At 35.2% G+C, this 144,179-nt stretch overlaps 3 protein-coding genes and 1 pseudogene across 3 annotated transcripts; 2 read left to right on the forward strand and 2 right to left on the reverse strand.

The window, feature by feature from the left end:
• Positions 1–31,654: 31,654 nt before the first annotated feature.
• Positions 31,655–33,295, forward strand: LOC6044918 (actin, muscle-type A2). The gene is made up of 2 exons (XM_001862313.2): positions 31,655–32,601; positions 32,687–33,295. The coding sequence occupies exons 1-2, from the start codon at positions 31,677–31,679 to the stop codon at positions 32,890–32,892; spliced, it is 1,131 nt and encodes a 376-aa protein (XP_001862348.1). The 5' UTR covers positions 31,655–31,676; the 3' UTR covers positions 32,893–33,295.
• A 6,982-nt stretch (positions 33,296–40,277) lies between these two features.
• Positions 40,278–47,153, reverse strand: LOC119765941. Its single transcript, XM_038250219.1, has 3 exons — positions 47,033–47,153; positions 40,733–40,905; positions 40,278–40,551 (listed from the first exon to the last, which is right to left on the reverse strand). Exons 1-3 carry the CDS (start codon positions 47,151–47,153, stop codon positions 40,510–40,512), a joined length of 336 nt encoding a protein of 111 aa, XP_038106147.1. The 3' UTR covers positions 40,278–40,509.
• A 432-nt stretch (positions 47,154–47,585) lies between these two features.
• LOC119767820 lies at positions 47,586–47,984 on the forward strand (annotated as a pseudogene).
• A 19,805-nt stretch (positions 47,985–67,789) lies between these two features.
• Positions 67,790–111,828, reverse strand: LOC6044921. The gene is made up of 4 exons (XM_038257391.1): positions 111,644–111,828; positions 107,188–107,563; positions 106,952–107,120; positions 67,790–67,896 (listed from the first exon to the last, which is right to left on the reverse strand). Exons 1-4 carry the CDS (start codon positions 111,821–111,823, stop codon positions 67,893–67,895), a joined length of 729 nt encoding a protein of 242 aa, XP_038113319.1. The 5' UTR covers positions 111,824–111,828; the 3' UTR covers positions 67,790–67,892.
• Positions 111,829–144,179: the final 32,351 nt, after the last annotated feature.

Raw genomic sequence — 144,179 nt, forward strand, 5'->3', positions numbered from 1 at the left:
GAAAATAAACTTTTGTCTCACACACAAACACACAGTCGCACGTGTTTGCATTATTGTGGTGTGCATTCATTCGGAAATTTGAACGGTTCTGGTCGTCTGTTGAACAAGAAGGAATAACAAATGGGAGTAAGAATTTGGCTTGATTATTTGCACACATATGGCTTCTGCGAAGGGATTTAACCGTTGAGGATTGTAAGATTGACCTTAGAGTTGTAAATTTATGGAAAATGTTAGATAATTGTAAAATATATGTTTAAATGTAATAGAATTTTAAACTCAAAACCACACACACCCACAACAATTTGTCTTGTTTTGTTAAAAGAATTGAACATACCGGAGTGCCTCCTCAAACACACAAAATTTGATTCTAAACTCACCAGAATGCATACAAAAACTCACAAATACACACAACCCATGCATTGTGTCGTCCGAGACTTATAAATGTTTTCATCATTTTTGCGCTCAAAACCTCATAATGAATATGTGTTTGTGTGTGTGTGTGTCTCTCTCTCTGTATGAGTGCTGTTTGAGCTTATGTGGTTGTTTACAGAAATGAATTTTTCATGGCACTTTCTCCACCGTCAACCATGTCCATATTTGTTTGTTTTTTCCCTTTCACTCTCTCTCTCACACACGGTTTGCATTTCAAATGTGTTTTATGCTGACCAGATGTGATTGTGTGTGTGTGTGTGAGTGTGTGTGTGTTCGTGGGGTCACATGATGAATATTTGATGAATTTAATTTAATTTTTCCACTCTGAATGTGTACTTTTCAAAGAGAGTGTAAGCCTAGAGAGAGAGAGAGAGAGAGAAAAGCAAGAGCTTTCAATTATACCTGGAACGTGTGCGCTACTTGTGCCGTCAGGTTAATAATTACGTGTGGATGGATGGAGCTTTTTCGAGTGCGTCGTCATATTGTTGTGATCGTGCTGTTTTGTCACAAAGGCAGATTTTGACACTTACCATAAATTTTTTCCCGATCAAATTTGCTTTTTTGACACAAAGGGTAATTGTGTCAAAATAATACATTTTTTATAACGATTTTGTTCAGGAACAAAGTCAACCAAATTTACGAACAAAAAGTGACGTGCGACAAGATAGCACCCTCACGTCGACATGATTTTTAATGCAATCCGGCTCGACCTCACCACCGCTCTCGTGCAAGGATAATGAGTTCCAGGATTGTGGGTTGACGTTGAGGCACATGAAAGAGATTTCTTTATTTCATTTGAGGTTGTGTGTTACGGAACGTATGTATGCTCTGGTTAAAATTCATTTTTTTCCACTTTGTAAATTGTTCGGTTTTTTGGCATTTTACTTGAACATTTTAATTTGGTATTCCAGAAATTTAAAAGATAATTCTTCATTATTTTTTCAATAATGCCAATTTTTGTTGGGCAACAGTGAAGCAATGTTGGAGAACTCCATTGGACTGTTTCTATCCAAAACAATTAAGATACTGTAAACGGGGGTGGCATTGATTGTTTTTTGATTTATTAAACTGGTAAAGCTTTGAACATTCTTTCCAACCTTCCTGAGTTGAAAATCGTATTGGAGCAACTCTCTACGAAATCGGCCGATTTCGACCATTTTTATTTTTTGATTTTTTTTATTTGACTCAAACTTTGTGGGGGCCTTCCCTATGACCAAATAAGCTATTTTGCGTCATTGGTTCACCCATACAAGTCTCCATACCATTTTGGCTGCTGTCCATACAAAAATGGTATGTAAATATTCAAACAGCTGTAACTTTTGAGTGAATTTTCTGATCAATTTGGTGTCTTCGGCAAAGTTGTAGGTATTGTTGAGGACTTTTGAGAAAAAAATAGATACACGGAAAAAAATTGCAGATTTTTTAATCAACTTTTTTTCACTTAAACTCAATTTCCCAAAATATGAATTGACATTATTTTTTAATGCAAAATTGAATTTGCAATCGAAAAGTACTTTACAGATTTTTTGACAAAGGGCTCCGTTTTCAAGATATAGCCACCGAAAGTTTGATTTTAGCGAAATATTTGTAGTTTTTCAATTTTTAAAGATAGTGACCATTAGTGACCATTTCTGAAAATATCTCGGGTTGCTGAGATAGAGCCGCTTTCAGAAAAAGAAACACGAAAATTGAAGTTTTCTTAATCTCACTAAAACAAACCACCATTTACTAATGACGATATCTCAGCAAATAATGGTCCGATTATCAATGTTAATACATGAAACATTCGTGAAATTTTCCGATCTTTTCGAAAAAAATATTTTTAATTTTTTTAAATCAAGACTAGCATTTTAAATGGGCGTAATATTCAATGTTTGGCCCTTTTAAAATGTTAGTCTTGATTTAAAAATTTTCAAAATATTTCGCTAAAATCTAACTATCGGTGGCTATATCTTGAAAACGGAGCCCTTTATCAAAAAATCTATACAGTACTTTTCGACTGCAAATTCAATTTTGCATTAAAAAAAATGTCAACCTTGTTTTTGCACGCAACTTCGATTTTTTCCAAAAATTACTATTTTTTCAAAAATTCATAACTCGGCGGCAGATTTTTTGACCATGTTTCTCTATGGCTCAAAAGTTGCGGATTTTTGTCCCCTAAAACATATATAAAAATCTCGATTATCAAAAATTACATATTTTGGGAACTTGAGTTTTAGTAAAAAAAAGTTGATTTAAAAAATCTGCAAAAAATTTTCCGTGTACCTATTTTTTCTCGAAAGTCCTCAACAATACCTACAACTTTGCCGAAGACACCAAATTGATAAGAAAATTCACTCAAAAGTTACAGCTGTTTGAATATTTACATACCATTTTTGTATGGACAGCAGCCAAAATTTTATGGAGACTTGTATGGGTGAACCAATTACGCAAAATAGCTTATTTGGTCATAGGGAAGGCCCCCACAAAGTTTGACCCAAATCAAAAAATACAAATAAAATCCATTTCCGGTTTTGTAGAGAATTGCTCATTGTTATTGTAAGTTATTGTGTTGCTTACAAGTTTAATTTCAAAATATGCAATTTGTTCATAAAATTATTTAAATGATTTTATCTATGTTTAAAAACAACATTAAGGTCGATGCAAATATTGCTTTCAAAAAATGAAATAACAAGCCATAGTCTTAACATTTGAATGCCAAAAGTGTTTTATAATGCATTTTACACTAGTTCAGTTGTTTTGCAATCATTAGTTTTCAAAAAATACAACATTTGACAAAACTAAAATTATAACAAAAAAAAAAACATTTTCTATACTAAACATAAACCAAACATGCTTAAAATGATTCTAAATGCAGGGGTAGTGCGTCCATCCCGGGAATTCCCGGTATTTTTTCCAAAACCAGGAATTCCCGAAATCCGGAAATTTCCATATTTTGTCCCGAGAATTCCCGAAATTGAAAAAAAAATCTAATTTTGGTCTGGAAATTCAGATTGTGTTGTGGAAATAGGTGAAAAATTGAACATTAAGTATTCGATAGGGACCATCCATAAACCACGTGGACACTTTAGGGGAGGCGATTGTACAAAAAAGATTTTTTTTTGTATGGACAATTGTCCACGAGGTGGGGGGGGGGGGGGTTCGACATTATCAAAAAAGTGTCCACGTGGTTTATGGATGGTCCCATAGGAATGTTTAGCAATAAATTTGTATTCAGCATGTTTTTACATTAATTTGCTTTATTGGGCAAAATTATTAAATTTTTGTTTATAGATTTGCAAAATGCATAAAGCTTAAAATTTGTTCTATTTAATTTAATATATTTTTACATGACTTGGTAATATATTTACGAATATTTATTATTTTCATTTGGAAAAATACACATATTTAACTTTTTTTTTATTTTTTTTAACTATTTTTCATCGAATCTGGGGCTAATCAGGACAAATGAAACAAATTTAGACAGCTATTTCAGCCATTTTTTTTGCATAATGCTTCAATTTGTAAACTGATTTTGGTGAAAATATGAACAAACCAAAAGAATTAGAACATCGATTTGCAAATTCATTACTCTGAAATCTCCTATACTTATTAAGACTGTAGTCCCATTTTTCTCCAGTTAGCAGTTACTTAAAGATAATTGTTAAAATATGTTTTATATAAAACATGAAATTCGAATCTTGTCTAAAATTTTACATTGACAAGAATAATTTTATTTGTTGTTGAATCTTGTTTTCATGAGGTATTTTAAAATACATTTTTAATGCTTTTCTGGTCATGTCATACAAATAAAAATGAATAAAAGAAATATGAGAGGCTTATTTCATTTGAATCATATTGTTTTCAAAATTGAGTATCATTTCAAATCCAAAGCACAACAAAGAACAAAAAAAAAACATTTTTAATTTAAAGCTTTTTCAAAACTGATGTCCTTGTTCAGATTGAAGTGTAGATAAACACCAAATAATAGTATTGAACTAATTCTATGGTTTTTAGCTTGAAAGACATAAGAAATATTATAAAAAATAGATTTTGTGACTGCTTCAAAAATTTCCGGGGATTCCGGAAATTAAAAAAATATCCTGTTTCCCGGGGAATTAGTGCGTCCATCCCGAGAATTCCCGGGACGATAATCCCAGGATTATTTCCAAAACCGGGAATTCCCGAATCCCGATTTTTTCATAATTTGTTCCGAGAATTCCCGAAATTAAAGAAAAATAAAATTTTAATCTGGTAATTCAGATTCGGTTGTGGAAAAAGATAACAAGTGGAATACTTAGAAATCAAAAAGAATTTTAAAGCATTAAGATTTTTAATCGGCATGCATCAACTTTCATTTGGCTTATTATGGAAAATTGATAAAATTTTAGTTTACATAATTTGTAGTGCTTTAAATATTTATATAAATTTTGAATATTTTTAAAAGACTGGGTATTATATTTACGCATATTTAAGATTTTAAATTTGTAAAAAATCATAGAAAATTATTTTTCATCGAATTAAGAGAGCTGTTAATGCCATTTTTTGCATAAAGTTTTGATTAACTTTGTTAAAACAGGAATAGAACAAAACAATTAGTTCACCGATTTCCAAATTTATTGCTCTAAAATCTACTGTAGGTATTCAAAATATAGTGTCGAGTTTCCTCATTTGGCGGTTGTAACTCAATGATAATTTTTAAAATGTTTTTTTATATAAAACATGAAATTGAAAACCTATCTAAAGTTTTACATTGACCGGTTGCATTTTATTTGTTTTCGTTTCTTGTTATTTATTAGGTACATTTCTAAAGAAATTTTTCAGGCTTTTGTAGTCACGTCAAAAAAAAAATATGAAAGAAATATATTTATAAAAGACATATTCAATTTGAACCACAATTTATTTTAAATTGTGGTTAATTCAAAATCAAAAGCACAACACAGATAAAAAACAATTTTAATTTCTTCTATGCTATCTAAAACCTGGTGTCCTTGTTTCGGTTGAAATTTACATTATCACAAGGTAATATTATAAAGCTAGTTCTATGATTTTTAGCTTGAAAACATAACTAATACAATGCAAACATAGAATTTATGACTGTATCCAAAATTTCCCGGGATCCAGAGAATTCCAGGAGATTTCAAAAATATTTTTCCCGTTTCTCGGGAAATTCAAAACCGGGAAAATTGGACGCCCTACGGGAAATTAAAAACCCGGGAAAATTTGGCGCCCTATGCAGGGGAATGCATTTTAAATTGTTTTCAGCTGATTGCACTCAAAATTCCATTGAAGATATGAAGTTTTTTGAAATTTTTTTTTGTCTTGTCCCCTGTTTTTTCGGACCAACTTTTAATAAAATTTGTTCCAGCTTATTTACTTTTGGTAAGATCTGAACAAAAATGAACTTTATGACGGAATTTCGGTAAGTTTTTATCGAATTCGGTAATTTTCAGTTTACAGTTTATTTTGAAGCTAACTAAGCTAATTAACATAATTTATTAATATGCTAAGCCGATCATGGGGTTCACTAACCCTTAAAAATAAAAAAAATGAAAAATATAGTTTTAAATATTACAGAGGTCATCCTCAAACCACGTGGACACTTCAAGGGGGAAGTTTGGCAATTGCCCACGCTCCATACACAAAAAAACAACCTGAATATTCTTGAAATTAGTTATGAGCAGTTGAAAATCCCCTTCTTACATCAATCTCTAGTGGAAATGATTTTCAATCATTATCTTCAAATTGTATCATTTTGAAAGACAAGTTGGCACACATAATGTGTGTTTTTCCCTTTCGCATTGAAATGCTCGAAAGACAGTTCAAAATTAATTCAAGTCCTGATAAAACAATTTATTAAAATGTTTCGATGCCAAAATAAAAGGTTAATTTCAAACTAACCACCCTGTTACTAGCTGTCCATAAGAAACCTTAAGGCGTTCCTTAAAAAAAAACAAGGGCAAGTTAAATTGGCGACATCGATTTTCCATTAACCAGCGAGCAAAACCCCGCTGCTCAATGGCGACAAAGACGACGACGACCGGTGAAACACCTGACCAGACCTCAACCTCCTCCACCCTCAAACTTTACTTTACACACGCAATACTTTCCTTCCCAAACACCTTGCCACCCACACACAGTAGGCGAGGTGACGCGGCGCGTTAACCTGTCTGTCGGTCGCCAGCCAGAATTGCATCACCCGCAGAGAGTGGAATCGACGCGGCGCGGCAAGGCTGGCTAGATTGTGTCCTGGCAATTTCCCCCCACGTTCGATAGACGGGACACGTGTTCGGGGTGGTGTGCATTATTTCGAGGATTGAACAAACTGTTGAGTTTAAGACCAAATTGATTTTTTTACTCTTTTTAATTTTTGGATTTTCATGACTTTTTTCAAGTTTTTACGTTTGGTTATATTCCAAAAGCAATTGTTTGTATTTTTAAAAGCTCTCCAACAAAATCAACAAGTATATCTCCCAACATAAGCAAAGCTCTGAAAGCTTAACTGAAGTAAATAAGAAACAATACAACAGCTTGAGAAACAATGAACCAGCATCGTTTTCGTTTTCCACTAGATACTTGAAAACAAAAAAAAAGAACTTTGTTCATAAAAGTGCTCCAAACGAGCACAGAATGCGAAACACTTTCGCTTCTCCATGCAAACAACACCAACATTACGAAGGGTGCTGCTGGAAAATGATTGAAAAACAACGTCCAGCTTTCATCCCGACAGTGAGAGCGCTTTCCACCAGATTTTCCAACTCGCGCGCACACACACACACACAAAAGGATAAAGAAGCCTTTGAACCCCGCCACAACTCGCGTGCGCTTGGATGCTGCTGCTGGTCGGTGGCTGGACGTGAATACAACCGTTACGCGTTGGTTTGAGCACGAATGCACGAGATCCAAGTGGTTTCCACTTTCCTGGAACGCATTTGAGAGTGGAGTCTTGTTCATCGTGAATGAAAAAGTTGAATAAAATTATTGAGAATGGAATGGAATGAAAAGTATCAATCATTTGAGAAAAAAACTGTAATGATAGCAAAACAATGCAATAACCATACAATTTGCTTCCCTTAAAATTTTCAAGAATTTTCATAATAAACAACTAAATTTTGAGTGTGTTATGCACAAATTTCCAGAAAACCCGATAAAAATATTTTCAAACTTTGGAGTTTTTGGTTAAGACTGGTCAAAATTACCTTTTTGTGATTCATACGACCTTTCTAAATGTTAGGCCTAAACTTTTGCCCTTCATTGTTTTTCTTAAAGTCCAACTAATGACCTCGTTCAAAGATATTAAATTGGGGTAAAAAACAAATAAATACAATTTGAAAAATATTTTTGTCGTTCTAGAAAAAAATAAATTTTTGAGCTGCCTTGACTTATCTAACACCACCCTGATGGCAAAATTATACGTATTCCAGATCAAAAGTTCTCCAATTTTGCTCAAATTTGGCATAGGAGTTCCTTAGCCAAAATAGCTAGACCCGTTTTTTTTTGTTTGCGTAAAGAATAATCTAATCCAAAATTGGGTGGTCCAAAAAAGGTTTTTTAACGCCACCTTAACCACATTCAAAAAATCTTTTAAGAGGCTGAACCAACTTTTTGAAGATATGACTTTTTGATTGATGCTATAAAAACTGTTTCGAATAGGACCACCCTAATCGCCAAAAAATACGGGTGAAATTATTATGGCCAAGGAATTCTCACGCTAAATTTGAGATACAAAAAATGGTATATTTATTTGTTCATTATCAAATTCGAGCTCTGCAACCTCATTTTAGTGATATTTGAATAGTTGATTGCATTGTTCATAAAATTTGCATGTTTCAACATTTATATCACCACCATTTTAGCCGCCATCTTTGATTAAAAATTCTAAATCACAGGCTTGCCCAACTTTCGGCCCACGACGCTTTTTTAAAAATAGTTCTATGATTGGCCCTTTGAGCTGTTTATAAAATTTAAAATAAAGAAGAGGAGTGTTTATTTTTTTACAAAAATCTTGAGAAAAAATTATCCTTTTATTACATAAATCTAATATGGAACATTTATTTGCTTTTTAGGCTTTAGCGATTAAGAGGCAGTATTTGTAAATATTGCTCGGTTTGTTCTAGAGGTCGTATCGAGGTGCTCCGATTTGGATGAAACTTTCAGCGTTTGTTTGTCTATACATGAGATGAACTCATGCCAAATATGAGCCCTCTACGACAAAGGGAAGTGGGGTAAAACGGGCTTTGATGTTTGAGGTCGAAAAAACATAAAAAATCTTAAAATTGCTCGCATTTCCGTAAAACTTAATCAATTCCAACTCTCTTAGATGCATTCGAATGGTCCTTTGGAGCACTTCAAAATGAGCCATAGACATCCAGGATTGGTTTGACTTTTTCTCTTAGCTTTTGCAAATTACTGTCAAAAATGGATTTTTTTAAAACCTTAATATCTTTTTGCAACAGCCTCCAACACCCGTACTCCCATAGGTCAAAAGATAGGTAATATTATGCACTATAAGCCTACGGTATTAACTTTTTGGCCAATCGCAGTTTTTCTCATAGTTTTTCATTTTTTCTAGAACAAACATTTTACAACGTTAGTTATTGCCCTGTAGGCCAAGAAGACGGCACTTTTTGGTCTCAATTCTGTCATATTCGGAATCCTCGGACAATTTCACGTAAGTCAGAAGTATTGGAGTTGTAATTTTGATTTAAAAAATAATTAAATAAAACATTTTTGAAAAAAGAAATAGATCTTATTTACCCTGTGATCAATACGTCAAATGCTGTATCAAGTAGGCGAAAACCTGTTTTACCCCTAATCCAACAAATTTTAAAAAAATATTTTAATTCATTCTAGATGGCAATTTTTTCAATCAAATTTACAACTCCAATACTTCTGACTTACGTGAAATTGTCCGAGGATTCCGAATATGACAGAATTGAGACCAAAAAGTGCCGTCTTCTTGGCCTACAGGGCAATAACTAACGTTGTAAAATGTTTGTTCTAGAAAAAATGAAAAACTATGAGAAAAACTGCGATTGGCCAAAAAGTTAATACCGTAGGCTTATAGTGCATGATATTACCTATCTTTTGACCTATGGGAGTACGGGTGTTGGAGGCTGTTGCAAAAAGATATTAAGGTTTTAAAAAAATCCATTTTTGACAGTAATTTGCAAAAGCTAAGAGAAAAAGTCAAACCAATCCTGGATGTCTATAGCACATTTTAAAGTGCTCCAAAAGACCTTTCGAATACATCTAAGAGAGTTGGAATTGATGAAGTTTTACGGAAATGCGAGCAATTTTAAGATGTTTTATGTTTTTTCGACCTCAAACTTCAAAGCCCGTTTTACCCCACTTCCCTTTGTCGTAGAGGGCTCATATTTGGCATGAGTTCATCTCATGTATAGACAAACAAACGCTGAAAGTTTCATCCAAATCGGAGCAACTCGATACGACCAGTTACACATTGGTGAAAAACTCGCTCTTAAATGTTGTTAATTCAACGTATTATTTAGATTTTGTTTTTTTTTTAAATATTTAAACGAAATGTTTTTGTTCCAAATTCATTAAAGTCGTTTTGTTTGCCAATTCTTATCAATTCTATATAAATGTATTAAAAAACTTGTTTGCTATGACTATGTAGAAAGCCACTAAATTTAAATTACTAACAGTTTTTTCTTCAAATTTAAGTTTATGATAAAAAAAAAATGAGGAAGAAAAAACCATTTTTTCCAGAACAACTTTTTTGTAATTAAATTTTGTTTGAAACATCTTTAAAAAAAGGTTAATAAACGATACTGAAAATAAAGATTGCTGCAAAAAAATTTGAAAAAAAAAAAATTACTCAAGATAAGTCAAGAAATCAGACAGCATAAATATAATTTTCATTTGCTTTCATAGTTTACAAAAATTCTAAGAATATCGAATTAAATTTTATTTGATGATTTTGAGTACACTTTTTTAATTGGGTTTGTATTAGAAATTGGATTATTGTTTGAATAATTGATTAAACACCCAATAAGTGTTCTTATTATTATTTTATTCTTTTTCCATATTTCTTTTTTTTATTTTTTTTTATAAAATATTTAGCTGACCGAAATTTACTGTAAGAAAAAATCATGATTGCTCATCGAGGAATGTGGACAGACTTAGTGTCACAATAAATGTTTGATATTACACCTAAAAATTTGTAAATATAAGTCTCTTTCTGTTTAATTTCGCATATTCCATATAAATTGAGGGGATTTTTTTTTCAAAAAATAGGTTTTACTCAACAGTTATTTTTTCAACATTCCAAATTCAAAAATACTTTCACTTGATACTTTAAGGTTATGTTTATCTTCATCTGCTTTAATTTTGTTTATTGAAATCAAACGTTTTATTTAATCTTACAAAATATCATGCGTAAAAAATATGTTTTTTTTTTCAAAGGGCTCATTTCAAAATATTCTACACGTCATGATTCGAATTCCCGGACGCTTCGAAACCCGGACACTTCAACTTGTTTTATCAATTATTTGGATATAAGTTCGCATTATGAATGTCAAAACTGTGTTATTTGATGAATTCTAACATCAACTTTCATTTGAAGTTTGTTTAAACGCTATAGTTAATGCCAAAACAGTTAAACAAAATAAAATTATAAGTTTACCAAAAATGCGAAACATTTCAACGGAAATAATTCATAGGCGTCCGAAGCACCGGGAAGGCAAAGCAGAAATTTATGTTTTTGATTTCCTTAAATTCTAGCAAATTTTTATATAAACTATCGATTGTTTTGATGTTAACAGCTTATTTGAGACCTAAAGAATGCCATTCACTAACATTTCAGTCAAAATTTGTGCGATTCATAAGCAAAATCGAGTGTCCGGATTTCGAATCAGCTTTTGACAGTGTCCGGGATTCGAAGCACAACAAGTCATTTTAATTTTCAAATTGTGATGAAAAATTGTTAGAAAAGACATATTTTACATGCATTCTCTTAAAACTGACTGTTTATACTAAATCCTGATGATATTTCTACATTTCCAACTAATTACATGATTTTTTGCCAGCTATAACAAAAATAATATGGTACGAAGTGTCCGGATTTCGAATCATGACGTTATTTTTATTGGGATTGGAAAATGCTGAAATTTGTATGTCCCTCTTATGCCTTAATTTAATTTTCCCTTATTCAGGAGGTCAGCAACGTTTTTTTTTCTTTCTAGGAATAACTCTACTTCTCACTCTTTATTTTTCTTGTCTCATTTTTAGTCTTTTTATTTGCATTTAATAAGTTTAGTTTATAATTTTTCTGCGAGTATTTGTCTTATTTTACATTTTTCATTTTTAGTTTTAGTAGCTGATTTTTAAAATTTTTGCTTGTTTATCATATTTTCTATTATAGAATGATGCCATTATCATTTAAATTGTGTCATATGTCTCAAGATAGGATTAGTGCAAATATTTCTTTTCTTTGTAAAAACTGATAAGTCTTCAAAATGTTGTTCAAATTTTATTACTTTGCTCTCTGCTGTATATTCTTGATACTGCCCAGACTTGATTATCCAAAGCCTCGATTATCCAAAGTTTCGATTATCCGAAGGTTTGTATGGAACTTCGAATAACTGAATCATGAACAAAAAAAATGTTTTTTCGCGTTTTTTTATTTTTTAACATTAAATTCGAGTTTTGCAACCCCATTTTAGTCAAATTCAAGGGGTTGATTGCCAATCAAATTAAAAAAAAACCATTTTTCAATATGTCATTATTTCAATATTTGGCCGCCATCTTTAATTTAAAAATTCTAAATCACTTTAGAGTAGTTTAGAGGTCATACTAAAGATCAACAATCAAATTGTAACAGCGAAAAAAAATTGTGATTCGGTTATCCAAAGTTTTGATTATCCGAAGTGATTTTTTTCCAAGGCCTTCGGATAATGGAGTATGGGCTGTATATAATTTTTTTTTGAATTCATTCCTGTATTTTTTTAGCTTAAATCATAACTGTAACCTTTTTACGTTTTTATAACAATGTAACTTTGAGCTTATTAAAAAAAAATCAACTCTTAATCGTGTTTTGATCATTTTTTGTGATTTAGAATACCATGGTTTTAGCAAAATAAATAATTTTAGTTTTTTTAATTTTCTTTGGTCTTAAATCACATTAATGCCTCGAAAAAAAAACGATTATTAAAATAGAAAAAGAGTATTACGTTACAAGCTGGGTGCTGGTTCGCAAAACGGCCTCATTTTTGAACTGTCAAAGTGGAACCAATTTACTGTTCGCCAAAAGTACAGAGTATTGATATCGTTAATTAAAAATTGTGTTTTTTGCAACAATGAAAAATGTGTGGTTTTTGAGAACCTGAAGTTGAAGTCAAAACATCTTAAGAAAGTTGAAGGCGAGATCGTCAATTTTATAATTATGAAAGGAAGCTGTTTATGGAGTCGATGCGGTCGTATCCATCCAGAAGCTGTCTTTATTGTTTGATTCCGTTTGGAAACCTACTGGTTCAGTGAAAATCTTCTCTTTATGTTGGATCAGCTTCGCTAGAAAAAGCGATATTTTTCGCTGGTTCAGGAAGAGGTGCAGGATTCCAAAATCAGCCAGTGAATTTATCTGCGTCATCGCAGAATGGCAGTCTCGCCGCAGTTCTTTGTCACCCTAAAAAAGAAAAAAATCTCTTCTAACCGATCGAAACGCGAATATTTTCCAGCAAAAAATGCAAAAAACTAGACAAAGAAAAACATATACTACTGATTATAAAACAACTCATTTACCAGAAAGAAAAAAGTCATGCTTTTGCTTGAACAGCCTCCTTGTTTGTAAATGTAAACAAAGTGGGATCATTCAAAAATCACGTTATGCATTCTCTCTATTCATCACCCAGGTTATAAGCTATCGAAAAATGTATTTTGAACTTTTGGAAAATATTTAAAAAAAATCGAGATGGAATCAGAACAAAAGCTGTATGAGCTGGCAGGGATTGCCAAAATCAAAAACTAAATTGATTCATCGATCATATTTCAGACCTATTTTTCATTTCGTAGCTTCTAACATTTCCCAAACTTTACCATTCAAATTGGACACCCACTTCTTGACCACCTTCCTCCACCTGCCAACTGAGACGAAGGGTAACACATTACTCACCTGTCGGATCCCCCGAAACGCAAAAGGTGAAGAGGAAACGTCTAAGCTCTTTCCAAGAAGTTGATGTGCCAAAACGGGGAGATCGAGCCCATCAACCTCCACTCCTCCCCGGGGGCTTTCGGACAAGTTGAGTGATTACCGGAAAAGAGGTAAAACTTTGGCCCAATAAATCACCATACAGAGCGAGGCACCCCCTGATGATGATGAGTCTGACGACCGCACCATCCCGCGGCTCATGGAAATTGGTTCGGAAGTCTTTGTTCGCCTAAATTTAGGCAACAGGTAGGCAAGAGCTCTTCCCCTCTGGTGGTGAATTTATCACGCGCGGGAACCGCACCACGTGTGGAATAAACTTTTCACGACTCACGAGGGGCGTAGCTCTCTCTTTCGTGGCCAGGTGGGATGCTGGGAACGAAACTTGTTGAACGTGGATTTGTCCTGAGGGGGGGATGGGAGCGAGGGGTTGAGTACATCCATCAGAATTGTTGATGGGGCGTGCGCATGTGGTTCGCCCGCAAAACTTGATTCGGATGGTCTCTGAATAATGAGTACGGGGGACCCGTTAACGATGCCGGGAGTGCTTAGTACTGGTGGAATTTTGGGATTTTGGTTGCTCAGTGGTCAGATAGGAAATTAGTAGAGATTTTTGGTTGCTCTAGGTGGAGACGCATGGTATTTTAAATTACTGATTGATTTTTGCTAAAGAAATTGTTTTGAAATTGTAATGCCATCTTTCAATGAAAAAAAATAGTATGAAAAATGGTCAAATATGAGTACGATCATATACATTAACCCTCTACTGCCCAAATTGCTTGCGGTATGCCCAAAGAAGCAATTTTGCGTCATTATTTTGTCCATATAATTTTCCATACAAATTTTGTAGCTGTCCATACAAAAATGATATGGCTTGAACTAGGGTAAATTCTCCGCCAACTCACACAGCAGTTGCCCCGACCCCTCTTCGATTTGCGTGAAACTTTGTCCTAAGAGGTAACTTTTGTCCCTGATCATGAATCCGAGGTCCGTTTTTTGATATCTCATGACGAAGGGACGGTACGACCCCTTCCATTTTTGAACATGCGAAAAAAGGTGTGTTTTTCAATAATTTGCATCCTGAAACGGTGATGAGATAGAAATTTGGTGTCAAAGGGACTTATATGTAAAATTAGACGCCCGATTTGATGGCGTGCTCAGAATTCCGAAAAAACGTATTTTTCATTGAAAAAAACACTAAAAAAGTTTTAAAAGTTCTCCCATTTTCCGTTACTCGACTGTAAAATTTTTTGGAACATGTCATTTTATGGGAAATTTAATGTACTTTTCGAATCTACATTGACTCAGAAGGGTCATTTTTTCATTCAGAACAAAATTTTTCATTTTAAAATTTCGTGTTTTTTCTAGCTTTGCAGGGTTATTTTTTAGAGTGTAACAATGCTCTACAAAGTTGTATAGCAGATAACTACAAAAATTTTAATATATAGACATAAGGAGTTTGCTTATAAACATCACGAGTTATCGCGATTTTACGAAAAAATGTTTTGAAAAAGTTGGTCTTCATCGGTCATGGTCGTTCATGGTCACCCGTGACAGACACGGACGACGAAACAAAGAAAAACGCAAAAAGTAACTTTTTCAAAACTTTTTTTTTGTAAAATTGCGATAACTCGTGATGTTTGTAAGAAAACCCCTTATGTCTATATATCAAAATTTTTGTAATTGTCTGCTCTACAACTTTGTAGAACATTGTTACACTCTTAAAAATAACCCTGCAAAGTTAGAAAAAACACGTAATTTTAAAATGAAAAATTTTGTTCTAAATGAAAAAATGACCCTTCTGGGTCAATGTAAATTTGAAAAGTACATTAAATTTCCCATAAAATGACATGTTCCAAAAAATTTTACAGTCGAGTAACGGAAAATGGGAGAACTTTTAAAACTAAAACCGTTTGCAAGTTATAGCCATTTTTAGGTAACTTTTTTGAAAATAGTCGCAGTTTTTCATTGCACATGTTTGCCCACTCTTGAAAAAATATTTTTGAAGAGCTGAGAAAATTCTCATAATTTTGCTTTTTTGAACTTTGTTCATAAGACCCTTTATTGCTGAGATATTGCCATGCAATGATTTAAAAACAGGAAAATTTATGTTTTTTAAGTCTCACCCAAACAATTTACCATTTTCGGATGTCGATATCTCAGCAACTGATGGTCTGATTTTCAATGTAAACATTTGTGAAATTTCCGATCTTTTCGAAAACATTTTTTTTAATTTTTAATCAAGACTAACATTTTAAAAGGGCAAAACATTCAATATTACACCCTTTCGAAATGTTCTGAAAAGTCAGGATATGATTTTTGCAAATCAAGTTGTAGTGACAAAAAGTGAAATTAAAAATCACAATAAAAAAAATATCGTGTATCATTTGTTTTCAGTGTAGTCCTTATCCATACGTACAGCTTTGCCGAAGACACGAAATCGATAAAAAAAATCCTTCGAATGATACAGATTTTTTTAATTTTCATATATCATTTTTGTATGGACAGCTGCCAAATTATATGAACAAACTTATGATGCAAAATGGCTTCTTTGGGCATACCATAAATACCAAAAAAAATTCAGCCGGATTAAAAATGAGAAAAAAAAAATCGAATGACCGAAATCTCAGAAGATAGATAAATTTATTTTGGATAAAATCAGAACAGTTTGAATATAATGATACAGTCGACTCTCTGGTTGTCAATATCCAAGGGACCGTCGAGGAAGAGAAGCATCAGTTTACAGAACGATGCAAAATGAAGACTCGATTGAAATTTGTTTTTTCTTGCTGACCAGCTATAGGAGAGAATCATGGCAACGTCCAGCAAACAAAAACAAATAAATGTCAAACACCCTTCAAAGCTTCGTTTCTCAAAGAAAAATGTCTATGCAAGCCATGAGAAAGTAAAATTATTGACAACCGGAATACATATTTAAAGCAAATAGAATCCAAGGGACTGTCGAGGAAGAGATCCTTCAAGCAAGAGAAAATATCGAGGAATAAAGACAATCGAAGTATGAGTTTGAAGGGACTGAAGAATTCATCGGTACATGGAGCATTATTGATATCGAGAAGATCGACAGCCAGAGAGTCGACTGTAATTACATCCGGAATCGTTTCTCAATCTTTGAATATTTGTGTATTACTTTGAAGATCTTGTCAGTAATGATTATCTCCTCTTTACAGTTTGAATTTTTTTTCTTATAAATCAATTTTTATTTAAAGTAATACTTACATTGACCTACAAAAAAAAAAAATCTCATCTCAAGAGAAAGCATGAAATTTTTTTTATTTAATATTGAGAAAGGGCCGATATGTTTTCTTAATAGTTTGTATAGAGAATTAGAGTGGTTCATCGTGCTTGCTTATAAAACTTTCGAGTAAAACCACTCGGCCATCTGAAAACCTCTGAAAATCCGAATTTAAAAATATGTGTGCTACTTTTGCAAAACTCAATTTATAAAGTATGTCTGACCTTTTCTTGAATTTTCAAGATTTAGACGAGGTCTTATGCAAACATTCAATGTTTGCAAAAATCTCAGAAATTTTCCAACAAAAGATAAAAAATAAAATATTTGCAAATTTAGTTCTATTTCTAAATCATCGTTAATGCAATTAAAAACAAGCAAAATTCTTAACCAAATTAAATAAACGATGATATCCTTTGGTACTATTTGTTCATTCTCTCATTTTGCTCCACCTAACCGGGAAACCAGACGTTCACTATTTCCGACATACACAGTCATCGCCATCATCGTCCTCCTGTTCCACACCCCGTTGTAATTCTAAATGGCACCATAATGGCCGTGTTCATTTGTACCGCGAATGGCCAGCTTGAACTAGGGTAAAGTGATAGATTGTGGATCTTCGTGCTTGTTGATATTATAAGTGGACTTTTTTTGTGTGGAAAATCGCTTGATCCACCCTAAGTTAACTCACAATCCAAAAGAATGATGTTTTCCATTAACCTTCTGCTTTTTTTTGCTGCGCTTGTTGTCTCACATTTTTTCTCGATCCAAACATAGGGGAGCTGGGGGTAAGACGGCCACCCCACTGTTTTAATAAGTATACTAATGAATATTACTAAAATGTTCAGCAATACTGTTCCTTATGCTAAATAATGCATATGGAGTAACCTTTTCCAGAAATATTGTTTGAAATAGTATAAAAATAGCTCAAAATAAACAAATATTTTTTTAACTTGAAACTGGATGTAATTTTCATGAATTACAACTTAGGCATTTTTGTTAAATATCAATATGTTTTTCTGTCTTCAAATATTTTTTATGTTAAATTGAAGTGTTCCCTAGATTATGTCCCTCGAAAAAGTTCAAAAAATGCGATGAACTGTTTACAAAAAATGTTTAAAAAAATAATTTATTTGGGGGCAAGACGGCCACCTCCTTCGGGGGTAAGACGGCCACCCGTAATTTGCAGATTTTATTTGATATAGGTTTTATTTTTGACGGTTTTTGACTATTAAGACATATTTGTAGATAAAGAAAAAACATTTTCAATAAAACTATCCATTTTTAATCAAAATGCTGTTAACTACCGTTTCGACAACATTCTTTACTGTGATATAGCAAAACTCATTGAATAGTATGAAATTCTAACAAACTTTTCATAAAAATCGCTAATTTAATATTGTTTACATAATTTTGATTTACTTATTATAATCGAAATACACAAACTAATTTTTTTTGTATCAAATTGTGTTTGTTTTGTAGTAAAAATTCATAGTTTTTCATAACATGTGGTCGCAATAATATGAAATTCACTGAACCAAAATATGACATTTTTTAAACAGCATTTTTCTTCACATTTGAAACCTGATTTTTTTTCAACCAAAATAGTTATGATGTTCAGAGAAGTCTGTTGAACCAGCCATCTAGGTGTTTGGGTGGATTTAGCAATGTTATTAAGTTAATTTATAGCATTGGCCGTCTTACCCCACATGGGTGGCCGTCTTACCCCGCGTATTTCATAAATGTACGATTTCAATTATTTTTTTAAAATTGCTGAAAAGTATTGAAAATTGGTTTCAGACCAACTAATTTATGTCATTTCTATAATGGACTAGTAGTAGAACAATATGTACGTAATTTGAGATCAAAATAATCTGTTGTGTAAATTTTATTAGACTTCTCCCTTAGGGTGGCCGTCTTACCCCCATCTCCCCTAAAGGTTTATGCGGACCTTTCGGATCGGATTTTTTGCCGCACTTTCTTTTCCTGTGTTTTCAACCTTCGTTATTTACGCCGTTGATATTAACGTTTTACCTTGTATCTGTTCTTTTTTGCAGTGATTCCAAAAGCACACTTCTCAATTTTAAAGATCATTTAAGGTAACGAGCCTTTTTACAAAATTTCACTTTGATAAAGTCGCCCACACCGGCGCTTAAATCATAATTTATTCAAAAATCATCGCTTTATGGCACCTCTTTATAGCAACATCGCCTTGACACCTGCTGACTTCGATCTCAACCCGCTCAACCGGCGAATGAGGACAACTTTTATGCGCCAATAAACGGAATTATAACGATCTTCCAGCGGTCCTCCTTTTTCCGGGGATAATCCCTGGGAACTCGTTGGTGAGGCCAAAGCCAGCCAGGGGACAGGTTAACGATTCCTATCAATTATGGAACCGTTTTTTTTTTTTTCGAGGAGCGAGCAGCACGTGGCTGGTAAAAGGGGTGCGATAGAGTCAACCTTTACACGTGTTATTAAATTTTTGGGGTTAGAAAATACGAAGCAATAAGCACGCCAGTAACTGCTGTCTCGGCGATAAAGTGGCATTCTTTATGCAGTTACGTGAAGGAATGAGGGTGAGGTGCTTAACAAGTTCATTTTTTTGGGTTTGGGAATGTAATTTAGAAGACCGTTTATGGCAAAGGTATGTTAAAATTGATTAGAAATAATATCTTTAAAAGAGTTCATAGTCACATTCACTCAAATACTCATTAACTCAATCGCTAACTCATTCACCTACTCACTCATTCACTCACTTACTCACTACCTAACTCACTCACTAACTCTTTTACTCGCTCACAAACTTATTATCTCAATCAAACACCTTCTCACCTACTCACTTTCTAACTTACTCATTCAATTACCTACTCACCAACTTACTCTCACACTAACTTACTCAATCATTGGCTAATTCGCTCACTCACTTACTCATTCACTCACTCACTCACAAACTCGCTCACAAACTCACTTACTGATTCACTCACTTAATTACTCACTCACTCACTCACAAACTCACTAACTCACTCACTAACTCACTTACTGATTCACTCACAACATTACTCACTCACTCACTCACTCACTCGCTCGCTCACTCACAAACTCACTCACTAACTCACTTACTGATTCACTAACTGAATGGCTCACTTACTCACTCAATCACTCACAGTAAATTTTCAATTTATAATTCCATAATTTAGAAACTATAAACTCTTCTGGTCTAGTCAAACTGATAAAAAGTGGTGTGAGCTTTCGACATTCCCCATATTTGCGTGCAGCTAAAGCCTATTATTATAAAGGCTCATGGATCGATATTCTGGAATGCTAGCAATGACCTGCAATGAATTTCTATTTATACCTTTAGCTGTCGTAAAAACAAACCTTCATCGAATGATGAAAAAACTTGTGAATAAAAATCATTTCAAACACCAATTGCAATAATTCAAGCATAAACAAGAGTGTTGTTCTCACTAAATTACTCACGAACACACAATCACACGGTGACTTTTATGACGAGCACACATTCGTCGTCGTGCGGTGATGAGATAAACATTTGCTTTTATTCGGGGCGTTATTTTGAAATAAACAAACAAACATCACATGGATGGCTTGCTGGAGGTGTGCTTATTTTAGGACAGCTTGTGCACTTAATTTTCGCGACTGTTGCCGGCAGCCGGCGGTGGGTGTTTTGTTTGTTTGGGCAAATTGCGCTGACGAGGACGAATTTCCGCGTAATTTTACTATTGATGTGAAAATTGATACTGAAATTAGGGAGAGAAAGCCTAGGGACGCTGATTTTGTTTCAGTTTTTTAAATCAATTCAATGACCACAATAAGCAAAATAACAAAATGATAATGATGACTAAAAATTTCCAATATAAAAAATGTAAAAAAAATCCAAAATGAAAAAAAAATACCGAAATGTCTGAAATGACAAAAAATATTCAAAACGATCCAATGACCTAAATGACCTCAATGACCAAAATGACCAAAATGTCCAAAATGATCAAAATGACCAAAATGACCAAAATGACCAAATTGATCAAAGTGACCAAAATGACCAAAATGACCAAAATGACCAAAATGACCAAAATGACCAAAATGACCGAAATGACCAAAATGACCAAAATGACCAAAATGACCAAAATGACCAGAATGATCAAAATGACCAAAATGACCAAAATGACCAAAATGACAAAAATAACCAAAATGACCAAAATGACCAAAATGACCAAAATGACCAAAATGACCAAAATGACCAAAATGACCAAAAAGACCAAAATGACCAAAATGGCCAAAATGACCAAAATGACCAAAATGACCAAAATGACCAAAATGACCAAAATGACCAATAAGATCAAAATGACCAAAATGACCAAAATGTCCAAAATGACCAAAATGACCAAAATGACCAAAATGACCAAAATGACCAAAATGACCAAAATTACCGAAATGACAAAAATCCTTTTAACCATCAAATTCAGCACACTGAATGAAGGATAGAAAAACTTCAAGTCAAGCGAAAGAAACTGAATGGGGAAAACACGCCAAGACGGTAACTGGTACCGTCTTTGCGTGACACTTTTCCCACCACGGCGACCAAGGTGGTGGTTGGTGGGAAAGAGAGCCCTGATTTGTTTGGGTGTAAATTTAATTAGCAAGATAGCACCACTCACAATGCCTTCCACAAAAGGAGGTAAAGGAAGTGAACAGGTAAAACGAAAGTGTACATAAATTACGTAGCATTTTTTAGTTTGATTTGTTACTTTCCTTGAGGTGGTATTAGATTATAAGAAACGCCTCAAATCCCGAAATGGAATTCCACCTTTATTTTTTTCTAAAAAAATCGTGAAAATCTATATAAATCGTAATTTATGGTTGCTCCCACCTCTTAAAAAAGAAAAGCTCACCACGTCAATTGCGAAGGGATTGCACGACCCCATTTCCGCGTGCTTTTCCACGTGTTCGCGGACTGTCGACGCGGGTCGAAAGGGACGATGATTGATGATGTAAGCAAGATTGTTGATGTTTGAGGGTTGAGGTTTTTCCAATTTTTTTTCTCCTCCTGTTATCATGATTCTTGTTTTCTTTTAATTTTCCCATCGTGTAATTATGTTTCGCGGGGGTGAATTGTTTGATGTTGATGAGTTATTACGCTCGAGGCTACTTTTTCCAATGGAATTCTAATTAAATTGTTTCATTTTTCAGAAAAGAACATAAAATTCTAATTATCACTGTTGATTCAATTGTGTGGGAAAAAGCACAAACATCAAAGCTGTGGAGTTTGGCCTCCAGAGATGTGCTTATTTTCCTCCACAAATAGACAATTAAGCCGGATGATCTTCGGGGGGACAGCTTCTAAATTTCAATGGAAGAGACTTTGCTGCCAGCCCAAACGGAACATGAGAACCACTCCAAAGATAATAATGCTTTTTGATGTTTTTGAACCCCCCAGGATGCGACACAATTGGAAAGTAAAAAATCTGTCTTGTTGTTGAATTTTAAAATTGAAAATGTTTAGAATTTTTAACTGAAAATGATTTTACTGAACTTCTTTTTAAGCATCAACTTACTAAATAAAATTCCACCCACAAATCGCTTTCCCACACCCTTTCGATTTCCCAAGCTGCCATAACTAATCGCTTCCACTAAATATATTGAGTTCGGCCTCCCCGCCCCCCTCCCCAGGGGAGACCACGATAGTGCGTATTTTTACGATCTACGCGTTGAGGTTTTGGTTTAGTCGGTTTAGCAATGCTCCGTTCTTTTCCTTTCTTTTTTTTTTCGTTCTGCGCTTTAATACGCCCGATTTGGTATTCGGATTAGGACGGAATGGTTTTTGGTTGGTGTAGCGCAGTTAGTTCGAGCCAAGAGTGGAACCGCTGCTGAAATAAAATTGGCATTGGCCATTGAGGTGATGGTTGGATCGACAATTACATTGGTGGTGGAATAGCTGGTAAATTGCGCATTTTTGGTGGTGGTAGATTGAATCGAACTACATATTTGATTATTTTGGTTATTTGGGTGAACCAGAAAAATGACCTAAAACACCAAAATGACCAAAATGAGCTAAAGACCTAAATGACCTGAAGGACCCAAATGTCCAAAATGACCTAAATGACTTGAAGACCAAATTCTCCAAAATGACCGAAATGACTAAAATGACCGAAATGACCAAAATGAAAATGACCAAAATGATCAAAATGACCAAAATGACCAAAACGACCAAAATGACCAAAATGACCAAAATGACCAAAATGACCAAAATGACCAAAAAGACCAAAAAGACCACAATGACCAAAATGACCAAAATGACCAAAATGACCAAAATGACCAAAATGACCAAAATGACCAAAATGACCAAAATGACCAAAATGACCAAAATGATTAAAATGACCAAAATGACCAAAATGTCCAAAATTATCAAAATGACCAAAATAACCAAAATGACCAAATGGCCAAAAAGATCAAAATGACAAAAAAGATCAAAATGACCAAAATGACCAAAATGACCAAAATGACCAAAATGACCAAAATGACCAAAATGACCAAAAATGACAAAAATGACAAAAATGACAAAAATGCAAAAATGACAAAAATAACAAAAATGACAAAAATGACAAAAATGACAAAAATGACAAAAATGACAAAAATGACAAAAATGACAAAAATGACAAAAATGACAAAAATGACAAAAATGACAAAAATGACAAAAATGACAAAAATGACAAAAATGACAAAAATGACAAAAATGACAAAAATGACAAAAATGACAAAAATGACAAAAATGACAAAAATGACAAAAATGACAAAAATGACAAAAATGACAAAAATGACAAAAATGACAAAAATGACAAAAATGACAAAATGACAAAATGACAAAATGACAAAAATGACAAAATGACAAAAATGACAAAAATGACAAAAATGACAAAAATGACAAAAATGACCAAAATGACCAAAATGACAAAAATGACCAAAATGACCAAAATGACAAAATGACAAAATGACAAAACTGACAAAAATGACAAAAATGACAAAAATGACAAAAATGACAAAAATGACAAAAATGACAAAAATGACAAAAATGACAAAAATGACAAAAATGACAAAAATGACAAAAATGACAAAAATGACAAAAATGACAAAAATGACAAAAATGACAAAAATGACGAAAAGAACAATAAGAACGAAAAGAACGAAAAGAACGAAAAGAACGAAAAGAACGAAAAGAACGAAAAGAACGAAAAGAACGAAAAGAACGAAAAGAACGAAAAGAACGAAAAGAACGAAAAGAACGAAAAGAACGAAAAGAACGAAAAGAACGAAAAGAACGAAAAGAACGAAAAGAACGAAAAGAACGAAAAGAACGAAAAGAACGAAAAGAACGAAAAGAACGAAAAGAACAAAAAGAATGAAAATCGTGGATAGAATGGATAGAACGAAAATCAGGAAGTGATCAAAATGTAAGAAAGACCAAAATTATCAGAATTACTAAAACAACCAAAATGATAAAGAAGGACAAGAATGCCAAAAATTTGTATAAACAACATTTTTTAACAACAAATACAAAAAAAAAGAAAAAAATACAAGTAACAACAGAATGTCATAGATGACCATAATTACAAAAAGTCACAAAAAAAATTACTATTTTTGAATATGTAAAATATGTTTTTGTTTGACTTCCCTCATTATTTTTGTTATTATTTTTTTATTTATTTATGAGCAAATAAAATGAGATTTTTTAAAATATGATGTCCTTCGTCTCTGACAGAAAAAAGCATAAACAATTAAATAATGAGCCATGGTTTAGACACTTCAACGAACAATGTGTTTTCGAAAGCATTCTAAACCTAACCAGTGTTTTTGCAACACTGGTTTTCAAAATATATAAGTATTGATTCTTTTTTTGGCGCACAAACATGTTAAATACGATTTTCAATGCAGACAAATACAATTGGTAAAACTTCAATTTTCTTTAAAATTTTGAGTTTTTAGTAAGTTTAATGGAGCAATTTCTCTTATCATTGAAGAAATGGTATCGTACACACGTGAAAAACAAAAAAAAAAACTAAAAACATTACAGATTTTCGAATCACTTTCAAAGTAGCTTCCTTTGAGTTGTTTAATGTTAATTTGATATTTGATCGAAAAATGCAACAATTTTGAAAAAAGGAGAATTTTTTTTTTAAATTAGTTTTTAAATTTTAAAGACACAATTTTGTTAAAAAAAGGTCATAATCTTCAGTTAACAACCTAAAACCCTCCATTTGATTGTAAACATAAAACCTCACCCACGACAGTTTCCATTCACTAAACTCCCCAAATCCCTTCAAATCCTCAAAACACCACACGTACGCTAATCCCATTCCCTACAACACTCCTTTGACTGCGCTAAGCCCCGATTATCGAATCATGCGCTGTCCTGCCAGCGGACGCGCTAAAAGCCAATGATGGCCGGTCTAGCGAACTGCCGATTTGTCGTGCGTTCGCCGCCGGTTCCTTAAATAGCCCCACGACGACAACACGCCGGACGCGTGCCACGCAATTCGTTCGCCACACTCCGTTTTAGGCATGCAAAAGGGGCGAGCTTTGACAGCTACCGGGGGTGGTTCCCGTTTGACATGTCCGCCATAATGGGGGGTGCTATAAAAACGAATTGACAGTTGTTCAATCAGCTATAGTATTTCGTACAAGAGTTGTCAACGTTGTTTTGACTTCGAAACTAAACTAATTATTGTGCCATAATATCAAATTTGGTCTAAAATTTAGATGCTTTAAAAATATACAACTTTATAATTTTTTTCGCTTTATTATTTTAGAAAGCTTACTGATGTTTTGAAAACAGAAAAATTGAATGCGCCATAATGGCGTCATCTGCCATAAAATTTTGACATTTCTCCTTAGAACCACCCTGGATCACGCTTCGCTTAACTTAAAACAATCCTCAAAACAAAAAAAAAACCGCAAGAATTTCCCACAAAACGGTACACTAAAAAAGTGCACATGTGGCACGCGTCGCCTGGCGCGAGTGTTCTAAAATTAAATCGCTTGTTCGCACGACGACGATGGCGACCATATTGCACATTTCAGTACATGTTTAATTGAGCGTTACGTACACACACACACACACACACACACGCGGACATTTTATGGCATGCACTGACACCAATTTAGTGCCGTCTCGGTTTAGAGTGTAATGGTAATATTTACATCCGCGACGGACGATTGATTAATCGACGCGCGCTGTACTAAAATGCACTGAAATAAAGCAGAAATGCACTAACGTATTTTTAAACCACGCGCCATTTAAGGACTTGATTAGTCGCGATTAGTCGGTTCGACTAGTTGTGTGCCCGATTGATCGGTTCGCACGCGCCGTTTAAGGGAAATCCCAAAACCGATCGCGAAGGGGGTTGGTCCTAGCTAAAGGAACTCCAAGATTTGGTCTAAGTTTGTGGCGCCCGTTAAGGATGCGCCTCTTCGGAGGATGATACCGACTATAAAAGCTATTGTTCCTGGCCGGAGGACCTCAGTCATTGATAGTACCTGAAGTGTGGCGGTGTAGTGTGCTGTGTGGCTTGGTTGGTTTGAAAGGTTAGCCCTTTTATTATGTGGAAAAAGGTTATGGTGTGACCACGAAGCAGAGACCACGTGGAAGTTTTTTTTTTTTGAAATTCAAAAGTGATATCAATACAGTGAAATTCTATTATTCATAAATATTATATTTTGCACCTTATAAAAATATACCTAATCAAAACAAATTATCAAATGTTGCGTAATAAAAAATAATGTGCCTAAAGAAATTTTGTAAAGCAAAAGTTATTATTACAAAAATAATAAAAATTAAATTGGTTAAAACATATCTGGAGTTTTTTTGAAAAGGTCCTATAAACCAAATTTTCATTTTTTGCTTTTTGGGTGTTTTTAGAACCGCCTTGAGTCAGGGTTATTTAAAAACACTCAAAAAGCCAAAAATGAAAATTTGGTTTATAGGACCTTTTAAAAAAACTCAAGATATCTTGTTTGATGTTGAATATTGAAATTTAAACTCATTCAATTTACAATCACTAAACATTTAAAAAAACAAAATCTCAAAGTCAATATTTGAAATTGGAGCTGAAAATGTTACGCAATTCATGCATTCTAATATAATGAAAGGAAGCTTGATTACGTCATGCTGCTTCCACGTGGCTGTATTTTGAAATGATTGATAACTTGGGGAGCTTAAGTGTTGAAACCCTCAAAGAATTTTTGAGATTGAAAACTTACGTAATGTGTGAGTATCAATTATTTGCATAATTATTTTCACGGAAAAAAATAAATGATATTTTTCTCAATCAAGACACTTCTTAAATTTAAATTGTAAAATTAATTTTCAAGCCAAAATTTCACGAAATAGAATTATAGCAGAGTGTATTACCCATCTACTCTCCAAATTTGTTTTTGAAAATATTTATTTTTCCCGTGTTTTGTTCTACTAAAAATTTTGCTTCTCATGTTTTATATTTTTCTTGTTCAATTTCTAGTATTTTAATTTGCATCAATCTATTTTTGTTTAAGTTACACAGCAAAAAAAAAAAAGTTGAATTTTGGAATATTGAAAAATTGGTTGGTTGAATATTACCTCTTTTTTGAGTAATATTACCTAAAAAATGTGTAAAAATGTTAACCTGATGAATATTTACCAGAAACCGATTAAAATTCATCATTTCCTGATGAAAGTTTCCATATTTTTTTCTGTGTAGTTTCTGATAGTAGATAGATTTGGCTTACTCTACCACCTCTAATTATTACCTTTTGCCTATTTAGTTTTTTCATGTTTTTGCATTCACTTTTTAAATTTTTTGCTTGTTTTCCCAAATTGTAAAAAATGATTAGAGGCATAGCCTGGAACTAGTGCGTCCATCCCGGGAATTCCCGGGACAAAAATCCCGGGATTTTCCCAAAACCGGGAATTCCCGAATCCCGGGATTTTCCATAATTTGTCCCGGGAATTGAATTGAATTGAAAAAAATAATCATATTTTGTTCTGGAAATTCAGATTTTGTTGTGGAAATAGTAGAATACTAAGTAATCGAAGCATGAACATAGAATAACAGCTGAATACTAAATAATCGATAAAATTAATTTAAATTTGTATTCGGCAAATATCAGCATTTATTTTCTTATAATTTTAGTTACCAGGTTCACAAAACTGCCTAGCGCTTTAATTTCATTCTCTTTTATTTTTTAAATAGGATGGATATATTAACGTATGTTTACGATTTAAAATTTGAAAAAAATATCCTGTTAAAATATTTTTAATCAAGCATTTGGGATGACTTCGGTTAAAACAGGAACAGAACAAAACAATTAGTACACCGATTTCCAAATGTATTGCTCTAAAATCTCCTGTACCTATTCAGACATCAGACCCAATTTTCCTCCGGTTGGCGGTAGTAACTTTAAGTTAATTTGTTAAATATATTTTATATAAAACAATGAACTCAAAACTTTTCAAAAATTCAACATTGACTGGTATAATTTTATTTGTTGTCGTTTTTTGTTCTTTTAAAAATATAAAAGAAACTTTTATATGACATGAGTAAAACAGCTTACTCATGTCATATAAAAAATTATAAGGAAATATTTTCATAAAGACTGATGACCGCAAATAAAAAAAAAATTATCATTTTTATTTTTTATTTTTTTATCAATTTTTAATTTCTTATAGGCTATTTGAAAACTGTCGTCCTTGTTTAGATTGAAGTGTAGATCATCATAATTTAATATTATTAAGCTAATTCTATGATTTTTAACTTGAAAACATAACAAATATAATGAAAACAAAGATTTAATTACTGAAAAAAATCCCGGGATCCCGGGAATTCCCGGGATTTCAAAAATATTTTTCCCGTTTCCCGGGAAATTCAAAACCCGGGAAAATTGGACGCCCTACCTGGAGCACTACAAAATTACTGCATATTTATGTCCACATAATTTAGAGGAAATGTTAGTATGAAAAACAGCGAAATTTGACCTCAGAAAAAAATACATTTTTAAAAACATTGCCAAAGTCACATTAGACAAGTTACACTTGGAAGTTAAAAATTGCTTAAAATTTTAGAATTCTATTTTCAAGTGCTTTAGAAAGATTAAAAATTGATTGAAATATAGATATTTGGCAAATTTTTAAATCAAAATCCGTCTAGAGGCAGGGTTGGAATGTATAGGATTAAAGAAAAGAATAATGTCATTAATTTGGAAATATTCATCAATTTTTAGAAATATTTTTTCAGAAGTTACTGGGCATTGAGCCTACAACAGTTCCAAAGTTAATAATAAGTTCAAATATTTAAAAGTCTTTATGTAATTAAAAAACATTATAAAATGTATTCAATGAATCCTTTAAAAAAATTAACAATGTTTTCAATGATTATGTAAAGTAGTGTTTTTGCATAGGCATAGGCCTTATCTAAGTCTCAACTAAAATCTCATAATTTCCCTTCTTTTAATCTGAAAAGCACATAGATAAATTGATTTTGATTTTGCTGACCAGCTTAATTATTTATCATACACAAGCCATTTAAATCAAATAATACTTATATGTTTATCAGAAAAAATAAATCATAATACAAATCTTTAATAACTTTAAAGAATAACGTGTAACCTACTTAATGTGCGTAGGTTGCACTCCAGAAGTTTAATTTTTCCATTTCTTTCACTCTGTTTAAATTTTGTAAGAGCCTTTTCCATGTTCAAAACAGTACTTATACTTCATTAATTCGTTCATACATGCCTTCATACAATTTTGATAGCTGCAAAGTCGATGGAGAATATTTGAACAATTCAGAAAGTTGATATGAATTGAAATAGTTTTATAGGAAATTCATTATATATAAAATAAATTGAAAAATAAATAATGAAGAGCTGATAATTTTTTAAAAAGTTTTTTTTATCGACCAGCAACTATTTGTTACATTTGGAAAAACACATTTGTGAAAATATTCGATATCTAATAATTTCCAAAAATGCCCAATTTGACAATTAATTTTTCATTAATAACAACTTCAACTTGAAAACTTTTTCATAAAAAATCAAAATACTGTTTTTTATGTATTACCGAATTCTTTGCATGCATATTGCGCTATATATAAGTACAGTGAAACCACTTTTTACGCGGTGCGTAACGTTTTACTTATTTGTAGATTTCTCCGGAATGACGCAACATTTTCGCAATCTTTTGAAAGCAATATGTAGGTTTTGTTCAGATCTACAAAACGGTTAAAAAGAGGTTTCTCTGTATTAACAAGTTACAAACATTATTTAATATCGTATATATGAATGTTTTAAAATCATTTGCTCATAACTGTAACCAGAAAAGTGGTTGATAGATTCGGTGGAAAAAATCGTTCATTTTACATATTTTGGTTTAAAAGGAAATGACTTAGACACCATGAGCCTTTTTGTCAAAATTGCTTTTTTATTATTTTCTCTAAAAATATTAGCATACTTTTTAACAATTGAACCTCTAACTAAATCATAATTTGATTAAACAACACCCAATTTCATCTAAAATGGTCAAATTCCCTTTCAGCATGGAATTCTGAATTCCGACTCGCAAAGCATAAGGTTTATTGGACCTAAACACTAAGATTTTTTACTAAATTCGGTGGACCGAATTTTCAACTGCTGAACAGTTGGGTAAACTGAAAATAACCGAATTTAGTAAAAACTTACCGAAATAAAAAAAAACTTATTGGAATTCGGATATGAAGTTTATTTTGTTTTATCGAAAAACCGATATTTGGTTAAAAATGTCAAGCAATTTGAATAAAATAAAATAAATGTGAACAGTTAATAATTAAATGAAAAGTACAACAAAGATGAAGAGCTTTTAGTCATACCACTAAAAATTTTAAAGAAATGTAATTTATAAGACTGTTCTATAAAGTTATATTTAATTTCAAATTAAAAAAACTATAATTGGTAAAATTTTGATCATTTTTACAGATGGTTTACTGATCTTAACATAATCGATTTTTTCAAATAGCAAATTCGGTAAAACACTCAATGTTTTAGATTTTTCAATTAAGTTTAAGGACTTAGTGCCAATTTCAGCTCTCCAAAGAACTCGATACTGATACATCGGACTCTGCATTTATACAAAATTGTACTAACGCCAAATCCACATTCTCCAGATTTGTTGTCTTTGACTCAGATTTAGCCTTATGGTCCTGACTGATTATGTAAGATGCTCAAATGCATTAAGCTATGAAACTTCTTTTGAATATTTATCAAAATATTGCGTTTGCACAAAACCAAAACTCTATAAAACCTAATATAAGAACCAAGCAGACATCCAGGGTTGCCAGGTTGCCAGATAAATCTGGGAATGCAAGATTTTTCAAGTGCCAGCCAGAATAAAGATTCATTCTTCTCAGTGCACTCTGGCATGCCAGATTTTGGCAGATTTTGCCAGAATTTCACTTCGTGCCGTTTTTAAACAACTTTTTGATTAAAATGAACGAATTTACTTGAAAATAAAAAAAAATGAATGAATTTTTCTTAGAGGGAATGTTAATTAAACATTTTTGAGGTCATAAAATCAGTTAAACCACCTGAATTCAACATTTTTCAAAATTAATTCATATCCTCCCTCTCCTTCACCATTGAGAATGGTTAGAATTTCGTCAGTCAGTTTTTTAATAGATACATTGCTAGATTTTTCTAATTTTGACCTGGTAACCCTGCTGACATCTCTTTTTCTCCTTTCCCTCATTTCAGTTTCACCACTTCGAAACAAGCTCTCTCTGTTTTTTCACTCAATCTTCGACCCCGCACCTACCCAAAAACTAAACCGCCAAAATGTGTGATGATGATGCGGGAGCACTGGTCGTCGACAACGGATCCGGCATGTGCAAGGCCGGATTCGCCGGTGATGACGCCCCCCGCGCCGTATTCCCCTCGATCGTTGGCCGACCCCGGCACCAGGGTGTGATGGTCGGTATGGGTAACAAGGACGCGTACGTCGGTGACGAGGCCCAATCCAAGCGAGGTATTCTGACGCTCAAGTATCCGATCGAGCACGGCATCATCACCAACTGGGACGACATGGAGAAGATCTGGCATCACACGTTCTACAACGAGCTGCGAGTGGCGCCCGAGGAACATCCGATTCTGCTGACTGAGGCCCCGCTGAACCCCAAGTCTAACCGCGAGAAGATGACCCAGATCATGTTTGAGACGTTCGCTGCGCCGGCGGCTTACGTGGCCATCCAAGCCGTGCTGTCGCTGTACGCTTCCGGTCGTACCACCGGAGTGGTGCTCGATTCCGGCGATGGTGTCTCGCACACCGTCCCGATCTACGAAGGTTACGCCCTGCCCCATGCCATCCTCCGTATGGATTTGGCCGGTCGCGATCTGACCGACTACCTCATGAAGATCCTCACCGAGCGTGGCTACTCGTTCACGACCACGGCCGAGCGGGAGATCGTGCGAGACATCAAGGAGAAGCTGTGCTACGTCGCGCTCGACTTTGAGCAGGAAATGCAGGCCGCGGCCGCTTCCTCCTCCTCGGAGAAGTCCTATGAACTGCCCGACGGACAGGTCATCACCATCGGTAACGAGCGCTTCCGGGCGCCCGAGGCCCTCTTCCAGCCGTCCTTCCTGGGCATGGAGGCGACCGGTGTGCACGAAACCGTGTACAACTCGATCATGCGCTGCGACGTGGACATCCGTAAGGATCTGTACGCCAACAGTGTGCTGTCCGGCGGTACCACCATGTACCCGGGTAAGACGTTTTCACATTCTCATTCATTTGAAATTTCCTAACCTCAAAAAAAAAAAAAACCTTTCCTCACTCTCTGTACCCACAGGTATTGCCGATCGTATGCAGAAGGAAATCACCTCGCTCGCGCCCTCCACCATCAAGATCAAGATCATCGCCCCGCCCGAGCGTAAGTACTCCGTCTGGATCGGCGGCTCCATCCTGGCCTCGCTGTCCACCTTCCAGACGATGTGGATCTCGAAGCAGGAGTACGACGAGGGCGGCCCCGGAATCGTCCACCGCAAGTGCTTCTAAGCCGCCTCCGGTCAACGTGGCGAAGAAGAAGGAGCTTCTCCAACAATTACTTGAACAATTACCAATACTACCAGAAGACACAACAAGGATTGGTGACCAGGAACAACAACAACTACAACAACAACAGCACAAGAAACATCATAAACAACAACAACAAAAGCAGCAGCAGCAGCAGTGTGGTGATGGTGGTGGTGAAAACAAAAGTGGGCAGTGCTGCGGCGGCCATGTCCGTGACGGTCGTGGCGACGGCCCAAACTGTCCCAGTAATGGCGTCGGCGTCCCACTCTCGTGTGGTGGCGCAACAACTACAACATCAACAATCGCTCGTGTTCATTTTTATCTATCGTTTAACATTTTTTCTTTTGGAAATATATTTTGTATGCATCTATCTGTAAGAAGGGAGGAGGTTGATGTTTTTATTATTATTTTCTTGCAGAACAAGAACGAAAAAGAATCCATGTCCAAATAATCTTTGCTAGCAATAAGAAGCATTGGGTTTCCACTTAGTGATTCAATTCTTGGGAATCGCAACCGTCGTAACCGTGCGTTCTTGGAATCATGAAAAAAAACTTTTTGATTCTTTGAGTACGTCACCACGTTTCAATTAGATATACAGCTTTTATTGAAGTAAAATTGAACAAGACGTTCAATTTCCCCCATTTTGTTGATTCCTTGAATATTTTCTTCTAATTTTATTTCTGTAGCCAAATTGAACTGTCAAAGTTGGGCATAAAGTAAACATTATAACTAGATTTTTTTTATTCTTTCCGATTGACTTTTTTCAGACAAATAAAAATACGCCTAAAGTTTAATGACCAACATTCTTTGAAAAACCACCGAAATTGGCTTTAAACTGGCTGATATTTTTTTAATTTTCACATGAGTCTGGAAAAGGCATAGATCGAGATTTGAGACCTTTGATTTAACCTCAAAAATTCAATCAAAAATAAAATATGTTTTTTGCTAAATTTTATTAGCTGATTTGAAATTTAACAACTAATTTCTTTGTTCTTGCATCTCCCTCCTAATTTTAACACAAATCAGGTAACATTTATTCAACAATCTTTTGATTGGAGCAACATTGAAAATTGATTGTACGAGTCATTTGACCACAACTGTACACAAAAAAAGTACAGAAACAGATTATTTATACTATCAAAACAGGCAGGTATCCTGGATATCAACAAAAAATGGACCACCCCTTTTTGGCACTGCGCCTAATTTTTGCGATTTTCGTTGATTTTTTTCAAAAAACATCTGTTTTAAAATAATTTGTAACCAAAAACTGCTAAAACAAAACTCAACCACTTGTTATGAAGAAAATTGAACGATGAATCGAATGGCGTCATCAAATTTTTCATTAGAATTAAATTTGGATGCAACAATGGACTTTGTTTATACATTTTTAAAATGAATTTCAAATAATTTAAAAACTGTGAAACATGTTTTAAGCGATTTTTTTTTTTGTTATTATTGTCTTTATTGCTTTTAAACAATAACAACATATCTGACAACTTTTATTTGTTTTCTCTCCACTTCAAAAATACCCAATTTTTTGTTGAAATGACAAGAAAAATTGATGATTTTGGAAAACCTGATGAGATATCCTTTGGTTTGATTCTTTAGTCAATAATAAATAACTGTGCCAATTTTGAGCCAAATCGGTTATGGTGTTACTTACATGTAGAAAAACACAAAATTTCATATTTCAGAAAAAAATATTAAATCCACTTGAAGATTATATTCAATCACTCCTGAAAGTATCATGAAGATATTTCATGATTAAACTGAGTAAGAGGCGATTTACGCTCAACATTTTACCATGCGCAAAGCGGACTGTCAAACTTTGTGAGCATTTTTCTCTGAACACCGAGTTGATTTACAGGTGCCACGATATCTCGAGATGGAATGGACCAAATTGGCTGAAATTTGGAGTGAAGACTCCAAAAACACATTCCGTTTGCATGACGAAGTCCGATTTTGAAATTTTGCATTTTAAAAAATACAAAAATCGAAAACTGACAACTTTTTATATGAAAAAAACATAGAAATATGTTCATATTTTTTTCAAATAAACTTTTTGAAAAATTGGCTTCGTCAACGAGTCTTCTCCAAAATTTTAAGCCGATTTGGTCAAAACAATGAGGAAATATCGTGGCACCCGTTTTTTGAAACTACTAACTTAAAATAGCTAAAATAGGCAATTATACAACCAAATGTCTAATAATTTATTTTGATAATAGTTGAGAATAAATATTTTAATGCCCTGAAAAGAGATTTGAAAAATGTTTAAGTGTGTGCTCAAACCAATCTCTGACATTTTTGCCGATTTACATGTATGTAACCCCTTAAGGTTCAGGGGTCGCTTTTTATCGTTGAAGTTTATATGGGGAAAATTGCTAAAATGTGTTAACAAAAACATCACTTCAGGATTTTGGCAGCAGGTGGCGCTGGGCTCGCCCAAAATTGTCCAAGTGTGAGATTCTTCTAGGAAATTTAATTTCCTACAACTTTGTCAAAGGGTGCAAGAAGATCCGAGTTGATCCTGAAGGGTTATTAGCAATGCGATGAAATGAAATCGGCTTATATATTTGCATGTATATAAGGGGTACACATACAGTATATAAGAAAATACTTTTTACTAAAAAAAAATCACCAAAAATCAGGATCAACTCGGATTGTTTCGTACCCTTCGACAAAGTTGTAGGAAATTAAATTTTCTTCACACTTGGACAATTTTGGGCGAGATCCACGCTACCTGGCAGAAAAATACTTAAACGATATTTTCTGCATACATTTGTACTATTTTTCCATATAAACTTCAACAATAAAATGCGACCCCTTAACCTTAACCGATTTGGCTTAAAATTGGCACAGATACTTATTTTTACCTAAGGAATCGAATCAGAGGGTATCCCTGATGTCGATTTTTTTATTGTCACCATATTGTATACTCTTTAAAAATATTCTTAAACGCTTTTCTTGCATTTTTTCATCCACTTGGAAACTTTCGGGCTTTTAAAAATTGTTAAAATTAGTCAGTACAGATCAGAAACAGATGTATCATGTATGAACTCATGATTTATTGTTATTGTGCATTTTTTTACAATAGCAAAACTGTTATTATTCATTTGAATTGCAGTTTAATATTTTTTCATTCTTTTCATAAAAAAAAGCAAATTGAGGTTTTGCAGCGCGCCTGTGTTTCAAATGTAGGTGGCGCCAAAATGAGGTTACTTGCCAAAAATCGTATTCCTTTCTGCTGGATTGAAGAACAAAATCGCTTATTTCTCAGGATTCCCTGCATCAATCTTAATGAAACTGGTTGCAAAAGACGAGAATTTTTTTTTGCTTTAAAATAGTGAACATCATTTTTTGGGCGCGCAAAAATTTGTAACCTTTTTCTTTGAAAAACATGTTTTGGAACACGAAAAATGAGTTTCCCCGTATATCGACGTCGTCGTGCTATCTTGTCGCACCCGCCATTTTGACGTTCCGAGAAAAACGCGTTTTAATGTTTGACCTTGAATATTCAAAAACGAGAGCACGCAATGTAAACAATAACAAACACGTTTTGTTTGGCTCACCATTCTGTGCATTGTCCCAAAGTTTGGTTGAAGTTGGTTTCTGGAGTCCCGAGTTATGATTACAAATGTTTACGGTAGTCTAGCTTGTACGTGCGACAAACGCATCCTGACTTTCCTGGCCTGAAATCCCTTTGGCCTTTTGTCGCACTTACATTAATTTTCTTGAAGTGACAAGATAGCACGACAAGATTGAAACTACTTTCATATGTAAAGTGACAAAAATGCACGGAGTTTTTTCGGTTTTTGTTGAATATCTCAGGATTGAAATCGAATTTTGGGGATCTGTGAAGGTCAAAAGGTGAGGCATTGTGAGCTGCACAAAATGGCGTTCTTAACTAAATTTGGCCCAAAATGCACGTACGACAAGTTAGCACGATGGCGACGATATATCAATGAAATAAACAGTTATATAGTTGATAACAGATGTGTTAACTTATATTCAACAATTTTTATTGATTTTTGACAGACTTTCTTGCCAAATAGTCCAAATTATTATCTTTTTCTAAATTTACAGTTTTCTCATAGAAAAATCAAACTAATATTGGAAAGTTGTAGACCAAATTGTTGGAAATAATTTTTCTCATCTGAATCCAGCATAAGTTTTATAAAAATGTTGATTATGAAGGAAAAAACACATTTTCTCAAAAAATCATAGGTTTACGCTATTTGTGTCTTGTAGCTTTGCTGCAAATTCTCTATTGAGTTTTTTAACCTTATTGAGCAATAGTTTTATCATCATACGATAATGATAAAATTATCGTTATTATCGTATCGTATTCGAATAACGATGATTATATCGGCAATAGGATACAAACAGTAACCAACAATCACTTATTTAAATTAACTTTTCAAAGAATGCATTCTGCTAAAACGCTCAACCAAACCACAACTTTTCAAAATGAATTTACAAGCTATAAATTAAACCTTTGTTTTGACATTGTAATTGTAATCAAAAATATTCACTAAATTTGGTATTTTTGCAAGAAGTATGACATTTTCAAACGACGCGACATCAAACGACATTTTCAAACGAAGTTTTAAGCACATTAGTGTTTTTAAAATTATTGAACTGAGATAAAGATAGAATTATTATCTGAATCTCACTAAAATAAGGCCATCGTTAACAACCTCTCCCCCCGTTAACCTTAACCAGTCCTTAAGGACATTAACTTTGATTTGTTTGTAATAGTCGTTTCTATTTGATGGTTGATGTACAAAAAATTTTAAACAATATTTTTAAAGTGTTGTTAGAATAATAATCCATCAAAAAATGTAACGTGAATATAAAAAAAATTAAAATAATGATCCAACAATCCATGCAAAAAATATGGTAAAAATTAAATCGAATGATAATAACAAATTTCAACAGATCTATAGGTAAGAATATTTAAACTTTTCATTCCCTGAAAACATCAACAACTTAAATTACAATTAATTTATTTAACCCTCTAAAACCTCACCCCGCCTTAAGACGGGCTTCGATTAAAAAAGTCGCCAAAAATCCATTTTTTTACAAATTTTTGATCTTTAAAAAGCATTGGAAAGTAGAACTCTTAAAATTTTAGCAAATTTATGGGTTGGAAGTTTAACTTGTTTTATGTAACTTTGCCAATGTTTTTAAAAATGTTATTTTTTTAGGGGTCAACTTTGGCTGTGCTTTTTACTAACATTTCCTATATTTTAAGTAAAAAAAAGAATGCAGTAATTTTTCTAGTGTACCAGACTTTGCCTCTACGCATTTTTTTACAATTTATACGATAATAGCTTCATTTTTTTGCAGAAAATGTGAAAAAATAGCAAAATATTTAAATATTTGACTATAAAACATAAAAAAAAATAGGTAGGCAAAATGTAACCATGCGAGGTGGTAGAATAGGCCACAAACTACCAAAAACAAACGTTAACTAAACAAGATACATTCAAATTTAAATACTTAAAAATGAATCAAGAAAAACATAAAACAAGAGAAGTAAAGTTTTTCGTAAAACAAATGTTGCTTAAAATGACCTCCTGAACACAAAAACAATAAAAAAAATCTAAAAAAGATAGGGTTAACAAAAAAAACTCTCCATTTTCTGATGTTCCAGTTTCCAAATCAATAGTTTGATTTTTAATTGAAAAAAAAAATATTTTAAAAATTAAGCTCAAAACCAGATTAAAACTCTACTTAAAAAATCATTTCCTTTGTCTTTTACCAATGAATCAGCCTTACTTTCAACACAAAAAAATTAAATCCTCAAACTACTTTAAAGTATCTGTTTGAAAATCCTATTATCGTGCCTCTTACTAATAATTTAACCTTAATTTTAAAGTTGCAAAAAGCGTATAAATCATGCTTCAATATGATGAAACAGTCCAGACTCGATAATCGGACCCCATTTTTAGTTAAAATTCAATAATTGATTTCCTAGTGGCAGTGCATTAAATTACAAATGTATTTATCAATATTGCAATATTGCTATTTTGGTCGCCATCTTGGATTTAATTTTTTTCAATCACTTTAGCGTAGTTTTGCGGTCATACAATAAAAATAGACAACGAAATTTTTTTTTGTTTGATTCAGTTAGGCTCCTACAAATTTTATTTAAAGTTTTTGTCTCTCCCCCTTCAAAATTGGGCCGAAAAATCAGGGGGCGAAAAAAAAATGTTTCGAAATTTTTTAAAATTTCAATGGAAATTTATGTGCAATCAGCTTCAATCAATTTAAAATGCATTCCCCTGCGTGAAGAATAATTTTCAGCATGTTTGGGTTGATTAAAGTTTTTTATAACTTTTGAAAATTTTCGATGTTTAGTATAGCAAAAAGTTTTTTTTGCGGTACATTTTTGTTTTCGTCAAATCTAACTTTTTTCTAAAACTAATGATTGCAAAAAAACTGAACTAGTGTAAAAAGCATTTTAAAACACTTTTTTTGCATTCAAAAGTTGGGACTATGGCTTGTTATTTCGATAATCCGAATATTTTTAAAATTTTCAAATTATTCCAAGACCTTCGAATAATCGAGTCTGGACTGTATTTGCATAGGCTTTAACCAAAGATTTAATTATACGAAGTGAAATTGAAAAAAAACAGCAGAAAAAATTGAATTGCTGAAAAATAAACCCCTGAAAACCATAATTTTCACCTAAACCAAATCTTAACCACCATCATCGATCAATCCACTATTCCACCTGAGTCGATCCAACCTTCAAAATTTGAAACTTATTTCCATACAAACTATCCTACCGTAATCAGATCAAGCAGACGTGTCCTGCTTTCCTTTCACTGCTCCAGATGCTCCCTTCTCGTTCTTCACCTTTCTTTCTTTCAACCCCAAACTCGCCGCGGTAATCCAATGAACTACTACTAGTACACTACACTATTGCCCAATTACACAGAGAGTGAGAGGTGCTGGCCTTCCATTGAATAGTGGGTGGTCCCCCCAATTGTAACCCTCACACTGAAACACTCTTCTTTCCGAAATTCACACTTTATTTTTTACGCTAACTAGTTTCGAAATTTCCTTCAGTATTCTTTTTTTTCGAGTTTTGTTTCTTCCAAAAATCACCGCCAAATTCCTCTACTCTGGCAACACTTCCGGTTCTTTCACAATTCCGATTGTGTCGGCTGGTAATTACAGGTAGTTTCGTCCAGAATCGAACACTTTCCCTCGCTCGCTCGCTTGCTCACTCACTCACTCACCGATGATAATTCGCTCGTGAGTGTGAGTTGAGCGCGATTTTTTGCCGTCCTTCCATCAAACGTGGTAGAACATTCCGCGGTGTCATAATTTGGTTTTTTTCTTTTCCCTTTTTTTTCGGGAAATTTGATCAACTTTTGGGCTTTTGTTAAAGGGGGCACTTTTTTTTCGTTTGGTTTCTTTTGTGCGAAATTTGAACTTTCTCTTCACCTTTTTTTTGACGAGTGCGTTCACTGATACAAACTGACACACACACACTTACGCGCTTAGTAGTTAAGGACAACACGGATATATTGCTTTCGAAACAGGCTAGGAAACGTCGTAAAAACGGAGGGGGTTGCTTTCGATCGATTAGTGAAACTGCTCCGTTCGATATACAGCGGAGTTGCACATCTAGACGTCACACGAACACCGAAAAAGAAAGATCACAGTGTAATTTCCCCTTAACAAACCCACGAACTACGAGCACTACCCTTAAAACAATCCTCACTGAAGATCACTGAAGTCACCCTGTCCTAGTAGGCTTTGACAGTTCTCGCGCGCACCTAACCTCAAACCTTCTTCCAGGGCCTACCCGGATGGTGGCGGAGGCGTAGGACCCCCGTGGGACCTCCTCCTTAGCCGAAACGTCATGCTTCTTTCTTTCACCCGGACCAAGTACGACGACGACAACCGCCGGACCACATGCTCGTGGTGTGAATGTCTGCGACCAACTGTTGACGAGTGCTCGGCCGAAGTGGCCCCGGCCTCCAGGTCACTCCAGCGAGTTCTCATCGAGCGCGCATGCGTTGACATCCGGAACCCATCCGAAGGTAGGAGAACTCACCGACGCGTGAGTGCCCGCCGACTGTTGCTTCGTCGGCGGAATCGTGAGTGACGGTTTGTTTTTGTTTTGAAAAAGTGACACCCCCCGCTGGAGTGGGGGTGACGGGGTTGAAGGGAAAAATCGTAAACTCCGGATTATGATGGCGAAATTTGTAGGTCGTAAATCGGAGCTGGAGAGTGGGAGACATTGAAACTCTTCTCAACTCTCGTTCAGTATTGATGATGGTATGGCATGTGTGAAAACCGCATTTGGAGGAATGGTTTTAATAGGTTTTAATTTGTTTCGAACGCGAGCGTTGTTGGTTTACGAGTTTTGAGCGGAGACAAGATTGTTGTTTGAAAATTTTATGGCCCGGATTACAGGAAGAATGGCAATCTGTGCCAAAAATAAGTACACTTTGCGGGTTTTGAATGTGTTTTTGAGTTTTCAATGACAATTTAATTACATATGCAAATGCTTTTTTCTTTTGTTTGAAATGAACAGAATGTTTTAAAATAATTGATTTGCTACTCAAAACCACTTCTGTAAATAAAAATGAGGCTTTGGATCGGTAAAATACTTTATTGCGAATATTTTTCAATTTTTCAAGATTTATAATTCTTTTCATATTGTGAAACTCAAATGTGACTTGAAAATTTAGCCTGAAAAAAATTTAAAAAAGGTTAACATTTTTTTAAATTTTACCATGCTATAAAATATGTTTACATCAGACGTAATTTATTTTTTCTTTTCAAAAATTTGCTCATGCATTCAGAAATATTTTTTAAAGGAGTGCACAGTATGAAAACCGGGTGAAAATCGGATCTTTTGATACCGTCAGTTTTGCCTATCAAAAGTATCGGTTTTTATGTAAAAAAAATTACGAGGAATCGATTGGTTATGCTCTTAGTAACGGCAAATAACGGTAAGTGGTCCATTTTACCCCATTTATTTTTATACAGAGATATTTCATACAGGTAAATCGCGATAACTCGTGATGTTTATTAGCAAACCCCTTATGTCTATGTATCAATTGTCTGTAATTGTCTGCTCTACAACTTTGTAGAACATTATTACACTCTAAAAAATAACCCTGCAAAGTTAGAAAAAACACGAAATTTTAAAATGAAAAATTTTGTTCTAAATGAAAAATGACCCTTCTGGGTCAATATAAATTCGGAAAGTACATTAACTTTCCCATAAAATGACATGTTCCAAAAAAAATTACATTCGAGTAACGGAAAATGGGAGAGTTTTTAAAACTTTTTTCGCGTTTTTTTCGATGAAAAATAAGTTTTTTTTTCGGAATTCTGAGTACGCCATCAAATCGGGCGTCTAATTTTACATAAAAGTCCCTTTGACACCAAATTTCTATCTCATTACCGTTTCAGGCTGCAAATTATTGAAAAACACCTCTTTTTCGCATGTTCAAAAATGGAAGGGGTCGTACCGCCGCTCCGTCACGAGATATCAAAAAACGGACCTCAGATTCGTGATCAGGGACAAAAGTTACCCCGTGGGACAAAGTTTCACGCAAATCGAAGCGGGGTCGGGGCAATTTTTCCCGATTTCGTGTAAGTTGGTAGAGAATTACCCTAATATATTGACTAAAATACATAAAATGGGGCAAAAGAGAACCTTGTCACCATTTGCCGTAAAATAGACTGTTCCCAATCGATTCTACGTGATTTTCTGTATAAAATAACTTTTTTAACTTTAGGAAACGACGACAATTCAGGATATTAAAGAAAACACATAAAGAGGGGGTAAATGGGACGAAATGGGCCCTTTACCTTATTTGCCTGTAATGAAAATATCACAAATTGATTTCTCGTGATTTTCAACATAAAACAACATAATTCAAACTGTAGAAAACTACAGCAATTCAAGATATCAAAGAAAAAAAAAGGATAAATGGAGCAAATAGGCACTTGCTGTCATTTGCTTCCAAAGAGTGTGTCACCAATCCATTCCTCGTAATTTTTTACATTAAAAATGATACTTTTAATCGGCAGAAACTGCCTCAAAAGATCCGTTTTTGCCCACTGTGGAGTGCTTTGTGTGCATGAAGTTATTTTAAATTGAAAAAAAACTTTACATTTTTCAAGAAATTTCATCTTAAAAACCAATAACCTCAAAAAGATTACCTTCACTGAAAAGTGTGCAAGCCATTTTTGATTGCAAATTTGATTTTAAATCTAAACATAATTTCTGTTTCGTAAAAACAATCAAAAATTTTAAAGGGTGTTTTTGAAATTAAACATGTAATAAAGAAAAGTCAAGTGAAAAAATCAGAAAATTGTTTTTTTTCTGTACCTATTTTTTTTTTGAAAATTAATAAATAACCTACAACTTTGTCGAAGACAACAAATTGATCAAAAAATCACTTCTCTAGTTACAGATATTCAAATGTTCTAATGTTTTGTAAGACTCGCGTGCAAAATTGTTTGGAGCCTTGTATGGAAAAACTAATTACGCAAAATGGTTTCTTTTGACTCAAAGAAAGAATACAAATTAAAATCAAACAAAATTTAATAAAAAAAAACAAAGAGTAGAAGTTAAACCTAAAAATTATCAATTTTGAGAAAATTAATGTAAAATGTCGTGACAAAAAAAAAAATAAAAAAGTTGGTTTTTGTCAACTATTATAAACTAAAATCCTCAACTAACTAACTCCTCCTTAATATATTACAGTTAACATTAAAATTTTATGAGAATCCTTACAAAATTTGCATTCGTTACACATCCATCTAATTGTTTTGCTCTGTACAATTTAAAAATATGCGAAAAACTTTTACAAAAATTTACGTTGACCAAATATGAGAAAAAATAACTTACACGAAATCAAAAAAGGATTTGTAATGATAATTTGAGTCCTGTCTTTAAACAACAAGTGTTCGATTTAAAACATTTAAAACATTAATAATTAAATCCATAAAACATAAACCCAATTTCACCAAACATCAAAGAAAACTTCCCTCCGTGCCCATCTCGATTGACGTCACATGGCTCAGACGTTTCCCCTCCACTTGGCACTCACAAAAGCTCAAAAATTCCGAAGCAACCGGTTCACAACCCCAACAGAAAGGCACTCATCTACCTCGTGCCAGTAACTCACTCCGCTTGGCCACCTGTGTGAGCTGAATCCTGCCAATTACACCTGGTCTCAGTCAGCCGCAGCACTGAGACTGGAGGTAACTCACACCCGGATTCTTTGGAGCGGGTCAGGAAACAACAAACGAACAGAAAAAAAAACCATAACAAAACAAAAGAAATGCACCTGGCCTGGCTGGCCGGTCATCATTTGTCACGCACCCACTTTTTGTCCCGGGAAAGAAACAGTCTAAAGCTTGAACGGAGGAGGAAAATGGCAATTCGATTGTTGTGGGGAGTGGGGAAATTGACGGTTGTTGACTTCAAAGTGAATATAAGAATGGTTACAGTTTGACTTTTAACCGTCCATTACAGAGCTGTCTTGTATGGGTGTATTTTTGAAAAGGTCCAAAAAATGTTTTTTTTTTTCAAGACGGTTACAAAACACCTAACAAGCTAAATTTAAATGTAAAGTTTTCAATAGTTTTTGTGTAATTTAACATTTTTACACATTTTATAGGTAAAATCAGTGTAAAAGAGGTCATATTCAGCAAAATGGTTAAAAATGTAGCGATGGGATTTGGTGTTATTTTTATAAATGTTGTTGATTGTTATCGTTTTTTTAAGTTCAATAATTTTAAAGTACGCACGCAAACATTAAAAAATTATAGTGTTTTGGGATTGAAATAATGTCAGCTCTCCATTGTACTTATAACTACAATAAAAAATTTCACAAAGTTACGTATTTTCGAAAAAATACTGAAAATTTCAGTTTTTTACAACATGAGTATCAAACGATCTGAATTTTTTAAAAAAAGTCAAAATTTTCATAAAACTACGTATTTTCGAAAAAATACTCAATAATTCAAAATTTGTTTGTTATTTGTTAAAATCCAATCATTTGATACCCATATTGTAAAAAAACTTATATTTTGAGTATGTTTTCAAAATATGAAGGTTTGTAGAAATTTGAGTATTTTCAAAAAAATGTACAATAACCTTCAAAATGTATGAAAAAAACCCGATCATTTGATACCCATGATCTAAAAATCTTAAATTTTGAGCGTTTCCTAAAAATACGTAGTTTTGTAGAAATATAAGTAATTGTACAAAAACTTTCAAAATGTTTGAAAAAATCCCGATCGTTAAATAAACAAATTGTAAAAACATAAAAATTTGAGTATGTTTTAAATAGGTAGTTTTGTGAAATTTTTAAGTATTAAAAAAAATAACTTTCGAAATGCATGAAACATCCCGATCATTTGATACCCATAGCATAAAAAACAGAAATGACATGACAAAACTTTTGAAAAGATTTGTACCACCCTTAAAAAATATAAACAAACCATGCTTTGAAAAAGCCTTTCAATATCTATTTTTTTGACATAGGACTATGTCTCTATTTACTATATTGGGGGGGCAGTTCAGAAATTCGATCCAAAGCGTCACTTTTAAGCGTTAAAAAAGGGGACATTTTGAACGCTTATATCTTTTTTCCCTGTGAATCAATCCAGACGGTTGGACCACCAATCGAAAGAGGAAGACTTCAGCTATTGTTTAACTACATAGATAGTCTGACTAAACATAGTTAAAGCACTTAAAACATGCAATCAAAATGAGTAATTTTTCAGTACAAATCGGACAGATGACCAATCAGAGCGAGCGTATGCATTCGAGGCCGCGCCCCTTTTGTGCTGTTCTCCGGCTGTGCCGCTATATAAGCAGAAAATTTCGCCAAAGCAACTCACATTGGAACGAGCACTCGAACTGTGCACGTCGGGCCGGCGCGGAGCAGCAACAGCAGCAGCACAGCAGCCGGAAAAAAGGAGGAAGCAGCAGTCAACATGAGGCTAAAGAAGCTGTGGACGTTCGTACAGGCCTAATCGGGCTCGCGTGGGAGCAACAATCGAGCAGCAGCAAAAGGTGGAAGAGCGTCGTGGAGGAGAACGGGGATGGCCCCGCGAACCAGGTTCAGTCGTAATTAAACGGCCCTTTTCAGGGCCAATAAATCAATCACGAAAGAGACTCTATAAGTTCATGCACGCTCATTTCTGAATTATTAATTTTCCTGAAACTAACATTTTGAAGGTACCGTTATTGGGGGAGACATTGGGTCTGGGGGTGAGATTGGGTCATACAAATTACTGCATTTTTGTATGACACAATCTCACCCCGATGACGGTACGTGTAAATCACTTCAAAGCGGTTTACCGAAATATTACTGAAAATGACAGCCGAGTTTCCAAACTATCTGCGCCGAAAAATGAGATTGAGTTGCTATCGATTAATTTAAAATGTCAGAAAAGGATAGATTATTAACGTAGACTTACGTCTTTTTCGAAGGTCATTCCAGAAAACCCGGGCCGAAGGCCCTGGAATATTGCGTCATCCGTCAATCTCTTAAATCTTCCTTCCCTCAAATCGAATCGGCATGATTTTGATTCCATTCGATTCGAAATTTTATTGCTTGGAACTGAAGGACAACTCTTTCGTGATAAATTAGTGGCCCTTAAAAGGGCCGTTTGTGTTGGATGATGCATCACACTGTGGCGATAATCGCCGTTTTGTCGGCCATTTTACTCGTTCCTATCCGCAACTGAAGCGGCCTTGGTTGCTTCTGCGACTGCTAATGGCCCTCCACCAACCCGAGAAAAGATTCTGGTTGGATGGTTCTAGATGGCTGGATGGTTCTGCTGCTTCTGCTGCTGGTCCTCTTCTCCTCCTTCTGCTGCTTCCTCCGCGATGGACTGATGTGGCCTTCTCGAGTGCTCGATCCAAAATGACTCGCGAGTGCGAGGTTTGGCTGCTTATGTGTCGGCAGAATAGGAGAACGAGACAAAAGGGGCGCGGTCTCAAATGCATACGCGCAAAAAAAGTTTATGCGTTGGAGACCGCGCCCCTTTTGAGCCGCTTGCCATATCCAAATCGATTTAAGCAACCAAACATCGCCCGCGCGTGTCATTTTGGAACGAGCACTCGAGAAGCCAACATCGGACCGGCGTGGAAGGAGCAGCAGCAGCAGCAGCAAAAGGAGAAGGAAGCAGACCATCCGCCGGCCACCGAAAAACGGATCGTCGCGGGTTATCAAGAAGAACATCGCGATCAACTACAAGTGCGGCCTGGCCAAGCAGTTTAATTTCATCCGGAAGGCGTTCACCCGACGCAAAGGAACTGGTGCAACGAGTTTGCTGAAGCTGGCCAAAACCGGAAGGCCGCTGGTACCGTGTAGGCCACTGCCGCTTCCGCCAAGAAAAGTCAAACTTAACAGTCCTTTTCAGGACTACCAAATCATTCACGAAAGAGTTGCATCTTCAATCATGAAAGAGTTACTTATTAAACATTGGCTTAATAGTTTTACGATAGAAACAATTGAATCTTTTAAAACGTTTTCAAAATGTAGTGATTTTGATTGCAGAATGAGTCAAGTACCTAATTTGAGGGGAAAATCATCCAAACAACGCGACTGGTGTCGGTCGCGAAAAGGAGGAAGTAGAGGGCCAAAATCATATATAACAACGCGCGCCAGAGCTCAGAACATCATTCTGACTATAACATTCGACGGAGTAACATCGCATCGGAGGCTAATTAAGGACCATGGCTTGCACGAAGCAGATAGCTCGCAAGTTCACCGGGGGAAAAGCACCGCGGAAGTAGTTGGCCATGAAGGCGCCGGCCACCGGAGGAGACGGATCTGCGGTTCCAGAGTTCGGCCGTGATGGCGCTGCAGGAGACCTGCGAGGTGTACCTGGTGGGCTGTTCGAGCACACGAATTTGTGCGCGATCATGCCCAAGGACATCCAACTAGCTCGTCGCATTCGTGGCGAGCGCTTCTGAAAGAGTTGTTTCTTGTCCAATTCCAAACTGTTGCCCTCTTCTCCCGTCCCTCGGGACGAGGCAGCGAACTGCAATAATTTGAATTTAAATTTCAGGAACAAATTTTGGTCTTCGGGGGCGACGGAATACACAGCTTTCTGAGGCTGCTCTCGCCCCCAACCCTCTGCCCCCTCACCCCTCCATTTTGCTCTTAACATTCTTGCTAAAATTCGTTCTACTCCTTCGTTCCTCTCCTCTTTTGAATGGGTGTTCTGTCCAAATAGGGTTCGGCACGGGTCTTGGTCCTAAGGGTGTGCAAGTTCTGTTGGGTCGGGGAGTTAGGCTCAAAGAGCAAGAGTTCAACCCAGATTTAAAACCAGCAAGTTTGCAAGAGTAACAAATCTGGGAAGATCTCTTGCTCTTAGGCTTAACTCCCTCAGCGTTCGCCAGTCTGTCGTGTACGGGGGTTCAGCTCCCTCAGCGTTTGAAATTCGGTTGTGCGTCTTGAAGGGTCGTCCAAAAGCGCAAATTCAAAAGTAAGTTGGTAGAGTAGTCGTCCATAAACGTTTGGGTGGGTTGAAAGTGGTCTAAGGATGTTGTCAACTTGGGATTGCAAGTTGTCTATAAATGGTTTCCTCCCGGGTTGCAAGTTGTCTAAGGATTTTGTCGCCTTGGGTTTAAAAGTTGTCTATAAATGGTTTCCTCCAGTGTTGTAAGTCGTCCAAGGCGTTTGTTTTCTTGGGATGCCAGGGCGTAGAACTTTATAACCATTCATAACTTAATTTTCTTTTCAGAAATTCAATAATCTTCAACTTTTCTTTCAGAAATTTGGTCCTTTTTAGGACCACCCAAAACAATTACGAAAGAGTTACTCTTGCCATTCCATGCAAAGCCATAATCCTAAAACCATTCTTTTCAGATAACCAAACAATATGGTCCTTTTCAGGACCACCAAAATCAATCACGAAAGAGTTAGTCTTCTTCAATCTAAACCTAATCGCTTCTTTTGACGAAGAACATCTTCATGGGGCTCTCTATACAGGGTAACAACCCAAAATTTCGCGAAGCGAAATGATACGCCGTGATTCACCTTCCCCTCGCGGCAAATTTCTCCTCTTTTGGGGCACGCTGGTTGGTTGAACAAACGTTTCCCAATCAGTCAATCGAGAGACGTGAGATTGATGTATCTAAAATCACCCCTACTCCACCGCATAATTTTCGGATCGTCGACGGGGCAAAAAGCGAATAAGGAGGTATAGGAGAATGGGTGCAAAAGGCGGAGCATACGTCCCCGACTTAAATCAACTAAAAGCGGCTCGGTCAGTCAACATCGTACCGACGGAGCAACTTCTTCACTGGACTGGACGCGGCAAAGGAAGCGCCAAGCAGAAGGGAGAAAAGAAGCGACAATGGAAGCCGGGCCAGTCGAAGCAAATCAGATGGAAATTCAACACAGCTCTGTGCGCTGTTTAGAGGAAGCCTTTTTGAGGTCAATTCCGTCGGTTACCGTTTGGTGGTTCTTGAGACGTTATCGATACTGGCCGTTTCTGACCCGCAGACGGCAAATTAAGCGCAGTTGTGGTTGCAAGTAGAAGAAAGGCAGCAAATTGAAATAAACGGCCCTTTTCAGGGCCACCAAATTCATCACGAAAGAGTTATCTTATTCATTTCATAAAATGCAAACGACAATTGCACGCATGTTTAAGTGATTTACTATTTTCTATATTGACGTAGACTTACGTCTTTGTCGAAGGTACTGGGGTGTCATTCCAAAAAACCCGGGCCGAAGGCCCTGGAATATTGCGTCATCCGTCAATCGCTTATATCTTCCTTCCCTCAAATCGAATCGGCACGATTTTGGTTCCATTCGATTCGAAAATTATTCAGCAATTTGCTATGAAACTTTCATTGTTGGCAAAATAGTTTTACTATTGAAACAATTGAATGTTTTAAAATGTTTTCAAAAAGCAAAGATTTTGCAAGCAAAATGAGCGCTTCCCACTCACGGACGGGAATGTCAAGTACCTATTTTGAGGGGAAAATCATCCGAGCAACGCGACCGAGTGTCGGTCGCGAAAAAGGAGGGGAAGTAGCAGACCGGAATCATATATAAGAACGCGCGCTCAGCCCATTCTATCCCTGTTCCCCCTAGTCAACAGGAGGTCTCGTCTCTCCCTGAAGAACAAGCTCGCTGTCTTTAAGAGCGTCGTCTGTCCAATGATCGACTACGCGCAGCCGGTTTGGGGAAGCTGCGCGAAATCCCATCGAGATCGGCTTCAACGGATACAAAACAAGTGGCTAAAAATGATCCTGAACGTCCCGTTCTGGACCAGAACGACCGAAGTTCATCAGCTGACGGGCGTGGGGACCCTTGACGCGCGCTTCGAGAACCAGCGGGCCAAGTTTCAAAGAAGATGTGCGGTGAGCGACATCGAGGGGATCCGGAATATTCGTCTTTGATTCCCCTAGGTTAAGGTTAGGTTAAGTAGGTAGGCTTATTTTTAATAATTAACTTAATAGTCGGTCTTAAATCCCGCAAAATGTGCACCATAATTTAAACTTAACACACTCACACACACAACACCAAAGCTGAAAAGAAACTCCTGAGCACTTAATATGTAAAACAAATGTATAATTAAAAACTGTAATAAAATTTAATTTAATCGTTAAAAAAAAAAACCCATTCTATCATTCACGTCTCAGACGTCGGACCGACAGCAGCAGCAGGAAAGCTCAGCCCAGAGCAGCAGCAGCAGGAGAGAGACCAGAGCAGCAGCAGCAGGAGAGAGAGGGACCAGAACTGCAAAAGAAATGCGCATCGCTTTCTCGTCGTCACCGTCAGCCAGTTGCCTCTCGATGGCCGGACCGTTTGGATCGTCCCACCCGGGACGAGGCAGCAACAAGATGGGGCGCGCGCTTGCTCCTTCTCGCCGAAAAGTTGCCTCTCGTGGGTCAAGCCGTGGTTGTGAAACTTCCAAATTCTAGTTGTTAAACTTTCCAACTCTTCGGAGTTCCCTCACTTCCCATCCCTCGTCCCACCCGGGGCGAATAATTACAGTTTAAATTTCAGGAACAAATTTTGGTTTTCGGGGGAGACAGTCTGCACAGCTTTCTGAGGCTGCTCTCGCCCCCAACTCCTAAAAACCCGGGCCGAAGGCCCTGGAATACTGCGTCATCCGTCAAACGCTTATATCTCCCTTCCCTCTAATTGAATTGACACGATTTACTTCTGGGGTGACGGATTGCACAGCTTTCTGAGGCTGCCCTCCCCCTCATTCTGCTACATTCACTCGGTTCGCGAAAAAATCGTTTTTCGTTCTTTTCTTTCCTTCCTCCATTCGATGTTGTCTAGTCAAAAATTTATCAACACATTCAAAGTATGTTTACATGGTAGCTGCGGTTTTGTTCGCATTAGATTTGCTATCTCTTTCTAGTACAAAGTCAATTCGAATCGTATATAAATTCTGTTTCAACAACCGGTACGTACACGGTCCGACTGAATTTACCGATCGCATTCACGATCTTATTCCGTTAATGTATTTCAAGTGTCTAGCTAATTCATCAAAATTAAGAAATGATTCACATATCAATACTTTACGTAGTCTACGCCATTCCGGTTATGTCTGTGACATAACTACTTTGACTTTTTATTTATGGTACAGTGTGAGAGTTTTCTCACAATTTATGATTCTTAGAAAAAACTGACCTTTGAAGGCCTACCTGAGACGCTCATCAATCAGATCGAAATTTGTTGTGAAGCAAAGAAAATCTTTACAGAAAGTTTAGAATGAATGATGACCAATTTATCAGAAATACATTGGCCGTAGGAACGGCAAATCAAGAAAAGAGTCTTGCGCGCTTTTGATTGATTACCGCGATGCAAATTTTTTGTTGTGCCGCAAAGAAAATCCATCACAGAAAATTGAGAAAAACTCCTTCGTAATCAATTCGAGCTTTTTCAGCAAATAAAAATCTTTAAACCTCACTGCCTTCTCGCCAGCCAATTTGGATTTGGAAACATGCAGTCTGGGTTAAAATTCGTGATTTTATATAACAATCCACTTTACGCCAATGATCAAAATTGTATAGAATACTGTGTGTACGCAAGCAAAGTAGATTGAGGTTAAAATTTGTAATTCGAGTGCGTGAAATAGTTTAAGTAAGTTTTTCGCAAAATATCACTTGCTAGTTCTGATTGAGGGCCTTGAAAAGGGTCGTCAATTTTGTAGACTCGGTTCAAATTCAGGCCAACTCACTTCTGAGTTGGTTGGTTTGGTTGAGACTGAGACAAACTCTTTCGTGATTGATATATTGGCCCTGAAAAGGGCCGTTTAATTTGGTCTGATCTGGGCACCCTCTTCCGCCAAGGGTTTCAATCCACTTATGACGTCATCCCGTCTTCCTGCGACTGTCCGGACCGAGAGCGGAATTTGAATTTCCTCCTGCTGCTAGCCTTCCACCAACCAAAGAACAGATTTCCTAGGCTACTAGTTCTTTCCGCTGGTTGTCCTCTTCTTCTCCTTCTGCTGTGGCTTTTGCTGCTTCCTCCGCGATGGCTGCTTCCTCCTCCGATGTGGCCTTCTCGAGTGCTCGATCCAAAATGACTCGCGAGTGCGAGGTTTGGCTGCTTTTATGTCGGCAGAATAGGAGAACGGAACAAAAGGGGCGCGGTCTCAAACGCATACGCGCCAAAAACGTTTATGTGTTGGAGACCACTCCCCTTTTGCGCCGCTTGCCATACCCAAATCTATTTAAGCACCAAAACCTCGCACACGCGAATCATTACGGCGCGAGCACTCGAGAAGGCCACTTCAGGACGGCACGGAGGAAACCGCAGCAGCCGCTAGAGCAGAGGGGAGCAGAGACCAGCAGAGGAACGGCCAGCAGCAGGAGAGGAATCCGTTCTCGGACCGGCAGAAAGCCAGCAACGGGAGGAATTTCGTTTTCGGCCCCGCGTAGGAAGGCCAGCAGCAATAGCCGAAAGAAGAATCATCAGCAGAAGGAGGAAATCAAAATCCGTTCTCTGGCCGGGGGAAGGCATGCTGGCTGATGCTGCAGTTGAGGAGCAAGAATGATAAAGACGGTGGAAGTCGCCAGTTCCCGACTCGTCGGTTTTAACATTAAACGGCCCTTTTCAGGGCCACAAAATTATCACGAGAGAGTTATTCTTGAATCCAAATTCATTGCGTCAGCGAGAAACATACTGCTACAAGCCTTAAAATTAAGTGTAAATCTTGTTAAACCTATTTTGCAAATCCGATCATGATTTTTGCTGCTTCACGCTGATCGATTGAAATGAGCTTCCCATCTTGGGATGTAGCATTCAAGTACCTACACAGAAAAAAAAAAATCCGGTAAATTTACATCATTTATGATGTACCAAAAGTGCACGTCATTAATGATGCGAATTTACATCAACTTCATTGTAAATTTAAATGCCTTCCGCTGTGATCGTGCTGAACAAAAACGTCATGAAAACATGTAAATTTCCGATGAAATCTACGTAAATTTACCCAAGCCAGAAATTTTTTTTGCTCCGCTGAATTTGGAATCCGATGTAATTTTCATGATTTTAGTTTTTTTATGCTGTACTGAAATGCTAATTCATAAAATGCTTTTTCGATTAAATAATAAGCAAAAAATCATTTCAATGAAAAGCATTCAATGCAGTATAAAAATAAAATAAAGGTTGAAAACAACATCGAAAACCAAATCCAACAGAGCGTAAGAATATCAATATAATCAAGGGAAAGGAAATCCCAATGGCCTCGGCCCCAATGGCCTCGGCCCCAATGGCCAATGGCCTGTTGCAAGGTTTGTACTGAAAATCTGATGTCCGAAAGCTTGCTCCCATCGACCCGGGATTCGAACTGGCGAACTTGGTTTCGTGAGTCCAACTGACGAACCTCTCAGTTAAGCCTGGACCAACTGTGGTGAGAGGCGACCACACCAACCACACCACCGGACCTGGCTTAACAAACTATAATTAAAGTAAAAAATGCCAAACTTACTACGTTGTCATCAGCCGACACGATGTCACTAGTCGACGCTCTCGATATGGTAATGCTGCAGTTGAAGTTGCATTTGCTGTTCCTATCCTTAACGCCGGCCACCTCAACCTGCAGCTTTGGACTGTTCCGGCCCGTCGAAAATCTGCACAAGGATCATCTGGCCAGTCAAATTGTCATCAACGATCATCTGAAAAGTTGCTCCGTCCACGACACGTGCACCCCGGGAGAAAACTCCGTTCCCAGTGCCAAAGTAGCTACCGTTTCCACCACTGGCGCAACGACTCGCCGGATGTGCCAGAACAATGGAAGTGCATTCCGCCAGAGAGGCCAATCTGTTGTTGACATCGTGGAAACGATCAAAGGTGTTAATGGAAGAACGGGCACAGCTTCTGCGGGTGGAGTCGGCTCGACTTTTTTCTTCTTCGCTTTTTTGCCAGTAGAGCCACCACCTCCTTCATGGGCTTGCCCGTCGTGTTGGCCGGAACGGATATATAAATGGCATCTGCTGCTGCTCCTGCTTGGGTCGGTATTTGACTTGTTCAAGCGGTAAGATCTTGGTTTTAGAGGATGGCAACGAGAGGAAGAGAGAATTAAATGCGTTATTTTGACATTTGCATTGGGCTATCAAACACAACTCACCAAAAAATTGCACCAGACTTAGCACTCGCAAAAGTTGCAGCACAATGGTTTTCCTGGGCATCGGAACTTATTTCGTGGAACTCCGTCAAACCAAGCAGCTGTCAGCTGAGACGAGCCTTGGGGCCAAAGAAAAACTGCGACGAAAATTGACCGCCAAACGAACAAGAAACTTCGGAACGATCGCAGTAGGCGCTAAAATGTTTATAAACAAAAAAAACTGACGTTTTGCAATCAATGAAATTGCATCGTAGATAGACCGGGAATAAAAGTTGATTTTTGTCGGAGTTCAATTTACCCAATTTAGGGTATTCATGAGTTAATGTTAAATATTGTATTTTACAATATAGTCAAAAACGATCTGCTATCATATGATTATATAACGACATGGCATTTTAACATGAAACTATTTAATAATGGCAAAGCAAAGATAAAATCTGGAGTATTTTTTTGGAAAATGCTCAATAATTTTGTACTCATCTCTATTTATCCATTTTTAAAACGAATGTAGCGAAGAACGAGGGAAAAGTGTACTGAGATGCCTCTTGAACCAATACTATAACAACGATAAAGAAATTAAAAAAAAAAGTTTGAAAAGGCTACTAAAATCTTCCTCCAAAATCCTGTGAGAATCATCATAGCTCAAGCTTGAGCCAACATCGATGTTGGCTCGAGATTTTTTTTACTGGAAATTTATTTAAGACACTCTCCCCTCACGATTGCGGGTACGTTTATATCGAATATTGGATTAACAGTCTGGACTCCGTGCCTGAAACAAAATCATCTATCATGGGGTCCTGTTAATCCTGTATTATTTTCCCACATTTCCATTATATTCCATTGCAGTTGGATTTGAAAAAAATGGTGGTAATGCTTCTATAAATTTTACAAAAAATGTTTTTAGCTTAAAAATTTATTAGAATTTTTTATTATAGTGTAAGAAATGATTGATTTAAATCCCTACGTATTTTTTTAAATTGGTTTAAGTTGGTAAAATACAGTTTTGATCAGATCCAATAAGATGGCCAAAACTGGAGCAGGGTGGAAACTGGGTCCTCTATCCTATACTAAATAAAATAAATAAAGCTACATATTTAATATAATAATGTACAAACATTTTGAAGAAATCCACTTTTCTACAAAAATTTTCTAATAATGCTTTATTTTACTGTAATCTCACGAGCTATGTTCTCGCTCAATTTTAGTGTACACTCAAACCCCGATGGTTTGACACCATATGTTGTCAGACGATCGGGGTCACTTTTTAGTTGGACACCTCTTTTACATGGAGTTCACACACACTACCAAATGTTTGTTTTGATAGTGTGCGTGAGCGCCGTGTAAAAAGTGACAGTTCGTCACTTTTTAGTTTGCCTTTGACCAACCAACGGGGTACAAACTAAAAAAGTGTCAAACGAAGAAAAGACCAACCACCGGGGGTTGAGTGTACCTACTTTTGTATAAAAATTATCGTCACAATTCTGTCGGAGTTCGAAAAAATCAAAATTCTTGGTGGGCCAAACTAAACGTGTTAACTCCGACACCTTCCAAAGCTGGTGACTGCTTTCTCGGACGTCCCAACTGTCAAACGTATTTTGTCAAAACAGTTCAATGTTGCCTAACCCCCCCAAAGGAAAAAAAACATTTAAATTTTTTAAAGTTCCTAAAAAAACAACAAAAAAACATACAAATTACTGAGAACTTGCAAGAAATCGAAAGCCGGTGAGTGTTACCGGTGTTACCTCATCAAGTTCAATCTTCGCATGAGAATTCCCTTGTTTGCACCGCCGGAACAAATCCGCATCTGCCGACCACGGAGAGAAAACGCATCGCTTCGCTTCGGCTTGATGGACGGAAACGCTACACACAGTCCAAGTATCGCATATGGAATGCAGAGGAAGGCCGGCTCCAGCTGATAAATAAGAATTTGGACAGATCCTTAAACATTTCGACGACGGTCAAATCTGTTAACCGCAAACACCACGGGATCTGGGCAAATCGGACCATCGGAATAGACAGCATCGATCGCCAGTGGCTGCTTGCTGCAGCGTAAATTGATTGTGATTTGTTAAGTGATAGCATAAACCACTGCTTCCACCCAGACGTCGTTAGCCGCTCAAAAGGTGACCAGCAAAACAACAAAGATAATTCCACCTTCTCCCTGATGAGCTCGCAGCTCCACCTTACAGAACGTCTTGGTGACAATTTCGATGAGTCCAGCTGTAATGTAAACAACAATTTATTCCACCTGATTTACGAACGTATCACTAACAAATTCATATTTGTTTACATTACCTGAGTTTTGATTTCACAATTTAACATAGTTCGACAAATGTTTGCATTTAAAGCAAACTTCAAAACATTTCCGCTTCCATTCCACTGCGCACCAAACTTTGAACTGATTTGTTTTCGTTTTTCACTTGAGCTGTCATTCGCAAAACTAAATTTATATGCTTTTGAGTTTACATTCACAATTTTTACATCAAAAGTACATTTACATGCTTTTTATTTTTCAAATTTATGTTTTCTTAGAAAAATAAAGTCTATTTAAATGAGATTTATTCATTACGTTGAATCTAATTTTACATGTCGGGTCTTTAAATGCGATACAACAGTTTAAATTGGATTTCAAATTTACATTGAGCACATTTACATTTTAAACATGATTTAAGTGTCGGGTAAATTTACACTTTTTTTTCTGTGTAGCAGCACCATTTTTGGCGCTTCATAACCCTACTGAACTGCGGCTAGACAAGATGTCCCAGCATTTGCGGAAGGTGTACAAGGCGTCCTATCGGAAGCGGAAGAGAGAGGAGAGAGAGGAGGAGAGGCAGTTGGCGGATGAGCCTACCGCGGCGCCAGTGGACAACGCTGAACGCAAAAGGCGGTACAGGCGACGGAAGCGAGCTGCTGAAGGAGGTGGAGAGCGCGGGGATGAGTTCCCGGAAGGTTCTGGGGCTGGACCGTCGGTGTCCAATCCAGGAAAGCGGAGGCGGCAGGGGCGAGTGGGAGATGCAACGGAAGGGTCGACTGCGTCTGGCAGCACTTCTGCTGAACGTATGAGACGGTTGCGGGAGAGGAGGAGGACTGGACAGACAACGTTCGGTCGGAGCGAGCAAGGAGGTGCTACCGCGGATGTTACTTTCGTTGCTGGAGGTGTGCGACGGGGTGGTAGACGAGGAATCGCGGACATTTCGGTTCCAAATTTGGCATCGGAGAATCCCGAACAGGGTAAGTGCGATCGTAGAAAATTTATGCGTGTGTTTGTGTGTGTGTGTGTGTGTGTGTGTGTGCGCGTGCGTGCTAAATTTCTACAGCTTTTATTCACTTTCTAGTGATAAATTTAAATAAATTGGAAAGTGATAAATTGAAATAAATGTTATAATTAGATGAAAAATTAGCATTTCTGTAAAAAATCAAATTTAATACATTAGCGTAATCGTACAAATTTGGAATAAATTTCCAACACAATACTTGTCATGCCATAGATACGATTTTAAATGAAATGATCATTAATTCAGGTTGAAAATATTCGGCCTTGTGTTATCACTGTATTTCCAATTACTCTTATAAACATTCTCATCTCAAAACAAAGGGAGAAATTTGATATGCTAATATATAATTTTCGTGATATTATATAATTTTCGTGATATTATTAGATCCATCTCAACGCACTTTTCAAATATTTTTCATACGCAACTTTTTAGGGATTTATCCGCCCATGGAGGCAGACACAATAAGCCTCCATGATCCGGTGGTGCAGATTGATGAAGAAGGTGAGACGTTAAACACATTGTGTTATTGTGAAAAATTTACTAAACACGCAAAATAACTTTTTAGAAATGCCATCAAATTCTGCACCAAGTCAGTCGGATAGCATTTCAGATGGGGCAAGCCAGGGTAGGTCTTTAAATTTATGCGAAGTTTTCGAGGTTTGGGTCACCTCTATCGTGTTTCACAGAGCCAGGTCCTCGCAATGCAAGCAGACCGAACTACGACAGGGCCACTCTTGAGTTCCGTAAGCTTTTCGTTGAGAACTCGTTTGGTGCTGTGTGCAGCGTTTGCGACAGACTTTGGTTCAAGAACGACCTGAAGCCCATCACTGAAGCTGGGGGAAATGTACTGGTACAAGCCGGCGACTTTGATTCAACCGAAGGTTTCATGGTGTGCCAAACCTGCAACAGCAGCTTGAATCGTGGAAAGGTCTCAACCCTGTCCAAAAGCAACGGATTTGTTTACCCGCCGATTCCACCGGGTCTTCCCAAACTGGATATGATCAGCAAGCGGCTGATTTCTCCCCGTTTCATCTTTCTGGTGATTCGTCGTCTGTGTCATGCTTTGGGCAACTATGGTATCATTGGGCAGGTGATCAACGTGCCGGTAGACGTTGAGGAGATGGTTCGTGTTCTTCCTCGCGATCTTGATAATGACTGTGCGATTAATGTGAGCTTCAAGAAGCACACTGCACACAAATCGAGCCATTACTCGGGGTGGGTTTGCAAGGGGACTGTTTATGCTTGGCTCAAGTATCTCGTAACTACTCCGTTGTATAAACGTGAGGGCATTACTTTTGACGAAGAACGATTGAATGCGTTCGGAGCAGATCCACAGGAGGGTCCCTCGCGGGCGGAAGAAGCCATGCCACTGGATATCATCGATGATGAAGCCGAGCTGTTGGCTAGCATGCAACAAACTGCGATGTGGAACGAAGACATGTACCTGGAGCTTTGCCCTACCATGAACCGAATGCCCTCGAGTATTTTGTACGATGAGAATGCTGAGGAGTTGAGCAATCCCGACATATACTTTGGGGTCCCGACAACGATCAAGCAAGGCGTACAAGCTACTGTGTTCAACAAGGCGAGCAGTGAAGCTAGGCGAGCTGACAGGCGGGTGCTCGTCCAGATCACATTCTGGCCATGGCCATGAAGGTGTTATACTGCCGTATGATTGAAGGGCTCAAATGTCACTTCAAATCTGTGGGAACAGATAACGTCACACGTGCCCAGCTCAGCGATCCAGAGTTCCAGAGGAATATGATGGAGATTGGCTTGGCTTTCTTCAAAGGGATACCGAACTCTGTGCAGTACTGGCAAGGACGCAAACAGGACCTCTTCGCCATGATTCGACAGTTGGATAAACCAACAATGTTTCTCACCTTGAGCGCCAGTGAAACTCAATGGGAAGAACTGTTGAAGGTGCTGCACAAATTGTCCAGTGACTACGATGACCTTGAATTGGCCGACTCGCTGTCGGAGTTAAGCGCGTTTCAAAAGGCAAAGTTGGTCGTTGAAGATCCTGTGACGTGTGTTGCATACATCGACAAGCTTGTTGACGTCATAATGCGCATCTTGAAGTCCAAACGGTTCAGTCCATTTGGTAAATACTACGTTGTGGATTACTTCAAGCGGATCGAGTTTCAACAACGTGGTAGCGCGCATGCCCACATCATGCTCTGGTGTGCAAACGATCCTCGTGAGGACGTTTCCGAGGACATGCCCGCCACCATTGAAATGATCAACACTCTCTGCTCCATCGATGCCTTCCGTTGGTTGGGACCACTGCTTGGCAAGAAGCAAGAGCACGCTCACACACGTACATGTTACAAACACAACGATAAACGTTGTCGTTTCAACATTCCGTACTGGCCGATGAACGAGGATCGGGTATTGGTGCCCCTTCCGGCTGATGACAGTCGTCGTTCTGCACTGAAGAAACGTGCTCTCGAGTTTCGTGAGATTCTGGAAACGAAGACTTTCGAAACTCTCGAAGACTTTCTGGCCGATTGTGAGTGTACCGAGGAATACTACCTCGAAGTGATTCGTGCATGGCTACAGCGACCAGCGTTCTTCTTCAAGCGTCCGATGAATCAGCTCTACATGAATCCATTCAACGTTTGGATTGGCGGTGTACTTCGCTCCAACAGTGATCTGCAGTTCATCATGGACGAGTACTCGTGCGCCTCTTATTTGGTTGATTACGTCAACAAGACAAATCGAGGCATCAGCGCGTTTCACCGAGAGCTTCTCGAGCTGCAGGAGCAGTATCCCGACTACGACTATCAAGGCTTGCTGAAGAAGTTGGGCGTGAGAGTACTCAACAGTGTTGAGATGTGCTCACAGGAAGCAGCGTGGATCTTGCTCCGGTTACCAATGTCCGAAGCAAGCCGGAAAATCGAATTTGTGCCGACAATGTGGCCAAATGAGAGAACCCGATGCCGGAAGCGACACCAGCAGATGGACGACGAGGGACTCGACGACGACTCAACGGACGTATGGACCAGAAACATCGTCCAGAAGTATGAGGACCGCGATGGATTGGAGGATGTGTGCCTGGCTGATTTCGTCGCATGGTATGCACCGATGAAAAGCACCAAAAACAGCTACAAGCTGCGAGGCACTGCCAAAATCCTGCGATGGCGAGGATACCCGATGAGCGAAATGGTCGAGTACAAGCGAGAGGCAGTGCTCCTGTTTTTGCCGTTCCGGAATGAACGAGTCGACCTGCTGGACCAGAACAAATTCCTCCAATTGTACGATTCGCATGAGACAGAGCTCATCGCGAAACGTAAGGAATACGATTGTGAGTTGAATTTGGAGCAGACCGTTGAGGAATACCTCCGAATAATCGCACAGGAAGGCGATGGCGAGCAAGAGAGAGCCGTCACGGAGAAGCACAACGAGTACGTGAGGAGCATCGACATGCAGCCAAACAACGATGACATCGAAAACCTGCCGACTTCTGCACTGCGAGCGATTGTGAAACAACGTTCGAATGTCATGCCAAAAGCTGACTACTGTGCCTGGATGCGGCAGGCTAACGAGAAGCAGCGCATGTTGATCCTCCACATCATCCATCGACTGACGAGCTTTGATCCTGAAATTCCAGCGATGCAGATCTTCCTGACTGGACCAGCGGGTAGTGGTAAAACGTTCACACTGCGTCTGATGATGGAAACCTATAACCGGTACAGCCAAGGTCACAACTCTCGCAACAACGCGTATATTGCATGTGCGTCGACAGGCAAAGCCGCCGTTAACATTGACGGTGTTACGGTCCATCGTGCCTACCGCATTGCAATATCGCGCCAGAGTGACTCAAAGCTTAGCCCTGAATGGCTGCAGACGTACCGAAATGAATTCCGGAACGTGAAGCTCCACATTGTAGATGAAGTTAGTATGCTTAGCGCAGGTAACTTCAGAACAATGCACATACGTTTGCAGGATATTCATTTGGACCACCTTCACCCATTCGCTAACCAGAACGTTACGTTTACCGGAGATTTACATCAGCTGAATCCAGTCAATGCTTTACCAATCTATAAGGCTCCGAGAAATTCGATTGGTGGATCTTGGCTGTGGGATTACATCCGACTGTACGAGTTGGATCAGGTCATGCGTCAGACCGATGTGGTGTTCTCCACCATCCTCACCGCGATTGGCGAAGGCAAGAAACTGACGGATGAACAGAAGACGCTGATCGAGAGTCGGTTCAAGTCAGTGGAGGACTGCCAACGGGAAGCTCCCAACGCCGTTTGGCTGTTCCATCAAAACGTTGATGTCGATCGGTTCAACAGAGAAGCGTTGAGTGGGCTCGAGGGTCTGGACTGTCTTGCCGACGATATGATCACAGGTCACAGCACATCCGCTCAGGCAACCAGTGCACGAACGAAATTACATAAAATGAGCACAGCCCAAACGAGTGGGCTGCCATATATGGTTCGTTTTTGCATTGGAAAGCCCTACATGATCACTACCAACATCGATGGCGATGATAATCTGGTAAACGGAGCAATCGGCGAGCTGAAGTATGTGGAGATGCGGGAAAACGACGCCGGCGAAGAAGTGATCTACAGACTCTGGTTGCAATTCGATACGGAGAAAATCGGAACCATTGCAAGATCTAAGGCGCAGGCAGTCGTTAACGCCCGACCCCATCTCCTGCAGCAGGATTGGACCCCATCACGAAGCAGCACGTGAACATCGCTCTTGGAGGTACGATCAAATGCAAGCGGATTCAATTTCCGATTGCGAGTGCCTGTTCCATGACAATCCACAAGTCACAAGGTGGAACTTTCTCCAAGGTCGTTTACCAGTACAGTCGCTCGCAGGAGCAAAGGCTGGTGTACGTTGCTTTGTCACGGGTTACTTCGCTGGAAGGACTCTACTTGACCTACGCGGACAATCCCTCTCTAGATCCGTCTAAGGAAAAGCCTGTGTTCCACCACGCCAAGGCAAACAACTCTCCAGCGATGCGTGAGTTGCGGGACGAATACAAGCGCTTGAGGAATAACCGTTATCGAACGATCGGAGACGATTTTTCTGAGGTGTTGGCGAGTAGTGGACCAGCATGCACCCTGATGACAATCAACGTCCAAAGCTTGAGCGCTCATCACCAGGATATATCGATCGATTCCATACTGACCAGTGTAGACTACTTGGCCCTAAGCGAGACGTGGTTGGATGATAACTCCTCGGTCGAGATTGAAGGCTACACTTGTGTTGTCCAGTCCAAAAGGGATGACGCAAGATCTGGCGGTGTGGCAATTTATCGAAAGACGACGACCAAAACCAGCATGACAGTCCCGTATACTCCCGAATTGGTGAGTCAAGATCGAGACGAACTTTTCGGTGTGGCAGATAAATACGGTGACGTTTGCGCTGCTACAGTGGATGTGATGGGCACTGAGGTACTGCTGTTCTCGGTGTACATCATCCCAGGAACCACACTGAAGCAGAAAGGTTGGTTTTGGCACGGAAGTTGCTCCAGACTGCCCGCACTGGTTTGCCAATGGTAGTAACCGGTGATTTTAATGTCGACGTTTCCAAACGAGAAAATGTCGAATTCATTAAGTTTATGGGCGAGCACTTCCAACTATCCTTAGCTAACGACGTGAGACAGACGACCACAAATCGTGGAACGGTCCTTGATCTCACATTTACCAGAGGCATACATGTGGCGAGCAATTCGCGGTATGTATGCTATTTTTCCTACCACAGACCCATGCTGTCTGTACTACGAACTGAAGAACCCGAGCCATCTCAGTTGCATTGATCCATAAACGTTCAAAGCCGGACACGACGATATTATCATCGGATTTTACAAGAAGAAATTGAAATGTAAATTACCAGTTACACCTACACGAACACCAACTCACAAATGAACTGTAAACTCATTAATTTAAGTATACCAGAAAACTTTTGTAAACACTAACTAAACACACTGACCCCTCCCCCACCCCCCAAACATTAACATCACTACATCAGGAACCAAATGAAATGTAAATATTACTTTAAGAAACAGAACAATATTGTACTACACACTAAAACCTACCAAACAACCGCCTCCTTACCTTTTTCCCCTCCCCTTTCCAACCAATCCTTCTCCTTCCCGCTTTATTCATATATTGAACGTATTTAATGATTCATTCAACCGTCATCAATTGTTTATTAACAGGAAACCATCCCCCGCCCTCTTGGAACACCGCTGATAGACCCAGCCAGGATCAAGCCTAATCTCATTTCTTCATTCCAGGACAAAAATTGAACGGTTCTTTTCAGGACCACCAATACAATCACGAAAGAGTTGTTCTGCAATCATTCAATCAAGCAAAATAAAATAATCTGGTTTTACATTTAACTATCTATCCGAAAACATCAGCAATCCTAATCAAAATTTAAAGCCCTGTACTGTCCTATGTCTTTCGGTTATGTCTCTGACATACCATCTTGAACTTTTTCAAAAGAAGTGCCCCGTTCAAAGGAGCACCTAATTTCAATGAGCGAGCGAAAATGAGCGATTCTCTCAGATTTCGTTCATTCGATTTTTTTGTATTTTTTAATCCGGCTGAAACTTTTTTGGTGCATTAGTTTGTCCATATAAATTTCCATACAAATTTGGCAGTTGTCCACACACAAACGATGCATGAAAATTCAAAAATCTGTATTTTTTTAAGGATTTTTTGATCGATTCGGTGTCTTTGGCAAAGTTGTAGGTATGGATACGGACTACACTGAAAAAAAAGATACACGGTTAAAACATTGCGATTTTTTATTTAACTTTTTGTAACTTTAATTTGATTTGCAAAAAAACACTATTTTTATTTTTTTTATTTTTGATATGTTTTAGGGAACATAAAATGCCAACTTTTCATAAATTTCCAGGTTGTGCAAATAATCTTTGACCGAGTTATAATTTTTTGAATGAATATTGACTTGAGGGTGTAATATTGAATGTTTGGCCCTTTTGAAATGTTAGTCTTGATTTTAAAATTTTGAAAATATTGTTTTCGAAAAAATCGAAAATTTTCACGAATGTTTCAAACATCAAAATTGTAAATCGGACCATTAGTTTCTGAGATATTGACGTTAGAATATTGTGGATTTTTTGGGTGAGACTTTGAAAACATCAATTTTCCTGTTTTGAAACCTTTGCATGGCCTCACAGCAAAAATATTGTTTTACAAAAGTGGTCAAACATGCGCACTAGTTTAAAAAATGTAAAAATGCGACTATTTTCAAAAACAATACCTAAAAATGGCTATAACTTGAAAACGGTACGCTTCATGAAAATTTCACTTAAGTACTTTTTGTTTGAAAATTTGATTTTACATCAAAAAATGAAGTTGAAAATATTTTGCGATCAATATTTCGATTTTTAGAAAAAAAACAATATTGATTCACTCGGTCAAAGATTTTTTGCACAACCTGAAAATTTGTGAATGGTTGGTATTGTATGTTCTCTAAAACATATCAAAAAATAAAAAAATAAAAATAGTGTTTTTAGTACAAATCAAGTTTTAGTGACAAAATGTTAAATTAAAAATCTCCAAAAAAAATTAACCCTGTATCATTTTTTTTTCAGTGTAGTCCTTATCCATGCCTTATCCACAACTTTGCCGAAGACACCAAATCGATCAAAGAATTCCTTCAAAAGATACAGATTTTTGAATTTTCATACATCATTTATGTAGAGACAGCTGGCAGCTGCCAAATCTGTTGGAAAAATTATATTGACAAACCAATTATACAAAATGGCTTCTTTGGGCATACCGAAGGCACCAAAAAGTTTCAGCCGGATTAAAAAATACAAATATTAGAATTGAGAATAAAGATCGATTTTGCAGAGAACTGCTCAAATGAGAGGCTCTTAAAAACAGTCGGTTTTGCCCACTTCTATATGAAATGTGAGTTCAAACTAGATTTGAGTTTTCAAAGCAAGATACTGAAATTTTCAATAAATTCCTGTTTTTTTATCCAAAAACTTATAATTTGAAACAAGCGTATCAATTTTTGCAATATCACGTATGAATAACCGTCTTCAATTTGAAAAATTAAAACTTTGACTTATTTTTTTCCCATAATAACTTATTTTTACTATGGTTATCATAATATATTTGTATGATTTGATATCGCTAGAATTTTCATCACTAAACAACGCTTAATAAGAACGACCAACAAAAAAAAACTTTGTATTAACAATAACTCAAAATTGCCAATAATTATTTTGAACGATTATGCAAAGAACGACAGTACGGACGAATTAAGTTTTAAAACAATCAGTAAATAAATTTTTATACTCACGTTCTAAGGATACTGAAAAAATCATACAAAATTACTTTAAGGTTGTGTATATAATTTATTATCTATCCTTATTTTTTCCCTAAGGTATTTGATCTTTTGAGGCAAATTTAGTTTTCCTACTTTTATTGGGTTGAACTTTACACAAGATTCAATTTGGTTTGATGGATAATTTTTTTTAAACAAACTTATTAAAATTTATTTACAGTGGAAATTTTTCGTGAGTTTTTTTTATGTTTTCAAATGTTTTTAATTCATAAAAAAAAATCTTGCAGAAAGATTAAAACATTATTTAAAGAAAAACTTTAAAAATGTAATAATCAATTTTTTAACCTAGATCAGTACACCTTATAAAAAGTATGTTTGATTTATTTTTCATATCTTTCTTCTTTTTGATTGCAACTTACAACGACAACTTGGAAATTCAGTCACATTGAATTGATTTACTAAAATGATTTTTGTTATTGGATGATTGGCCGATGTTCATTGCAAATGCTTCTGATGTTTCGCTTTAATTTTTTTTTTCGATTTCTTATGATAGAGAAAAATTGTGTTGTTCTTTATTTAATGTAATGACAAAAATATGGATAAAAGCAAAATCGTTTTTAGAAAATGTAAAAAAAATCCCCTTTCTGTTCTAAAGTGGATCTTTTTGAACTTTATAAGTAAAATTAAAAACTGATTTAATGGACCCGACAAGAGCATAGCATAGCATAGCATTGGTGTCTACCCCTACTTGCTACTTTGTTATTGACCAGGACCTCCAAGAATTGCTCCGTGGACCACAATTTAATGGACCCGACAAGAGAAAAAAACTGCCGCTAAAACGTCACTCCAAACAGCATCGCAAATGCTTTCACCACACAACTGTTCCATGACACAAGACGCAGTAAAGTCGCTTTTCCAGGAAAATGCAATTTTTCCCCTTTTTTGCAAGTCTGAAAATTGGCGGCATTCGTTCTAGTAGTTACCGCTCGAGAGTAAAAAAAAAGTAAACTTAGACAAAGAAATAAAGTAAAAAAAACTCCCTGACGCAACTACAAAGCCATTTCACTCTCACACATTCTCACACAAGGTCTTTCTTGCAAAAAATAAAAATGATGATGTGCGACACATTCGAGAGGGGACAAAAGTGGGACGGCCTCGTGGCCCCCTTTCAGGACTAATTTAAATATTTTATAACGAGAGAGGGAACGGAATATGATCGAATTTAACAAAGAGTGGAAAATGTCGAGTCGAAATTCACTTGTTTTTTATTTTTCCAGTTTTTTTTTCGTTTCAATTTTCCCGATCCTGTTCCGATGGCAAAGAGAGAAAGTGAGGAGAAGGTGGAAAAGCTGCACGCTCAGCACCCACCGAACCCTCAGAGTTGCGAGTGGCGCTGGAAAACTGTTGCTTTGTTGAGTCTGGTCTGGGAAGACCAGCTGGCGAGTTTCCCAACTGCCCGGCGTCCCCGGCGTGAAACAAAACCCTCACTTTCGGATTGTTGGTCTGGGTCTGGGTGGTGAATTTTCCGGTGGCTCAGAAAGTGATTAAACTTTTTCGGATGTTTTGGGCGGAGTGGAGCTGAGGGAAACGGGAGGTAGTTTCCGAGTTTAAACAATCCAAACGAGGTGAACATTTGCATAACTGGGTATTGATTTTCATTTCACAATTGGGAGGAAAGGGGGAAGTTTTGAATTGTTTCTATTTCTGGGTTTTATTAAATCACTATTGCTAAGGGTCTGAATCTTTGAGGCTCGTTGTACTTACGCTTCAGTAGCTGGGAATTGATTGGATGGAAATTGCTGATAGTACTTACCTAAAAGGAAAAAAAAAATGCAAAATCAGTTTCTGCTTTAAAAAATAAACAAATTCGGTAAAATAAGGGAAAATTCTCATATGTTTGGCAGGTTTAGCACTCGTTCCCAACTCCATCCTATTGGCTGATTTGTCCACTTCCTATTGAGCTATTTAGTACAGTTGAAAACGCTTTTTATTAGCTTAAATTGAACGTCAAAGTGCTGAAATGGCAACATTGTAGGCACGATGGAGTTCGATGCCGTTCCTCTATTATTATTCATTTAATTTTATTGCAAATGACCTTATTTTTGTTATATTAGTTGTATTGTTTATAACCAAACAATAACAAATTTTTTTAAGAGAAACACCATTTGAATTAGATTTTTATCAGTGAATCCTTTGTTGACACAGTTGAATGTAATTTGCCATAAACATAAGTGTCAAACAGTATCAAAAAGTATAGCTTTTCAACACAAGTGCTGAAAAGTTGATCTTTTCAGCACTAAAATGAATGCTGAAAAGTACTTTTCGATACTGTTGTTTTCGGCGGTGTAAAGTAGGCCGTTCCGAGACTGTGACGTCACGCTAGGTTTTTTCATGATTGCATAATATTAATTCGAAAGGTATACAATTAAATTAAATCCTCTTTTCTTAAATTGTTTGCTTACTATTATTTAGAGGTACCATCACCCACATTGGGTCTAGGGGGTGAGATTGGGTCACATAAATTTCTGCATTTTTGTATGACCCAGACTCACCCCCAGACCCAATGTTATCCCTGATGAAGGTGTCACATTATAATTTATTATATGGTCACATTTTTTTTTCAGCTGGAACTTCAATATTTTGCAAATTCTTGCCTGATAAAAATAATTGCTTTGAAAGCAGGGTATTCATAAGCAAACTGCTATAAATGATTTGAACTTATTAGATACAAAGCTGTGAAAAACAGTTTTTAAGATTTTTTAATACTTGAATGTTATACCAGATCTCATAATTTTTAAAAGATTTAAAACTGTTCTGTTATATCACAATGTTTATTCTAAAAATATAATAATAAGACAATTTTTTTTTTAACAAAATTCCCGAGAAATCCCGGGAATTCCCGGAAAATTTGAAAATTTTCGAAAATTGCTTTGATCCTAGTTTTGATTAATATTTTGTAAGAAAATTGTATAGAATAGCATTTTAAATGGTCTAAATAAGTGGAAGGAGTTAAAACCTTGAATGCGTGCAAAAAAAAAAAAAAACAAAATACTTCAAGAAAATGTTTAAATTTTCTAAATTTATAAGCTGTCTTCCAATGTAAATATGTATGTTCAAAGTTTGAGAGAATTTGAAAAAGAATAATATTTACTCATTGAAGAAAAAACATGCAGAAAATATGTATTTTTCTTGGCAAGTACTTTTTCTAGAGCAAATCTCACTGGTTTAAGCTCATAAATAAATTGATTAACATTGACTTTACCTTAATAATCTGCATTTCCACAATAGAATACAAATTTTACGAAATCTCAAAATTTTAAAATAATTTGATTTGTATAATACGAAGTTGTTTTCATTTTAATGTTTTCTTTAATAATTCAGCTATATAAATGGTTCGGGGGCCACGTGGCGCGGTGGTTAGCGCCTTCGGCTGCCGATCCCTAAGTTGCTGAAAGGCGCGGGCTTGATTCCCGCCTTATCCTCATGGCCTTCTATCGGATGGGGAAGTAAAACGTTGGTCCGTTTGCGGTCCAAGAGGTTTTGGGTGACTCACCACACATAAACTTCCGACGCCTAGCAATGAGCTGAAACTTGCAACAGAGCCCACTAAAGACCCGGGGGTCGTTAAAATGGATTGCTTTGCTTTTTTTGATTCGGTTAAAAAAAAATTTAGTGGCAACAAAAGTAGTTTAGCTTTTTTATGTATATTTCATCGTCTAACGCCTTTGGTAGTTCTAGCGCTTTATAAATTTTCTTTATTTTTTGGTTAACAAAAACGTTTGATAAACAAAAACTTAATTTAGATCATGGCGGGAAGAGGCACCTAATTTTCTAATGATTAATCAACAATTTTGGTTCGAAATTATACCAAATTAAAGTAGTTTATTTTCATTCCATAATATCGGCAGCAACCCCAACAAATAAACAAAATCTATTTTTGCAATTTCGTCGTGAAACTACTCACTTTTCCTGTCATTCTTGAACGACGAAATAGCCTACTCTTCTGTACCAAAAATAACGGAATCGAATAGCAACACTTTTCAAAACAAATGCTGAAAAGTTCTACAGCTTTTCAGCATTTATTTTGAAAAGTTTTGCTATTCGATTCTGTTATGATTGGTACAGAAAAATTGACTATTTCGTCGTTCAAGAATGACAGAAAAAGTAAGTAGTTTCACGACGGAATTGCAAAAACTACTAATTAAAAATCAATTCGACCAGTTCAAATTTCATGAACAGTTCTTTATCTTCTGCCTGAAACATCCTAACTCCTAATCATTGTAATGGTCATTAAAAAAATATTAATCTTGTGTTAACTATTTAGAATCCATCTCTCATCAATGATATCAAATGGGAATTAAAAATAATTGGAATTGTAAACAGACAACAAACCTGGAATTTTTTCATAAATTCGTATTTTTTTTTAATATTTGAAGGTGGTCATTCAATACTTTTGCTTAAATTTCAAAAATTTACAAAATGATCTAGTGGTTATAAAAGAAGAAACAAGTTTTGGCTGAAATATTTCAGGAATAAATTTAATTATTTTGTTGATTCCTGAAATATTTCAGCCAAAACTTGTTTCTTCTTTTACAACCACTAGATCATTTTGTACATTTTTGAGCCCTTCTAGACAATTGTAGAGCTTGTCAAAATGCACATTTTTATTCTTGAAAAATGAATTTTGGTCAATTCTATCAAAAGTTATGGGCAAAAAACGATTGAAAAATGCTCATTTTCAAATTGAGATTAAATAAGTTAAACAAAAAAGACCTCCGAGATTTTTTCAGCAAATGTACTCTAAAACGTTTACTTTCAGATACTTTTAAGAGCGAGGTCAAGCTCCACCACATTTTCGAGTTAATCACATTTCAAAATGGCGTCTTTTCGTCGTATTTTGGCTATAACTTTCGTTTTAAAGGTCTGATTTTTGCTCTCTTTGAAGATAAATGTGTGTTTTGGTAAGCTCTACAAATGTTTAAAAGACACCAACTCGCTACGATACAAGCCTGAGTTAATAGATTAAAAAAACTCATTTTTTCATAAACACTTCAACCTAAATTACAAAAATGGCTCTAGAAACTTCCCGTTTGAAGATACAGCTTTGTGCTCTTCAGCAAAGTTGCTCAAAATGGTGTTCTCTACAACTTTTTTGAAGACACCAAAGCGCTATCTCGTCATCCCGCCAAAATAAAAGTTCTGAACCACCCTAAAATTTGGACCACCCTAATGTCCACCATACCAAAAGATGCCCCAATTAACTCTGATCATTTGTCCCTAAGACACCAAAGCTCTAAATCTTAACGTGTGGCCGCTATCAATTTTGTCACGCTAGATTTCGGTTTCGGACCACTGTGCATTGATGCATTGTGATATTTAAATTTTGAAGACGAGAAACATTCACAATTCAAACGAATTGATGATTACCTTGTCACAAGTTAAATTTGATAACCGTTAAAAATCACGGTTTGGAGGAAGAAAAATATTATAAATCGAAAACACCCATGGTAGATTAATGCGTAGATAGTTGTGTTTCACCTTCCTGATTAAAAATATGTTCGATTCAAAATAATCTATCAGTTTTTCAGAAAAATGTGTTTCCCATATAAAGTACCATGGGACGAGGCGCATGGTGGCTCAAGTGAAATCTTACAATTTGCTTATAAGCCTTATTATATGACGTGTTTCAAAATGTTAAAAAAAAATACCTTTGATTAGCATAAACTTTCGAATAAAGTACTTTTTTATCATTTTTTTTTATTTAGTATCATGCGTTTCCATTAGTAGGAAAAATCTTTTTTTCTGAAAAACGCGATTTTCACTGATAGAATATTTTGAATCGAACATATTCTTAATCAGGAAGGTGGAACAAAACTTTCTATGTATAATCCTCCAATGGGTGTTTTCGATTTATAATAATTTGCTTCCTCCATACCGTGAACTAGAAACATTTTTTGCAGATATTCATCAGAAATACCATTTTTACTTACAACAAAACTATATCTTTTTCAATGCAATTGATAAATTGCCCAAGAACTTGCAAAAAAGAGAAAAAAAAACTCATCCTTCATCTAGTCCCAACGTGTGACCAAACAGAACCGTAAAACTTCCCGTCCCTCATCTATGGCCATGACCAAGCCATGACCACAAACCCGGAGTGTATGTGGATTATCCCAAGACAGTTTCGTCGAGGTCGTAAAATCGTGCACCATCTTGACAGTTCGATCAGCATTAAACCAGCAAGCAATAGTTTTACGACCGGCCATCATTCAATCAGTCCAGAATGCTGCTGCTGCATCCAGAAGTCGACCTTCACTATGCCATATGACTTGTACACGGAGAAAAGTTTTCAAGTGAGTTGTGTGAAAAAGTTTTTTTTAAATAATAATTTTATGGTTTTGTTGGAAAAAAATTTTTCCAGCAATTTAAAGTTTCACAAATTCAACACCTTCAAAATTTGACATTTTTTTTAAATATTATTTTCAGCGTGTACCAAAAGTCCCCAAAAGGGCAGTGCTGCCAGCCAGCATCCAGCTGAGCTCATCAACAATCCACAAACGACGTAAAATGGCTCAAAATTGACACAAAATGGTTGCAGCAGCGTTCCGAACCCTTCTGGCATGCGGTTTCGAATAATAATAGAGTCGGTTACCCAGCAAAACAAGCCACAGCTCAAAATGGAGCACGATCATGGTTTGGTTTTGTTTGATGGTGGACCATTGTGTGGTTCATCGATAAACAATATTGTGGCCCGCGCGCCCACCGGATGGTGGTGGTGGTGCCGATAATGCATACAATTCTGCGGTTTGCGGATGGCAATAGGGTTGACCCAACGGGAGCCGAATTGGCTGTTTGCGTTGGATGCTCAACTGGACACCAGCAGTGAGGCAGGACCTTTTACGGTTTATTATTCATGAATTTATGTGTTGAAGGGGGAGCAATTATGGATGCAATGCTGAGCTACTGCTGATGGGGAGTAAAATCAAGTGAGATGCACTTTTGATTGAATTATTTATAGCGGTTGCAGATGCAGGATGTGAATGTTGAATGACTTGTGAATTGTTAACTTTAATTTGCAAGCTTTTAGGACGTGGGTTTCTTTTTTCCTTTTATTCACTTTTGTAATTGTTTCCCCAACATAAGTTCCCATTTCTCAACTTTCTCCCACCAATTATTTACCCCAAATTTATCGATATTTGGTATTAATTACCATTTCCTCAACTTTGCAGGGCAAACCAGCAAAGTTCTCAATTTCAACCAATTACCGATTCCCATGTGGTTCCACCACTTGTTGCACGGAGTAACTTTAGCGAGCAAAATTCGTTCCACTAAATTCGGGGGAAAAAGTTTTCAGTTTTCCAACTCGATCGAGAGGAAATTCGTGGTCGTCCACCAGAGGGCATTGGGTAACCTTTGGTTGGATCATTTGAACGAGGGACTAGTTGAAGGAAAAGTTTTGTGTGCAGTTTTTTGGGCAAACCGAAGAACTAGAACACACACACACACACACAAACCGATGGCAATGATGACGTCGATGATGGTCCTGGTTTACGATGGAGCGTTTTTGTTAGTTGAAGGAAGTTTGGAAATTGCATTTTCTAGGAAAATGCTTTAAACTTTATTATTTGTTTTGAAGGAAAAAACTACAAAAAAAATAATTTGGCAAAAATGATTACGAATATAACACAGACTTGGAAATTAGACAATTGGAAATTTATTTCTTGAGCATATAACTATATGGATCTTAAATAAAAATAAAACTGCTGAATTTTTGTACTTCCTTATTTGACTCAAACTTTGCATACACGTTTGGCATGGAAAACGCTATACTTTCTGTAAGAGAAAAGACAACCCAAATCAGTAGTATAAACATTCCTAAGAATAAACATTTTTTTAATTGTTTCCCTTTGCTGAAAATTTGAAATTATCAACGCAGAAAAATACATTTTAGCATTTTTAAAAACTTAAATTTGGTTTTCGGAGCAACATCACCCTATCAAGCTGGGAGTCAAAATCATTTGAAAAATTGTACAAGGCTAAATTTTCTCAGAAAAATTGATGACTTCACGTTCCAGAAAATATTTGTTTTATTAAACTTACAAAAAAATAATTAAAATTCGTTCATACACGGAGAAAAAGAGTTCCTAAAATCGTGAACAAGCGTTCATGAAAATGAGAACCACGAACAAAGTGTTCAAATTTCATGGTACAATTTTCAAAATCGTACCATGGGATTTGAACACTTTGTTCGAGGTTCCCATTTTCATGAACGCTAGTTCACGATTTTGGGAACTCTTTTTTCTCCGTGTAACAGCGTCATATGATACAAATATTTTATGAATGGAATGAAAAATGATGTTTAGGCCGATGCAAGTATTTAAAAAAGTTTTTGTCCCTCGGCCCTGGCCAAGGTCAAGGGGGGGGGGGGCAAAACAATAAAAAAAATTAAAATTTAAATAACAAGCCATAGTATTCACATTTAAATGAAAAAAGTGTTTTAAAATGCATTTTACACTAGTTCAGTTGTTTTGCAATCATTAGTTTTCAAAAAATCTATGATCTAACAAACACAAATATTGTATCGAAAAAAAATAAGATTTTGCATCGAAAATTATGCAAATTCTCCAGATTCAACGATCCACCCTTCAAATGTACGCATTGTCCTTAGTATGCTATGACGGCTAGCTGAACATTACGACGCCCCATGTCAGACGGTGAACACGTGGCAAAGTATTAACTCAAGCTTTGGCTCAGAAACATACTTTAAAGTAATAAAATTATAATTTTTGATGTTCCTGTAACAATTTGAACTATTCCATATAACGTAACATGATGATTTTGTAATGATGCTTCCCCACGTGTTCACCGTCTGACATGAGGCGTCGTAATTTTCAGCTAGCCGTCATAGCATACTAAGGACAATGCGTACATTTGAAGGGTGAATCGTTGATTCTGGAGACACCGGACGTCGATCCAATGCGCACCTTGGGGACAGAATGGACAAACCTAATTCCTTCTGGAGTGTGTTCATTGGACCATCCCCTACACACCTGTCTTTATTCCGAGTGAATCCATGTTGTCCCCAGACCTGTAGGAACGATTGAACGAAAAGCACAAAAATCCCATAGTAATTCCCATGTAAACTTTAAACCGCTGGGGACAGGCCAATTCTCAACCAAATGGGCTGATATTTGACATGAGAGTCCCTATGGGTAACCTCTACTAGGGGAACCTCGGTTTGCCTGATTCTGAGAACTTTTTTGTTTGGATGAAACACCCTAATAAGCATAGCAGTTGCTACTCCGTTATTGACCAGGACCTCCAGAAGTTACATCCACGAGCCGTGGAAGATAAGTGGGTGCTATCTTTCCTCGCTTCGCAACTTCTCAAAGGCCCCTATCATGCTGATCAATACCGGCGCCGGCCACGACCAGTGGTAGAGTCACGGGGAAGTGGAAGGGAATGTTAGTCCGATACTTGAGTGATAGAGACCGCCCAATCGACTGCATCTCCGACAAAGTATCACATATGAGTTTTGAGGGGGTTAGTAGATGGGTATGAGGTCAGGATTCACGAGTGGCAGTGATGTGACCATGAGCATTTTGTTTATCGGTTGAAAATTTTAAATCTTAGGCAGCCGGCTGCGGAAAGATAGATAATTGATTATTTAAAAAGTTTTTTTTTTTTTATCGAACGCGTGCCAACCGAGCAGTATTGCTCTGGGCTGGACTTATCAGTATATTTTTACTGTTTTTACAATTTAGATAACGCGAGCAAATTTCAAAAATAATAAATAAATGACGCTTTACTCTTCATAAAATCGATAGTTTGATGAGTTAATACTAAAACTGCCAGTTGGAATAAATTTTTACGATCATTTTGCGACGAAAATTATCGCGAAAAACTCAAATGTTTTGAATATTTTATATAAAAATTACTTTTTTTAGTCATTTTAAACTATAATACATAATGAAAAAAAAAATCATTTTTAAAGTAGTTTGAATTGTTTGAAATGTTTTTGTAGTTATTGTTAGTGGCCATTCATAAACAACGTGGACACTTTAGGAGGGGGGGGGGATGGCGATTGTCCACGCTCCATACAAAAAAGTTTTGTCCACGAGGGGGCGGTTCGAGATTTTCACACTATTTTCCACGTAATTTATGGATGGTCCCTTACCAAATCCTGTAAAAACTGTCATAAATGGAGCTTTGCCCAAACCAATTCGAAATAATCAAATATTCTAATTCTTCTTTTGGTGAATTAAGAATTGTTTTCGTTTGGTATGACTTAATTAAATTATTTTGATGTTTAATTTTTAAAGTCATTCAGATGTAAAACTGGAACAAATTGGACTCAAAGTAACTTTCCTGTACACAATTACACTAGAATAACATATTTTTGCATTTATTTCAAGCAGATTTTCGAGTACCGTGAAATTGCCGTGAAATTCCAATGTTTTGAAATTGGCATGCCGTGAAATTTCAATTTTTAAGCCGTGAAAAATCACTAGCCCTAGTCATAAAAAATAAAACCAGTGCTGAAAAATTCGAGCTTATCAAAGAGTTGCAAACAACAGTTTCTGCAATTCCAAAATGCACCCTGTGAAAAGATTTTCAATTGAAATGTTCATTTGTTGATTCAATTCACCGTTTGGGATTAAGATAGGCTTTTTAGCTATCAAATGATGACGAACTGTTCAGATCTCTTTTTGGTGATTATGAGTAAGTCATTTGATCACTTTAAAATAACTGTACAGCAATTCCATTTGAAAAGAGCCTAAACCGAAAAAAGATGATTTGTGCCGATTTCGTCATTTTCTTATTTTCGCGCGTGGCGCGTCGAAAATCTCATTTTTTATTTTCAAAAAATTATGTCTCGGAAACGTACGGTTCGACATCGCCAATTTTTTGATATTTTATGTGAGATTTTGCGAGGAATCCGATAAAAATACGTTAAGACATAGGCTCTTTGGTCCAGACATGGCCATAACGCCGTTTTGTGTTTTCATACGACTTTTTGAGATGTTAAGATAGATTTTTGAAACTTCTTACTATTTTTCTCAAATAGCCAAATTAATCACCTTCCTTTTGCGTGACAGCTAAAATGGCCAAACAAAAAAATTCGGGTCAAATTATTTTGACCAGGGAACTCCCAGAAAAAATTTGAGCCCGATCGGAGATCTTTTTTTCGGTTTAGGCTCCTTTCAAATGGAATTGCTGGATTTTCTGATCGATTTGGTGTATTGAAAAAAGTTGAATTACCAAATCTGGTATTCTTTTATTTTCGAAATTTTTTGACATGTTTTAGGGGGCTGAAACTGGTGAACAAAAACATTTTTTTTTTAAATTGAACTTTAATACTCATGTATTTTTTTTTGCTTTCTTAAAGGTGTCAATAAATTTATGAAAAGATCTTTTTTTTAAGTGTAGCGTACATTTATTATGTGAGGCCTAAAAGTTTATTATATTTGAGCAATTCTCTGAGATTTCGGTCATTCGATTTTTTTTTGTATTTTTTAATCCGGCTGAAACTTTGTTGGTGCCTTCGGTATGCCCAAAGAAGCCATTTTGCATCATTAGTTTGTCCATATAATTTTCCATACAAATTTGGTAGCTGTCCATACAAAAATGATATGTGAAAATTCAAAAATCTGTATCTTTTGAAGGAATTTTTTGATCGATTTGGTGACTTGGGCAAAAAGGTAGGTTTGGATATGGACTGCACTGAAAAAAAATGATACACGGTAAAAAAAAAAATTGGTGATTATCAATTTCATTTTTTGTCACATAAACTTGATTTGCAAAAAAACACTTTTTTAATTTTTTTTATTTTTTGATATGATTTAGAGGACATAAAATGCCAACTTTTCTGAAATTTCCAAAATGGGCAAAACTTTTTTGACCGAGTTATGATTTTTTGAATAAATACAGATTTTTTCAAAAAAAATTTAATATTGTTCGCAAAATTTTTTCAACTTCAGTTTTTGATGTAAAATCGAATTTGCAATCATAAAGTTCTTTAGTGAATTTTTGATAAAGTGCACCGTTTTCAAGTTACAGCCATTTTTAGGTGACTTTTTTGAAAATAGTCGCAGTTTTTCATTTTTTAAAATTAGTGCACATGTTTGCCCACTTTTGAAAAAAATATTTTTGAATAGCTGGGAAAATTCTCTATATTTTGCTTTTTTGAACTTTATTTATACGACTCTTAGTTGCTGAGATATTGCCATGCAAAGGTTTAATAGATGTTTTCTAAGTCCCACCCAAACAACACACCATTTTTTAATGTCGGTATCTCAGCAACTAATGGTCCGATTTTCAATGTTAAAATATGAAACATTCGTGAAATTTTCCGAACTTTAAAATCAACACTAACATTTCAAACGGGCCAAACATACAGTATAACGCCCTTTTGAAATGTTAGTGTTGATTAAAATTTTTTATTGTATCTTTTTGCATTTATTAAATAGCATATGGGTCATTCCATCTGAAGCGGAACAGCATTTGAAAATTACCCTCTCCGATCCTGTTCAAATTTGGCAGGGCTGTTGATACTATCAAAACATGCAAGAATCCCTAATTTCATCCAAATCGGACCACCCCCTCCATTTTTGTACCCTCCCAAAAAATCGACTTTTTGGCGATTTTTTAGCGAAACCCCTATCTTCAAACGACGATAACTCAGGAACCACAAATCTTAGAGGGTCGGTCTTAGACTCAATTTTGAAGGAAATTGGACGTAGAATCCATTTCCGTGATCAAAATTTAGATTAATTTATTTTTTCTACCTGTATTGCGCAATTGAAAACTTGAAACGGCCGTATCTCAAAACACCCCAACTTATTTTTTTTATTTGACCTCACCATCGTGTTCCCCGGCCAATTTTACATAAGAATCACTTATCGACAGAAATGAATATGTTTTGTTCCAGAGATATCGAATTTTAAAGTTTTGTGTTTTTGAGATTACCTACATCAGCTTCATTCGCCGCATCTGCTAGAAGCACACAGGTGGGCTGATCAATAACTGCTACCTGGTCATTTATTGAAATAATATTTCATCATAAATAATCTTTATCAAATTGGGCAAAAATTAACTGTATAACACTGTAGGAAACTGGAGTTTAATCGCGAATGTTTATCTGTTAAAAACAATGAATGAAGTGAATTTCTGTGCTAACCCACAGGACAGAGCAATAACGACACACAGTAAAGGGCAGAATTGGATTCCGATGCAAAATGCAATTAATCTTGTTAGTAACACTGAACAATAAGTGCACGATACATTATTGAGTTAAAAATATGAATTAAAATGAATAAAATTTGTTGATTTGTTGTACTCTAGTGAAGGACGATCACAAGGAGTAGGAAAAGGATTTCTGTAAAGTATAAAACTGAAAATGTAAGAAAATCACAAAGTTTGATCTGCTGCAAAGCGGCTAATTCCCAAATTTTGTTGCGATGATTTCAACATCGTCCGAACAACAGTGTTTTTTTTCTTCTGTCATTCTTGGATTCTTGGAACACAATACGGCTGCTGTCCTCACGTATAAAGGATTTTTTTTAAATAAAATGTACCTTGACCAAAATCATCTTTTAATCAAATGGAGCTGGCTCACAATATAAAAATTGATTTAATATGATCGATCTTTTAACCCATAAATGAGATTTGCCAAATTATGGTAAAGTGTCAATAATAAACTATAATAATAATAAAGCAGGTTTTGGGGTTTTAGCTGAATGGTACTATTTTGCTACCGCCCATGATAAAGGCCCTAGTCATGGCCTCGGAGGTTCTCTAAAACGGTTAGCAACACGTAAATAAACGGTGCATTCAAAATAACCCAATAAATATTTTTTTCACAAAAAAAGATTGATCAAGGTAGGGGAACAGCATCTAATTCCAGCGTTCTTCTATTGTTGCCATATCAGCGCTTTGGCATTCAATTACAGCTGATTAAAAGCGTTTTCAACTGAAATCGAGTGATAAATAGCTCAATAAGAAAGAAGTCAACAAGCAAGTTTCTATCAAAAGTTTTGCAAAATTTGTTGTTTAAATAGTGAAAATCTCGGGGCACTTGAGAGACGAGTTGATGAACAATCTTAAGCATTTTTGAAATTTGTTTTTTCGTAAGTAGGTCGGATACCGATGCAAAATAGGCTTTGTTTACCATTGGCAATTACGGCTTTTTGACTTAACCTGCCAAACATACGAGAATTTCCCCTATTAGCCATTTGAATAAATATTTGCGTAAAATTATAAAAAGATAAATTAAATTAACTATCTCCCAGAACACCAGGTAGCAGTTATTGATCAGCCCGCCTGTGTGCTTCTAGCAGATGCGGCGAATGAAGCTAATGTAGGTAATCTCGAAAACACAAAACTTTAAAATTCGATATCTCTGGAACAAAACATATTCATTTCTGTCGATAAGTGATTCTTATGTAAAATTGGCCGGGGAACACGATGGTGAGGTCAAATAAAAAAAATAAGTTGGGGTGTTTTGAGATACGGCCGTTTCAAGTTTTCAATTGCGCAATACAGGTAGAAAAAATAAATTAATCTAAATTTTGATCACGGAAATGGATTCTACGTCCAATTTCCTTCAAAATTGAGTCTAAGACCGACCCTCTAAGATTTGTGGTTCCTGAGCTATCGCCGTTTGAAACTAGGAGGTTTGGTCAAAAATCGCCAAAAAGTCGATTTTTTGGAGAGGCACAAAAATGGAGGGGGTGGTCCGATTTGGATGAAATTCGGGATTCTTACATGTTTTGATAGTATCAACAGCTCTGCCAAATTTGAGCAGGATCGGAGAGGGTAATTTTCAAATTTGCACTTTTTCGTGCACAGTTGAGATGGAATGACCCATATGAAAGCCAAATCTCACAAAACAATCTAACATGTAAAAATTTTTTTTTGTGACATTTAGACCAGTAAAAATAGTTTCAAGACATTCATCTAATTTTTTTAATAACTAAATTTAAAATAAATAGGCAAAAATAATGCAATTTGCAACGAAATTTTCATAATTTTATTCAAAATCAGAATAGATAAAAAAACATTTTTTAACTTCCACGGGAACCATCCACCCAAATAACCAAATATCGTGAAATTAAACAGGACTCAGAAAAAAATCGGAATTGTTCTTAAAAGGTGACTCTAAAGATATCAAAGCTTTCTTTTCAACTTATATCTTTCTAATTTTAAGTTAAATAATATTTAAATTGTTATTACGGCGAATGAACGTATTGCAAAATTCAGTAGGTTTCCTAAGAAAAAATGATAAACTATTATTTAGAGTATCAATAAAATAGCAATCTATTTTCTCGATATTTTTCTTTATTCTAAAGGAATTAAATTTTTATTATTTTTTTGCTCCTCCAGTTTCATTATTGACCGGCGGAAGAGGGAAAGACGACTATTTTCACTGAATGTTACTTTTACATAAATGTTTCATTAAATTGATTCAAATCAAATTGTTCGCTCTACAGCATTGCCTTGGCGTTCTCGAATGCGAGATTACTACTCGAAACTAAGTGTCCGAAGGCTTGATTGTTGAGGCAATTGCAAACCTCTTTTTACACCTTAGCTTCCATCCACCCCGGGATTCGAACTGACGACCTTTGGATTGTGAGTCCAACTGCCTACCAGCGACTCCACCGAGGCAGGACCCAGGGAGACGACTCCTACACCTGGACTGAGCTATCGACCTAACCCTTTAGGTTAGACCGGGGCCAAAATTTACTTCCCCATCCGACGGAAGGCGTGGTCAGACAAATCTCGTCTCGAAAAATGCCACCGGGACCGTCTGGGATCGAACCCAAGCTGACTGGGTGAGAGGCAACCACGCTTACCCCTACACCACGGTCCCGGATATTAAATTGATTATTAGTTTTATTTTAATCAATAAACTTTAAAAAAATCTGTACAATCCTAACAAAAATATCACAATACACTTGTTGTTTTGAATGAAAAAGACAACATTAATAAAAAATATATTCAAAGAATATTTTTTTCTTTACTGAGCTTTGTTAAAATCATTGAAGTATTCGAAGCATTAACTTCAGCTTTTTAATTGAAAACAAATAAAATTTTACTTGAATAGGTATTTTGTAGTTTTTAAGAATTGATTCACACTCGTATTTTGTAATTTTTAAGAATTGATTTGGGAAAATTAATCTTCAAAATTTCACGCTGTCCGCGAAATCGCAAAAATTCACTAACCCTAGTTATTGGTAATCCCGGGAAAATGGATGCGCTTGTTTACAGCCAACTTTGATTTAATGAAATTTGAAATGAAATTTGAAACTTACAGTTCAATTTTAAAGCAATTAATATGTTAAAGTAACAATGCAAATAAAACTTATTGGAAAACTATAGTTGATAACTGGATGCTGTAAAACCCACAAAACTGTTCAAAATCTTTCAAATGACATTGCATTCCGAGTGCATCTGCTAAATGAGGTGACACTCACAGAATCACGAAATAATTGAATTCGCCTGAGCATCCATTGACCTTTTGAAAAGTGATTACCAAGCGGTGCTGACACTGGCAGATAATTACATAATTAGTTTCGATGGCGTATCGTCACATGTGTAATTGTTTTAAATTTGTGAAGCACTACGTGATGGAACCCAAAACAGGAAGCTTAATTTCATAATGAATCGTCTAACGGGGTGGAATAATTTCATTGTGAATACTCGACCCGAAACCTCATCCATTTGTGGTTACTTTGAAGTGCTATCGCGCTCGTTTAATCTTACGTGCGTTGCATGTAAAATCACACCACGTGTCATTTCATGTCCTCGCTCTCTCTCTCGTCGCATGTAACAGCAATATCACCACACCCCGTGGAAAAAGCACAAAAATTACACAATAAAACCCGTTGTAATTCGCACATAAAGTGCAATAAAAATGCCATAATTTATGACTCGCAATGGCCTTTTCTGGTCCGAGGGGGGGGGGGGTACTTTCTCCTCCAAGTGGCAAGTGTCCTTTCGAGGGAATCCTGCTTCACCGCTGGCCAGGGAGAGAAGGAAAAGTTTACGATGATTGCGATTGCGACTTTATAGCCACGTTGGCGATGGTCGCGCGCGATTCGCGTGATTTGAAGGATGAATTTTATGATTTAAGCAGAAAGAATCGAACCTGGGCGAGTGTAAAATTCAATTTCGAAATAATTCAACTTTACGAGAGAAAGAGAGAGCAGAATCGTTCGATTGTCTGCTGGATTTTCCACGATGTGAAGTAATCACATTTTCGTGAAAATATTCCATCAAGCACAATCGAAAGCAGCAGGGATGATTTCAAATTGTTGAAATTTCTGCACATTTGTGCAATAACCAACAGTGGCTGCCAGACCATCGTCAATGGGATCTCGACAGATTTAATTAATTAAAATTTCCCGGAACCATGTTCGATGTTGGCGGTGATGATGCTGGCGGTGGAGAATCAATAATTTTCATAATCTGTACATGCTGCTGCTGCTGGCTTCTGTTTTGATGAGTCTTTATGGGTGATTGTGGTGAGAAGAGTGTAATGTGGTGTGTGCTTTAGTTTTAATTAATTTCCACCCATTTTGGTAAACCGAACATTAATTTATGCAATTATACCTCTATTTACCGGTTGATTTGTGTTTAAAAGGGAAAATCGTTAAAGAGATCCTGTTTGATGTTTGTTTTAAACATTTATATGAATATCCTGCTACCGTAAATGCACAGCATTGGAATTTATTATTTGGGATTATTCATATCGCAAATCATTTTCAAATTGCAAATAATTGTCACTGGGTAGTTCTCCGTCAACTCATTCAGCAGTTGCCCCGAACCCTTTTCGATTTGCGTAAAACTTTTTCCTAAAGGGTAACTTTTGTCCCTGATCACGAATCCGAGGTCCGTTTTTTGATATCTCATGACGGAGGGCGGTACGACCCCTTTCATTATTGTGCATGCGAAAAAAGAGGTGTTTTTCAATAATTTGCAGCCTGAAACGGTGATGAGATAGAAATTTGGTGTCAAAGAGACTTTAATGTAAAGTTAGACGCCCGATTTTTGGCGTACTCAAAATTCCGAAAAAAACGTATTTTTAATTGAGAAAAACACGAAAAAAGTTTTAAAAACTCTGCCATTTTCCGTTACTCGACTTTTTTTAAATACTGATGAACTTTTATTTATAAGTTTGGAGTCCTTTCCAAACTGTGGCTCCAAGTTTTTTAATTTCTTTAAAAGTTATAAAACAACAAACTGCCTAATTCATTTTTTTAGTACAGTTAAAAGAGTGTAACTATGTTACACTGTATTTGTTCAAGTTTACAATCCATTGTACAATTTTTCTCATGAAAAAAATATCTGTTCTCATAATTTAACACGTAATTTTAGGACGATCTATTAAAAAGGAGATCTGGAATCCCGAGCAGACGGAAATAACTTGGGAAGGTCAGTTTTTGATATTGTGAGAAGATCGTAATATGTTATTGGGATCATTGGATTAGTTGTTAAAATAACAAAAATCAATAACAAAAATTTGTTCGAAGAATAACTTAAACTGTTGAGCAGTTCTCTAGGATTTCGGTCATTCGATTTTTTTTGTATTTTTTAATCCGACTGAAACTTTTTTGGTGCCTTCGGTATGCCCAAAGAAGCCATTTTGCATCATTAGTTTGTCCATATAATTTTCCATACAAATTCGGCAGCTGTCCATACAAAAATGATGTATGAAAATTCAAAAATCTGTATCTTTTGAAGGAAGTTTTTGATCGATTTGGTGTCTTCGGCAAAGTTGTAGGTATGGATACGGACTACACTGGAAAAAAATAATACACGGTAAAAAAAATTTGGTGATTTTTTTATTTAACTTTTTATTACTAAAACTTGATTTACAAAAAAACACTATTTTTAATTTTTTTTATTTTTTGATATGTTTTAGAAGGCATAAAATGCCAACTTTTCAGAAATTTCCAGGTTGTGCAAAAAATCACTGACCGAGTTAATTTTTTAATCAATACTGATTTTTCAAAAATCGAAATTTTGGTCGTAAAATTTTCAACTTCATTTTTCGATGTAAAATCAAATTTGCAATCAAAAAGTACTTTACTGAAATTTTGATAAAGTGCACCGTTTTCAAGTTATAGCCATATTTAAGTGACTTTTTGAAAATAGTCGCAGTTTTCATTTTTAAATTAGTGCACATGTTTGCCCAGTTTTGAAAAAAATATTTTTGAAAAGCTGAGAAAATTCTCTATATTTTGCTTATTTGGACTTTGTTGATACGACCTTTAGTTGCTGAGATATTGCAATGCAAAGGTTTAAAAACAGGAAAATTTATGTTTTCTAAGTTTCACCCAAACAACCCACCATTTTCTATCGTCAATATCTCAGCAACTAATGGTCCGATTTTCAATGTTAATATATGAAACATTTATGAAATTTTCCGATCTCTTCGAAAAAATATTTTGGAATTTTCAAATCAAGACTAACATTTCACAAAGGCCAAACATTCAATATTACGCCCTTTTAAAATGTTTGTCTTGATTTGAAAATTCCAAAAATATTTTTTCGAAAAGATCGGAAAATTTCACAATTGTTTCATATATTAACATTGAAAATCGGACCATTAGTTGCTGAGATATTGACGATAGAAAATGGTGGGTTGTTTGGGTGAAACTTAGAAAACATCAATTTTCCTGTTTTTAAACCTTTGCATTGCAATATCTCAGCAACTAAAGGTCGTATCAACATAGTCCGAATAAGCAAAATATAGAGAATTTTCTCAGCTTTTCAAAATATTTTTTCAAAACTGGGCAAACATGTGCACTAATTTAAAAATGAAAACTGCGACTATTTTCAAAAAGTCACTTAAATATGGCTATAACTTGAAAACGGTGCACTTTATCAAAATTTTAGTAAAGTACTTTTGATTGCAAATTTGATTTTACATCGAAAATGAAGTTGAAAAATTTTACGACCAAAATTTCGATTTTTGAAAAATCAGTATTGATTAAAAATTCATAACTCGGTCAGTGATTTTTGCACAACCTGAAATTTCTGAAAAGTTGGCATTTTATGTCTTCTAAAACATATCAAAAATAAAAAAATTAAAAATAGTGTTTTTGTAAATCAAGTTTTAGTGATAAAAGTTAAATAAAAAATCACCAAATTTTTTTACCGTGTATTATTTTTCCAGTGTAGTCCGTATCCATACCTACAACTTTGCCGAAGACACCAAATCGATCAAAAATTCCTTCAAAAGATACAGATTTTGAATTTTCATACATCATTTTTGTATGGACAGCTGCCGAATTTGTATGGAAAATTATATGGACAAACTAATGATGCAAAATGGCTTCTTTGGGCATACCGAAGGCACCAAAAAAGTTTCAGCCGGATTAAAAAATACAAAAATTAAAATTGAAGAAAAAAGACCGATTTCGTAGAGAATTGCTCTGTTATTATGTTGTTATTGCAATAACAAACCAATAACACAGAAGGAATCATGAAGGAATAACAAGATTAGTTATTTTGTGTGGAGAGGTGGAGCAGCACAATAACAAAAAATGTTATTGAACTGGTTTGTCTCCATAACAAAAAAAGTTATTGTTTTGGTTTATTTGTAATTTGCAAATAAGACAACTCCGACTCTGGATTGAAAATTTGCTGAATCCGATGCAGTCTCCAAGGTCTCACTCCAGCTCGAGCTTCAACGTCAGCTCCGACTTCCTGGCTCTGTGAAAATAATAACTGTTTTTGTTATACACACTTCAAAAATTCTCAATAAATAAATCAATTCCGTAAGGGAATATAACAAAATTAAAAAAAAATGAACTCTCATTCATGGTGAAATAAATGACTCCGATGAAATTGGTCAAAATTATCCCATAGTTCTAGCCAATTTTAGCAAATTCCCTTAGAAGGTATATCAAATAATTTAAACAATCAACTTTCAAAATTTCAACTTTTTAGAATAATTTTAGCTTACCCTAGGACCCCATTTCATGGCCAAAATAATGATCCCGACGAAATTAGACAAAATTATCCCAAAGATCTAAACATATTTAACAAAAGAAAAAATAATAACAGATTGTATTATGGACACTTAGAAACTTTTTCCATTTGTGCGGTTTATGGTGATTTTATTTCTTAGTCAGTGTACCGAACGAATAACAAATTTTGTTATTAGGAGAGATTTTGAAATGAATAACATTTCCTCTTATTAGCGTGTTATTAAATATTTTCAATATAATATCACTTCAATACCAAATTTTGTTTTTTATCAAGAACTGTTATTATTTTTTCTTCTTGAAGTTGAACTTCAGGATAAAATAATAACACTTTTTGTTATCCTAACAGGATTTGTTATTGAAATATTATTAATTTTGTTATTACCGTCTGCCCGGGATGAGGTTGAAATTATGCTCATTATGTCAAATTTCCCAGGATGATGATCTTGAAATGGTTTAAATCCAGAAGAAAACTCTGCAAAACTTTAAACAATCTTGAATATTTTAACATTTTAAATATTTTTTTTAATTCTTTAATTTTCATTTTGTAGCACTTATTTCTCTACTGTTGATATTTTTCGTCTAAGTTTTAATGATTTTTTTTTTAATCCGGCCATAAAGCAAATTCAAGATTTGAAGTATTTTTGATTTTTTTTTTCATATGAATGTCAGCCTATTTGGTATTATCCTCTTTTTGAATACAAGTCAGGAAATAAATAATATGTAGATTGAAATTTATGTTCTATCATAAAATGTTTATTAAATTTATTTGAAATCTTTTAGCTATCCTAAAATTTGACCGTAGGCATTTGTCAGAAAATTTATTTTTAAGATATGGGTCATTTTGCGCATCAGGGTATACTTTTGGACTCGACTTTTACGATTTGGACCAAACTAGGAGTTTACAGAAATCTCAAGTTTGGTACTGATTGGACCATCCTTCTAGTTTTGGCACCACCCTCTTTTTTTACGATTTTCTAAAAAGCTTTTTTCTTCTTTTAATCATAACTTTGCAACTATTTGAGCAAAAAGCTTTCTAAAGGTTGCAATCTATAGAAAATTGTCCAAGGAATTCGATAAAAATAAAATTTTAACCCTTAAATGCCCCCTTATATTATATTTTAACTTATTAAGTAGTAATTTCGGTTTTGACCAATTCCTTATGTATTTATTTGTTTTATTTTATCACCATCGTGTTCCCTCAAACTAAAATGACATATTGTTTAGAAACAGCAATTTTACTGCAAAAGTTTGATTTTGTGCAGCACCCTGACTAGAGAGTGACGAGCGGGAATTCCCGGGAAATGAGCATTATTGGACCTTATGATTTCCGGGAAATTCGGTCGAAACTCCCGGGAAATTTTATACTAAAAAATATCGAAGCAAAATTATATAAACTAATTAGAAATTTATTTGAAAAACTCTAAATTGATTAGAACATTGGAAGTTCAATGTTCGATGTCCAAGTTAGAATAAACCAATGCTTCTCTGATCTTCTTATTCAGAAAGTTTTAACTTGTCAAAATACCAATAACTATAATTGAGAGAAGCCAAAAAATTGTGCATCAAAATTTATCTTGAAGCATACTTATCAGTTACACCCCAGAAATGAATTCGAAAGTTTTTTTTTAATTATTTTTATTTATAACTTCTAAGAGGGAAAAGCTTTATCAAAATAAGTTCAATTTCCATATCCTCTCTCGAGCCCTAGGGTAACTTCGCTACATCAAGGTTATTTCCTTTGTTGATGTCAATAAGTCATTTTGTGTTTCACGTCAACCTCAATATTCAGTTATATTTTGAAAAAAAAAAACACTCTGTAAATTTTTAAAAGTTAAGATCAACCAATTGTGAACATTTGGATTTTCCTGATAACTGTAAATATTTCTTTAATGAATATTTACAGTTGACCTTAAAAAGGAGAAAAAAACAAGTTTAAATTGTTGTTTGAGTCGTTGTTTATCATATTGCAAATATCTCGATACTGGAAAAATATATATTAGCTGTATTTTTTTTAACTTTAAAAAAATTTCATAAGAAGTTCATGCAACAAACTTGTGAAACTTTTGAAAAATCACTCAGTGCGAATAAAGATTCGTTAACACTTAAACTCCAATTTTGAGTCCCAAAAAGCACAAGAAACGGTCTTGTATTTGCTGATTTAGATGTAAAAATTAAAAGGTAGATAAAGAGGATAGGTACTGAAGTTGACGTTTCATAGAAAAAATATGAATTTAAAGTCACTTAATTGATTGAAAAGAAACAATATTACAACATTTCATTTAAAGTTATTGCCACTATTGACATAGAAGAAAAAAACTCCCGGGTCCCGGGAATTCCCGGGAAATGATCAAATTCAACCCTCGATTCCCGGGAAATTAAAAATCTTGAGAATCGTCAACCTCTAACCCTGACCTATAAATTTAAATCAGAAATAAATTTCTCACATATAAAAAACCGAACTATGTGGGAGTCATCCTTTCTTGTTGAAAAGTACACCATTTACTTTCGAGTGCTGCTCAAAATCAAACTTTTTTTAGCAAAATCGCTGTTTCTGGACAATATTTTATTTTAGTTTGAGGTCTTCATTAATTATTTTGTAAAATTGTCCGGTGAACACGATGGTCATAAAGTAAAACAAATAAAAATAAAAGGAAATGGTCAACACCGAATTTTAATACTTAAAACGTTAACGTTATCGAATTTCTTGGATAATTTTCTGTAAATTGTCATCTTTAGATAGCCTTTTGCTCAAATAGTTGCAAAGTTATGATTAAAAAAAAGATTTTAGGAAATCGTCAAAAAAGAGGGTGGTTCCAAAAATAGAGGGATGGTCACATCAGCACCAAACTTGAGATTTCTGTCAACTATCGATCCCTCCAAGTTTGGTGAAGGTCGAGTCCAAAAGTGTACCTAGTGGACCTGGAATGATTCACATATATATTTCAATATATTTTTATAAACGAATTGAAAAGTTAGGATTTAATTAAAGGTCATTAAAGACTTCAAGCGAAAATTTCAAAAAGATTTAAGAAATAAATATTATGGTTGGACATTTTTACATAACATACTAAAAAATGGGAGGAGTTCATTAAAAGGATTCCGAGATATGGTTTTTTGAAATAAAATCCGTGTTTTTCGACGCGCCGCGCGAAATCAGCAAAATATCACTAAAACTGCGATAACTTTTAAATTTCAGCGATGACCTTTACATGTTTGAGTATCAAAATTTTCGTAATTAAATGACGCAACTTTTGGTACCCAGACATGTATAGGTCATCGCTGAAATTTTGAAGTTATCGCAGTTTTAGTGAAAAATTTAGATTTTTTGCCAATTTCGTCATTCTCCGGCTTTGCGCGCGGTGCGTCAAAAAACACGGATTTTATTTTCAAAAAATCATATCTTGGAATCCTGTTAATGAACTCCTCCCATTTTTTAGAATGTTATGTAAAAATGTCCGGGGAATCTGATAAAAATATTTTCAGACATAGGCTCTTTGGTCCAGACACCGTCAAAACGGCATTTTAAAATTTCATACGCTCTTTTCATATGTTAGGCTAGATTTTTGAAACTTCTTACTATTTTTTTTGAAAGCCCAACTTATCACCTTTCATTTGCGTATAAGACAATTGAAATCGGTTAAAATGGCGAGGAGTTATGATTTTTCGAAAAAAGTGGTTTTTGCGAAAATCGACGAAAATGGCAATTTTTCAGACCACCCTAACACGGCGTAGGTCACCCTAATGGCCAAACAAAAAAATACGGGTCTAATTATTTCGGCCAGGGAACCCCCAGAAAAATTTTGAGCCCGATCCGAGGACTTTTGTTTTTTCCATGCTGTTTTCGTGGGGAATTGCTGAATATATGTAAATCCATCTCAAGATACACATTTTTGAAAAGTTTACTATTTGAATTCTCAGTTTTAATATAAATCAGAATAAATGAGTGATTCCTGGTTCATCCTTTAAAATTAATCCATTTCGTTGGTTCAATGTCTTTATTAAGTCCTTAAAATTGACTCAAACTTCCATTCAAACAAATACCACTATTTAATGTGTTCAGCATGGTGTTACCTTTACACAAACCGATTCAGGCAACAAACAAACTCACACTTCACACACACACACATACGCTAACAAAAGAGCGCGACTCGTTCCCCGGAAGGAAAAGTTACGGTGCTTGTGTTTGTTCCGGTGCGGAGAGAGTGCCTGCAGGGAGCGCAAACAGGAAACAGGAAAAGCGCTTTTCCTCCTGGCACGGAGAGCCACACACAGAAGTTCCATTGTGTTTTGTGAGTGCACATTTACACCTGGCCTGGCACCAGTTTGGATGGGGATTTTAAATAGTTTAAATTTGCGCTGCAGTTGTCGTTAGCTTTACTAAAAACTAAAAACTTATTGTTCAGATCAGCACCTTAAATGACCGCAATCAAAATGTCATTATGAATAGCCCTCCAACTCCCAGTAGATATAAACCCCCATAAGTGCACCATTTAGAGGCAATTGTCGTTAAATTTGCATCCAGCAGCCCAGTAACTCCCCACTTCATTTCAACAACAGACCCAATTTGACACACGCAGAAGAGCCTGCCATCATTGTCCACCCCCGGTGAGAATCAGCTAAATCTGTTTTCCCCCGAGTGGCTTTCCGGGAAGCGCACCATCCCAGGGCCAGCCTCCCGGATTCACCACCCACGCACAACTGTTGCACCAACAGATCTGTTGGTCATCTGTTGCATTTCAGTACGGGTGGTGCTCTCGTGACTTAATTGAGGTTTATTCAAATTTTATGGTGTTTTTTTCTTACTATTTATTTTGACTTAAATAAAAAATGGTCAATTTGTCCATTTTGGATTTTTACTCAAAATTAACAACTTTAGCAAAAAAGCTAATTGTATCAAACAAGTTTTTTCAATCGGTCAAACAACTAGCGTAAAAGTGTTGCATAAATATATGCAAATGCCACTAGTGCCTCTGCTCGAACCGTGAAAGAGTGATATGATTTTGTGAGTTTTAGCTACGCCCTCGCTGGAATCGTCCGGACATTTGTTTGGATGGCCGGCTCTCCTGATCTAGAGTAGATAAACGACAATGCCAATAATGGCGGTGATTCAGCTGAATTGTGTTGTGCTCGAGGGAAATGGTTCAGATTAGAATGATCAGCTTTGAATTGCATGGTGGTCTGAAAAAAGAATTTTTATGAATGAAATTGAAAATTTAATAAAAAAAACTAACTTAATCCACCTATGTGGTTGGAGCCTTCCTCACTCATTACCAACAATGGCTGATTTGATGGGGTTGTACACAAATTTAATCTATTTTTTAGATTCGGATTAAGAAAGTACATAAATATCACTTAAATGGCCATATCTCGAGACAGGGTTGCCAGATCTTCAATGTTTTGGACTCGTTGGAAAGGTCTTTTGATAACCTATCCAACGATGGGTCGGATGGTGGATCCGGACATAGTTTACATACATTTAAGTGAGATCCGGCTTCCAAAAAGTGCATAAATATCACTTAAATGGCCATATCTCGAGACAGGGTTGCCAGATCTCCAATGTTTTGGACTCGTTGGAAAGGTCTTTTGATAACCTATCCAACGAAGGGTCGGATGGTGGATCCGGACATAGTTTACATACATTTAAGTGAGATCCGGCTTCCAAAAAGTGCATAAATATCACTTAAGTGGACATATCTCGAGACAGGGTTGCCAGATCTTCAATGTTTTGGACTCGTTGGAAAGGTCTTTTGATAACCTATCCAACGATGGGTCGGATGGTGGATCCGGACATAGTTTACATACATTTGAGTGAGATCCGGCTTCCAAAAAGTGCATAAATATCACTTAAATGGCCATATCTTGAGACAGGGTTGCCAGATCATCAATGTTTTGGACTCGTTGGAAAGGTCTTTTGATAACCTATCCAACGATGGGTCGGATGGTGGATCCGGTCATAGTTTACATACATTTAAGTGAGATCCGGCTTCAAAAAAGTGCATAAATATCACTTAAGTGGACATATCTCGAGACAGGGTTGCCAGATCTTCAATGTTTTAGACTGGTTGGAAAGGTTTTTTGATAACCTAACCAACGATGGGTCGGATGGTGGATCCGAACAAGAGAGGTAAATAAACTTGAGTGTTTTTTCAGAAGTGAATATTTTCAACCAAATTATTGCTTTCAATCGTAAAAAGTAAAAAGTAATGAAAAGTTAGCTGAATTATCGTTTTGATAATTATCTTCCCATTATTTTGTGAAACAAAAGATTTAATTTGGTGTTCACTAACATGCATATTTGAGGTAGCGTTTTGCTGCACTTAATAAATTAGTTTTGAAATGCAGTTTTTTGTTTAATAAGAACAACTTTTATTCATGACAGCAAATCAAAAGTTGATTCAAAACAAGCGTCAAAAAAGAAGATCTGAAAAAATGCCTTAATAAATCTATTGAACAATGACCACAAAAGAGTACCAAGTTTGTGTGATGTGCTGTGGTAAATTACATTTTAAATCATAAACGGTCCAATACATGGATTAAAACCTTAAACTAGCATACTAATTATGTTCGAATGCGTGTAACAACTTCATGTACATAACATTTGAGAAATCTATCGATATTAACATAATGAGATCATGCAACATCTGGCGACAGTCAGCTGATTCAAAATCACAGGCGCCCCGACACAGGCTAGCAACAAGCATAAAGTGCGCCATAATGTTGGAACCGGTGAGAACCTAGTTTCCCTTCTTTTCTCCACAGCACCGTCACCACCAGCGCGTGGAAGTACGAACCGAACGAGAGCGAATGAGCGAGAGCGAAATAACGAAAGAGTGAGCGAAAACGACGCCGTTCGACGACGTCGACGACAGTGCGAGCGACGCTTATCAAGCGCTCCGTTCGTTCTTTCCGTTCATTCGCTCTCGCTCATTCGCTCTCGTTCGGTTCGTTCTTCGACTCGCTCTTTGATTTGACGGTTCTTTGAAAAGAACCGGTTCACAAAATGAACCGCCGCTCATTTTTCTGAGCGGTCGCTCATTCGTTCTTTAGCTTGAGCCGGTTCATAAGAACGGTTCGCTCAAAAAAGCCCATCTCTAGAACATAGTTTACATACATTTAAGTGAGATCCGGCTTCCAAAAAGTGCATAAATATCACTTAAGTGGACATATCTCGAAACAGGGTTGCCAGATCTTCAATGTTTTAGACTCGTTGGAAAGGTCTTTTGATAACCTAACCAACGATGGGTCGGATGGTGGATCCGAACATAGTTTACATACATTTAAATGAGACCCGGCTACAAAAAGTACATAAATATCACTTAAGTGGACATATCTCGAGACAGGGTTGCCAGATCTTCAATGTTTTGGACTCGTTGGAAAGGTATTTTGATAACCTAACCAACGATGGGTCGGATAGTGGACCCGGACATAGTTTACATACTGTTAAGTGAGATCCAAATTTATGTGAAAACACATTTTTACACATAACTTTTGAACTACTTATCGAAACTTCAATCTTTATAAAACTCGATCTATGGGACCCTTAACCAAGTCGAATGCAACAGGTTCGGGTCAAATCGGTTCAGCCAGTGCCGAGAAACATGAGCTAGTTTGTTGGTCACATACATACATACACACACACATACACACACACATACACACACACATACACATACACATACACACACACATACACACACACATACACACAGACATTTGTTCAGTTTTCGATTCTGAGTCGATATGTATACATGAAGGTGGGTCTACGACGTTTTTATACAAAGTTCATTTTTAGAGCAGGATTATAGCCTTACCTCAGTGAGGAAGGCAAAACTATTGTCACGAAATATAAAAGTAATTTTATAAATTCATCCTAATAATTTAAGCTGAAAATTCAATCCATACACTGCTAGCATTTTTAGAAGCCTAAGCATACTGCCGCTCGAAGCTAGTCCGTTCCATAAGTATTTTTGTCAATTTTGAGGTAATAATGCAGTTTGGTTCGAAATTAAGTAAACATTCCTATAAGCCAATAAAATTTAGTACTTTGTTCTAGAAAACCGGAGAAAATCCACTTTTTCGTAAAATTCTAACACGTAGCCTTATGGGCGGGACGAATTTGACATGCGTTTTCTCGGCTTGCTGTTTTTACATATGGGACGGACTCGATTAGAGCGGCAGTATATTACAAAAAAAATAGTTTTTGCAAAATTACAAAAAAACGTGAAATTTTAAAATGAAATATTTGTTTTGAATCAACAAAAAATCATACTGGCCATTGCATATTTTATTTCAAGTTTATGTGGGAGGAGGCAGAGGAGGGGGTCCTCTTCAAAATTTTCCCGAAAAATAAGAAGCAAAAAAATATTGCAATTTTTTAATGATTTTGTTTAAAAAATATATATGAATAGGCCAGAAATTTAAAAAAAAAATTTGGCCGTGACCAGAGCCGAGGGTTTTTTTTTAAACATGAATTATTCTCATACCAAAACTTGTTAAAATTGACTGAACGACAATTTAATTGTTTTATTGTTGTAAATTTCAGTTTTTCTGAGTCCTTTTTTGAATTCACGGTTCTTTTATTGATAGATGGTTCCGTGAAAATTGATAAATTTCCACCATTTTTGTTTACTGTTTTGATTTTGAAAAAAAAAATTGAAGATATATATATTTGACAGATTTTTCTATTTTTAATTAAGTTTTTGAAAAGTGAAATGAATACCTACTGGGAAAAATGGCAAGTTATTTTTATCATTTTAGGTGGACATGATTGTTAAATCTTGCTTTGATATGAAATTCAAAAAAATGTAAAAACATAAAATAGAAGCAAATCAGCGGAAACTTTTCAGCTTTATTAGTCGAATATTTAAAAAAGGCAGTTTAATAATTGAACAGTTCTCTACGAAATGGCGTCATCCATAAAGTACGTCACGCTCTAGGGGGGAGGGGGGGTTGTCGCAAGTGTGACAAAGTGTGACAAGGGGGAGAGGGGGGTACGTGAGACTGTGACGTCATGCTAGACTATTTCTTTACCACTGAAAATTCATTTTTAAATATAGCTTCAAAAGTTTAATGTTTGATAAACTTTACTCATAAATCAAACACGATTCAAGGGTTTAAGAAACAGAGTTTTTGATGGCAGATTTAATATGCTTCAAAAAAGTGGAATGACAGATTCTTCGGCTACTTTTTTGAAAAAAATCCCAAGTTTTTTTCAGCGTTTTGGCTGTAGTGGCAAAATAAAAGAAGAAACCCCCCAATGTTATTACATATTTTGGAAGATAATTAATTTTCCTACAAAAAAATTTCATGTAGAATGAAAGATATAGTACCTGTGCTTCCCCTGAAATGAAAATGTAGCGTGACGGGACAACATCGTAAAACTGGACTTTTTAAAAGGGCCAGTTTGATTTTTTTAGACTTTTGCTCTTCTACACATTATCACGAAATGAAAAACGAATCTTTTCTCCTTAAACTGATAGAATTGGTTCAAATTTGAGATTTTGCCAGCCATTTCTTTCCGTGACGGAACAACGAACGGAGCAGATTTATAAAAAAATCATCTCCCGTTCAATGGCTTGCAGACTTCATTTGGTCAATATTTTTGGCTTTTGAGGTAAGAAAACGCATTTAAAGCACATTGCAATTATTTAATCATAATAAAAATGGAATCTGTCATTTGAAAAATCACATTGAAAATTGAAAAATGTGGCATTTTTGTGTAGCTTCGCTAAGAATCGGTCTGATGGTGATGGTGATTTCTATCATTACAATATTGAACAAAATAAACAAATCCAAATGCAACCTGTATAAATTAAAAACATTCTCGATTAAATTCCGAATTCAAAAATAATCCTTTTTAAAAATCATGATAAAATTGTAAAAAAACAAGATAGTGGGGGTCCGACCAAACGTGACGTACTTTTCGAGGGGGGGTTAGAGCCAGCGTGACAAAGTGTGACATAGGGGGGAGGGGGGGTTAATTTTGGCTGATTTTAGCGTGACATACTTTGTGGATGACGCCAATCGGTATTTTTTCTTAAATATTAACGAAAAAACGAAACTATTGGCACTACGCCCCCCGGGGCATGGCCTTCCTCTAACGTGGGATTTCTGCTCCAGCGCCTCTGACGAGACAGGAGAAACCGGGACCGACGTTTTACTTCACCATCCTATAGAAGCTCAGTGGATAAGGCGGGAATCGAACCCGCGTCTCATAGCATCATCGGGATCGGCAGCCGAAGCCGCTACCCCTGCGCCACGAGACCCACCTATAATATTAATTTTTGTATTTTTAATCCGACTGAAACTTTTTTGGTGCCTTCGGTATGCCCAAAGAAGCCATTTTGCATCATTAGTTTGTCCATATAATTTTCCATACAAATTTGGCAGCTGCCCATACAAAAATGATGTATGAAAATTCAAAAATCTGTATCTTTTGAATGAATTTTGGATCGATTTGGTGTCTTCGGCAAAGTTGTAGGTATGGATATGGACTACACTGGAAAAAATATACATGGTAAAAAAATTTGGTGATTTTTATTTAAATTTTGTCTCTCAAACTTGATTTGCAAAAAAACACTATTTTAATTTTTTTTTTATTTTTTGATATGTTTTAGAGGACATTAAATGCCAACTTTTCAGAAATTTCCAGGTTGTACAAAAAATCTTTGAGCGAGTTATGAATTTTTGAATCAATACTGATTTTTTTCAAAAAATCGAAAAATTGGTCGCAAAAATTTTTCAACTTCATTTTTCGATGTAAAATCAAATTTGCAATCAAAAAGTACTCTAGTGAAAATTTGATTAAGTGCACCGTGTTTTGCAATTAATCCCCGTGAAGTTAGCTAGTTTTGAACGTAGAAAATCACTTTGCATAATTATTGGTAGCGGAAAATGACTAAAAGTTCATTTTTAAGCTTCTAAATTATGCAAAAATGAGAAGAGGAGTTTGTTTTGGTAATGGTTTGAACGTTTTTTTAACTAGGGTAGGGTAGTCATCAATGAGATACTTTTGGTTTTCAACTTTCAACGATTTTTCTATTTTTTTCTTCAGCGTGTTTTAATGAGCTTTTTGTTGCATTTTCTTTCTTTTAGTGTGTTCTAACATTGACCAAAATATGAGATCGATCCGACATCTACAGCCAGAGTTATTCATCTGTCTCATTGTAGACGCACTTGGCAGGAACAATGAGACAGCTGGGGAACAATGAGACACTCTACGAAAATCATTACTTTTCTAGTAAAACATCATATTTTTGTATTGTTACATTACAGGTGACTTGCCTTGAACATTTTAGAGCAATTTTTCCAACATGAAACTTTAATTAACAAAAGTTATACTAAAAAGTATTTAAATTTTGTAAAATCCATTTATTTATAACAAATAACTTTGTATGTTTGGCCAAATGAAGTTAAAACTGTATAAATATGCCAAAAATCACTTTCAATTCATGTTTTGAAAGATTTACATGGATTTTGCAATGTTTAATGAAGAAAAATCAAAGTGTCTCATTGTTACCCATGGGCTAAAATGAGTGGGGAACAATGAAACAGCCCTGGATTCTGGGTATATTCTAAATTTTGGTCAAACCTAATGAAAATACATTGTAGCCCAACTCAATCCCTATGGAACGTCAAAAGAAATTTGAAAAAATAATAGTTTTGGTGTAAATGGTAGCCTACGAGCGAAAAAGTATTTTTTGTCCATAATTTACTTTTACACCCCAGAATCAAACATTTATGAATATTTTGTCAAGGGAGCGTCCATAACCAAAGCCACTATTATGGCAGACGTGTATCCAGTAGACACACCTTTCCCCCAAATATGAGCCTGATTGGTTGAAACTACGACTTGTGAGAGCCATTTTATCATTGTTCCCCGTGTCTCATTGATGACTACTCTACCCTACTTTTACTTGAAAATCGGATTTTATGGATTTTAATGGATTAACTAGCTTAATGAAACTGGTAATGAGTAAACTTACGATACAGAAAAAAAAACTCAATTTAAAATATCATTCCTAATATTCAAAATATTGTTTACGTTAACGTCTGGTATCGATTTGTGGTTTCACAATTCAAAATTTGTAAAATGATTTGAAAGTCTGAATTTATTAAAAATGCAGACCTAAGTGTTAAATAATGTACACTAAAGTGTTTACAATCGATTTAACAAATTAATTTAAAAAAAAAACGATTTTCATATATATTTTTTACTGGCTTCCTGAATTGTTGTTAATTTTGTTTCAAAATGTATGATTCCGTTATCAAATTTCGTAGCGCATAAGATGAATTTTTGGTTCGCTAAAATAAATATATATAAAATCTAAAATAAAAAATTACTAATAAAATAAGATAAACAAAATTGGAATTAAACTTTTCGTGATTTGAAGTCAGTTTAAAAAAATAAAGATTTTCCCTGCCCCCATTTTTTCCTAATATAACCTACCAAAACACCAAATCGATCAAAAATGTTCTTCCGAAGGTACAAAACTTCAAATATTCGCGTACCCATTTCGTATGATCAGCCCGAAAATGGCAAAAAATTCAAAATGGCTTCTTTTGACTTATAAAATACATGGCCAAAGTTTACAAAATCTAAACTGTGCAATTCTGTTATTGCTTAGTTATTCTACTATTATTATTTCCATTTTTTTTAGCTTTAACCAAAATATTTTTTTGCTCCAATGAAACTTTTTACTGTCTAAATTTAAAAAAACTTGTGCCAGTTGATTGCACGTTAATTTCCGTTGAAATGTTGAAGTTTGCTGAAGATTTTTCGATGCAATTTTCAGGAGGGCAACATAAGCATAGAAAATTATTTACAATGGCCTACTCAAAAAAGAACTATTCACAAACAACTTATATTTCGTATGAACTTCATTCCTTGAATGAAGCTTCTTCCGTCCTGAAAAGTGAGCAAAACTTATTTGTTTTTATAAAATGTGGTTTATAAAATAATTGTTATTGCTTTCCGTATTATCAGTGTTGGTATTATCGCGCTCTCGCGAGAAAATTTTCTCTCTCTCGAGTTCTCGTCGTGAGTCTCGAGCTGCCGAGAGAAACTCACCGATTGCCCGTGCTCTCCACCGCTCGCGAACGGGCTTTCTCGCGAGCCAGAATTGCACGTTCGCGAGAAGTTGAACGTGTTAGATACGAACAAAAAACAACACAGCGATTGAAGTTACACTTCTATACCATCGCCTGGTTCGTATTCATAAGCCTGATACACAAATTGCTAGCTTGGGACGAACGTCTAGCACGAGGCGCTCGCGAGCGCTCGCGGCGAGAGCGAGAACGCGAACGAAAATGCGAGCGCGAGCGAGAAGAGAAAAGTACTACAAGTTCTCTCCCTCGTTCGCGAGCGAGAAATGCTTTCCTTCTTCTCGCTCGAATTCCAACAATGCGTATTATTATTGCTTTGAGTATATCTTTTTTTTTTTAATTCAAAGAGATTTTAAATACATTGGTTTCATTTCCAAGCTGCTCATTAAGCTAAAGGAACTAATTTTCCATAATTTCAAAATAAACAATTGAAATTTTATTAATTTGAATCTAAATATTCTCGTTGTGACAAAGCTCGTTTCTCCAACGGTCATCCGAACCTAATGGAGCATCGATTTGATCAATTTGACTAATTGAATGGACTCGTCCTGCTGCGTAACGCTGGGTGCGTCGAGTTCGCGGATGTCCTCATGGGGGCATATTCTCTGCTACAAGTGCAGTCCATTAGTCCATATCTACTCGATATGTTCGTGGACTTGTGTTGAGTTGACTTCTGTACGCGCTGATTCTAATGAGCGTTGTTCTAGATTCAGCAGCCCGGAAGGTTTGTTCCAAAACGATCCGAAATCTTCCATGGTAGAGAAGCTCTGGAAGCAGCCAGTCATCGACTCAATTATTAACGGTGATGTTTGCATATATTGCGACGACGACGTTTGCTTCCTTTGCCTTGATTCCATTCTCTTTCCGTGTTTAAATCCAGGCCACTAGCAAAAGGCTAAAAATAGATTTGCCCTTGATGCAGAAAATTGTTACACTACCAAAAACAATCAAGAGTGCCAACAATTGCTTGTGTTACCTTTTGTTGGAGCAAAGGACTTTGGGGAGGTGAAGTAAGTTATGGAATATGTTTTTCCCTTTTGGATCCTGAGTTTTGCTGGATGGAGGGATTTCGGGATATGGAAAGGGTTTATAATTATGGTTCAACACTTTTTAGCGTTCCAGTTCCAGTTGTAGAACATCAACTATATTAGCTTGAATTTTGACTCTTCTACTACGATTATTAATTCAAGACCCTGTTTAGCCCTGTTTACCCCTTGCCATCATAATCACTGCCTATCAAAATAATTAGACCAAACCCTACTACTAGTATCTACAGTGTATTCTTGGTCAACTTGGCCCCTATAATTACTGTGGTTCCAGGGATAACAACAGCCCCAAATCGATGGTTTCCGCCCGATAGACGATAATTGTTTGACCACCTTCGGGGGAGGCGACTTCACTGACAGGCACGCAGGTTTTGCTTCTTTTGTGTGTATCGTGGAGTAAATTCCGGGTTAAAACGTGTAATTTCTGTCGTCTAGCTGTCATGCGAGCTCATGAAAACTTATCGAGCAAGATCACACCCGTGAGCAATTTGGTTAAGTGCGCGTGACTTGGTCGAAAAGCTCAACAGATCCAATCTGACCCAGACAGGACAGGCAAACAGACTTCACGTCGTAAATCGGTTCCGCTCACACGATGACCTTACACATTGAAAGTAAAGAACCATTTCAAATTTATGCCATGCCAATATGTGTGTCTGTGTATCCCTTTTTCTTGGTCGTGGTTCCTCATAAATATTGATGGAAAATCAATACAGATTACGGAGACTTCCTTGACGGGGAAGTTGGTTGCACCATGTCGGCGGCGGCCCCGTGGATCGTCACTGGACGAATACATCAATAACTAATGGGTGAAAGCCTCCCCCGTCTCCTCTTACCACACTTTAGCACGAATACACGTGTAAGTTCCAGCGTTTTTTATTGCTGCTATCTGTCCAATGCACAAATCACGAACACTTGTAGAATTTCAGAAATCGAGGTTGCGAACCTTGAATGAATGAACAATCGATTCCCGGGGGCAAACAATTGTGGGATTGGCACTGTAGCAATATTGATTTGAACTTGTCTCCTGCACAATTTTAATTAAAATTAAAAGTGTTTTTTAATCGAAATAATTCCACAGGAAAATACATCGAATAGAAAATTATAGCACGATTTTTCGGAAATAGTAAAAATTTTAACAATCCATACATTTCAAAAGCAATATTTTTTGTGAAATACTCAACAATTTCACAAAACTACGTATTTTTGAAAAAAAAATCTAAAAATTTCAGTTTTTTACAATATGTATATAAAATGAACAGTATTTTTCAATGCACTTGACAATGATTAGGTACATAATATTTTCGAAAATGCTCAATTTGTGAACATTTGGAGTGCTTTCAATAAAAGTATTACTATTTTCAAAAGTCATGCAACAATTAAGATCATTTGAAACCGTATAGTAAAACCTGAAATTTTTTGTATTTTTTTCAAAAGTACGAAGATTTGTGAAAAAATTATGATTATTTCACAAAAAAAACATAATTACGAAATGTTCTAATTCAAATTTTGTAAAAAAAATTAGAATGTTAGTATTTTATAGAAAATACGTAGTTAAGTTAGAATTATGAGTATTTCACAAAAAAGCTTTCGAAATATATAAAAACTACCGACTATTTGATACCCTTGATGTGAAAAACTGAAATTTTTAGTATTGTTTTCTACAATACGTAGTTATGTGATTTTTTTTAGTATTTAAAAAAATAGTTATCACTTTAAAATGGAAAAATCCCGATCATTTGATACTCTTACTGTTAAAAAAACTGATTTATTTAATTTTTTTCAAAATTGCGAAAAAATACATTTCACAAAAAATATTACTTTCGAAAAGTATGAGAAAATCTCGGTCATTTAATACTCGAATTGTTAAAAACTGAAATATTCAGTATTTTTTGAAAATACGTATACTTGTGAAAATTAAGTTTTGGGTTTTGATTTTTGATACCCTTACTGTCAAAAACTGAAATTTCAAGTTTTTTTTTCAAAATAACGTAGTTGTGTGAAATGTTTTAGTATTTCCAAAAAATGTGTTATCAAATGTATTGATTCGGAGTGAAAAGTGATTTTTTGTGTGTGTGCCTTTTGTTTCGCATTTTTGTCGTGAATTGTGTGCTGCGAGGAGAAGATTACCGTCTGAAAATGCAGCGTCATCAGTGCATAATTGGCAAAGGGAGAGCGTGGTCGTAAAAAATATTCGGAGTGAAAAGTGATTTTTTTGTGATTTTCAAATCCTGTATAATCGTTGATCGGAAGGCACGGCGTCGGGTGGATTGTGTTTAAATTTTTCGAATAAGGTTTTATTTTTTGTGGTTAAAAGCCATTTCTATATACTGAACGAAAGACGCACTGACAATTTCACGGGTCCCCCACAGACCGTTATTATAAATAAAAAATTTCCACCCAAACCAATGATTGGACATGGTTCCTGGGACCATTCTGCACCTCTGGGCCGAGTTTCAAAATATTTGCCGGCAGAAATTTCGAATACGGTCAGTTTTAGTGTTTCGAGTAGAAATTAAGGGAAATCACATGTAAAATGCGTAGGAAAAGATCAAAGTTTCAATGTTTTAATTCCAAAACATTACTGGTCATGATTTTAAATTGTATTAACATGTAGCAGAATGATATAAAAACGATTTACAGCACTGACTTGGCCGGATTAAGCCTAAGTTAAGTGACTTAAGTATATTATTTACAAGTTTACACCTTAATATTAAAAAAACTCCTACATCAAGGAATTTAAAGTCAAGGTTAACTAGATAGCACAAAAATAACTTAAAATGGGGTGACTTTGAGCCAAGGGGTGACATTGTGCCTAATTTTACGATTTTATAATAGCCAGATAGCTTAACACCAAGCTCGATAAGCTTGAATTGCAAAGTATAATCGTTGCAAATATTGTTCTTAGATTATGTCCTCTGACATAAAAAGTTCAATAAGTACATAAACACTAAAAAATAGATAAAATAGATAAAGCTTTAGTTTCATAAGCCTTACCGTTTGACCCTGACAAGAGTTTTAGGACACAAGTCACATTGAAAACTTACATCGCCTGTACATACTTGACTATATCGGGTTCGGTGTTAGAGTGTTAAACGTGGTTGCCTCTCACCCCAGTTTGATTGGTAATGTTGTAGAGCGAACAATTTGATTTGATTTGATATTTAACTGTACTATTTTCATGTTTTCATAAGATATGCCAAGCTTGTTAAAAGATCGATTGTGTTTTCACATTGGGCAGAAGTAGGATTTGTTTTGATGAATACATTATTAGTGAACGTTCTTGATGATCAATAATATGTTTTATTGAATCCTAACTATGAGTGTATCTACATTATTTTATTCAATTATGAGAAGTTATTTTTTATTATGAAAAGTTATTTTATTTTTTTTATTTTATGACGATAACTGCAATGTTGAAAAATAATTGGTTGGTTTGAAATATTAATCCTGTCGGAAGTTGTGCCATTAAACTTTTGCTAAGTATAGTCATTACTCAGGACCACAAAAATATATGAGCTAAATGATAGCTGGAGTACTCTCCGGATTTCATTCGTAAGTTTGAAATTTGTAAACGATTTAAAACAAAAAAGAACAATTTTATTCTAGTTGCTATGTCACAAACTTGCCACGTCACAAAATTTGTTTCCCTAATATTTTGATTGATTTATTTAATTTCAGAAGGAATTGATTCAGAACTGAAAAACGTGAGCATAATTTTCAAATTTGGAGGATTCCAGGAGATTTTAAATTTATTTAATTAATTAAATTTTGAATCAACAGGCTTTATTCAAACAGAATAAGCAGATTTGCGTAGCAATATCATCAAATTGCTTTGTGGGAACATAAATAGACCAAATTAATCCGTCAACAAGTAAATAAATTAACACAAAATTCAAGCTTGTCAAAGCAATCTTTATGCGTTTATTGGTACAATGTCACCCCATGGCACAAAGTCACCCCATTTTAAGTTATTTTAGTGCTATCTAGTTTTCCTTGACTTTAAATTTCTTGATGTAGGTATAAACTTGTAAATAATATACTTAAGTCACTTAACTTCGGCTTAATCCGGCTAAGTCAGTGCTGTAAATCGTTTTTATATCATTCTGCTACAAGTTAATACAATTTAAAACCATGATCAGTAATGTTTTGGAGTTAAAATATTGAATCTTTGATCTTTTCCTACGCATTTTACATGTGATTTCCCCTTAATTTCTACTCGAAACACTAAAACTGACCGTATTCGAAATTTCTGCCGGCAAATATTTTGAAACTCGGCCCAGAGGTGCAGAATGGTCCCAGGAACCATGTCCAATCATTGGTTTGGGTGGAAATTTTTTATTTATAATAACGGTCTGTGGGGACCCGTGAATTTGGATCGTTGAATTAATAGTGGAGCAAAATAACTGTGTGTGAGTGATGTTGTGTGTTAACCAGAATGGCCTTCCCATAGCATCGTTGCTCGGAAGGCTCGCCGACGGGTCTGTTATGAAAGTCCTCCCCATAGCGTCGTAGCTCGGGAGGCATCGAAAAGGCAATACCTTATCCTACTAACCCCAAAAAAATATTAATCACGTGATGCTTAAAGGAGATGCTGTGGATTCAACGGTTTCAAGCGGTATCAACAAGTATATAGCGAAAAACTATGTGCTTGATGAGTCTGCATCTTCAACTATCGGACTAACATTCCTCCTTTTCGTTGAACTGCAGGCTTCTTGGGAGGGCGCCGGTATTGACTAATAAAGTAGGGATCTTCAGAGGTTAAACAGTGAACGGATGGTTGGCTCCCACTGATAATTTTTGATTCATTGTTTAACTTCAGCTGATCTGTCAATAACGGAGTAGCAGCTTATTGGCAGTCAACCATGCTTATGCTCATGCTCATGCTCAAAATGTGTTATCAAATGTATTGAAAATTTCAGATTTTTTTTCAAAAATACGAAAAACAAATATTAATTTCGAAATTTATGAGGGGGGGGTTTTGGGTTTTGGGTTTTGGGTTTTGGGTTTTGGGTTTTGGGTTTTGGGTTTTGGGTTTTGGGTTTTGGGTTTTGGGTTTTGGGTTTTGGGTTTTGGGTTTTGGGTTTTGGGTTTTGGGTTTTGGGTTTTGGGTTTTGGGTTTTGGGTTTTGGGTTTTGGGTTTGGGTTTTGGGTTTTGGGTTTTGGGTTTTGGGTTTTGGGTTTTGGGTTTTGGGTTTTGGGTTTTGGGTTTTGGGTTTTGGGTTTTGGGTGGGTTTTGGGTTTTGGGTTTTGGGTTTTGGGTTTTGGGTTTTGGGTTTTGGGTTTTGGGTTTTGGGTTTTGGGTTTTGGGTTTTGGGTTTTGGGTTTTGGGTTTTGGGTTTTGGGTTTTGGGTTTTGGGTTTTGGGTTTTGGGTTTTGGGTTTTGGGTTTTGTTTTTGTTTTTGTTTTTGTTTTTGTTTTTGTTTTTGTTTTTGTTTTTGTTTTTGTTTTTGTTTTTGTTTTTGTTTTTTTTTTGTTTTTGTTTTTGTTTTTGTTTTTGTTTTTGTTTTTGTTTTTGTTTTTGTTTTTGTTTTTGTTTTTGTTTAAACATTATTTTTTCCTGTGAATGGATTTAAAAATATTCAAGTAAAATTAACAAAAAAAAACAGTTGAACGATTCACGTTTCAATCTCAACTCATTTCTACTGTGACCTCTCGAGTTGTAATTCAAATACAATTCTATTCTACTATCGTACTATCATTTCTAGTGGTCAGTACTCACACTGAAACGTGATAAATGAAGCACTTGTAGCCGGCGGGCCGCTCCAGGAAATTGTACACCTGGCCCTGGAATGTGGCCCGGCCGGCGTGTCTCCGCTGGGCCTTGACGTAACTTCGAGTGGCCTCACCCCACTCCTGGGGCCCACCCCGATCCACCGACAGTTGAAGGCCTGCAATTTTGATTTCATTTCATAGATTCAAACGAAAAACAATTCCAAAAATCAAGATCATCCCCACCGATGGCATTCAGGTTGGCCTGTTCGGCACCGGAGGCGGCCATCGCGGCGGCCACCGCCGATTTTGCCTTCATATTTTTCTGCCGCATGTTGCCCGAGTTCGGAAGTAAACCGCCGGCGGTCATTTCGACGATGGTCACCGCCGGCGAGAGCAGTTTGCTGTTGAAGCTCCCTTCGGCAAATCCGATGCCCAGCTCCTCGAGCTGTTGGGCCTGCTGGAGCTGTTGTTGCTGCTGCTGGAGGATCTGCAGCTGCTGTTGATAGTTGAGGGCGGCGACCCGGGTTGCGGCGGACGTGCCCAGCAGCAAGTCGCTGCCGTTGCCGGCACTGGCCGCGAGCAGACCCCCCGAGCCGTTGTACGAGCTGCCGCTGATGACCTGGAAAGGTTAAGAGGAAATTATGATTTTGGTAGAGATTTGCAGATGATTGTTAGTTACAATTTATTTACTTTAATTATTTATTCCAGTGTACATTCTTTCTGTTCAAATGAGTAATTCTCTACGAAATCGGATTCTTTTTATTAGACTCAACCTTTTTCTAGGCCTTTCCGATAACCAAAAATATGACTCATATCAAATACTTATGAATGAAATATTGTTTGATATTCCTATTTCTCGTAAAGATTTCTATATGTCTTTAGTGTTACAAATCAATGAATTTATGGTATTTTTTCCCTAAAACTTCTTATTCAAATCTGTGGTGGCAAAATTTAAAATATTTTTAAAAGGTATTTAAAATGCTTTTATTTGTTAAAATGCATGAATAAATGTCAGAAAAAGTGTTGTAGGGGAAAAGCATCTAATTGTTGGAATATCAGCACTTTTTTAATATTGGTATTTTTTTACTTTTAACATCGAATTCGAATCAAGCGACCCCATTTTATTACAATTTGACTGGTTCAATGCTTTTTTAATTACAAAATGCACTTTTTCAATATTTCATCTTCGCTATTTAGGCCACGATCTTTAATCAAAAATTTCTAAATGAATTTAGAGTAGTTGGGAGTAGTTTGGGGTCATACTTAAGCACAACAATAAAAAAATAAGACAACGAAAAAAAACGTTTTTAGTGATTCGATTAACCGAAGTGAAATTTTTTCGATGTTTGCGGACAATTTCTTTTACACTTTTTAAAATAAAAACTCGATTTGGGCAAGCTTTACCCCCTTTGCTCTTATTTTATTTTTTAAATGAAGTCGTGGACAAAAATTTCCAACTTTTGACATATAGAGTATGACGGATGTTTAGTTTTCCGCTGAGCCAATAATAAAAAAAAAAAGATTTATGGTAAGTTACAAAATTTTACCCGGAAATGCTTCCAAAACCCATTTTTGGATGTAAAATTGAATTTGTGATTTTTTGATAAAATGTACCGTTTTCGAGTTTAAGCCGTTTTTAGGATAAATTTCATTTAGGAAATGCTCTATTTCTATTTTTTCCAAGTGCAAGTTGATGTCTTTCTCATGAAAATATAATTTGAAAAGCTAAGAGAATTCTCTATGATTTCCTTTTTAGGATTGTTGATCCAACCTTTGAGCGGTTTGGTATTGATTAGGGTTAGTGAAATTTCACGTTTTCGTGGACAGCTTCACGCTTCATCCGTGAAATTTGGATTTTTCCGCGAAATCCCGTGAAATTTTATGTTTGCGTGAAACTGTAACAATTTTTCTCAAAATAATTTATCAAACTCAAATAGGAATAAAACAATCTTATAAACTACTGCAGAATCAAGCGAGTGAATACTGTGGTTTAATAACTAATAAAGGGATAGGGATTTTGACGATTTCGTGGACGGCGCGAAATTCGTGAAATTTATCAATTTTCTCAATCATTTTTTTAATATCAACTCTAAAAAATATTTCATGCATAAAGACTATTTATAAAATTTTATTTGTTTTCAATTGAAAAACTTGAAATGAACCGTTTGAAGAATTGTTAAGATTTTTCAGGTTTTTTAGAAACGAACTAAATTTAGTAATATTTTCATTCGCTGATGTAAAAAATTTACTGCTATTTGCTACAAGCTTTATATTATTTAAAATAAAATGAAGAGTATTTTTTGTCTTTGAAATCACCTTCTAAAACAATCCGATTTTTTCTGAATCCTGTTTAATTTCAATGATATTTAATTATTTGGGTGAATGATTCTCGTGAAATAAAAAAAACCTTTTTTGTTTTCTGTTCTCATTTTGAAGAAAATTTTCGATTTCGTTACATATTATATTATTTTGCCAATTGATTTTCAATCTAATTTTTGAAAAGTGAGATGAAAACCTTGAAAGTTATTTTAAGCAACGCAGAAAGTTTAAATTATTCTACTCATTTTGGCTTTACAAGATTGTTTAATCTTGTTTTGATATTAAATTCAATAAAATGTAAAATGATAAAACAGAAGCAAATCAGTGAAAACGTTTTAGCTTTATAAGCCAAATATTAAAAAACAGTTCAGTAAATGAGATTACGCATGCCCTACATTTTGTTTCAAAATATATATATATAGTCCATAAACCAAGTGGAAACTTTTTGAAATTCATGATAATTTTTTTGTGTCGCGTCCAAATCTAGTAAAGATGTTTTTAATTTATTAAATCATAATATATAATGAAGCATAAAAATTAGTTTCAGTGATTTAAACACAAGATTTTCAGAGTTATTTTAACATTTTGCACATTCCGCGAAATTTGCGTGAAATTTGGTATTTTGAAATAGAGGTCCCCGTGAAATTTGCAATTTTCGAGCGTGAAAAATCACTAAGCTTAGTATTGCTATATGACTGTTGTTCATTCAAGCTGGTACAAATAAGTTTAAAAGTTTTGTCTGAGCTGAACTACCGTAAAATGCATTTTATTACGCTTTTTTCATTCAATTGTTGAAATTATAGCTTATTTTTTTCATTTTTTTTTTTGCCCTTCCCCCTCGACTCCGACCAGGGAATAAAACTTTGAAAAATATTTGCATCGGCTTTATTGAAAAAAAAAAAAAATAATCCTTATTTTTGATTTTTAATTAGCAAGCGTATCAAATGACAACTGTAAACGAGTTCTCTACGGAATCGGTCTTTTTTCTTTAATTTTAATTTTTTATTTTTAAATCTGGCTGATACTTTTTTGGCGCCATTGGTATGCCCAAAGAAGTCATTTTGCATCATTAGTTCGTTCATATAATTTTACATACAAATTTGGCAGGTGTCAATACAAAAATTATGTGAAAATTCAAAAATCTGCATTTTCTGAAAGAATTTTTTGGTTGATTTGGTGTCTTCGGCAAAGTTGTAGGTATAGATATATAGTACACTGAAAAAAATGATACACGGTAAAAAAATATGATGATTTTTAATTTTACTTTTTGTCATTAAAATTTGATGTGCAAAAAAACACTATTTTTATTTTTTTTTTTAATTTTTGATATGTTTTAGAGAACATCAAATGCCAACTTTTCATGTCAACATCTCAGAAACTAATGGTCCGAATCACAATGTTGAAATATGAAAAATTCGTGAAATTTTCCGATTTTTCAAAAACCAATCGATCGAAAAAAAAATCCTTTAAAAGATACAGATTTTTCAATTTTCACATATCATTTTTGTATGGACACCTGCCAAATTTGTTTGGAAAATATATGGACAAACTAATAACTAACTAACCACTGCCCTGATGCTCCCTCCCCAAACTCCGGCTTCGATTCTTTCTACTAATGAAAAGGAAAATCATAGATGAGAAAAGGTCAATGCGGATGGAGAGCAAATCGAAATTGAAATTACAAGCCTAGGTTTCAACATTTGGATGAAAAAAAGTGTTTTAAAATGCATTTTACAGGCGTACAGTTGCTTTCCAATCATTAGTTTTGAAAATATCGAGGTATTGACGTTTTTTTTTCATCGCAAAAAAAAACTTTTCGTGGGACTGTACATTGGTTTTACTATGATCTTTTTCATTTTAAGGTAAAAAAAAAAGATGTTAGAAAAGTTAGATTTCAACCTAATCTTGAACCACCCTAATTTTTAACCTAACCAAAAGTTGCTCTTTTCTATTTGCAACAATTCTTCTGAAGGTACCAAAGCTTCAAAACTTCACCATTTTTCGGAAAATCCATTTTCCACTTAATTTTGCGATCTGGGCCACTGTGTAATGATGTAAAATGGCATTTTTGGGAATTATGGAGTTTCATCCAAATAAAAAAAAAACCTTGAAAAGTCGATTTGTGAAAACGTAGTGAATCGATCTATTTGTTCCAAGAAATGTCTTATCTCAATGTTAATTAAATCGTTAGAAAAAAATATGTAAAAACTAACGTAAAATATAAATTCTTGGATAAATAATATTGAAGAGTTGAAGAAGGAGAAACAAAACAAATTAGTTTTGTATGCATGACGCTCACTCTCATTAACTCAGAAGTAAAATCATTTTCCGAACTGGTTGATAATATCAAAATAAAACAGACTTTAGACACTATTCTCACCTGTATCGCACTGCCGTACCGCTCGCCCAGCAGGTTCTCCGACTCGAGGTCCATCATCTCGGTCATCTCGCCACTTTCGCTCATAAAGGACTGCGACTGGGAGTGCGAGGTCAGGTAGCTCAACCGGGGCGACCGGTTGATGTTCTGATGGTGGTGCGGATGCTGGTGATGTTTGGCCATCCTGACGGCTCCACGGGTCCCCCACAGACCGTTATTATAAATAAAAAATTTCCACCCAAACCAATGATTGGACATGGTTCCTGGGACCATTCTGCACCTCTGGGCCGAGTTTCAAAATATTTGCCGGCAGAAATTTCGAATACGGTCAGTTTTAGTGTTTCAGTAGAAATTAAGGGAAATCACATGTAAAATGCGTAGGAAAAGATCAAAGTTTCAATGTTTTAATTCCAAAACATTACTGGTCATGATTTTAAATTGTATTAACATGTAGCAGAATGATATAAAAACGATTTACAGCACTGACTTGGCCGGATTAAGCCTAAGTTAAGTGACTTAAGTATATTATTTACAAGTTTACACCTTAATATTAAAAAAACTCCTACATCAAGGAATTTAAAGTCAAGGTTAACTAGATAGCACAAAAATAACTTAAAATGGGGTGACTTTGAGCCAAGGGGTGACATTGTGCCTAATTTTACGATTTTATAATAGCCAGATAGCTTAACACCAAGCTCGATAAGCTTGAATTGCAAAGTATAATCGTTGCAAATATTGTTCTTAGATTATGTCCTCTGACATAAAAAGTTCAATAAGTACATAAACACTAAAAAATAGATAAAATAGATAAAGCTTTAGTTTCATAAGCCTTACCGTTTGACCCTGACAAGAGTTTTAGGACACAAGTCACATTGAAAACTTACATCGCCTGTACATACTTGACTATATCGGGTTCGGTGTTAGAGTGTTAAACGTGGTTGCCTCTCACCCCAGTTTGATTGGTAATGTTGTAGAGCGAACAATTTGATTTGATTTGATATTTAACTGTACTATTTTCATGTTTTCATAAGATATGCCAAGCTTGTTAAAAGATCGATTGTGTTTTCACATTGGGCAGAAGTAGGATTTGTTTTGATGAATACATTATTAGTGAACGTTCTTGATGATCAATAATATGTTTTATTGAATCCTAACTATGAGTGTATCTACATTATTTTATTCAATTATGAGAAGTTATTTTTTATTATGAAAAGTTATTTTATTTTTTTTATTTTATGACGATAACTGCAATGTTGAAAAATAATTGGTTGGTTTGAAATATTAATCCTGTCGGAAGTTGTGCCATTAAACTTTTGCTAAGTATAGTCATTACTCAGGACCACAAAAATATATGAGCTAAATGATAGCTGGAGTACTCTCCGGATTTCATTCGTAAGTTTGAAATTTGTAAACGATTTAAAACAAAAAAGAACAATTTTATTCTAGTTGCTATGTCACAAACTTGCCACGTCACAAAATTTGTTTCCCTAATATTTTGATTGATTTATTTAATTTCAGAAGGAATTGATTCAGAACTGAAAAACGTGAGCATAATTTTCAAATTTGGAGGATTCCAGGAGATTTTAAATTTATTTAATTAATTAAATTTTGAATCAACAGGCTTTATTCAAACAGAATAAGCAGATTTGCGTAGCAATATCATCAAATTGCTTTGTGGGAACATAAATAGACCAAATTAATCCGTCAACAAGTAAATAAATTAACACAAAATTCAAGCTTGTCAAAGCAATCTTTATGCGTTTATTGGTACAATGTCACCCCATGGCACAAAGTCACCCCATTTTAAGTTATTTTAGTGCTATCTAGTTTTCCTTGACTTTAAATTTCTTGATGTAGGTATAAACTTGTAAATAATATACTTAAGTCACTTAACTTCGGCTTAATCCGGCTAAGTCAGTGCTGTAAATCGTTTTTATATCATTCTGCTACAAGTTAATACAATTTAAAACCATGATCAGTAATGTTTTGGAGTTAAAATATTGAATCTTTGATCTTTTCCTACGCATTTTACATGTGATTTCCCCTTAATTTCTACTCGAAACACTAAAACTGACCGTATTCGAAATTTCTGCCGGCAAATATTTTGAAACTCGGCCCAGAGGTGCAGAATGGTCCCAGGAACCATGTCCAATCATTGGTTTGGGTGGAAATTTTTTATTTATAATAACGGTCTGTGGGGGACCCGTGGGCTCTGGTCATCAACCACTTTGTCCCGGTATGACGTAGAAGAGCTTTACGTGTCCTGGTACAGTTTACAGGTTGGTGTCCCCACTAGCACCTTAATTGTGGAGTCAACTTGGGCCTCGGATGATGACAATGCTGGACTTTTACTGTTGTAACTGTTGGCCATTGCTGCAGGGAGCGTTTTTTTTTTTTTTTTGGGAAGGGGGTGCCACCCGAAATTAATTGGTCATTAGTCGTCTCTCGTTGTTGAGGGTGCTCAACAATTGTCGGAGCGAGTGATTTGTTGGACCTGGAAGGGGAGCACAGAGAAAGCAGACAAATTTAGGTGATTAATGGTAAGCAAGCAGCTTCTGGTCAAGGACCTTCAATGTGAAAGGTTAGTTTTGATGTTGTCTAGTTAGAGTTGTATATTGAGCTGTTTTGAATAATCAATTCATAATAATTTATTTCTGCAGATAAGACCATCAATTAGAAATTTGAATTGAATTTGACTTTTATGTTACACACAATAAAACTATTCTAATTGCGATTTATTCTGTAACCATCTGAATCTGTTAGCGCTAATTTGACTAATAGTCACAAGTCAGGCAAAGCCATCTCATTCATTAGTCACGTTTAATTTCAACCATTCAACTAAATCATAATTAATCGGGGTCCATTCATTTTCCCTTCCGTCGGACATTCCCGACTTTCATTTGCAATTGACATTTTTTCGCGTTCCACAGGGACAATGACATTCAGGAATAAATTTCGCACGCAAAGGCTCAATTTGTTATCATTAACTTGGTGGAAAAAAGCCCACACTCCACAGAGAGCTTCTGATGGCTATTTTGGAGGAGAAGCCACTTTCCAATTAACGTGACATTTTTTTTCACTCATTTTAATAGCTTAGCGGCTTATATTTCATTGTTGACCGCAAATTTGCGCCATCTGTTGATGTTCTGGGGGAAGCTTCTCTCGCAACTCAGTTTTCGGCAGAGAGAGCAATCGAGCAAACTTGGAGAGCACACACAAGAGAAGGACGATTTCCCGCCGGAAGTTTTCCAACCGGCGTTTTCCGAGCTTGCTGCTTTTCTGAGAAAGGCTCTCAACTTTTTGTTGAGAAAATCAGCTGTGCGAGAGGCACTCATTTTCCGAGAGAATGAGCGAGAGGAAATGACGATTTTAACGGTGAGAGTTTCAGAAACCGAGAGTTTTCCTCTTTGTTCTAGCCTGCGAGAAGGGAAAACTCGATGAACGATGGAAATCGACGGAGAGAGTTGTTTTTGGTTGGTGTCTTGGCTAAATGAGTTTCATGTCGTTTGCAAAAGATGGCATTTCAAGACAAACATATAAGTTTCTTGTTTAGATGATGTTCTACGATTTTTTAAGTGTTCAAAATGATGAAAGTTTTGGTTAACAACATTGTAAAAAACAGATTCAAATTAGAACGTTTATATGATGAATTGAAAAATTTGTTTTATTTTATTTTTTTAAAAAAGGTGATTATATATTCTATGAATGCTGGGTATCAAATCAATCAACTTGAATCACACTAATGTGAATATTTTGGGAAGTTTCTCTTCCTCCACCTAGCCGGGAAACCTAGTTGGGAGAAAGGGGACAAAAATAAATAAATAAAAGTTGAAATTTGACTCAACTGAGACAAATCTTTCACGAATGATTCATTTTAAAAAATTGAAAATCGGATCCTCAGTTTCAATGATATTATTTTGCTTGGCCACACAGAAAAAAAAATATTTTAAAATTACATCTGGGAAGGGGTACATAATTTATCTCCGAAAAATTTGCCATTTTTTCTCTGAAAATGCGTAATTTTACCACTTTTCAGATGTAATGACACGTTTTTAGTCTAAATTGAGTCAAAATTACATCATTAAAGAAGTAAAGAGACCAATTCGGTAGATTTTTTTTCAAAAGATACAGATATAACATTTTTTTACATACCTTTTTGTATGGACAGCATCCAATTTGTTTGGAAAATGTTATGGACAAACGGATGATGCAAAATTTCTTCTTTGGGTATACGGAAGGCACCCAATAAGTTTCAGTCGGAATAAAGAAAAAACCAAAAATCTAAATTGAAATAGGCCCTTTTCGAAAAGAATAGCTCCCAAAATTTCAGTGACGATAATTTTAAGGAAAAACTCCATAAATTGATTCATTCAATCAAAATAACTATTTTCGGATCGTTTTCGTGGCCCCAAAACAAATCCCGTAAAATGTGAGCAATAATCGGCATTCGGCTTTGGATATTTGATTGTTGTAATTTTTGTTTTTCTACCATTTAAATATCTAGTACAATGGGATTCAAATTGAGAGTATTCTTTAAACTATAGTCAAGGCACGAAATCAAAAAAGGTGCTCATTTTTCGTGTCTAGAAGCAAATCATGTAACAGGCCATTTTTTTATGGATCTAGACTAAATCGACCCTCCTGAATCCGAATCTGCCTGTTGATTTTCCCGATTCTCAAAGGGAACCGAGATATTCAAGATGGCGTCCAATATGGCGGCTGAATGGAAAAATCACAATAAAAGGATTTTTAAGTTCAATCAACTACTCAAATTTAACTAAATTGGGGTCGCTGAACTCGAATATGATCCCTAGAATACTCCAAAGTACTCAGGGAATGTGCAATCCAAGATGGCGGCCAATATGGCGAAGTTAGAATATTGGAAATGTTTATACAGAAATGTAACAGGCAATCAACAGGTCAAATTTAACTAATTTGGGGTCGTTGAACTCGAATATGACCCTAGAATACTCCGAAGTACTCAGGGAATGTGCAATCCAAGATGGCGGCCAATATGGTGAAGTTAGAATATTGGAAATGATTATACAGAAATGTAACAGGCTATCAACAGGTCAAATTTAACTAATTTGGGGCCGCTGAACTCGAATATGACCCCTAGATACTCCGAAGTACTCAGGGAATGTGCAATCCAAGATGGCGGCCAATATGGCGAAGTTAGAATATTGGAAATGTTTATACAGTAATGTAACAGGCTATCAACAGGTCAAATTTAACTAATTTGGGGTCGCTGAACTCCAATATGACCTCTAGAATACTCCGAAGTACTCAGGGAATGTGCAATCCAAGATGGCGGCCAATATGGCGAAGTTAGAATATTGGAAATGTTTATACAGAAATGTAACAGGCTATCAACAGGTCAAATTTAACTAATTTGAGGTCGCTGAACTCGAATATGACCCTAGAATACTCCGAAGTACTCAGGAATGTGCAATCCAAGATGGCGGCCAATATGGCGAAGTTAGAATATTGGAAATGTTTATACAGAAATGTAACAGGCTATCAACAGGTCAAATTTAACTAATTTGGGGTCGCTGAACTCCAATATGACCCCTAGAATACTCCGAAGTACTCAGGGAATATGCAATCCAAGATGGCGGCCAATATGGCGAAGTTAGAATATTGGAAATGTTTATACAGAATTGTAACAGGCTATCAACAGGTCAAATTTAACGAATTTGGGGTCGCTGAACTCCAATATGACCCCTAGAATACTCCGAAGTACTCAGGGAATGTGCAATCCAAGATGGCGGCCAAAATGGCGAAGTTAGAATATTGGAAATGTTTATACAGAAATGTAACAGGCTATCAACAGGTCAAATTTAACTAATTTGGGGTCGCTGAACTCGAATATGACCCCTAGAATACTCCGAAGTACTCAGGGAATGTGCAATCCAAGATGGCGGCCAATATGGCGAAGTTAGAATATTGGAAATGTTTATACAGAAATGTAACAGGCTATCAACAGGTCAAATTTAACTAATTTGGGGTCGTTGAACTTGAATATGACCCCTAGAATACTCCGAAGTACTCAGGGAATGTGCAATCCAAGATGGCGGCCAATATGGCGAAGTTAGAATATTGGAAATGTTTATACAGAAATGTAACAGGCTATCAACAGGTCAAATTTAACTAATTTGGGGTCGCTGAACTCGAATATGACCCCTAGAATACTCCGAAGTACTCAGGAATGTGCAATCCAAGATGGCGGCCAATATGGCGAAGTTAGAATATTGGAAATGTTTATACAGAAATGTAACAGGCTATCAACAGGTCAAATTTAACTAATTTGGGGTCGCTGAACTCGAATATGACCCTAGAATACTCCGAAGTACTCAGGAATGTGCAATCAAGATGGCGGCCAATATGGCGAAGTTAGAATATTGGAAATGTTTATACAGAAATGTAAAAGGCTATCAACAGGTCAAATTTAACTAGTTTGGGGTCGCTGAACTCGAATATGACCCTAGAATACTAAGTACTCAGGGAATGTGCAATCCAAGATGGCGGCCAATATGGCGAAGTTAGAATATTGGAAATGTTTATACAGAAATGTAACAGGCTATCAACAGGTCAAATTTAACTAATTTGGGGTCGCTGAACTCCAATATGATCCCAAAAATACTCCAAAGTACTCAGGGAATGTTTAATTAGGTATCCTAGGGGTCATATTCGAATTCAGCGACTCCAAATTAATTAAATTTGACCTGTTGATTGCCTGTTACGTTTCTGTATAAACATTTCCAATATTCTAACTTCGCCATTTTGGCCGCCATCTTGGATTGCATATTCCCTGAGTACTTTGGAGTATTTTTGGGATCATATTTGAGTTCAGCGACCCCAAATTAGTTAAATTTGACCTGTTGATAGCCTGTTACAATTCTGTATAAACATTTCCAATATTCTAACTTCGCCATATTGGCCGCCATCTTGGATTGCATATTCCCTGAGTACTTCGGAGTATTCTAGGGGTCATATTGGAGTTCAGCGACCCCAAATTAGTTAAATTTGACCTGTTGATAGCCTGTTACATTTCTGTTTAAACATTTCAATATTCTAACTTCGCCATATTGGCCGTCATCTTGATTGCACATTCCTGAGTACTTCGAGTATTCTAGGGTCATATTCGAGTTCAGCGACCCCAAATTAGTTAAATTTGACCTGATGATTGCCTGTTACATTTCTGTATAAACATTTCCAATATTCTAACTTCGCCATTTTGGCCGCCATCTTGGATTGCACATTTCCTGAGTACTTCGGAGTATTCTAGGGGTCATATTCGAGTTCAGCGACCCCAAATTAGTTAAATTTGACTTGTTGATAGCCTGTTACATTTCTGTATAAACATTTCCAATATTCTAACTTCGCCATATTGGCCGCCATCTTGATTGCACATTCCTGAGTACTTCGGAGTATTCTAGGGTCATATTGGAGTTCAGCGACCCCAAATTAGTTAAATTTGACCTGTTGATAGCCTGTTACATTTCTGTATAAACATTTCCAATATTCTAACTTCGCCATATTGGCCGTCATCTTGGATTGCACATTCCCTGAGTACTTCGGAGTATTCTAGGGGTCATATTCGAGTTCAGCGACCCCAAATTAGTTAAATTTGACCTGATGATTGCCTGTTACATTTCTGTATAAACATTTCCAATATTCTAACTTCGCCATATTGGCCGCCATCTTGGATTGCACATTCCCTGAGTACTTCGGAGTATTCTAGGGGTCATATTCGAGTTCAGCGACCCCAAATTAGTTAAATTTGACTTGTTGATAGCCTGTTACATTTCTGTATAATCATTTCCAATATTCTAACTTCGCCATATTGGCCGCCATCTTAGATTGCACATTCCCTGAGTACTTTGGAGTATTCTAGGGGTCATATTCAAGTTCAGCGACCCCAAATTAGTTAAATTTGACCTGTTGATTGCCTGTTACATTTCTGTATAAACATTTCCAATATTCTAACTTCGCCATTTTTGCCGCCATCTTGGATTGCACATTCTCTGAGTACTTTGGAGTATTTATGGGATCATATTTGAGTTCAGCGACCCCCAAATTAGTTAAATATGACCTGTGATAGCCTGTTACATTTCTGTATAAACATTTCAAATATTCTAACTTCACCATTTTGGACGCCATCTTGGATTGCACATTCTCTGAGTACTTTGGAGTATTTTTGGGATCATATTTGAGTTCAACGACCCCAAATTAGTTAAATTTGACCTGTTGATAGCCTGTTACATTTCTGTATAAACATTTCCAATATTCTAACTTCGCCATATTGGCCGCCATCTTGATTGCACATTCCTGAGTACTTCGGAGTATTCTAGGGTCATATTCGAGTTCAGCGACCCCAAATTAGTTAAATTTGACTTGTTGATAGCCTGTTACATTTCTGTATAATCATTTCCAATATTCTAACTTCGCCATATTGGCCGCCATCTTAGATTGCACATTCCCTGAGTACTTTGGAGTATTCTAGGGGTCATATTCAAGTTCAGCGACCCCAAATTAGTTAAATTTGACCTGTTGATTGCCTGTTACATTTCTGTATAAACATTTCCAATATTCTAACTTCGCCATATTGGCCGCCATCTTGGATTGCACATTCTCTGAGTACTTTGGAGTATTTTTGGGATAATATTTGAGTTCAGCGACCCCCAAATTAGTTAAATATGACCTGTGATAGCCTGTTACATTTCTGTATAAACATTTCAAATATTCTAACTTCACCATTTTGGACGCCATCTTGGATTGCACATTCTCTGAGTACTTTGGAGTATTTTTGGGATCATATTTGAGTTCAACGACCCCAAATTAGTTAAATTTGACCTGTTGATAGCCTGTTACATTTCTGTATAAACATTTCCAATATTCTAACTTCGCCATATTGGCCGCCATCTTGGATTGCACATTCCCTGAGTACTTCGGAGTATTCTAGGGGTCATATTCGAGTTCAGCGACCCCAAATTAGTTAAATTTGACTTGTTGATAGCCTGTTACATTTCTGTATAATCATTTCCAATATTCTAACTTCGCCATATTGGCCGCCATCTTAGATTGCACATTCCCTGAGTACTTTGGAGTATTCTAGGGGTCATATTCGAGTTCAACGACCCCAAATTAGTTAAATTTGACCTGTTGATAGCCTGTTACATTTCTGTATAAACATTTCCAATATTCTAACTTCGCCATTTTGGCCGCCATCTTGGATTGCACATTCTCTGAGTACTTTGGAGTATTTATGGGATCATATTTGAGTTCAGCGACCCCCAAATTAGTTAAATTTGACCTGTTGATAGCCTGTTACATTTCTGTATAATCATTTCCAATATTCTAACTTCGCCATATTGGCCGCCATCTTGGATTGCATATTCCCTGAGTACTTTGGAGTATTCTAGGGGTCATATTCGAGTTCAACGACCCCAAATTAGTTAAATTTGACCTGTTGATAGCCTGTTACATTTCTGTATAAACATTTCCAATATTCTAACTTCGCCATATTGGCCGCCATCTTGAATTGCACATTCCCTGAGTACTTTGGAGTATTCTAGGGATCATATTCGAGTTCAGCGACCCCAATTTAGTTAAATTTGAGTAGTTGATTGAACTTAAAAATCCTTTTATTGTGATTTTTCCATTCAGCCGCCATATTGGACGCCATCTTGAATATCTCGGTTCCCTTTGAGAATCGGGAAAATCAACAGGCAGATTCGGATTCAGGAGGGTCGATTTAGTCTAGATCCATAAAAAACTGGCCTGTTACACGATTTGCTTCTTGCATCGCTATTTTCGGGTTTTGTGCCTTGACTACTACCAAAATGGATGGAGTTAGGACCGTGTCCTTAAACTGAGCAACTCTCTACGAAATCAGCCGATTACGACCATTTTTATTTTTTGCATTTTTTGATTTGGCTCAAACTTTGTGGGCTATTTTGGGTCATTGGTTCACCCATACAAGTCTCTTCATACAATTTTGGCTGCTGTCCATACAAAAATGGTACGGAAATATTCAAACAGCTGTAACTTTTGAGTGAATTTTCTGATCAATTTGGTGTATTTGGCAAAGTTGTAGGTATTGTTAAGGACTATTGAGACAAAATAGGTACACGGATTTTTTTTTGCAGATTTTTTAATCAACTTTTTTTCACAAAAACACAATTTCCCAAAATAAGTATGTTTTTGATTTTCGAGATTTTTTGGTATGTTTTAAGGGACAAAAATCCGCTGCTTTTGAGCTATAGAAAAACATGAAAAAAAATCTGCCGACAAGTTATACATTTTTAATAAAATAGTGATTTTTGAAAAAAAAAAACGAAATTTTATACCAAAAAAAAATCAAAATTTTCTATGTAAAATTGAATATGCAATCGAAAAGTTCTTTACAGATTTTCTGACGAAGGGCTCCTTTTTCAAGATATAGCCACCGAAAGTTTGATTTTAGCGAAATATTTGCAGTTTTCTGATTTTTAAAAATAGTGACCATGAGTGAGCATTTCTAAAAATTTCTCAAAAAAGTTCAGAAAGTTTGCTATAAGATTGTCTAAGAGTCATTGAAGATTGGACCTCTGGTTGCTGAGATACAGCGACTTAAAGAAATAGAAACAGGAAAATAGAAGTTTTCGAAGTCTCACCCAAAGAATTTATATTTTCTAATGTCGATATCTCAGCAACTAATTGTCCGATCTTTCTAATCTAATCTAATCTAATCTAATCAGACCCTAGCGCAGCCAATCTTTCGAAGGGATCCTGGAGAGTGCCTTAGGTTAGATGACGCCTAGCACTCTTCTTGTCATTTATTAACATTTGTAGTGCGCCATTGCATTGAAATGCATTGAGACATCACAAGCGTTAAAGCGGCCAGGCCTACTGCGTAAAGCCGTATCGCAGAGATGACTCGTAATTGGGTTGAGTTTGAGCACTGAGTGTTCGAACAACAACACAATTCTGAATCGACAGGGGAGGAAGAAGCGTGGGGACACACCACCATACGCTCCGAGATTTTTGGTTGTATTCGTTGGGAGCACCATGCTAAGAAGGTTTGGTACTCCGGGACCCTCTGGGGTGGGACATTGTATTTCCACGAATGCCCTGGACACTATTTGCCGTGGTTATAGCGCCAGAACTCGCTCTCTGTAACAGTATTCCTAATATCAGTACACTCTTACCAAGTCGTCATGGCCTAGTGGTTAGCATTTTTGCTTACCAATCCAAAGGACGGAGGATCGAACCCCGCCTCGAGTGTCTTTGATTTTTCGTTCATATTCATCATTTCAAATTTATGTGTTCTTATCTTTCTCGTTGGGAGCAGATGGGAATCGAACCCAGAACCATTCGCTTACAAAGCGAACACCGTAACCAGTCAGCCACGGCCGCTCCATTCAGCAACTAATTGTCCGATCTTTAATGTTAAAATGTGAAACATTCGTGAAATTTTTCCGATATTCCTGAAAAAAAAATATTTTGAATTTTTTAAATCAACACTAGCATTTTAAATGGGCGTAATAATATTCAGTGTTTGGCCCTTTTAAAATGCTAGTCTTGATTAAAAAAATTCAAAATACTTTTTTCTCTTGGACAATTTTCTAGTAAATTTTCTGAACTTTTCAAAAAAAAAAACTCACTCATGGTCACTTTTTAAAAATCAAAAAACTGCAAATATTTCGCTAAAATCAAACTTTCGGTGGCTAGATCTTGAAATCAGAGCATTTTATCCAAAAATCTGTTAAGTACTTTTCGATTAAAACTTCAATTTTGCATTTAAAAAAACTGTCCATTTTTTTTTGCATGAAATTCCGATTTTTTTCCAAAAATCACTATTTTTTCAAAAATTCATAACTCTGTGGCAGATTGTTTGACCATGTTTCTCTTTGGCTCAAAAGTTGCGGGTTTTTGTCCCCTAAAACATATCAAAAAATCTGGAAAATCAAAAAATATGTAATTTTGGAAATAGAGTTTTTGTGCAAAAAAAAAAGTTGATTGAAAAACCTATTTTTTTCTCAATAATCCTCAACAATACCTACAACTTTGCCCAAGACACCAAATTGATCACAAAATTCACTCAAAAGTTACAGCTGTTTGAATTTTTACGTACCATTCTTGTATAAACAGCAGCCAAAATTGTATGGAGCCTTGTATGGGTGAACCAATGACACAAAATAGTTTCTTTGGTCATAGGGAAGGCCCCCACAATATTTGAGCCAAACCAAAAAATACTAATAAAATCCATTTCCGGTTTTGGTAGAGAATTGCTCAACTGCCAAACAATTAAAAATTTCCCCTATCTAATGTTTTTCAAAGACGTTCGAATAATCCAACCTAGAATAATAAAAACTTCGGGTAATAGACTCTTGATTTTAAAAAATATAAAAATGTTGAATTTTGAAAATAAACTTTAACCGAAACGGATCATAACTAAAAGTTGATTTTTGGATTTTAGAAAAAAATTTATAAACATTTGTTTATTCTTTTTTGGAGGATATTAAATATTTCTCAAAAATAAGGTGGTTTCACAAACACCCAAATATTGTTAAATGGGCCTTTAAACAAAAAATAAAACAATTTTGTATGCTTTTGAATAATTGTTTTTTTAGCTTTTTGTGAAAAATTTCAATATTTATTTTATTTGTTCAAACTTTATAGTGTTTTTCAACAACAAAAATTCCCAAATAAAAAAAAATCAGCAATATAATAATAATAATTTAGATATTCTTATTCTTCCAAATTTGAACTCCAATCAGTTTCAAAACAGATCATTATTTAAATATTGAAAAAATATAGAGAATTGTTCTATAATTTGGATAAGAACCCGGGCAGAAAGTTGCATCTTGGAAAAATCTACCCATGTTCGTAAAAACACGAACAAGTCAAGTTCACCCCAGGGTATGGTTAAGAGATAACCGAACATGGCCACGAACATAAATTGTTCGAGGCGTATCTGCGAAAAATCTTGATGAGTTTATTTGACCAACAATGCCACATCAAGTTGAGTTTATAGTAGCAAACAACTGAAATCTTCCAAAAATCATATCAAGTTCATAAAGTAGATTTTGATCCCAAAAATAATTTTATTGGTTTTAATGCACCCCGCCACAATTCAGACCCCTCCCCTTCTTCCTCTTCACAAATATGAGTAATATTGCAGGAATATACGCACTTACATCAAAACAAGATTTTTCAAAGTTGAAAAATTATTTTACTTTAAAAACTCATAAAAAAATTGTGGAGAAAGAGTTGAATTTCCAAAATGTTATAATAATTTTCCAAATCACAAAAAATCCAAAGTCTCTATATTCAATTTTTTTTAAATTAAAAATAACAGTTTATGAAAATATTCCTAAAATTGCATAAGTCCAAAAATCAACAGTAAAATTCCAAAAAGCCTGGTAATGTTTCTTATCAAAATAATTTTTCAAAATGTTGAAAAATATTCAACTGGCTGTGAGCAAAAATTTCGCAATGTCCTGAAAATCTAAAAAAATCTACCAAAAATCTTATCGTGATACTGATCCCGTAAATTTTCTAAGTGCTGGAACGATTTTTGTAGGGGGTATATCAATAATTATTAAAAACCAACTTTCGAATTTCAAAATTTCAATGAAGACGTTTTGTTAGGGACATTATTTTAGGAACAAACTGATGTTTTTGTAAAAATCGGACGAAAATTTCCTGTAATTTCGACGATTTTTCCGAAATTTTACTGGCTAAAAGCCAAAATTTTGCTTAGTCCAAAAAATCAAATAAATTCTACCGAAAATCTTGTCGTGATACGGATCCCGTAAATTTTCTAAGTGCCGGAACGATTTTTGTAGGGGGTATATCAATAATTATTAAAAACCAACTTTCGAATTTCAAAATTTCAATGAAGACGTTTTGTTAGGGACATTATTTTAGGAACAAACTGATGTTTTTGTAAAAATCGGACGAAAATTTCCTGTAATTTCGACGATTTTTCCGAAATTTTACTGGCTAAAAGCCAAAATTTTGCTTAGTCCAAAAAATCAAATAAATTCTACCGAAAATCTTGTCGTGATACGGATCTCGTAAATTTTCTAAGTGCCGGAACGATTTTTGTAGGGGGTATATCAATAATTATTAAAAACCAACTTTCGAATTTCAAAATTTCAATGAAGAAGTTTTGTTAGGGACATTATTTTAGGAGCAAACTGATGTTTTTGTAAAAATCGGACAAAAATTTCCTGTAATTTCGTCGATTTTTCCGAAATTTTGGTTCAAAGCAAAAATAAATATCAAAATCATGTTTCCAAACTCCCGAAAATTTTCTAAGTCTCAAAAAAATGCTTTTTCTGTAAAAAGTAAAGAATTAAAAAATATACGCAAAAATTTCAAAGTCCAGCATAAATAAAATCAAACTTTAAAATATCAGCTCATGAAAATTATTCTAAGTATCGGAAATTGAAACTTCGGTCAGTGACTGCAAATTTTGCTAAGTCCAGCATAAATTTGAAACAAAGTCAAAATAATCATTTCATGATGTTCGGGTAAAATTTTGAAAAAATTTAATTTTCGAAATTTTGCTAAGTCTAAAAACTACCACTAACAGCTCAATATCAACTGTAGATAATGCAGTATGATCATGGAATATACTTTCCATGATACGCAGTCGGTTTCAAAAGTCGTCATAACTCGAGGAGTTTACAACAAGATGCAAATAAACAAGCCAAGATAGTTCGAAGTTGTCGCAACCAACTCACTTTCCGCCCGGGAAAACATCAAATTGATCTTGTAAAGATCTAAAGCTGACGTTAGGATGTTTGGAAAAAATGGTATACCAATATTTAAAAAAAATGTTATATCCCAAACTAAGCATTTACACATTTTATACAATTTAAATTATAAACCTAGTATCACTCCATGGAAGAAAATGTGAAAACAAGCAAACATTGAAAAAGTGGCCGTAAACACATGAAAATACAAAAAGGAGAAAATTGTGATTGGAGATGGAAGCCGAATACTATCAGTAATAATCATAAACTTAACATGATAAATGCAAATTGAAATACTCAAAATAACAAGAAAAACATTGCACAAGAAAAGTGATGTTTTTCGTAGAACAAAAGTTGCTTAAAATGACCATCTAAAAATGGAAAAGTATGCAACGAAAAGGTTGCACATTAAATGTAGAAAATTAATCAAGATAAATATTTACATGTAAAATAAAAAAAAATAGGGTGCAAGAGAAGCAAAAAAAGTTCTCAAACGAGGGAATGATGGGCAAGAAAAAGTGAAAAACATTCGAGTCAATCCAAACCAGCTGCGTCCACCAGTAAAACAATTTGAGAAACAATTCCCGACCATATTTTAACGACCTTTCAAAACAATAAAACGGACAAACGTTTTCACAAGTGCCAAACTTTTTTTTCGTTACCCTTCCCAGGAAACCAAAACAATCCCTTCGAGACTCAACCGGATTGACGACCCCAAGAAATCCATCATAAAAAAATAACTTCTCACATTTTGGGAGTCCACTCATCACCGGCAATCTCGTTTTTTACGACTTTAATTGCCATAAAGGGGCAAAAATTTTCCCTCGAAGGGGGTTCACTTTTTTTTGTGTTGCAAACACGAGAGTTTTCACAATCGTTTAGTGTGTGTGTCACTTCCCCCCCCCCCACCCCCCACCCGACTCTCTGTCAGTCACCGATTGACAGGTTCTGCGTGTGCTTTGACGTCAGTCAGTTACTTTCGATGCAACAACAACAATAAAGCTGCTGAGTTGGTGGCTGATGCCTCCAGAATAACGGCCGATCAAACGGCTATCACTGATAAGCATTTATCATTTGAACACAATACATATGGGTGTACGAGATATGTGCGCTAGAGGAGGGGCAATTTCACCTGGATGTGCCAGGGTCAGAATGAAATATTTATAGCCAACGTGTGTGTTTTTTTGTTTTATATTGGAATGTGAGCGAACGTAGTTGGCGGGCTGAAAATAGATTGCCACCGTTCTATAAATAGATTTTATCAGCTTGATGAGAATAGTTGACTGAATGATTCATGGAATTTTTGGCGGATTATTTTAGTTTTGACAGGATTTGAATAAAAAATGCATAGATAAAAACTAATGAAAATGGAAATGAAATTTGACACTTGTTATAGCACACAGGAATTTGATACTCTTTGAAATGAAGACGTCACCACAGTTCACAAAAATAGGAAAACAATGAAAAATGAGAAGCAGCTTTAAAATGGCTTAGTGGAGGCAGACTATTCAGGATGCCTAGCAATTTATAATTGGAAATAAAATCCAGAAATTTGGAAATTTAATGTTCTTTTCGAATCTACATTGACCCAGAATGGTCATTTTTTTATTTAGAACAAAATTTTTCATTTGAAAATTTCATGTTTTTTCTTACTTTGAAAAACGGAAAATGGGAGAATTTTTAAAACTTTTTTAGTGTTTTTTCGATGAAAAATACGTTTTTTCGGAATTCTGAGTACGCCATCAAATCGGGCGTCTAATTTTACATAAAAGTCTTTTGAACACCAAATTTCTATCTCATCACCGTTTCAGGCTGCAAATTATTGAAAAATACCTCTTTTTTCGCATGTTCAAAAATGGACGGGGTCGTACTGCCCCTCCGTCACGAGATATCAAAAACGGACCTCGAATTCGTGATCAGGGACAAAAGTTACCCCTAAGGACAAAGTTTCACGCAAATCGAAGAGGGGTCGGGGCAACTGCTGTGTGAGTTGGCGGAGAATTACCCAGGGGTCTAAAGGTCATTTCGTCCCAACTGTACACAAAAAAAATAAAATAAAATCGAAATCGACTTTTTCCGATCATGCTGAAATTTGGCGGGGCTGTTTATGCTATCAAAGCATGTAACAATCATTAATTACTGCAGTAATGGACCAAACATTGTTTTTTGGCACGGTCCCTTAGTTATGCAATTTTCCCTTATTTTCATAAAAGAAAACTTCTTTTTTCAAATGGTCAGTCTTTCAAACAAAGAAACAATCTGAACTGCTTTTTTCAAAGGAAATTGATTATCATTTTATTTTGAAGGCGGAATTAAACGATTATCGTGATAATCGAATCATGAACAAAAAAATATGTTTTTCATTTTTTTCTTACTTTTAACATAACATTTAATTTCTGCGACCTAATTTTAGGCTTATAACAAAACCTATATTTTTTTATTATTTCACCATCGTTTTTTTTTCTCAAAAACTCTAAAACAGCTCAAATCAGGAATTTTTCTGGTACTTTTTTACCCGACTATCTCCGATTTCAATGAAACTTTGTAGACATGTTATCCTGGGCCTATATGAGCCATTTTTGTGTATATGGAGCCAATAGTACACGAAAATAACACTTGAGGAGGGCGTAAGGTATTTAAATATTTTTGTATTTTGTAATTTAAAAATTACTGTATCTCGAAGCCGTTGCGTCGTATCAAAAAGTGGTCAAACACAAACTTGTAGGAAATTGGACGGGCTTTCTGAAAAAATACACTGAAACAAAAATACACGCCACATCTATGAGATTTTTTGATTTTTAAGTCTAATACTTAAATTTAAAGGTGATGTGACGATTTTTTTTTCGTTCAAAATTTTTGAGGAAATAGCAAAAAAATGTTACCAAAAGACTGACGAAAAAAAATTCTTGAAATTGATCATTGTCCAATGCAGGGTTGCGAATGAGCGAGCGCTCACGGAAAGCGTGCTCGCTCCAGCTGGAGCGTGAGTTTTTATTAGGTAGCTCGTGCTCGCTCACGCTCACCGGAGCGTTTTGCGCTCACGTGAGCTGGTGAGCCAAAGTAGGTAGTTGTTTTTCCTTGTTGAAGCATCTGCCTGTTTTAAACGAAGTTTCTAGAACTATCTCAGCACAGGCAGCAAAAACAATCAAGAAAGTGGTCAAACAAACAAAAGTAAGCAATAAAATGGATTTAGTTGGCGAACCGAAATATACGTTCTATTTAAATTCAGAATTAGCCAAGGGGCAGAATGATTCACTCTTGAGTGTGCTAACAAAGAGCTAACTCATTCTTAATGTTAAAAATCATTGACGTGAAGAGATGCACTGATATGAACAAAAAACTGAATTAATTGACAAATGTTTGTTTTAAGTTTTTAGAATCCGGAGTTTTGACTCAAGGCTGTTTTAAAAACACAAAAAAATGTTTTATTGGACCTTTAAAAAAACAGCAGTGAGCTTTAAAAAAGTTATAATCATCCCTCATATTCTGAACATTTTAGAGAATGTCCATATTCAAAAAAATCATTTATTGAATCTGTAATTGAATTTTTTCAGAGGTTTGGTAGCGGAAGTGTTAGATATAATTTACTTGACGGAAGAGGGGCCACCCTTTATGTGCTAAAACATAACAATGCCATTTTTTATTATTTCATTCAAATGGGTTATTTCAAACACTAGCAATTTGGAGGCTTTTTGTAAAAAGAGAACTGTTTCAACAATTTTACCCAGTTTTATATTTTAATCAACCAAGCATATAACATTGAATCGAACTTACCCCAACATAAATCTTCTTGAATTATTTCATTGTTTTGTAAGTTTTTCTAAGGATTACAGACCATTTTGTTCACGCGCTCATACCCTTCCCTTGTTTCCACTGACATGCTGCGCCTTAAGTACAAAATCAAACTAGGATTGAAAAACAAAAAACTGTCTCAAAAAGTAAAACGATTCGCGATACTTCCAAAGTGAGCGCCCCGTGAGCGAAAAATGAGCGCGAGCGCGAGCGTGGGGCAAACGCGAGCTGAAAAAATCGGAGCAAACGTGAGCGCGGGCAAACGTGAGCTAGCTCGCGCAGCGCTCCTCCTCACGAATGAGCGAAAAGTGAGCGCTCACGAGCGCGTGAGCGCGTGAGGAAAATATTTTTACGTAAATATTTTTACCGAAAAGTTCGTCTAATTTCCCATAAGTTTGCCTTTGACAGTATTTCAATTGAATGTAAGGGCTTACAGATATAAGCTTAATTGCATTGCTAATAACTGAAAATAGAATATTTTTTTCAGTGTGGTAGAAATCAGGACAGTAAATTTGCTTACGTAAAAATAGAAACGATATAAATCAGAAAGCTGTCAATGGCAAACTTATGGGAAATTGGACGAGCTTTCCGGAAAAAATATTTACGAGACTGAAAAACCAAGTCTGTCATATAGAAATTGCTAAAAACCACCAAAAAAACCCGTTTTTTCAACATTTTTATTTTTAAAACCACTGTATCTCCCCAAGGATTGGACATAGGACAATGGTCGATATGGAGACTTTGATGTAAAATTGTTTAGAGAATCGATCCCCACCACTGGTTTTTAAAAATTTTGATCTTTAGACCACTTTACAAAAAAAAAAAAACAGTTTTAGTAAATGATTTTTGTATATTTTTAGAAGAGAAATACCATCCTGCATTTTTCGTCAGTCTTTTGGTAACATTTAAGGCTATTTCCTCAAAAATTTTGAACGAAAAAAATCGTGACATCAACTTTAAATTTAAGTTTTAGACTTAAAAATCAAAAAATCTCATAGATGTGACGTGTATTTCTGTTTCAGTGTATTTTTTTCAGAAAACCCGTCCAATTTCCTACAAGTTTGTCTTTGATCACTTTTTGATACAACGCAACGGCTTCGAGATACAGTAATTTATAAATTACAAAATACAAAAATATTTAAATACCTTACGCCCACCCTCAAATCTTATTTTCGAGTACTATTGGCTCCATATACACAAAAATGGCTCATATAGGACCAGGATAACATTTCTACAAAGTTTCATTGAAATCGGAGAGGGTCGGGTACAAAAATACCAGAAAAATTCCTGATTTGAGCTGGAATTGCTCTAAATCACTGTAGAGTAGTTAAATAAATAAGTAAAAGACAAAAATATAATTTTTAATTGTAAAATTTATTTATTGTCAAGTGCCATCAGGCATGCAAAAAATTTAATTAAAACCACAAACTCCTGAAAAAGCTTTTAACGCGGCCAATTAGCAGTGCATAAATATGGCGCTAAACGCGTGTTCTAATTGAATGTGATCGACCGCCATCTTGGTTGAAAAAATATAGAACTGAGCAATTTAATTTAAATTTGACGCAAACACTCATTTATGCTGAATTTCTAATATAATTAATATAGCAATTGATGTTTATAAATAATTTGAACGTGTTTTTCAAAGAATTGCAATGAAATATTTTTTGCAACTCCGTCGTGAAACTACTTACTTTTCCTGTCATTCTTGAACGACGAAATAGCCTACTTTCTGTACCAAAAATAACAGAACCGAATAGCAACTCTTTTCAAAATAAATGCTGAAAAGTTCTTCTTTTCAGCACTCAAATGGTAACACTTTTCAAAATTTTTTTGATTCAAACGATTTATTGACAAAAATAAATGAAAATTTGACAAAAAATTTCACTCAGTGTGTGTTTTTTGGAATTGCAAAAAATGTTGTATGGAACTCGTTGCAAAACTTGATTTTTTCAGCACTCTTCCTATTTATCCAACTCGGTGAACCTCGTTGGATAAATGTACGACTCGTGCTGAAAAAATCCTCTTTTTGCAACTTGTTACATAAACTTCTATTTTAAAATTAAAAACTAAGGTTACAAATAATGATTTTTTTATGAAGCGAGTTTTTTTTTCTTGGCTCTATCTTCCCTAAAATTATCAATAAAATTTAAACCGCAGCTGAATTCGAGCCACCGACTGCGAGAAATAAGTTTTCAAATTATTTTGATTACCTCCAATATCTATTTTTCATCATCGCCATTTTTGAAAACCATCTCCATTTTATAATTTGGCAAGACAAAGACTTATGTTTTGCCAAAATGCAACCTATTTGGCATAAGACGTTTTAAGTCGTATGAAATGTCATTTTTCCTTAACTCCTGACTTGGTTTTAACAAAGGTTTTATTAAGGCTTTGAGGATGTTGTTAGGATATTATTATTATTATTTTTTTTTTTTTGATAATATGGTAAGTTTCAAAGTATAAATACTAAAAAAATCACAAAATACCGTATTGTATGAAAGTACTCAATTTTTTATAATTTGCAACATGGGTATTAAACGATTCGAAATTTGGCTAGTATTTTAATTGTTTTAGAGTCGTTTGAATGAAATACTCAAATTTGAACTAAATACGTTATTTTCTCGAAAATATTCATTTTTTTTAAATTCGCAATATAGGTATCAAACGATTCGAAATTTTGCATGTGTTTTAACTGTTTAAGAGTGTTTAGAATGAAAAATCATGTAACATTTCGCTGCGTTTGATACCCATATTGCAAAAAAGAAGCATCTTTTCAGGACCTTCAAACAAGTTAACATTTATTTCTCAGGTTACCTTCTACTCAACCTTAATTCGACAATCCTTTTAATAAGTATTGACCAGCATCATTTTCATCAAGCTTTCTCAACCGCAAAAAAAAATCTCTTAGACTATAACACTTCTTGTCGTAAGCAGAGTCCTTTACAGTGAGCAAACAACCATTCAAGTTGTGTTTTTCAACTTTACGGGTGCGACAGTAATGCAAAATTATTTATTTATTTTTATCACCTCGTCGCATCATTTCCATCTGTCACCATTTCCTGCTACAAACGCAGAACCGAGCCAACATGAAGACAAGGTGCGAAAAAGCTCGATACTTAGTAGTAACACTGTTACAAAAAATGTAATTCGACTGAAAAATTACAGTTTTGAGAAGCTAAAACAGACTATATTTGAAAAAAAAACAGTCGAGAAAAATTCAACTATGTGAATTTCAAAACCACAATACTGTCCTAAATGACACCCCAAGAAAACCAAAAAAGCACTGGTCACAGCGGATGCCAGAAACGATCCCCCCAAAACAATTCCAACCTGTTGGATAGGTCGATAAAAATCTGCAAAATATTTTTATTGCAAACAACGCTGACACAGCCAAGGGGGGACGGCTAACATTACGACGTGACACTGCCCTTTCGGGGAACCTTTTTCGGTGTGGACCAAACGAAAAAAAAGAAAGAAGAGAATTTCCTTTCCTTTGTCGATTTATGGTGCGCAAAGAAGTCATGACTTGAGAATAATGGTGAGACTATTATCTGGTGAACTATTAAGGTAGGGGATGGTGGGGCAAACTTAATTTTGAGAAATTAAATTTTTGCTAATATTTTGAGCATATAAAAAAAATTAAAAATAGTTCACCATACCCCAAAATCCCCTAAAGGGTTCAACATTCCCCAAAACGACCAACAATGCTCTTAAATTAAGCTTAAACAAACTTTGAAGAGATTCTTTCCGCGCGCGCAAAAGTCTTTTATCTCGTCGCTGAGGAGCTTTCTCTTTCATGACACCCTCTTGAATGAAAAAAGCACGAAGATACACCTCTTGAGATGAAAAGTGTACTGAAGAGGGAAAGAACAGCAAAAAAAAACAATCGTTCCATTCAGCTGACGTTTTTCACCACTCTCCCTCTTCAGAGAAGCATCGACGACCGCGAGTAAGGGAAAAAATCGTGTAAACAGTAATATTTTCCTCCTGTTTATTTTCATGATTTTCCTGACTGGCTGTTGTGGGCTTTGTTCTTCTCTTTTTTTTCCTTTCGCTTACGCTTTCTAAGTTTCTCTTCTGTGACATTTTGCTGGTAACCCTCAACTTACCTGTTTTTTAACATTTTTTTTTATTCAACTGAGCAGAAAATAAATCAAAAAATGATAAATGATAAATGATTACAGCAATTCCCCACGAATACAGCATGGTTTAAAAAAATATGTTCTCGCATCGGACTATTTTTTCTGGGGAATCCTTGGCCAAAATAATTAGACCCTTTTTTTTGTTTGGCAATTAGGGTGATCAACGCCGTGTTAGGGTGGTCCAAAACATTGCCATTTTCGCCAATTTTCACAAAACCACATTTTTCAAAAAATCATAACTATGCACCATTTCAACCGATTTTAGCTGTCTTGGGCGCAAGGGATTTTAATAGGCTATTAAGGAAAAATTGTTCAAAGTTTCAAATATCTAGTCTAACATTTGAAAAAGGTCAATTGAAAACTTTACATGCTTTTTTGAGGGTCTCGGAACCAAAGAGCCAATGTCTGAAAATATTTTTATCGGATTTCTCGGAAAATTTTATTAAAAATATCAAAAAATGGTGAGGTTATGTTTTGAAAATAAAAACTAAGTTTTTCGACGCGCCGCGCGCAAAAAAGGGAGAATGACGAAATCGGAAAAAATCGCCTTTTTTCACTAAAACTGCGATAACTTCAAGATTTCAGCGATGACCTATACATGTGTGGGTACCAAAAGTTACGTATTTGAATTACAAAAATATTGTTACCCTAACATGTATGGTCTTCGCTAAACATTTTAAGTCATCGCAGTTTTTTCTCAAAAACATAACTTCACCATTTTTTGATATGTTATGTAAAATTTTCCAAGGAATCCGATGACAATATTTTCAAACATAGGCTCTTTGGTGTCGAGACCCTCAAAAAAGCATCTTAAGTTTTCATACGACCTTTTCAAATGTTAGACAAGATATTTTAAACTTTGAACTATTTTTCCTTAAAAGCCTATCTAATACCCTTTCGGTTGTACCCAAGACAGCAAAAATCGGTTGAAATGGTGCGTAGTTATGATTTTTTTGAAAAAATGTGGTTTTGCGAAAATCTGCGAAAATGGCACTTTTTTGGACCACCCTAACACGGCGTAGGTCACCCTAATGGCCAAACAAAAAAATACGGGTCTAATTATTTCGGCCAAGGAACCCCCAGAAAAAATTTGAGCCCGATCGGAGAACTTTTTTTCGAATCATGTCGTTTTTGTGGGGAATTGCTAATAAATGATAAATGATAAATGATAAATGATAAATAATAAATGATAAATGATAAATGATAAATGATAAATGATAAATGATAAATGATAAATGATAAATGATAAATGATAAATGATAAATGATAAATGATAAATGATAAATGATAAATGATAAATGATAAATGATAAATGATAAATGATAAATGATAAATGATAAATGATAAATGATAAATGATAAATGATAAATGATAAATGATAAATGATAAATGATAAATGATAAATGATAAATGATAAATGATAAATGATAAATGATAAATGATAAATGATAAATGATAAATGATAAATGATAAATGATAAATGATAAATGATAAATGATAAATGATAAATGATAAATGATAAATGATAAATGATAAATGATAAATGATAAATGATAAATGATAAATGATAAATGATAAATGATAAATGATAAATGATAAATGATAAATGATAAATGATAAATGATAAATGATAAATGATAAATGATAAATGATAAATGATAAATGATAAATGATAAATGATAAATGATAAATGATAAATGATAAATGATAAATGATAAATGATAAATGATAAATGATAAATGATAAATGATAAATGATAAATGATAAATGATAAATGATAAATGATAAATGATAAATGATAAATGATAAATGATAAATGATAAATGATAAATGATAAATGATAAATGATAAATGATAAATGATAAATGATAAATGATAAATGATAAATGATAAATGATAAATGATAAATGATAAATGATAAATGATAAATGATAAATGATAAATGATAAATGATAAATGATAAATGATAAATGATAAATGATAAATGATAAATGATAAATGATAAATGATAAATGATAAATGATAAATGATAAATGATAAATGATAAATGATAAATGATAAATGATAAATGATAAATGATAAATGATAAATGATAAATGATAAATGATAAATGATAAATGATAAATGATAAATGATAAATGATAAATGATAAATGATAAATGGGTAATTCTCCGCCAACTCACACAGCAGTTGCCCCGACCCCTCTTCGATTTGCGTGAAACTTTGTCCTAAGGGGTAACTTTTGTCCCTGATCACGAATCCGAGGTCCGTTTTTGATATCTCGTGACGGAGGGCGGTACGACCTTCCATTTTTGAACATGCGAAAAGAGGTGTTTTTCAATAATTTGCAGCCTGAAACGGTGATGAGATAGAAATTTGGTGTCAAAGGGACTTTTATGTAAAATTAGACGCCCGATTTGATGGCGTATTCAGAATTCCGAAAAACGTATTTTCATCGAAAAAACACTAAAAGTTTTAAAATTCTCCCATTTTCCGTTACTCGACTGTAAAAATTTTGGAACATGTCATTTTATGGGAAATTTAATGTACTTTTCGAATCTACATTGTCCCAGAAGGGTCATTTTTCATTTAGAACAAAATTTTTCATTTTAAAATTTCGTGTTTTTCTAACTTTGCAGGGTTATTTTTAGAGTGTAACAATGTTCTACAAAGTTGTAGAGCAGACAATTACAAAAATTTTAATATATATACATAAGGGTTTTGCTTATAAACATCACAAGTTATCACGATTTTACGAAAAAAAGTTTTAAAAAAGTTGGTCGTCATCGATCATGACCGTTCATGGTCACCCGCGACAGACACGGACGACGAAACAAAGAGAAACGCAAAAAGTAACTTTTTCAAAACTTTTTTTCGTAAAATCGCGATAACTTGTGATGTTTATAAGCAAACCCCTTATGTCTATATATCAAATTTTTGTAATTGTCTGCTCTACAACTTTGTAGAACATTGTTACACTCTAAAAATAACCCTGCAAAGTTAGAAAAACACGAAATTTTAAAATGAAAAATTTTGTTCTAAATGAAAAATGACCCTTCTGGGACAATGTAGATTCGAAAAGTACATTAAATTTCCCATAAAATGACATGTTTCAAAATTTTTACAGTCGAGTAACGGAAAATGGGAGAATTTTTAAAACTTTTTAGTGTTTTTTCGATGAAAATACGTTTTTCGGAATTTGAGTACGCCATCAAATCGGGCGTCTAATTTTACATAAAAGTTCCTTTGACACCAAATTTCTATCTCATCACCGTTTCAGGCTGCAAATTCTTGAAAACACCTCTTTTTCGCATGTTCAAAATGGAAGGGGTCGTACCGCCCTCCGTCACGAGATATCAAAAACGGACCTCGGATTCGTGATCAGGGACAAAAGTTACCCTTAGGACAAAGTTTCACGCAAATCGAAGAGGGGTCGGGGCAACTTTTCCCGATTTCGTGTGAGTTGGTAGAGAATTACCCAAATGATAAATGATAAATGATAAATGATAAATGATAAATGATAAATGATAAATGATAAATGATAAATGATAAATGATAAATGATAAATGATAAATGATAAATGATAAATGATAAATGATAAATGATAAATGATAAATGATAAATGATAAATGATAAATGATAAATGATAAATGATAAATGATAAATGATAAATGATAAATGATAAATGATAAATGATAAATGATAAATGATAAATGATAAATGATAAATGATAAATGATAAATGATAAATGATAAATGATAAATGATAAATGATAAATGATAAATGATAAATGATAAATGATAAATGATAAATGATAAATGATAAATGATAAATGGTAAATGATAAATGATAAATGATAAATGATAAATGATAAATGATAAATGATAAATGATAAATGATAAATGATAAATGATAAATGATAAATGATAAATGATAAATGATAAATGATAAATGATAAATGATAAATGATAAATGATAAATGATAAATAATAAATGATAAATGATAAATGATAAATGATAAATGATAAATGATAAATGATAAATGATAAATGATAAATGATAAATGATAAATGATAAATGATTAATGATAAATGATAAATGATAAATGATAAATGATAAATGATAAATGATAAATGATAAATGATAAATGATAAATGATAAATGATAAATGATAAATGATAAATGATAAATGATAAATGATAAATGATAAATGATAAATGATAAATGATAAATGATAAATGATAAATGATAAATGATAAATGATAAATGATAAATGATAAATGATAAATGATAAATGATAAATGATAAATGATAAATGATAAATGATAAATGATAAATGATAAATGATAAATGATAAATGATAAATGATAAATGATAAATGATAAATGATAAACAATCAAAAATACTTTTAATTTCTAAAGTTTTTTAGAAAACAGGCCCAATTGAGAGTTACTCGCTCAAGTTCCGATCTGTGTCGCATCACATTTTAGCAGAAATTGAAATATTCATTGAAGCGAAAACGATGCTTCTGCTGCTGATGCCGCCTTTATGGTCTTTTCCATAAACCATCACACCGTTGTTGGTTGCCACTTCTGAGGGGGAAAGTGGGCTGCACCTCACCACAGCAGCCTCAGTTTTGTCAGTTTTCCAAATATTGACTTGCTTCTCGATGAGGGGAAACCCGGTGAACTTGAGATTGGCAAAGAGAGGGGGTGCTTTTATGGGATTTTCACTGCCACTGTTTTTCCATCTTTTTCCCCGTGGAGGGGAAAAAGTCGGAAAAACAAACTACACACACTTTTTTCTTGGTTGTGATAACGGTCACACCGTTATGGGAATGCGATCGTAAAGGTTCATGGAATGTATTTTATTTCTTGAAAAGTTCATTGAAAATTTATAAAATATCAACACTCAATGCTGTAAGCTGTAAACATTACACATTTGAAATAAATGATCAAAATGATCAGTTAACTAAACAACGAACATTATTTTCTTTGCTATGACATTTTATTACTAAAAGTTTTAGAAAACTCTTAGACTTTTTTCTTCTTTTTTGACTATTTGCAAAAAAATGTTGAATATTTTTATCGATTGATTTATATATATACAAATATTTTTGAAAAAAGTAATCTCAATACAAGTAAAACCGTTACCATCTTTAAAAATACACTCACATTACACACATACTCGCACAGATACACTCTCAGTTGCAGGCAAAAAGGGCTCATCGAAATTGTAATTTGATTACAACTGCGTTTCCACGGTCGAGCAAAGCCCTTGTTAAAACGACGGTAATGAAATTTTCCTCCATGACCTGGTTCCAGCCAGCGGTGAAATTTGAGCAACATTAACCGTTACTTATAGAACGTGGGAAAATAGTGAAAATTTCAAGCTTTAGTTTTTCCTATTAAATTTCATCCCACGAATAGTAGAATAGCGCAATTTTCCAAAACTAACAAGCTGTTTTCGAAACAATTTCCAATTTCCGAACAAATCCTCTCAACCTTGACAGACTTTTCTCGTCCAGAATTGAACTTGAATTCCGGTTTCGGGATCCTCCCAGTAGTCTGCAAATAAGACCCCCACTTCATAGAAGCTAAGCTCACATTCTGTGCAGTCGTCACAACCAACATCATGTGTTCTTCTGTTTGCATTTTCTTTCTCTCTTGACACAATAGTAGAAACAACGGCCATTTGTTTTTTTTTCTGGCTTTCTTATGTGCAGAAGTTTTCTTCTCAGCGGCTATTGTTGATGTGCTTTTCGTTGTGGAAAAACAGGATTTTCTTGCCTGGGAGAATGGCAGCAAAAATGTGCCTACACAAAACGAGTGAAAAGGCATTTACCTGAGCAGGTGTTTTTTTTTGTTCTTTGGTTTAGTTGGGGGACAATTGTGGTTCTCTGCGATTAGGTATTCAAACTTGATCGATCGAAAATTTTAGAATCCATGAGTATAATTAAAAACGACTTGAAATTTTTAAATTCCTAAGGACACTTTACAAAAACAAAAGTTTAATTTGCAACAAAAATCTACTAAATCAACTTTTGCCCCTAAACGGGGTTCGTTCTAAAAATTCGCCGAAATCAATTTTCCCCAACTTTATACTGTTCAAAAAGATTTGATACGAGAACTCATTAAATAAAATTGGGTTGATGTTTATAATTACTTCATGTGTGACTTTTCCAATTATTTGTAAAATGATTTTCGTGGAGTTAACTAGTATTTCCTACTTCTATGTCAAAATTTGAATGCAAAAAAAATAAAGTGGCTGAAAATGCAAATAATAACAAATTGAAGGTTGTGGAACATGTCAAATACCAACAATTTGAAAAAAAAAAAACTACAAGATTGATGAGTATAAAACTATTAAAAATGAGCCATTAGAAAAATAAACAAAAAAGTAATGTTTGCGTAGAGAACAAAACAGCTCAAAACGATCACCCAACTTAGGGAAAAGTAAAAATCTACAAAATTAGGGCCAAACTTGAGAATTCTTGTCGTAAATAGATATGACTTTATTATTAATTTGAAAGGGATAATAGAAGAAATATTGCATTATTGGTTACATGAAGCATGGTGTCGTCTTGTATACATCAAAGAAAAAATAACAACACATCTTTTTTTCTCGTCAAAAATAAAAGTCCTTGAGACGGATAAATAAACAAACCAAATTGCTTGGCAAAGAATTAAATTTAATTAGTTTTTTTTTAAATATTGTCAAAAACAATTTTCTTAAATAAATGGCTTGGACTGCTGAAGTTTTTGTATAATGGAGCTTATATTTGAGATTTGAGCTCATTACTTCCATACAATTTGGACGCTGATAAATCAAATATAAACAACTCCCATAGGTAATTAAACATTTAACAAGTTATCCATTTTTTAAAACCAACTTTTAAATATTTTAATTTTGCGAAACTGACAACACGCGTTTTTCCAAGATTTTTCTACAGAACGGATCATTACAATAAAGATTTATCTCAAGTTTTCAAATATGGGTAATTCTCCGCCAACTCACACAGCAGTTGCCCCGACCCCTCTTCGATTTGCGTGAAACTTTGTCCTAAGGGGTAACTTTTGTCCCTGATCACGAATCCGAGGTCCATTTTTGATATCTCGTGACGGAGGGCGGTACGACCCCTTCCATTTTGAACATGCGAAAAAGAGGTGTTTTCAATAATTTGCAGCCTGAAACGGTGATGAGATAGAAATTTGGTGTCAAAGGGACTTTTATGTAAAATTAGACGCCCGGTTTGATAGCGTACTCAGAATTCCGAAAAACGTATTTTCATCGAAAAACACTAAAAAGTTTTAAAATTCTCCCATTTTCCGTTACTCGACTGTAAAAATTTTGGAACATGTCATTTTATGGGAAATTTAATGTACTTTTCGAATCTACATTGTCCCAGAAGGGTCATTTTTCATTTAGAACAAAATTTTTCATTTTAAAATTTCGTGTTTTTCAAACTTTGCAGGGTTATTTTTAGAGTGTAACAATGTTCTACAAAGTTGTAGAGCAGACAATTACAAAAATTTTGATATATAGACATAAGGGTTTGCTTATAAACATCACGAGTTATCGCGATTTTACGAAAAAAGTTTTGAAAAAGTTGGTCGTCATCGATCATGGCCGTTCATGGTCACCCGCGACAGACACGGACGACGAAACAAAGAGAAACGCAAAAAGTAACTTTTTCAAAACTTTTTTCGTAAAATCGCGATAACTTGTGATGTTTATAAGCAAACCCTTATGTCTATATATCAAAATTTTTGTAATTGTCTGCTCTACAACTTTGTAGAACATTGTTACACTCTAAAAATAACCCTGCAAAGTTAGAAAAACACGAAATTTTAAAATGAAAAATTTTGTTCTAAATGAAAAATGACCCTTCTGGGACAATGTAGATTCGAAAAGTACATTAAATTTCCCATAAAATGACATGTTCCAAAATTTTTACAGTCGAGTAACGGAAAATGGGAGAATTTTTAAAACTTTTAGTGTTTTTTCGATGAAAATACGTTTTTTCGGAATTCTGAGTACGCCATCAAATCGGGCGTCTAATTTTACATAAAAGTCCCTTTGACACCAAATTTCTATCTCATCACCGTTTCAGGCTGCAAATTATTGAAAAACACCTCTTTTTCGCATGTTCAAAATGGAAGGGGTCGTACCGCCCCTCCGTCACGAGATATCAAAAAACGGACCTCGGATTCGTGATCAGGGACAAAAGTTACCCCTTAGGACAAAGTTTCACGCAAATCGAAGAGGGGTCGGGGCAACTTTTCCCGATTTCGTGTGAGTTGGTAGAGAATTACCCATATTTTTTTTTAAAATGCTAATAAATTAAATATATTGGATTTTGTATGGGAAAGTGGGACAAGTGTAGCAAGCCAAGGAAATGCTCATTGTAACCCATCAAAAACGAGAAAAATCTGTCGGATTTTTTAAATAATCATCTTATTCCATGCCTTGACTAAGACATTGATAGAACGAGTTTTTTTTAAACCTGTTTTTTAATGTAAAAAATTGATTTAAATAAATCTGATTTTCCGTACGTTCTACTCAACTAGTGGGGCAAGACGAATAACTCGTTGGGGCTTTGATGAAAAAAACGAAAGTTTCATAATATCACTATATTTTGTATGAACATTTTGTTTAACAATTGTTTATCAGTTTTTAAGTACTTTATGTATTTATTTCTCAATAAAATATGTTGTTGCAGCAATTCGTATTTTTTTCCATTCTAAAACCTCACCTGAACAAGCTTTTTTAAAAGCTTTCAACAAAAATAACCAAAAGTTAAATAACACTTTACAATAGGTGCAAGTCATTAGTAGGGACACTACTGATCTAGGAAAAATAGCATTTTGATAAAATGAGCCTTAAAACGAACCTTAAGTCTCATTCTGTACTTTCCAAGTTATGTGTTAGTAGAATCAGCTTATTGCAATGCTAGCAACAATTCCTCATACTGGAAATAATCAAAATTGTAAAAATTACGGCCGTACGAGCGATTGTTCTTCTTGCCCTATATGGTCGTCTTGCCCCACCTTCCCCTAGACCACACCAAGCAATACTATTAATGGATTTCCTAACAAAAGATTATAATTATGTATTTTTTAAAAGACAGGAACTAAAATTTGGGTGTCAATATTAATTAAATTTTCACAATATTACATAAAAGTAGTAAAGTATTTACAAAGCTAGGAATTTGAAAAAAAATGTAATTTGTCAATAATTAGTTATTTGATTTTAACGTCGTTTTACAGGTTTTTTTTAACATTTACCAGAAGTATGAAAACAAGAAACCTTCTGATTATAAATAGTAGTTTATGCAACAAGTTGAAAAAGATATTTTTTTCAGTACAAGTTGTACGTTTATCCAATGAGGTTTACCTAGTTGGATTATTACGACGAGTACTTTAAAACTCAAGCTTTGCAACGAGTTTCATGCGACTTATTTGCAATTAGAGAAAAACCCCATTGAATGGAAAAAATAAGTCAGATGTATTTCGTAAATAAACCGAATAAATGAAAAATGTTGATAATTATTACTTTTTGAAACAAGTGCTGAAAAGTTCATCTTTTTAAGCATCTATTTCAATGCTGTAAAGAAGAACTTTTCAGCATTTTTTTAAGCTTTTGATTCTGTTATTTTTTGGTACAGAAAAGTAGGCTTTTCGTTTTTCGAGAACGATAGCAGAAGTAAGAAGTTTATCGACAGAAATGCAAAAAAAAATCTCAAGGGTTATTTATTTTCAAGCAAATTTATTTAAATATTATTAATTTAGGGGAAACATAAAGAAACAAAAAAAATATATTTCTAAAATATTATTTGTCCATAAATTAAAAATA

The sequence above is a fragment of the Culex quinquefasciatus genome, chromosome 2, assembly GCF_015732765.1.
Source record: "Culex quinquefasciatus strain JHB chromosome 2, VPISU_Cqui_1.0_pri_paternal, whole genome shotgun sequence".
Classification (NCBI taxonomy): domain Eukaryota; kingdom Metazoa; phylum Arthropoda; class Insecta; order Diptera; family Culicidae; genus Culex; species Culex quinquefasciatus.

Coding starts and splice junctions, on each gene's coding strand:
- LOC6044918 (XM_001862313.2), top strand. CDS start 31,677: ATGTGTGATGATGATGCGGGAGCACTGGTCGTCGACAACGGATCCGGC. Junction 32,602..32,686: donor CGGTACCACCATGTACCCGG/GTAAGACGTTTT, acceptor CTGTACCCACAG/GTATTGCCGATCGTATGCAG.
- LOC6044921 (XM_038257391.1), bottom strand. CDS start 111,823: ATGGCCAAACATCACCAGCATCCGCACCACCATCAGAACATCAACCGG. Junction 107,564..111,643: donor GGTACGGCAGTGCGATACAG/GTGAGAATAGTG, acceptor TAACCTTTCCAG/GTCATCAGCGGCAGCTCGTA. Junction 107,121..107,187: donor GGCCAACCTGAATGCCATCG/GTGGGGATGATC, acceptor TCAAAATTGCAG/GCCTTCAACTGTCGGTGGAT.
- LOC119765941 (XM_038250219.1), bottom strand. CDS start 47,153: ATGTTCTTCTTGATAACCCGCGACGATCCGTTTTTCGGTGGCCGGCGG. Junction 40,906..47,032: donor GTCCGATGTTGGCTTCTCGA/GTGCTCGTTCCA, acceptor AGTGACCTGGAG/GCCGGGGCCACTTCGGCCGA. Junction 40,552..40,732: donor ACGCCTCCGCCACCATCCGG/GTAGGCCCTGGA, acceptor TGTGACGTCTAG/ATGTGCAACTCCGCTGTATA.